The 134772-nt window shown below is 44.5% G+C and overlaps 3 protein-coding genes across 8 annotated transcripts; 1 reads left to right on the forward strand and 2 right to left on the reverse strand.

The window, feature by feature from the left end:
- Nucleotides 1–7087: 7087 nt before the first annotated feature.
- On the reverse strand, nucleotides 7088–11639 carry RPL15 (ribosomal protein L15). The gene is made up of 4 exons (XM_054191449.1): nucleotides 11554–11639; nucleotides 10388–10569; nucleotides 9232–9368; nucleotides 7088–7447 (listed from the first exon to the last, which is right to left on the reverse strand). The coding sequence occupies exons 2-4, from the start codon at nucleotides 10557–10559 to the stop codon at nucleotides 7142–7144; spliced, it is 615 nt and encodes a 204-aa protein (XP_054047424.1). The 5' UTR covers nucleotides 10560–10569; nucleotides 11554–11639; the 3' UTR covers nucleotides 7088–7141.
- Nucleotides 11640–11756: 117 nt separating this feature from the next.
- NKIRAS1 (NFKB inhibitor interacting Ras like 1) lies at nucleotides 11757–28205 on the forward strand. Of its 3 annotated transcripts, none has more exons than XM_054191450.1 (5): nucleotides 11757–11840; nucleotides 12444–12544; nucleotides 13208–13334; nucleotides 21488–21729; nucleotides 24548–28205. In XM_054191450.1, the coding sequence occupies exons 3-5, from the start codon at nucleotides 13241–13243 to the stop codon at nucleotides 24785–24787; spliced, it is 576 nt and encodes a 191-aa protein (XP_054047425.1). In that variant the 5' UTR covers nucleotides 11757–11840; nucleotides 12444–12544; nucleotides 13208–13240; the 3' UTR covers nucleotides 24788–28205. The 3 variants fall into 3 exon arrangements, with proteins under 3 accessions (XP_054047425.1, XP_054047427.1, XP_054047426.1); XM_054191452.1 differs by lacking the exon at nucleotides 24548–28205 and adding an exon at nucleotides 23290–24069; XM_054191451.1 differs by lacking the exon at nucleotides 12444–12544 and having other exon boundaries at nucleotides 11817–11840.
- A 1308-nt stretch (nucleotides 28206–29513) lies between these two features.
- On the reverse strand, nucleotides 29514–76145 carry LOC128905392 (ubiquitin-conjugating enzyme E2 E1). 4 transcript variants are annotated; one of them, XM_054191446.1, is made up of 6 exons: nucleotides 75966–76145; nucleotides 73620–73708; nucleotides 71381–71431; nucleotides 37543–37675; nucleotides 31268–31415; nucleotides 29514–30261 (listed from the first exon to the last, which is right to left on the reverse strand). In XM_054191446.1, the coding sequence occupies exons 1-6, from the start codon at nucleotides 76143–76145 to the stop codon at nucleotides 30164–30166; spliced, it is 699 nt and encodes a 232-aa protein (XP_054047421.1). In that variant the 3' UTR covers nucleotides 29514–30163. The 4 variants fall into 4 exon arrangements, with proteins under 4 accessions (XP_054047421.1, XP_054047419.1, XP_054047422.1 ...); XM_054191444.1 differs by having other exon boundaries at nucleotides 73620–73798; XM_054191447.1 differs by lacking the exon at nucleotides 75966–76145 and adding an exon at nucleotides 75164–75248 and having other exon boundaries at nucleotides 73620–73798.
- Nucleotides 76146–134772: the final 58627 nt, after the last annotated feature.

Here is a 134772-nt window from a genome sequence, read left to right on the forward strand (position 1 = left end):
CATCAAAACAGGTTCTATTTCCACTTCCCATTTCAAATTACAGTAGGCACCTATGAGTCAAGGCAATCATTTTCTCTTTATCTGCCTTCAGATGCCATCCCGCGTACGAAGCCAGCCCAGGCTCCTGCTGAGCCAGAAGCCCCGTGGGAGTTCCCAGCTCAATTCAGATGTCACAGCTTGCGGCTGTCCTGTTGGCATGCAGGTCCTGCTGCAGGTGCCCAGCAGGACGGTCCGAGGGCAACCACAGTGCGAGGAGATCCTTACTCTGCTCTTTAGAGAACCTGAGCTGCTACACACAGGGATGGACTTGCTCCATGCTCACCAGCCTTTCTCCAAACACCCATCGCCGGCCCCCATCAGAAGCAGACGCCGTGTGTAGACCTCTGCACGGCCATGCAAGTGGCGGGAGGCCAGGCACTGCCAAATGCCACATCCTCACTCCAGTCACCAGAACCAGGGTCTTGATTAGCTCACTCTTATTTATTTTTCCCCCCTACTTTGAGGCAATGCCAAGTCTTAATCTGGTCCTGGGTCACAGATCTCAGCGGGATGCGTGACACTGGGTCTATCTTCGAATTAAGAAGTCTCCCACCTCCAAGCTGCCCAGCTTAGACCTCCTGCTCTCCTGCCTCTTCTCTTCCCGTACCTGATAGACAGCCGGAGTCAGCTCTTCCAACAGCAGCGTTGGCACCCAAAGCTGAGAAGGTCATTTTTTACAAACCCAAACGACTGCAGTTTTGGCAATCTCACCCCTATTGACCAACAACAACAAAAAGAACCGAGTCAGCAGCAAGCAGTAGCCTGTTGCACAGGGCTGCACCAAACCCAGGAGAAACGAGATGGGTCAGGTTGGGTTGGCTGGTAGGTGCCGAAAGAGCTGGTCCAGGGTTACCACTTCAGGAGCCAAAGAGGGGCAAGATGGAACATAATTGCTTCCCCAGTTCTCCATCCCACTCCTCTGCAGAGGACAAAGTTGCTTCAGCCTTTCCTGCTCTTACCTACGAAAGGACCATACAATTCAATACGCAAACAGCAATGCAAGTAACTTGATTTTAGGACAATTTGCAAAAACCTACAAAAAACATCAAGTTTCAGCATTCGTTATGATCTGGAAAAAAATTCCAGTTCTGTAGTTCATTTCCACCCGGGCATAATTTGGCTAAAATAATTATTCAGGCTCAAAACACATCTCTCATTTCCTTATTTTAAAATTATTCTTCTTAAAATAAATTAAAACTTAGGAGTATTGCCAGAATGGCACCTACAAGAAGGCAAGATCATTTATTAGAGAGGTATTCTAAAGTTTTCAGCCCTAAATGGATGGGACCATCACTGGAGAAAATAGAACTCATGTATGCCATATGCTTTCCATAGTTTTATGGTGCTTGTATTTTTATTAAACTAGCCAATGAAAATAATAACTATAGCAGACTTTTTAATTTAGCCTCAGGAGTCAGAACAATGGCCCAGTTGTTCACAGTGGGTTGTTTCCTTTTCTCCTTCTCAGCAACATAAATCATAAGTCTAAGAATTGGGTTTCCAGTGTAACCCGTCATAGTAATCCATTTTTTTGTTTCCCATGGATAAGGTATAACTGCTGTTTTAAAATTGCTGTTTGGGTAAAGCAGGGTCCAAAAGCACCAAGTGTAACCTAGAATGCATATCACACATAAAGGTGATAAACACCTTCCCGGTACAAATCATTGGCGTTAACACGAAAAACTTGGTATCTCACTGTGAGTTTGTACATTTTTTTTAAGCTGTGTCTGTTAAGAATGGACAGCCAGGCACCTGTCAGAAATAAAACTACCTACATTAAGATTAGGAACTAGGTTCTCTAGATTCCATAGAATCAATTGAATCATGTATTTTGTATAATGTATGTACAATTCTATTAAAAAAAAAATGAAGTTCCTTTTATTTCCACTTCTTCCTTAATTTATAAATATTAACAGATTTATACTTGTCCTTGATTTTTATTGTGTAGCTGAACCTTACTTTGTGTCTTTTTGTGTAACAAAAATCGTAAGCAGATGTTTTCCATCAACACCTGTAGCAATAACTTGTAAACAAAAACAGTATGAAATTTTCTATTTTACTCAAAAGCTTTACTCTGACTTTGTTTAACCATGCATTGCCAAAACCACTATCCAAATAGTTGCAAACAACATCGCAACTTATAAGACATCATTTTTATATATAGCTCTGAACGAACTGAAAAGACAAAGCTCAAAACACGTTGTTCATAAGGGCTGGGTAACTCGCTATCTAAACTCATCTGACTAATCACGAAACCTGTGAGAGAGGCAGGTGGATCGTAACAGCAGATGAGTTGAAGGGCCACAATTCTCATACGAGGAAAGGGTTCAAATAATTGCTCGTTAGTCACGGAAAAACAATGCTGGAAGAAAAAAAAATGTATGAATAAATGAATGAGTGAACACACCGGACTAATGAGCTACTTCCTCCACTTGGCGTATGAGCTCTCCGGGGATGGCGACTCATTTTTGGTACATGTGTGAACACCGGGCAGAGTGGAACAGGGGCTTGGTGCCTGCCTGCTGTCCTGGCTGCTGACACAGGGCCTGGTGATGAGGCCGGGAAGATGGAGGACACCAGCATTGGATGTGGTGCCTTTCACAGCACCAGCTGAGAACCCTCCTTCTGCTCTGGGCTTGGCGAAGCACAGCCACTGCCTGCTCTGTCAGGGTTGCAGATGGACACCGGAGACACAGGCACACGGAGCCAGTTCTGTGCTGAGGAGACTTGGGTCTGGCCAGGCTTACACTGTGGGGACCACACCAGGTAAACTCAGCTGAGGAGCCCTGCTGGACCCTGGCTGGCTGTAGCCTCCTCTGTAGACTCCTCTCCCATCAACGGCCAGCACTGGGGTACTGATAAGCCCCACTGGAAGCCAGCTGGCTTGTTCTCTTTATTTTTCTTCTCCTTTTCTTTTTTTTCTTTTTTCCTTCAACGTGCCTCTCGATTCTTATGTTTCCAAGGGAATTTACCAACTTGCCCATGGACGGTCAGTTTGGTTCCAAAGGTAATACCTCCACAGCCCTTTTGCAACAAGGTACTGGCTGCACAACCCCTGAGGAGCCAGCTAGGGCCCAACATATTGAACCAGCAAGGGTTTTTCTAAAGCCTGGTACCAGGAAGGCAATGCGGGGAGACCTGAGCAGGCTCAGAAGGGGGCTACGTTCCACCCAAGAGAGCAATCCCAGCCAGCATCCATCTGAAAAGAGCCAGGCTTAATTTAATCGCTCATCTGCTCCCACTGAGCTCCCTGTTCTCCAGGATACCCCAGCTCTCCATTTCCCTGAATGATGGAGAGTTGACAGTATTTAATGAGATTAAATGTCATCTTCATTACATAAGAGCCTTTAATTATAGGATATCATTGAACATTATTTGATACCGAAGAAAAGCATGCTCTCTCCAATTTCAGGCAGCGACAAGGGGCCCAGAAGAACCAGGTTCCTGTCCTGGCTTTGCCGGGGGCCTCTTCTGGCACATTAGGTAAGAGCAGCGTAGCCACCGAATTCAAGGTTGCATAAGCAGCGTAGCTCAGGCACTTCCTAACTTTAGGGAGCTAGACTTTGCAACCTAAACACTGTGGCTACAGTTATTGAACTGAGGCTGATTCAGAACCTTGACACAGGGAGAGAAGGACAACCCACAGGCTCTCCATCCTTTTATACGGCCTTGCATTTCAAGCAATTACTTGAAAAGGATGGGATCAAAAAGTTGGTGGTTGCTCAAAGGCTCTGAAAAGAGTGTCCAATTCAAAACCAAATTGCCTTTTTTTTTTTGTGGCTGAAGCAGTGTTTCCATCACTGTGGGTATTTTGGGTTGATACTCTCAGAACTAGAGCTGTGTGTGCTGCAAATGAGCTGTACAAGGGCAAAAAAGATGGTGTTTTTTTCCCCATCTTGGAGAGTGAATAGATAAAGAGAGTAGGAATCAGGCTCTATTTCTAGAGTCTAGCTTTTTAATTCATTAGCTGGATGGGACTGTTCACATGCAGCCACTTTTCTCACTGGGTCAAGGCTAGAGAAGAACTGCTGCATTGCAAGGGCAGAGATAAGCGAGCAAGTTGAGCTATTACTCTCCTCCGTCGCCAATTACTTCATTCTAAGACACCCCCCCAAAATCACATTCAATGACCTTCTGCTGCAGGGCAGGAGCCAGCCCCCCCGCCTCCACCAGCATCTGTGCCTACCGCAGGCAGCACGCTGGCATCCCTGGCTGCCTCGCAGAGACTCCCAACGCTGCGCAGACAACGCGAGGAAACAATTATACTCGCTGTTGATTAGCGAGTCTGTACTTTTCAACTCAGCTAGCGTTGACAAGTAATGAGCCCTTGTATTAGCTGCGTGGAAGGGAGTTTACTACTTGCTTATTTAAAGAACACGCTAAAAATCACACTATCTGTTTATACACATCCCACCCTGCAGGAGGGCAGAATTAGTTTCTAATGGGGGCTGAATTACTCGCCCGGCCCTCACCTTCTACCAAAGGCTAAGTGATTAATCTAGACGGCTTACACAAAAGTGAAATACAGCCTAATAAAAGCTTACAGTCAACTAGTTTCAACAGCAGCCGGTATCAGGCTGAAATAGGCTGGTCCCGCACAGCCCCATTTCTCTGCAGTCTAACTGCGGCACTCGTGCTGTCTTGCCTAGAATCCAGGCAGCTCTTTTAATTACGTCTAAAAGATGCCTGGCCTGTTCAGACTGAGAAATAAGCATTCCTGCAAGCAGAGCCAAGCAGGTGGCTTGGAAACCGCTTATTGGATTCCCCCCTCTCTTAATAAATTTCACCAGTGAAATTCCTGGTGCTGCCTCTTCCCTGCCCTATCCCCCTTCAGCCTCAGCCCAGTATCCGTGTTTCAGGCAGACTCGGTGTACAGGGAGGGCCGAACTCGACAGCCTCTCACGAGGACTACTCCCAGGTGACTGATTTTCACCAAACTCCTAAGGAACACAGACTTGCAACCGCTGTTGAACTTGCGCAACAGGCTCAAAAATCGTCAAGTAAGGAAAGGCGGAGATCACACAGCCTCGGTCTCAGCCAGGTTTCCCGAGCTAACAACCCCAAACAAGATTTTCCTCAATTTCTGCCTTCTTTAAATACAGATTTCAGTAAAGATAATTTACTTTCCTCTTCACAAATGCTGCACTGCAATTTCCCCTCCTTCCAACCCAAAACACTGTTCAACAGAGCATAAGATACTTCCAGCGTGAGAAGATGCTCAGGCAATCTGATTTCCCAAAGACTTGGGATGAGCCATACGTACCCGGAGCTCCCGCTGAAGATGGTACCATCTGCGTCAAATTCCTCAGCTAGTCTGATCAACACCATGCCCCCTCACGCGCACTTTGGTCAAGATCTTTCAATAAACTTCGGAGGGGGATAGTATTTCCTCCCCTATTTTAAAATTCAAAAAGCTACAGGACCATGAGTGGAAACCTCAGGCAAGTCTCACTGAAGACACCCCCCACATGCTAGAAGTTTTGAACCCTGGCAAGCAACGCAGCGTTAGTGGTGACTGCCCTGTCACCTGCCCCCATCAATGGCAAGGGTCCTTAACAGCTTAACAAGCCCTAGTACAGCATCATCAAACATCTTAACTTAAAAAAAAAAACAAACAAACAAACAAAAAACAACGGACATGTTGGTTATACTGGCACCACCTTAAGCCCTTAGATCTACAAAAGGGAAGGATCAGGCTAACCCCCTCCATGCTCAGCGGAGGCCTCATTCACCAAATCTCCTCCTAGGAACATCCACCTCCTGTCCTACGCCATCACGGGAGCTGCTTTCAAGAATACTAGTGCTACTTCACAAGTAAGGTTAAAAAAAAAAAAAATCTCCCATCTTCAGGGGAGCAGACAGCACTTTTCAAACAGAAAATTCCTTTTAATTTTTTCTTGAGCCAAACATGTCATGAAAGGACTGCCGCCTTGAGCTGTTCTTCCTGGCTTGAAGAACGCACTGTCAAGAATTGTTTTCTTCCGACTGCTGTCCTCCTGTAAGAACTTAGAGAGCAAAACAAAGTTAATTTCTCAGTTGAAGGGCAAATCTTGGACATTACAGTCCCAGCAGTTTTTTTTTTTAGCTCTTTCCACATCCCACGTTGAAGGTCCAGGAAGACACAGCTTCTTCTTGGCCTTCAGTTCATCCCTTTTCCTATCACTACCCAATGGACGTGGCACAAAATCCATGGAAGCTAGGATAGTCCTGCTGCTAATTTACCAGAAATTGCAGTTGTTCTCCTCTCAACATTCATGGGCAAGTTGACTTCATGCTGAAAGGTCACACAGTAATTTCACAAAATGTAGCCTAAAATACATCCATCTATAACTGTCTGCCACCTAAATGTGATTATTTCTACCACCTAACCATGCAGAGTACATCAGAACGCAGTCCTTCAACACCAGAGAAATGTTCTCTGTTCTGGTATCAAAAGGCCGATCTAAGAAACACTGTCTCCACTGCAAAATGTAAAATGAACAGCCTGAAATCCTGCACAAAGTAACACCTACAGTACACAGTAACACCTACCTACAGTATTTAAAATACTGTGCACTTCAATGAACAGAGCAAGCCTTACCTTTCTGTTCTGTGCTTAGTCGATGTAGCCTATATTTGCAGGTAACACAGGCCCAAGAGCTGGTTTAACACCGAAGACATTACAAACAAACAGAACTTGAAAACTAAAATTGCCATTAGTATTTAATCGCCTATAAAAAACAAAATAAAACTAGCACTTTCAGTTTACATCTCATTGCACAAGATCAAAGCTGGCCTTCAGTCTAAGCCCAGGACAAGACCCCGACCTACAGACAGTGAAGAAGCATACCCAGACCGACAGAAAAAAAAACATGGACGAGCCATTAACTTTCAATTCACACTGCACATGTCTTTTTAGTCTTATCAAAAGCGAAACCCATCACAGAACTCTCCGCTCAGGGCCTACAATCTTCACAAATATCAAATTACATTTTCAAAAACATGGAAACAACTGAAGTCCTGGGGAATTCTACACTTCTCCACATAAACCAAGAAGCAGCAGAAGCACTTGTTAAATTCAACAACCCGCATCAGCTTTATTAGATCGTTACATTTACAAGAATTAACGGTAACGGTGCAGCTGCAGGGTATTGCGTCTTCTCCAGGCAGCACGACGTGAGCCACCAATGGTGTGGTGGAATTTGTGGCCCTTGCCAAGACCACGACTCTTCCGCCCGGCCGATGTCAGCCCGCGCATCTCTCTGTGCTTGTGAACGGGCTTGGTGATCCATTGGGTATCAGGGTTGCGCCTGATGGTCTTATGGAAGGGATCAATCAGGATCACTTCAAAAAACTTGTAAGTGGAATCTTCACCCACCCAATACGAGTTCAAGACTCTCAGAGCCCCACAGTGACGGCCAGCACGTTCCTAGAGGGGGAAAAAAAAATGCAAAAGGCTGTAAAGTTATGGATGCAGGGCACTCTTCATGCAGAAAGATATGGGCAACTCAAACCTAAAATTTTGTAGGTGCTAGAAACTTCAATTTTCCCTGAGAAACCTTCTCTTCCTAAAAGAACTGTTCCCCTTCCAGTTGCAAAGACACAAGAAAAAGTAGTAACTGAAAGGAATGCTGTATTAAAAAAAAAATTAAAAAAAAGTAAGAAAAAGGCTGCTTGGATTCTTACATGAAACAGGTTTTAAAGAATGGAAGGAGGAAGGTGCTTGCTTGACAAAAGAACGAACTACTCTGTACACAGAAGCACCCAATAAATAAATACACAAAGTTAAAAATAACTTTAATGTGAAGACAAACACACAGAGCACAAGTTTACTTGGGGACACAGAAAAATCTTTTGTGGGAAGTTATGCAAGAGTGATCAATTTGCACATCCAAAGCTACATCGGAAAAAGACATTTCTGCAGAGAATAAGCCTGTACTCATAGGAGAAAAGAAACAGCTGATGTAACAAGTCTTTGTTCCACTGCTGGTATAAATGCTTTCTGTTCCTACCCTCATTTGTGGTTGGAAAGAAGCAGTCTTAGTTTAGAAAACAAAGTAGAAAATATAAATTATGCAACTCCATCTGCCTCTCCTGTCAAGAATATTCCTTATTTAAAACACTAAATGTGTGTTTAATCTTAGGACTTTATCGTACATGGGAAAGTACAAACCAATGGAGCCCACCCATCTTCTATCCCAACATGAACCCTACCTACTACTACAGCCTTCCACTAAACAGCACTTGACTGTTTTCTGCATATATCATAAAATTCCTTCAAGTCCTTGTTTTATTCTACTTATGCGAGAGCAACACATATTAAACATTAAAACATCAACCACCCTCAACCAGCTTGTATGCGGGGATGGCAGCTACAATCTAGGTTTTATATCTCTATAACTCTTCTATCTGAAAAATATAAGTCTTCCAGGAAAGAGCAAGTCACACTCAGAAAATTGCAAACTGTAAATGAGAGCAAACAAGCTTTTCCATAAGCTGCCACCACAAGCGAGCATGTCATTAGCCATCAGTTATGGGGGAATAGCATACATGAAGAACATGCTATGAGCACTGAAAACACAGAACTGCATTTTTAACTTGAACTCACAATCTGTATTTCTTTAAAATTAGCGTGTCCCATTTAATTTTTTTTCCCTTTAAAAAAAAACCCCCACCATATGCAACCTGCTGAAGGCAGTCTCCATTCTTTTACAATGTCTCTTTTTGAGAGTTCAGACTAGTACTAATTCTAACTCACTGAAAGAGGTTGTTTTTTTCCTAAAGATGAGAACTACACCTCCTCAATGCTACTACTGTGACACTATGAAACTTAAAAGATTTCACCAAATAAAAGTTTCTGTTTTGAGTATTTTTATTTCTCATGCCTAACCCTTTATTTTACTGGGGCTTATATAGCTGTATGTCTAATTTTCATTACAAATAAGTATACGCTATGAACTTCCAATAAACCATCTAAGTAGCACTTTCCCCAGGCTCCATTTGTAAAGTCTGAATAGTTTTTTCATTTGTCTCAATATAGCTTTTCAAGACATTCTGGTGCTCTCCTGCCATCGGTATTCATGGTCTTTTACTCCCAACACATTAATAAAATGGTTGTTTGGGGTTTTTTTTGTCTCTGAGCATTTTCAGCTCTTACAGACTAAATAAGACCTTCCTACTGTCACATTTCTGAGCAATAACCAAAATAGTCACCTCTGCTACAGACTGAAGACTCCGGGCAAACTTCAGCTGGTTAACACCATGATGCACAGGTTTACCATAGGTTGCACCTTTCGGGACTGGGCGTTTACGACCACCACGGCGAACACGGACACGGTAGATAACGTAACCTAAAAGAAATGGTGACTTAGGAACTAGAAAAATTCTGTAGTGTAGCAAGTGCAAGTCACAGCCAGGCAAGTTTGCTGCCTGCACTGCATTTCCAACCCCAAAAGCTTCACATGAAAATTAGGTCATTATACCAATCTTCACCCAAACCTACAACTGGAGGTGGCTAGCACAAGATGTTTTTATTATTTCCATTAAAACTGAGTAAGGGAAGCAACTATTTTTTACTTCCAAACCAGAGTTTTGTGTCACCTTTCCACTACGCAGTTCCAAATACACTAAGAACAGCTACAGCTACATTGTAACAAAAAAAACCCTCCCACCTTGAAACACACAATAAAACAACCACCCCAAAACTAAAATCCCGTATTCTGATAGTGGCATTCATAAAGCACTGAAGCACAAGCCACCCATGAACCCTGCTGAAATCTGATCACTGAAAAATGAGGAAAATAAACAAACTTCACAAACAGTAAAAGAAGCGCGGACTCTTAGCTTTATATTTTCATAGTGAACAAACATATCGTTTCAAGGATTTGCCCAAGTTGTAGATGGATGGCCACTTTCCTCAAGTTTCTTTCACTGACCAGTAACTGTTTTTTAATGACAGCATCAACTACGTCATCTTGCTTACTCAAGCACGTGTATACAACCAAAGTAACGCATGATAAAATCTGGGTGGAGAAGGGACACCCACCAAACCTAGGACACTAAAAGCATCGGTCAATTCTGCAGTGGTAACACAGCACAAGAACTAAAGCCAAAGCCCATTTGATCTCCATCTGCCAAAATGGCCACAGATAGCGTGAATTCAAAATTACATGAAGTAAGGCTTTGGGTTGTCAGCACTGCTACCAATTTAACATATTTCTAATATTAAGTTAATTTCATTCAGGACAATTCTGGTTCTTGGGGAATATTTAGGTTTCAGATTTTGTTATTCTACTTAAGGAAGGAAGCTGACATAAAACTCAATCGCTCCATCACGAAGCACATGGACTTCACCTCTACGTCTCATTACCTTGCTTGGCCTTGTACCCCAGCCTGCGAGCTTTGTCTGGTCTGGTGGGCCGGGGAGCTCGGTGCAAGGCAGACAGCTGGCGATACTGCCAACAGCGGACGCGGAGGAGGAACCGCATCACATCCGACTGCTTTTTCCTCCATAGCTCCTGGATGTACTTGTAGGCACCCATGTTGGTCTACCTGCTGGACTGAGAGGTCAAAGAAGAAAGTGCACCAAATATGATTCCCGATTTGCACAGCTTCCAAGAGAGACATCACATAAAACCAAACATGTAACACCACTGACACACGGGATGCTCTCAAGCCTCTTTATACCACGGGTGCATCAGGTAACACAGCTCACACCTGGCAGCCTCCAACAGGACACATGGCAGGTACCAGTCTCTTCTTTCTTTTCATATGTGCTTAAGTATTACACTCTTCAGCTGAGGATTTTTCAGATGTTTACCTCAGATACTACCAAAATCGACAGCAAACATCTGAAACAAGTTGTAAATATTAATCTATAAAGAAGCATGTGACTGTAAGGGTGTGGTCTTTATTTTTAATGGGGTTTAATTATCTCTAAAAACATCTGAGCTCTCACACACCTGCAGTGAGCAGCGGATGTAAGTGAACTCCATTGAGCCACCACCCAAAGCACCATCAGAAAAACTAATTTTATTTGCACCAAAAAAAACCCCTGTTTAAGCGTGATTTTCTGTACCCCTCTCTGCCCAACCACGGCACAGCTCTTACCATCCCAAGCTACCCCTTCTCCATACCCCCATAATAGCATAAAGCGCCACAAGCCACCTGCAAACCCAGCGTCAAACCAGGAGGCGCGGCCTGTCATCACCGCGCACCCGCTACGCCGCGGTGCGCGGCCTCCCGCCCGCACCGGGCAACCCTGGGTTCGACCCAGCGTCCCCCTTCCCTACCCGCCCCACACCCCGGGCGGCCGGGCCGCCCCGACGAGGGGCAGCCGGTGGGGCCTCCCCCACCAGCCCGCCAGGGCCCGCCGCCCTCCCGGGCCCCGCTCCTCGCCCCGGGACACAGGAGCGGCCCCGTCCCACCCCGCCGAGGTGCCGGCGGGCGGGGGCGGCGGGGTGGCGGGCGGATGGCCGCCTCGGGCCCGGGATGGACGCGGATCGCGGGAAAGGCCAAGCACGGAAGGCCCCTCACCTGATGGCGCCCAGCACCGGAAAGGAAGAGGCCTCCTTCCCACGACCCCTTGCGGCGGCACCGCGCTTCCGGTGGCGGCGCCGGCGCCTCATGGGAAATGTAGTCCTGGGGAGGGGGAAAAAGGAACACAGTCGCCCTCCTCGCCCCGCCCCGCCGCGGCCAGGCCCCCGCGTCCACCAATGGGCGGAAGGAGGCGGGGATTAACCTGCCAATGGGAGCCAGGGGGCGGGGCTCGTCCCGTTAGGCCGGCGCGGCTCAATGGGGCGCTGTGGAAAGCTGCGGCCCAGGTGCGCGCTCGCGCTGGGAGGGGGCGGAGGGGGAGGCGGCCGCGGTGGCGCGCGGAGCTGCGTTCGTTGGGAAAAAACCCAAAAGCCCTAAAAACAGCCCCAAAACATGTTCAGTGCTGGGGCGGGGGGAGCAGCGCAGTGCCCTTGGCTGGCGCGGGGGAGTCCCCGGTGCTGCAGGCCCTGGGGGAGTCCCCGCGGGGCTGGCGGGGCGGGGGGGGGGGGGGGTCGGGTGTCCCCGCCGAGCTGAGTGTGAGCAGCCGGTGCTGGGCCCGCGGCCTGGCTCTACCCGTCGCTGTCGGTAACCGGCAGGTTGTTCCCCAAATCTGGACCCGCTCACGTCCCTCCTGCCTACCCGAGCATTTCTGTGCCCCCCCACCCCCCCATCCATCCCCGCAGAAGGGAATTTGCCGGAGCCCGGAAGGGGCCAGATGCTGAGGAGGCTTTCGTGTCACCCCCATCTGGCCTTTTGTCCCCTTCTCTGTCTCCTGCTGTGCTGCTGCGGAAGGTGTCGGGCCCTGCCGGGGAATCAAAATGGGAATCGGGCTTTTCCCTGCCTGGAAATCCCCCCCGCTGCGGCTGCCGGGTGACCTTTCTGTTTTTCAGATTCTTGCTTCGCGGAGCGTATCCCCTCCCACCCCCCGACATTAACCAGTTAAACTGGGATCGAAACAGGACAAGGCCAGCCCCTCCTGGTCCTACAAAAGGTACTCACCGGCTGACTCTGTGGCAAAGTGCTCCCAACAGCAGCTCACTTGCAGAGGGAGCTGCCCCTGGCTTCTGCAGCCCTCCTGCCCATTAAACTGGTTTAAAACAGATGAAAAAACCGGCTTTTGCATTTGCTTTCCTGTGCTTCTGCCTTTAACGCTCCTATTTTCTTGCTCTGAGTCCGTAAAAGCTAGAAACTTTCTGTGCATGAAATAAAATGGAAGGAAGAGCTATTTTGTTGCGTTCCCAGAAGTCATCCTGATGCCACCAGATACTGTCAGGCACGCAGCAATAAACACGAAGCCCAGTAATGCAAGCTGAGCGGTGCACGCACACACACCGACAAGCACAGCCCCTGCCCCAGAGGGCTTCACACACCTCAGCACCAGCAAACAGCCTCTCCTAGCCTGACGGGATGGGTGTTGAGGCTGCAGGCAAGCACCAGCACCCATGGCAGCAGCCTAAAACTTTAAAAAAAGGTGTGGGAGGAAACCTCTAGTCCTAAAAATATCTATCATTTGCTGGCGAGCGCCTGGGAGGGAGCTGTGCCTCCCCGTCACCCACTGCTTTGCGTTTTGCCTCTCGCTTTTCGGGGGCTTCGCTTCTGTCTGGTGCTGAGCTCTGCCACCGTGCCGGGCTAACAAACTCCTGTGTCTGCACAGGGATCCCCTGCTGACGCTGCCCTCGCGGGAAAGATGGGAAAGGGCTACAAGGTGGTGGTTTGTGGAATGGCCTCAGTGGGAAAGACTGCGATTTTGGAGCAGCTTCTCTATGGAAAGCATACTGTTGGTGAGATATTTTTACTTTTGGAGGGGGGTGTGTGTCTTGTTTCCTTTTCCAGAATCTTGTTCTGTGTGGGCCCCCAAAAAGCAGTAACTGCACAGAGGTGAAGGAGGAAATTAATGTGGTTTTGTTGCATCTCTGGGCAGTTTGTAGTCTCTTGCTTACTGATTTTTAAAAGAGGCTTGGAGAAGAACCCTTTCTATGATGTCCCCACTTATAAAATACATGAATGGTTAAAAAGACACAGACACAAAAAACAGGTGACGTGTTTGCTGCCTATTTACATAATACCTCGTTCCCTGAAAGATACTGTAAATGCCTGAAAAATAAATAGATATCACATGATGAGTGGAGAGACTGCTTAGACTTCTGTTCCGTCTTCTTAAAGCTTTATTTTGCTTGCGTTTGGCTAATATTTAATCAAAGTGCTGAAAAGAAAAACAGCTCTGCTTTAGGTCCCACATTCCGTGCTCAACTTCAAGGGCCAAGCTTCTCAGCTCTCAAAGAAATCCTCCCGTGGAAAACGGACTTGAGAGAGGAGCACGGGATGTCTGAGACTTGCTGCGCACGAAAGAAAGGGAACGAAGGCAAAGCCGGCTTGTTTCCCTCTGTTTCCACATGACTTGGCTTTGAGAGGAAGGGCAACGACCAGCAGGCTGACGAGTTATTCCCACCTCACCCAGAAACAAGGGGTGGCACCAGAGGTGAATCTCGGGGCTTTGACAGAAGGTGTCTAGTCCGTTTGCATCTTTTTCTTGGGCTGGTAAATTAAATGTTGGGGTAAGTGATTGGATAAACGCTAGGATTTCTAGAACGGTGCTTTGCAGGCACTGTGCCTTTAAAATGTGTGGATGGGAGGAATTTGCTGGCAAAGCGTGATACAGAACTGCGTGCTAATACCCTTGTTTAACAGGAGGATTTCCTCTAACATTGCAGCAACATCTGTTTCCAGCATCCTACTGAGCCCCGTGCACGTAGCCCCATGTAGCTTTTCAGCGTGAAGGTTGCAAAACCTGCAGGCTGAAGGTTTTTCCCATTTTTCCCTGCCTCTCCTCTGCGCTCGGCGATTCTCAGAGGCACCCCTGTGGCATGAGCGAGGCCACGTTGCTTAAATCGTATTGCCTCGCATTACTTCCTGCCCCCAGCTCCTATTAGCGACCCAGGCAGGAAGGATATTCGGGTGTTGCTGATCAGAGGAGCTATTTATGGAACCAGCCGTGTACATGATTATACAACGTCATGGATACTGGCTGACATAACCAGAGGGAGGCCTCGTGCCTGGGGTTTAGCTGCGGGTGTCCCTCGATCGCTCCCGAACGCTCAGCTCCAGCTCAGCCATTGCGCAACACAGACTTTCCCCCTCCCCTCTCAAAGAGATGTGTTTTCCTTTCCCGCAGCTCTGCTCTTATTTGTCAGAGTTAACAGCAAGGGAGGGAGCAGCTGATAGTGGAGGAGGGGATGCAAGGGGAGAAGGAAGAAGGTAGCTTCCCGTTTTTTATGATTTTGGTCACATCTTATTCCCGAGATGTTTGGAGAAAGAGGCACGTAGCAGAGCCAAGATCAGAGTCAGGAGAGAGCTCGTACGGAGCCACTGCAGCCCCAAGGGATGAGCGGCCACGGCCCACTGCTTTTGATATCACCCACGTGTGCCATCAGGCACATTTTGGGGGATGGACTGATACGTTGGTGTTTCTGGCAGTCCCGCTGAGTGGCCACCATCCTCCCTGCCTCCTCCTCAGCCCACGGGCAGTTCTGGCAGAGGGTGCCTGAAGTATGGTGAAAACAGTTCCTGGAAGATCTCTAGCTACTGCACCGATCTGTGTTGATTTGACCCTCAGACTGTGGAGGCAGGACACCACTGTGAGGGTCTCACTGGGCAAGGACAGAGTTTGAGGACTGGTGAGTCCTTGATTGCTCCTCAGCTGAGTGGCTTTAAACTGCAGAGACCCGCTGCTGGTGCTACCATTGCAGGGGCGTCCCCTCCACGCTTAAAACATGATCGCTGAATCTCAACCCTCATTTCCTAAAGCTTGCGAGCTCCAGAAAGCTGACATGTACATCTTGGCCGCTGGCCTTTTTGGCAGGAGGCAAAAAGGGCTAGTGTGTTTGCTGAAAGCCTGTCTGTTCAGAGCCAACCAGCAAGGCAGCTCACTGGGCATGGCAACATGGACACAAGCTGTTTCAAAACCTGTGCTTCCTGACTGACGTCAGAGCAGCTCTGCGGCCAGTGCCAGGGCCGGGGAGCCATGGGGAGGACTGCCGAGCCAACCCACGGATACTTCTCCACTCCTGACGGCATCCACATCCACCTCCCAGTGATGAGAGGCGTGCTCCAACTTGGTTGTAGGCTCAGAACACAAGGCCTGGTGCCATCCTCCGAGGTGTCCCAGCCACTGACATGGAGGTCTCCTCCTGGCTGTAAATCAGCTGTGAGTCTATGTCAGTGCTCATGTGCCTCCTGTTGACTTTCCTGTAAAGAGGAGTGGTGGCACTGCTGCTATCAGGGAAGTGACTAGTGTCCTTGGAGGTTTCACACTGCTATATAAAGCCCTTGGCTCTGAGTCCATGCTCCCGGCTGTGTGCTTGGTGATGAGGCTCTAAACCCAGTTGCACTGCGTTGCTTTTCCTAGAAAACTGTGCACATTCAGCTCTCCCTGGCTTGTCACGGATGATGCCTAAGTGCTGCCATTGCTTACGTGGTCAAAGGCACTGAGATTGCTTGAGGTCAAAGAGGAAAAAGTACTCATGAGGGAGGAATACCCCCCAAAAAAGGAATATCTCTGTCCCTGGAGCATGTGAGCAACAATGTGTGGTACCGGGCTTTGTGCTAGGCTTTAAAACTGCAAGAGGGGCTGTTTGCCTTGGGCCCGAGGGCGAGAAAGGAGAAGGCAAAAAGATAAGTGGTGTTTTCTGAGACGTGTAAACTGTGTATTTCACGGCAGCCTCTCTGGCTAAACCGATACAAGGAATCAGACGCAACCTGGAAGGAGGTGTTCGAAATGAGTGCAGATTTAGCTTTGAGTCACATAGGGACTATATTGCCATAGGTCAGGCCAAATAGTTGCTAAGGCTTGCACATATGGATACAGTTGCCTGGTACCTGGGACTGACTATCTCTTTGTGGCGTTGGTGTTGTGTTTGTCCAAATCACGGAATCACGGAATCACGGAATCTTCAGAGTTGGAAGGGACCTCTAGAGATCATCTAGTCCAACTCCCCTGCTAGAGCAGGGTTGCCTAAAGCACATCCCTCAGGGCTGCATCCAGGCGGGTCTTGAAAATCTCCAGAGAAGGGGACTCCACAACCTCCCTGGGCAGCCTGTTCCAGTGCTCTGTCACCCTCACTGTAAAGAAGTTTTTCCGTGTATTTGAACGGAACTTCCTATGTTCTAGCTTGTGCCCATTGCCCCTTGTCCTGTCGCTGGGAACCATTGAAAAGAGCCTGGCTCCGTCCTCCTTAAACCCACCCTTTAGGTACTTGTAAACATTAATCAGGTCCCCCCTCAACCTTCTCTTCTCCAGGCTAAAGAGTCCCAGCTCTTTCAGCCTTTCCTCATAAGGGAGGTGCTCCAGTCCCATAATCATCTTGGTTGCCCTTCGCTGGACTCGCTCCAGTAGTTCCCTGTCCCTCTTGAACTGGGGAGCCCAGAACTGGACACAGTACTCCAGTTGTGGCCTCACCAGTGCAGAGTAGAGGGGGAGAATGACCTCCCTCGACCTACTGGCCACAGTCTTCCCTATGCAGCCCAGGATGCCATTGGCCTTCTTGGCGACAAGGGCACACTGCTGGCTCATGGATAATTTGCTGTCTACCAGGACCCCCAGGTCCTTCTCCTCAGAGCTGCTTCCCAGCATGTCCGCCCCTAACCTATACTGGTGTTTGGCATTCTTCCTTCCCAGGTGCAGGACCCTACACTTGCTTTTGTTGAACCTCATTAGGTTCTTCTCTGCCCAGCTCTCCAGCCTGTCCAGGTCACGCTGGATGGCAGCACGGCCCTCTGGAGTGTCGGCCACCCCTCCCAGCTTGGTATCATCAGCAAACTTGCTGAGGATACACTCTGTCCCCTCATCTAGGTCATTAATGAATATATTGAACAAAATTGGTCCAAGTATTGACCCCTGAGGGACACCACTCGTTACAGGCCTCCAACTGGACTCTGTGCCGCTGATCACAACCCTCTGGGTTCTGTCACTCAGCCAGCTCTCGATCCACCTCACTGTCACCTCGTCTAGCCCATACTTCCTCAGCTTCCTAATGAGGATGTTATGGGAGACAAATCTTCCAACTTCTCTTGCGCTCCTGAAGAAAGAGGTGCCAGTCTTTTCTCCTCGGTCATGAAATGGGTCCTTGACCAGCAACAGAAGATCGTCCCACTAAATACCTGTGGTACCTGGCACTGCTCGGCCTGAGCTCTCTTGAGAGGGCTAACAGGAGAGTTGCTGGCTTAACTTTGGCATGGGACACGTCTGTAAAGGGATAGGTATTTTTCCTTGAACAGTGTCCTTGTTCAGTGACACCGAGCAGGCAGAAAGGAGTCTTCCTTCTGCCTTTAAAATATCCCTGGCTCTTCAATCTATGGTAAAGCTTATCAGCTCGACAGGAGGAGATGAGAACTCTTCCTGTAGAAAACACGATTTTCCTTATCTCTGCCTCCTGGCTGTGTGAACAGCTGGTATGGTCAGGTTAATCATAAGCAGCTACTTCAAATCATCTTACTAGCTACGAATGAACACACCATATATTACTGTGGTAGAACCCATAACAAGAGAATTTACCTCTCTCGGTCTCAGCTGGAGGGATTTGGGGTTTTGGCTTTCGCGGCTCCAAAGATGAGGAGGCTAATTAACCAAATTATGCTTTCTTACATCTCTGTTTCTTAAATCAAAACTACCTCCTGATAGAGCTGCAGTCAGCTTCGCATTTTAGAAATAGATGAAAAAGGAGCTGAATGTTTGCAACTGAGGGTCACAACTGTGGCTACTGATTGGTGGAACCCGTACTTAACTAGCAGCTAAATCTAAATAGACCAGCTCCTGTTGAGGCCTGTCCAGCTCTTCTCTGAGTCAGGAGTCCTCTGACACACTGTCATTTGAGATCTGAGTAAGAAAAGCCTGTTATCCTGCAGTTTACAAACACAAGGAAATAGGAGGCTTTAGGGTCTCTTTGCTAAATTCCTGATGGAAAGAGGGAAGGGGAGATTACATAGGAGGTCTTCAAAAGTACTCCATAAGACACAAAATTCGTACTGCGTTTATGTTCAAGAGTCACTGGGGAACTTCTGAAATTCCATCCATCTTGAAATTTTGCTATATTTTGGTATTTGCAATATCTCTGCCTTGCCTAGCCTGAGTGTGCAGTATTCATTAGTATATTGAGCCTTTTCTTTTCCTCACTGGGAAACCACCAGGGGTTGAAACACCATCCAATTTATGACTGAGGTTTCCCCTGGCAGTTACTCTGTGGCAGCAGTCGGTAACATAGACGAAGACCTTTCTGTGTCTCCCAAGACTCGCACCAGCTAAGTAGGCACTAGAGAATGGCATCAATCTCCTGTCTATCCCTCCTTTCCCTCCCTAGCTTTTTTTTCATCTTTAGTTTCCAAAGAAACCGCGAGATTGTTCGCTGTCTTGTTAGTTCCCCTTTCTCCCCATAGCTTCTGAACCTGAAAGCTGGTTCCATCTGCCCGTGCATCTGTGTCACAGCAGTAGGTATCTCAAAATATGTTTCTGTAAATTTAGAAAAAAAACTGGCTGCAGGAAAGAGAGAAAAGTCCCACGAAAATGATCTCCTCCAAGGAAAAACTACTTGAGCCGGCAGCGATCTGCAGGGTGGTAACTCCCCAGCACAAGTGCCCTTCCCCACCCAGGGAGCGAAGGTGGGAGGATGCCTGGGGATGCCAGGGATGGAAAAGAGAACTGGGGTCCTCGTGACAGGGAGGATGGGATGGTGCCAGACACCCTCCTAGGACACTGGGCTTTCCTGGCTAGTTTTGCCCCTCGTACAATGTCTTGCCCGGCACGCGTTTGAATGGAGACCGGGAAAGTGTTTAAATGGGATGGTACTAACAAGAAGCGTAAATTTTGCTGTTAGCAAGATGTGGCTAGCACGCGGTCTGGGCTTTAGAAGCAGGGCCTAGAATAAGGTGACACAGGTTCGTCTAAAAACTGTGTTTGCTTAAGAATCTACTTGCATATACTCCCTCCCCCATTGTACATAGGTGGAATTTCACCTCCGGAATCTGATACTGATACATAAATACCAGCTCCCTCCAAAGTCATCCCTCCCCCCTGCCTTTCACATCAAAATTTGTTGCCGTATTCTGCTGACTTAAGAGCCAGGTCTTAATTTTTCCTCCTCGATTTCAAGTAGGAAGTTAAAAGACATAATTTTCACTGCTACTTTTAATGCCATTAGGAAGAGACTGTCACAGGAGAATGTGGATATATTAAAGACTGTTGAATTACAGTGCAGCATTTAGATGGTAAGAACCTGTACAACATTATTAGTTGTTTTCTACAAAGAAAACTTAGGTACTTATGGTTCACTGCTTCTTGCCAAAGTAGTATTTACTGATGTTAGATATTTCCTTGACGTGTCTGCAATGAGGCAGAGCAAGGAAAAATACAGTGCTATGTTCAAAAAGGGTTCTGTTACCTACCTCGGTCTTTAAAAATGCCCTTGTAACACATTCTCCAACCACTCGGAATGCGTTCCTGCTTCCTTTTTTTTTTTATTAAGCTTTGTTTTGTCCTTCTGCTCTTAGTTTTGCTCCCGCACATTAGCGTGACTATATTTGGAGGTGAGATAAATTAATTTGATGCAAACCTAATAAGAGTTTGATCTGTGAAGGCTGCACAGAGAGGGGCAAAAAGAACAGCTTGTGCCACTTTCCTGTGCAGGAATGCTGCATACATCATGGGAAACCGTCAGCGTGGGTGGAATGCTTTAGCTTGTTTGTCAGTGTGGAGTATTTTGAATAGTGTCATTGAATACAGCAAAACCCGTATTTTCACAGGCCAGATAATCCCTCATGTTTTCTTAAACAATGCACTAATATGGTCCCTTTTTGGCAGACAAAGAGAGTAGCGCGGGACTTACCATCGTAGCCCTGCAACAGCAAACAATTTGTGTGTATAAGACAGCAGTAGAGGCAAAAACATGGATTGCAGAGGGTTTACAGGAATACTTAAAACCAACTCTGAAAGTGGCCCAGCTACACTATACATAGTTTGTTGGGACCCGTAACCTTATACACCTGCACCCAGGGGGAATACAAAGGTAAGGTGAGGTTTGGCTTGGAAAAAATCATTTTAATTTGTTCAAAATAAGCTGCCTTGAGTTACCTCACATTTACCATGGGGAGAGAAAGGAAGCAGAGCCAGTAGGCAGACAGTTACCATAGAGCAGGTGAGATATATATATATATATATATATATATAAAAGCTTGTTAGCTTGTGCATGCTTTTACCTTGGAGTAAATGAGCTTGCTCCTATTAGCAAATCTGAGTCATTTTAAATCCCTAAGGGATGGAGAAAGCTCACTGTGTATTTGAGTAAATATAGCATACAACTTTGCTTGCATGCAAACATCCCCTTCTCTTTCTGGCTTGATTTCACTTGTTGGTTGGTTGTACCACCAATACACATTCATTTCCAGAATTATTCCTTTGGCTCCTGCTTCTGCCGTGTGATCCAGCTCGGTATGAAGCAAAGAAGTAGGCTCAAGATGTTAGTACTTGATTTTCTGGTGTTCCTTGGCTGTTCTTCCAAAAGGGTATGTTTGGGCAGGCCCCTTTGCAGCATGTTTGGCACAGAACTGGTACACTGGGTGGCTGGAGTTTGGGAAACCTGGAGGAAGAGCCATGTATCTTATCCTATCCTGAACGAGCATGTTGTATAGATTAATTTTCCAGGCATAATCATGTGCTCATATATTAGAGGGTTGTATTTACACAGTGTCGCTATTGTAAAGAGCTGGTGGGGTGATCTATCAATACAGCCCTTCGTGGGAATGTCAGGCAAGGTCGAGCCCAGGTCAAGTCACTCTGGGAAACATGCATTGAAAGCTGTTGTGGGGTAAAATTCTGCTGTACTGCAAATAATTCTTATAGCGGTGCCGTACTTACACCAGCTGAACTTTCCCGCTTGTTTTAAAACAGGGTTAGAAGAGGCTGCCACAATGGAAGATGTGTATTTGGCGTCGGTGGAGACAGACCGAGGCGTGAAGGAACAGTTACGGCTTTATGACACCAGGGGTCTGCAGGAGGGCGTAGAATTGCCAAAACACTATTTCTCTGTCGCTGATGGCTTCATTCTCGTGTACGCAGTGACCAGCCTCGAAGCTTTTCAAAGAGTTGAACTGCTCAAAAAGGAGATTGACGTCTTCAGAGACAAAAAGGAGGTAAATGCGTGGCGCCTTAAACCGCTTGGTTTATTGCTGTATCAGTGGTAGGAAGTTAAGGTTGCAAAGCATAGATTTTGCTTATGTAAAACACACACAAAGGAAAACAAATGTACCCACAGCCTTGGGCAATCCAGCAAAAGGAGGATTTCTCGTGCTGGGGAAGGCTCATTCACACGCCACGCAGGTCATGCAAAAGAACGTGGGGGTTTTTTCCCTCCTCGCTTCCTCTACTACAGCTAAAATTCAGTTAGCTGAATGCACCAGCCAGGACACTTACGACTAATAAAACATATGGTCTACAGCAGTGCAGTTCATATGTTTTTTTAGATATTGTACACGGGAAGTCAAGTGCATAGAATAATATAACGAAGGGCATTATCTTTGTTTGTTTTGTATTCATGTACTTGATGGCTTACAAACTAGTGTAATTGACAATGGGTCTCCCAGACATTAGTCAATTGGCAAAGCAGCTTTAATGTATTTTAACAACCATATTGAATCAATTCAATTGTGTGAAATGACTGCTCTATTTTCCCTTAGAAAGCAGCTAGTGTTTTCAGCTGACAGTGTTCCAGCTTAGCTAAACAAATATAACTTGCATGTGGCATTAGCATTGTGGCTTTTCCTACAGTATCTTTATATTCTCGAGTAGTTTTCCCTGTTAAACGTCTTTAGCCTACAGCTTTCCCAATGTCTGGTTTATGCTGTTAAAAAAAAAAAAAGGGGGGGGGGGCATGAAGAATTAATTGGATAATGGTAGGGGGAGACTTTCCAAAAATGTAACTCGTTTAGTACTGACAGCACACAGGGTGGTGGAGGAAGGCAGGCTCCAAGCCTGACAGCAACAGCCCGTGCAGTCACAAGAGAGGTATGTTAGCTGGGAGGGCTGGTGTGAGCTGCAGACTGTCACGTATATCAGGGATACGGGAGTCAATCATAACTCCCCTGCAGGGCAAGGAAAGGTGGACGAGCAGGAAGTTTTTGCCAGGCGCTGTGTTTTGTGGGGGCCCCGGTTTGTTACTTTACATCAGGTTGTAATGAGGAGACGGAGTCACAGCCCCAACAGGATCTGTGTCCCTCTCTTCTGTGACCCACCAGAGCTCTTCCTTTCTCATTGCATGCAGGTGTTTTAGAAAACAGGGAGACCTTAATGTTGTGATCTTAGGACTGAGGGTAACATAGTCGAAAGAGTGGTGCCCACAATAAGCTGGATAAATTAGTTTTATTCCTGTGATTTCTAGTCCATGTAAAATAGGCTTTGAAGCACAGAAGGTGAGATCAGGAGTCCTACCTTAAGGTAGCATCAGCGGACTTAAAGTTTGGGCTCTGCTAGAATGCATCCTTAGCTGAATTAGGGATGTACCTCCACACACGGTGTTTCTGAGCTGGCAGAACTTCACCTTGTTGAGCGGCACAGTCCCCCGTTGTGTGGCGGATGATGGAAAGCACTGGTGGCTGGTTCCTTGCCTCTGCCGGCTCTGGGGGCTCTCCAGCACGCACCTTAAAGCCTGGCCAAATTTTGTACTAAATAGAGGTTGTGTTCTCTCGTACTGACAGAGCTTAACCATAGGTAAAATTCAGTTGGAGCATGCGGTAAATGCATATGAAGATTATAGCTTCTTTCAAGGACTTCGCAGAGGGGAAAAAACATTTTTCCAAACAGCCTGGGCTGCTATAGAAAAGAAAGGAAGCCTCAGACCTCACAGGAACAGGACAAACATCTCTAGCTGGAAAGAAACAGAAGACATCCCGGAGTTAGTCTGATGAACCGGAAAGAGCAAGCAGGTGTGGCCACAGCAAAAACCCCAAATCATCAGCAAAAGAGGACTTTATCGCTTGATCTTTGTCAAACCACTAGCATAGAGATGAGACCGGATTTCAACTAAGGGCTTCGAACTATAAATATTAGCATGGTTTCCCCTAAGAGCTGATGCTGGTAAAACATTTTTAGAAAATGGTTAACTAAAAATAAGCAAGAGAAGTAACTTTAAGCAGCCAGCACTACCTTCAGCACCTCCTAGAACTGAAGTGCCGGGGAGGCCACTGACCTCAGCCCCACTGGGCTGTCTGGGTGATACAGAAGTCACTCGATGGACCCTCACAACGAAGGGTCTGACTTGCTGCGGCTGCGCTGCCCCGGCTGGCTAACCAGCTGCTCTTGAAAGGGCTTCCGAGGGGACGGTGCCGGTGCTTACCTGACCCTTCCAGCGACAGAGGACTGTCCGCCGAGGTCCCTCTAGTGGCTCCGCCTGCACGGAGGAGCGGGCAGCCCCTGGGCTGGCAGAGGGGCTCGGTAGCCCAGCCTGCCCGGCAGCAGCCCTTGTGGCAGGGTGGGCTTTAGTTCTATTGTGGGCTGGGGCTTGGGGATTAAAAAAACAAGCCGGGCAAAATCCACAGCTGGGGGGTCCAGGCTTTCTCCGCTGCCATGCATTTTTTTCACCTCTCAAGCGTCCGTGGCTCTGACCTACTCAGATGTCACGCTCTTATCATTTGTCTAGGGCAGCTCAATTGCAAAGTAAACGGAGAATAAGGCTGTTTAACTTTGGCAGTCTTGGGTATTGTTTCCCTCTAAGCAATCCAGGAGAAAAGGGGAAGTCCTGCATATCCTATGATTAAAACCAGCTCCCAGCCCACAAGTAGATGAGGCTAATTCAAATCCCAGACCCCGATCTTCCAAACTCCACGCAGCTTACCTTGTGCCGGGACGAAGTTAAAGAACAGGTCTGAACTGTGTTGCTACTTGCCTGCTGTTTAAAAACATTGCGAGTGGTGGTTGCTTTTTTGTGTAAAGCTCACCCTTTCGTTTTGTTTGTAGGTAACAGTCATTGTCTTGGGAAACAAAACTGACCTCCTGGATCAAAGGCAAGTGGAAACCGAAGCAGCACAGCAATGGGCAAGGGCCGAGAAAGTGAGACTGTGGGAAGTGACTGTGACAGATCGAAAAACACTGCTTGAGCCCTTCACCTTCTTAGCGAGCAAACTCTCCCAGTCCCAGAACAAATCAACATTTCCCTTGCCTGGAAGGAAGAGCAAAGGGAATAACTGCGATAACTAAGTTACCTTAGTATTGTCTGCTGCTGGCCAGGTCACAACCGAAGTCCTTTCCGTGCCATTTGCTTCTCACAGTTTCACTTAAAGCAATAATCTCATTCAGCAATAAAATCAGCAAGCTTATGGCTAAGATGTATCCTTCCTTCTCACAGGCTTGGCTTGAAAAAGTCACGGATGGTAGAAGCCTTAAAAAGCACTTATCGAGAGGAGTTGTCTTGCAACAAGGGTTATGGAGGAGGGAGGGACAGGTGGACACCTCTGTCAGGGGCTTTGACTATGCCTGGATACAACCGTGTTGAGGGACAAATCAACAAGCTTAGCGTTAAGCAGCCCCCCTGCAGATCTATAGCACTAGGCACAAACAGTACTAGCTGCAATAAAGCATTAAATGTGGAGAGAGAGAATGTGTTTGAATTGGCAACAGTCCTTTTACCTTGACCTTAAAATGGCCACAGGGCTTTTTGATGCTACAGGAGGCTGAGGTCAGCGTGTTGTTGCAGGAGCAGGGTTTGGGGCAGGAGGAACAACTACCAGCAGATTCAGCTGCTGAAGTCCTGCTAGCGTCTGGAAGAAAGAATGAAAAAAAAAAAAAAAAAGAAGAAGAAAAAAACCCCTAAATCTTGTGGGATACCAGAACAGATGGTGAACTCAAGGTGAGGCCCCACCTTGAGTACTGTTTCCAGTTTTGGGCCCCTCACCACAAAAAAAGACATTGAGGTCCTAGAGTGTATCCAGAGAAGGGCAATGAAGCTGGTGAAGGATCTAGAGCATGAGTCTTATGAGGAGCGGCTGAGGGAACTGGGGATGTTTAGCCTGGAGAAAAGGAGGCTGAGGGGAGACCTTATCGCTCCCTTACAAGTAACCTGAAAGGAGGCTGTAGTGAGGCGGGGGTGGGTCTCTTCTCCCAAGTAACAGGTGATAGGACAAGAGGGAATGGCCTCCAGTTGCAGCATGGGAGGTTTAGACCGGATATTAGGAAAAATTCTTCACTGAAAGGGTTATAAAGCATTGGAACAGGCTGCCCAGGGAAGTGGTTGAGGCATCATCCCTGGAGCTATTTAAAAGACGGGTAGACATAGCGCATAGAGATAGGGTTTAGTGTGGGTTTTGTCAGTGTTAGGTGGATGATTGGACTCGACGATTTGAAAGGTCCCTTCCAACCTAGGCAATTCTACGATTCTAGATCTACCCCGACATGAAGGTTATCAGCAAAGTCTGGCAAATAGTGTTTTCAGCTCAGGGATTTATTTGGACAAACCAGAAAAGCTCTCAGAGCACTCATTAATTTAACTGCAACCTGAAGGACAACATAGCTGTAGCTGCGTTTGTTCCAGCATGTCCAGTACAAATCAGTCCCATTCACATAGGTGATAATTTTACCGAGGAATTATATGGAACAGCTTTGTACGCAGGAGGTAGCGCCCAGGCTCTGCTTAGTGCATTGCCCAATACTCCTACCCGGCTGTACAGCCCCGCTGCACCGATCCACCCTCGGTACAAAGCTACAGGCCAGATAGCAACTGGGACAGGCCCAGATAGCAACTGGTAGGAGTGCTGTACTACTTTTGTGAGAGGGGGGCTAGGGAGTGTAGGAGGCTGCCTTTTGGGAACATCCCCATGGTAAACGCCCAGAAATACCTGCACAAATGGCCTTGGTCTTAATACGCCGCACGTCGTCCAGCAGCAGGAACACAACTGCGTGTTGCTGTGTTTGACTCTCCACGCTGGTAAAGCTTGTGCCGCAGGAATCTGCTGTCCTGGCTCAGCCTGTCAGTAAAGTAAACAAAATTGCATATAGAGGGACAGAACGAGGAACTGTTCCCAGAGAGAGGGTTTTTCCCCCTCTTCCCTCCCGAGCTTTTGGCCTCTAACAACCCCATACTAACGGATACTAGCTTTTCTTTGTATTTGAAGACAAGAATGAGGAGAGGGAGTGAACTGAAGCACCTAGCTCCCTCATTTTCCACTAAATTAATGTTGTTTTGATCAAATATTGAGAATTTCACTGTGAGTCAGCAAAACCACGAGCAGTATTTGCACTGTCATATCATAACTGCTAAATAGTAAGCGTGCTTAATGATCACAATTAAGCTGTGTGCTTATAGCATTGCTCTTCCTGAATACTGACAAATAAAGTCCGTCAGCATTACTAATATCAGAGCAGCAGTACAATTCACTAAAAATTAAGCAGGTGTTCCTACCTTTATAATGAAGGCAGACGAAACTGTTTATGTGCTTTGCACAATATAGTTTGGATTGCTGTGGCCAAGGAGTAAGATAAGAGAGCAATTATGAATGAGCAAGCTCTTGTAATGCCCTGCTAGAAACATCCAATTGTTCCCATTGCAACACCGCAGCTGAGTAAGCACTATAGCACGACCTCCCCCAGCCCTGGCCAGTAATAGTCATTGTCCCCAACGATGCTGCAGAGCAACACTCCCTCCTCACTCATTTCCTACCCAACACACGTGCACTCAAGGCTTTTCCCTGTCCACAAGGCTCCGTATCTGCCTGCGTGCTTGGGAAGTGGGGGTGGCTTCAGAGCAATAGTGGTTCACCTCCTCGCTGCAACCTCTCACCGAGGAATTGGTTACGTTCCTCCTCTTCAGCTCTGCAGAACCCTGCTTCTAGAAGGGACTTGATTCAGCTCCGGATCAATCAAAATAAGTGAAGACCTCTGCTAACCACACACGGCCACTGAAGCTGACTCTTGAGCCAGGGGAGCACAGGTTGATAAGCCAGGATTAACTTAAAATGTGTGGAGATGGAACGGAGATGACTGGTTGTGCACCCCGCAGACTCGGTGCCGCTTCCACCGCCAAGCCTGATGTCACCTGCAGGCTGCCAGAGCTGTGTCGCGCGAGATCAGCTCGCTCTCTCGCTCCCCTGCACACTCAGGTCTTGATAATGTTTTAAGAAAGGCGAGAGGAAAGGGATCTTTTTCCAAAAAGGTTAAGTAAAGGCAAACACGTTATCTTTGATTTGCTTAAATTTGTTGGTAACGCGTTTGGATCATTTTGGGCATTCACGTAAACAACTACCACCCACTGTTTTCTTTCATAAGCTTATTCTGATGCTTTTTAAGCACTCAAATCAATTGTCTTTTCTAAATACCATAGTATTTTATTGACAAGTGATGGAAAATGTAGCGTCTCCTCTGCAAACAAACTGCACACAGCGGTTGGTACTGAGTCAAAGTGAAACTCACTATAGTACAGTTTTATACAGGGTTAATAAGTAGAGTACAGAGTATAACGTAGTAGCCAAAGGGCAGAACACGTATTTTGTTCTTACTATTCCACTGACTCGAAAACCCGTCCCAGGTCACTGGGATCACCTACTTACTAGAAAGCTAGACAGTCCCTTCATAAGACAATGGAGAAAAAGTATTATAAAAAAGAAAAATAAATTAGTAAATTGAACTGTCTTCCTCTGTTCCTTTTAAACTTCTATCCTGCTGGATAAATACAGATCAGTCACCCCAAATCAGCTCCCTCCCCCCTGCCAGCTACAACAGTTAATTTGGCACGTCCTGGTATCACGAAGCAAGGAGCTGGCAAAAAACCTACTGAGATGAAGCCATTTACCTCCTCACTCAGTAAAGGAGAGGAGGAAACCATTACCACAGACGCTCCTGGTGTGATGTAGCTGTATACCAATGATTTTGCTAGGGCGAGCCAAACAGCTGAGGGAGCTCATACACCAAAACATACGTTGGGTCAAAAGAAGGCAGTTCAGCAGATGAGGCTAACGTGCTACTCCCCACGACCACCCAGCAAGGGTACCGCTAATTAACAGATTACTTTGGCCCAAGTTAGATTTGATCTACATATAGATAGGAAGTATATAAATAAAACATATACAGACTTTATTTTAAAGTACCAAAATAAATCCGAGCGCAAGATGACCACACAGCACTCAGAAGAATGTCGCAACGTGAAGTACTTGCCGTGTGAAAATGAATCTGTACTTCCGGCCTTCACCTTAAGGGAGCGGTCAAAAATGCCATACCCACAACTGCCCGCCTGTTGCGTCACACCTCAGCGTAAACACCATGTCTCTAGGAGATAATCTTTGTAGGCAGTTAAAGGACTTACAGATCAAGCCTCCTTTACTCTCCTTTAAAGTGTCTCCTGCTAGCTTACCAGGACACGATTCCTTCTCTTCCAAGTGGGAGTTGACCACTCCATCAGAAAACCACGATCTCTTCTTCCTTTTACCTCCTGCCCGTTTCCCTTCCAGATCTCTTACACTTTTTCCAGTTGTACTCTCAAGTAACGTGCCAGTCCTGAAAAGCCAATGCTGTGAAAACTTAAGCTAAAAAGAGACTAGCGTGGACTCTGCAGCAGGTTACCTCCTTATGGGCCGTACCAGCTCATGCAACACTTACGCAGCACACAGTTGAAAACATCGTAGCTGCAGCTCGTCTACAAGTGTCCTCCCAAAAGAGCAGCAGTCAGTGCACTCACCTGCAGATCTCCCTTGTCCTTATCCATACAGCAATCCTCAAAGTGTACCGGGAGACACTATTCTGGCAAAATGACAAACCAAGGCACTAAGCAGAAATCTTTTCTTCTTCTTTTTTTTTTTTTTTTTAAACATCTTTTTATTAGCACAGTAACAAATGCAGACTTAAGTAGCCCACAACATACAACCAATCCACTGAGTGACTCCTATTCCACGCCTTACAGTTAAACAGCTTAAGGTATTTCACTACAGGTTGCCGTAAGTCCTGATTAAACCCTTTATTCTTTTCACGAAGATAGATTGGCTTATAAAATAATACATTAACTACTTCTCATTTCATATATGACGCCATATATCCCCCTCTCCATGTCACAGATCATGAGATGACAGTCTTTAAAAAGGATTTGTTAAATACCAATGTGCCCTCCATAGGGGAAAACAATCCCGATATCTTTTTACAAAAAAGCCCAAAGAAACACAACCCAGAACAAAATAAAACCCCCAAACCCAAAACAAAAAGCAAAAACAGTGTGTAGAGTCTTGAAAGGACTTTTACATAAATGTCAACATATGTACCTGTACAAAATTAAGCTGTTTTAATCTTTTACATATTGCAAGCAAACTGAAAACCAAAGAAGTCTAAGAAGTTTACATTCTTCTCGGTACTATATGTGAGCTAATATTGCTGAACTAATTACAGTCTTAAAATATGCTATTCCCAATCCTAGCTGTCTACTGTAGCAAGATACCTTAAGTTACAACAACAAAATTGTAGGAAATAAAAGACTGAATAAAATCTGTTATAGAAATACCCTACTCTTTACCAGCACCCTCCCTCCCCCCACCCCTTCAAAATCATAAGCAGCTCTTTCCATCACAGACAAATAATGTAAGAGTTTGACGAAAATCCAGCTTATGTAGCGTATCTTTTGGTCCATTGTCTGGCCATTCTGTCGTGCTCTGCTCTGTTAGTCATATACTGAGTGGCAATACTTCCAACCAGGGGGTCAGCTGAAAAGAAAAGAAAGCAAACTGCTTATTTTGGACAAGTTACTGAATAACAGCTTCAAGATAAAGCTGAAGTGTGAATTTAACACAAGGGAATCACACAGGTAAGGTACCTTGCAACAATCTAAATACAACGAATTGATGGTCTGTATCTTCACTGATTGTGTGTATTTATGGCGACATGCTAATCTATTACCTATTAAAGAGTGAAATGCCAATTAAAGTTTTAAGGAGTTTAAAAGACAATTCAACCATCGTATTTTGCATCACTGAGGACTTTCACTAATTCATGCATTTCAGGTTTATTTTACCCTTTCTAAAAGTGCCTGGGACATGCTCATTGCTCAGTGTACTTGTACCAATACAAATCTGCCTTCTAGGAAAGATCAGGTCACGAGGGGAGGTTTTATTTTTCCCACAAGTTTATTTTTATTATATATAATATAGCATGTACTCTGGTGTTTCTCTCGTCTTTTACAGACACATATAGAAATACAACCTGTAAAACTGACTTTGCAAACCAAGACATATTCCTCTTAATTGGTGTGGATAACGGGTGGGTCAGAAAAGCAGTGAGGACTACCTGTGGCATAGCTGGTTACTGGTTTTAAATGGATGATGGAAAGTAAAAGGCTAACCGCCGTGTTTTCAGAACTGCGTTTGTGGCTGTGTTTCCGAATGACTACAGTCCTGCAGACCAGCGAGGAGCGTTGAACCCTTACCCCAAAACCAGAGTTGGTTTGGAAGGGGAAGTTTTCATGTGCAGGAGGACCACCGCCGCTTTCCTTGCGGGCCAGCCTGAGGAGCGGTGAACAGCAGGCAGGTAGGGTGTAACACCTCCACCACCTCCAGCCCCTCTCCAGCTGCCCTGGAGAAGGGAAACGTGTTGCGCTGGAGGCCGGAGCTGTGCTGGCCGAAGCCAACAGGATGAGATGAGGGCCACATTATTTGGGTGCTGGGCAGGGTGTAAGGTGGCAGGTGGCCTGCGTGCCTGCGCAGGGGGACTTACCCGGGTTGCAGTCTGTGAGGAGGGAGCAGATGGAGAGGAGAACTTTAGAAATGGTTAACGCCGGGCTCCAGTTGTCTTTTAAAATGTCCAGGCAGATGACGCCTTGGCTGTTAATATTACAGTGGTAGATTCTTGTCCGAAACGTTACCTGCAAGAAACAGCTATTAGCCGGTGTGCTGGGGTACCGCGGGCGATGCCGTTAAATACACGACCTCAGCGGCAACAGCGATGTGACAGGGTGTGACAACTGAAGGGAAAGGAAAAGAGCCCCCGCAACCTTGGCGGAGAAGGGGGCACCGGGGCCGGTCTTTCGGCGCGGGCTCGGGCTGCCTGACCCAGCCGCGGCCGGGCTCCCCGGGCGGCCGCCGCCCTCTGGCGGGCGCTGTCGGGAGCGCACCCGCCGCCCCGCCTCCCCCGCCCCGCTCTCCGCCGGGAGGGAACGGCCGGGCTCCGCCGGGGAAGGGGGAGCCCCGACAACCCCCATCCCGGCCGAGGGCAGCCGCCTTGCACGGAAAAGCCCTTTCCCATCGGTAGTTGCTGGGTGAAATAGCGGATACAGCCCCAGTACGTCTCTGATGCCGGAGGCAAATCAAAAGAGAGACATTTTAAACAAACAGTAAATAAAAATCTCACATTTCCAGCCCCTCCGAGTACACCTGAGCGGTGTCAAATATGCCGTGACAGGTGCCGGGGCAGGTTTCCCACCCGAAGGAGAGGGAACCGAAACCTAGGACGTGGGTGCCTTATCGGAGCCCTGGGGTGAATCACTGCGGCCTCGGCACGGGCTCAGGGCTGGCAGCCCGTCTGCCATCCACCTCCCTGCAAAACAACCGCCAGCTTTCCAACCCTGGGTGCTTACCAGCACTGTGACACCCAGGTTCTGGGGTTTCACATATTTTTTATTATTATTATTTATTACACCTTTTGTCTTTTTGCTCACAGCGGCAAAGGGGCCTGTGGCTTTAACGCCAGCGGTTTTCTCCCACTGGGCTCCCAAGGACTTGTAAAATCCCCCAGACAGGCCAGGGCACTTGGAATTGCGGGTCCCATCACTTCTAAGTGCTGAGGAGTTGGCTGGATTTTATTATTTTCAAATTTGGGAGATGTGACTGAGCCGGGCAGCCTGCCACAGAAATTACCCGAAAGGGAAACAAAAGCACCACGAGCCGTTTTCAGGAGAATACAATGTGACCTGCAGAAAGGCCTTACTCTGACTCACTGGGTGAACAGCGACAACAAATTTGGTGGAACTTGCATGAATTAGGATTATCTGGGTGAATAAAGGTTGGTGGGTTCATGCCCTAAATCCTCAGAATTTGTCAGCTATCCACACCCACAAATTTTATTGTCTGTTTATAGGTCACAGGGGTATTTGCGAAACATGCTCGCTAACTGTGCGGTATGACAGGAACACACCAGTGCTTTCTCTCGAGATTAGACCAGCCCGCACGTAAAACTTGCCAGCCAACCCTCATTTTTCCCTACTGTCTTTCGGATGCAAAAATTTTGCCTGTGGCCCTCCCTCTCACCGGTTCCAGGGAGCAGGCACGGGGTGGGGTGACACAGCTACAAAACCCCAGTGCCTGGCATGTCCCCGTGCCCGGCATCCGTGCAGCGTTCCCAGGAACGCTCCCGATGGAGGGAGCACACTGGCCATTTTTGGTCTCAGACTCGCACCTGCAGTTACTTGTCACACAGGAGACACCCACACTTGGACAGACTTTCTACTTTGTTCCTTGTAAGCTGCTTGGATTTTAGATTAAAACAAGGAAGCAGGCAAAAAAACAAAACAAAACAAAAAATCTCAGAACAACCCAAATCCCTACGCTTTTGCACATTATGGCTGGGAATAGCAAAACTGCAAGAGAGTGGAGACGTGTCCCCTTCCCACATCTTCTGCAAAAAGCTGCAACTCCAAAACTAAGAACCCCTGCTACTTTCTACCTAAGGAACCTTAGAGGTACATCACGTAAGAAATCAAAATGACCTGTGTTTCCCAGATCATCTAGTCCTCAGAGGAAAAGAGTAATGACTCCCTACAGCCATGTGGAAGTCCTCATCAGCCTGAGCAGAGGGTGGATCTGGCTGTGCGGTACCTGCCCCAAACCATGCTGTTTAGGGCAAAATAGAAGTTTGTGGCATTTGCAGTTGCTGGCAATGGCTCTGCCTCGGGTTCGCGAGCCCAGCCCCACTGCTTGCTCGGTATTTCTCTATTCGACCTGTAGCTTTGGTCTCCTTCCAAGAAGGCTTCTAAATGTAAGTGCGGTAATAATTTTAACAGATTAAACACTTCCAGAAGGGGCAGTGTGAAGTATTCCAAGTTGATACAATAAGGACCAAATTAACAGAGAGGTCAAGAGTTCTAATTTGTAGAGACAGAAAGTTGTTAATCCTGATTCTGAGCACAAAAGCTAAATACTCTGCAGGCAGTCTCTCAGACCAGTTGACAAATAATTGATAACAAAGCATGAATCCTGTTAGCCTTTAAGTATAAGACTTAATTTTTAATTATTATTCATGAAGGAGGGGAAAGAGAAAGAAAGACTTCCCCGTATATTTGCAGAACAGCTTGGTTCCTTAAGAAACCTTAAGATAGAATTCTTACGGGTTATACCCCTGGCACTAAAAGCAGTTTTCTCCAGTTAGAGAAGCCCTACCTAACCGAAGCACTGTGGGGAAAAAAAATCTAAATTTGTTTTCACTTAAGCAGCAAGTCAGAACTGGGATGGTGTTAGACACATGTAGTCCAGCTGTTCGCCATTTACAATTTTTGCTGATGGTACAAAAGCCAGCAGTGCAGGGAACCCAAACGAGGTAGGGAGAAGGGGAAGAATTGGAGGCTCACTTAAAAACACACAAAAATATTTAAAGCAAGTGTACATTACACCTTAAAGAGGAAAAAAAATAAAAATCACATAAACCTAGCAGATTCTGACCAACACCAAGAGGTAGTACAACGTATTCAGGGTCGAGAGAATAGCATGTGGAATAGCAGAAAAATACAGTGTAACTGAACAATCCTTTGGAAATGTCCCACCTGGGATTACATTAATGCAGTAACTACACAGAGGCAAGCACAGCTTTTGAAAAGACATAAAAGAAGCTAATCTCCACCTCACCCCGAAGTGATAGCAGAGGTTAATTTACACAAGCAGCAAAATGGGAGTGGGGGGAAGGAAGTGGTTAGAGGTTATTAATATAAATGATCAAAGCACACACCAGGTCAACACAAAACTACTGTTTTCACCTCAATAAATGAAATCTAACCCAACTATAACGTAACTCTTGGGAAAACGTCCATTGTAATAGTACAAAAGGAAAACAATCATCTTGAGGACTAAGTACTGAACTCTTAAATACTAATTATACTTGTTTATTGGATTCTCCTGAATCCAGGCCCACCCAGCATGTGCCTGACTGAGTTGCTATCTGAAACAAAGGCAAAACCAGAATACCACACAAAATGAGAAAACATAAAAAGCAGAGAACAGATTAACACTAACATCTTCAAAGTGTTGTATGGAATGCTCAATAAATGCAAGAGAACTTTGTCATACATATTTAGGGCAGAAGAGAGAGTATCTTTCCCTGTCTCAGATTTCTCCCACTGAAGTCCCTTGTACTCTGCGAAGCATTTCCAAGTCAAATTTTAAGACCTTTAATTTCTCCAGCCTCAAGTCCAGCAGTGCAGTCCCCCTTTCTATCCTTCCAGGAATCTATTAATATCACTTCCAATACAGCCCTCTGGCTCTCCTATGGCAACATTTTCCCCCAAAAAGTTTGCTCCAACATACTGGATCAAACCCTCAGCTGGAGAGACAGACCCAGTCCTCAGAGGCTGCACCTGTATGTCCTTCATCACACATCTGTAGGATGCTTGTCAACCACGCGGCATTTGTCAATACTGGCTATGCCTCAACACCTTCTCTCACTCATATTCCTAAGGGCTGGGAAGCCTGCCGGGATGACCAGTTTCACCTCACTTTATTTAAGAAGGTAAATCCTTTAATGATAGTTCATTTCCCAGTTATGGAATGTGTTCTGCCATAGGCACTTCACCATGGGGCAGCCCACAGCAGGGACTGTCCTCATAAGGATTACAGAGGATTCAAAGAGGCAGCAAAGGTTTTCTTCCACTGCTCTTGCAAGGCTTATCAAGGAAGATTCAAGGGAAACTAGTCCTTTCACTCTAGACAGCTTAATCTTTACAGAGGTCGAGGCTTCTGAAATGACCTTCAGCCGCTCTATTACTCTACTAGTGCTTATCAGCAAAATGATACACTGGGTTTTGTTTCAACTAGCTGTTTCTTTATTTCTCGCCCTAAAAGACAAATACAGGAAGGCTGTGGTAATTACATTAGTCCCACCACTTCCAGATGACCCACAAACAAAATTTATCAGTCGCCGTAAGCAGTTGGGCAATCTGAATCAACAAATTAGTGGGAATAAAGCAGGAGCAATATGATAATTATATTTTCCACATTATCATTGATTAACACTAGCATAGGTGTTAACAGAGGAGCTGCTATAAGAGTCTTTGGTTCTCACCAAAATAAAGGTTCTTCATTTAAACCTGAAGTACTGAAGTAGCACAAGTACGTTCTGATACAGCACTGCTATGCTTTCTCCTATAACCTACCCCACTGTGACTGAAGCTGCATGTATTTGTTTACATACATACATACAAGTGGTTTGTAAACCAACTTGGACTCTGCCAGATGAAAGACTCCGTTTAAATGCAACTCCGCTACAATGCAGTGAATCTCCGCTAAACTGGTCTTTTAAGGCCTCACTAGGTAGTGCCTGGGGTTTTTTTTTTGGGTTGTTGGGGTTTGTTTTTTTTTAATCCTACCCTTCTTTTCATCTGGGTTTGGGTTTAGATCCAAAGATAAAGGCAAAGAGATCCCTGTCAGAGGCGCAGAGCAGAACGCAGGGCTGAGCTGCAACAACAAAACTCTATCTTTGTTTCTGTGTGACGGAACTTGGCATATAAGGGTTGTCTCAATACCACTGGTAGTTATAATACGGTCTTGTAAAGCATCAGGCTGGAGAAACCTGGGACCATAAATGCTTCTGACCTGCAGCAGAGGAAGCAAAGGTGTAGCAAATCACACATGGGAAGACAAAAGCTCCTTCTTTAAATGCTTACTGGGCTCATGACATAAGATAATGCATATAGTTGGTTGGACAATAAATTATCCAACACAAACTAATTAAACCAAAATAATGAAAGACTATTCTGAACTGAATTAAACTCTAACACAAGAGAACCATCTGTGCTGCCACAGAACCCACGAAGAGGTGGACAGGTGTCAGCAGGAAATCACTAGAGATGTCCCCAGGCAGACCATGCTGCTTGTGAACTGGAGCCCTAGCTTAGGGGCAGAATTTAAGGTCCTGTTGATACTACCAGAGACCCTGAAGTTATGCTAGCAGGAAGTTTCCTTTATTTGGGAAGTTCCTATTCGTTTGGCTGGTATGACCAATCAGCATCGTCTCTGCGGAGATGGATGGATTGCCTCAACTATGGCAGCAAGTCCCTTCTACTGCAGACTAGACCAAAGCCTGAAGACAGGGCAGTCATTGATGTTTATCTCATCAATGCAACTATTTTTAAGTAGGAAGTTAAACATGCACATAAATGCTTTCAGATACAGGGCAAACATGAAGTGTATACACAACCACCTCTTCTTGTAACCCAACTCTCTTCCTCTGGCCAAGTATGTGAACCACAAGATAACATTCGTTTGCACTGGTATTTGCCTTGTGGCATTGGAACACAACAAGACTGGAATATAAGAGCTTCGCAAATATAACACACCTACAGAAAAAGTTTGTTACTGTACAAGCAGGTGAACAACACAAGTACCCAACAACACTGAAAAATTAAATACTACTTTAGTGGCAAAACCACACACAAACGTTGCTCTTTTGGTAACCGAGTGGTTTGAGAAACAAGTATTTGTATACTTCCTCCTCTCCCCAAGTTTATTTACTTTGCAGTTTCTCAGTCCTGTCCTGATGCTCCCGCTAATTGCTTAGGACTTCTCATAAACAGAATCAGAGAAAAAGAAAACAAGCTCTAAAACCGTGAGCAAGTTGATCGGAAAAGCCATTAACATTAGCTAAGAGAAACCAATGTAATGTCTGAAACGAGCTTAAGCTTGGTCTTAAAGAGAACGGCTTTCAAATGGGCTGTGTTCCTTTAACACTGCTTGCTACTTGACGGGCTGTTGAACTTTCATGACTTCAGAGGTCAGGTACAGGTCTCTTACCTTTGGAGGCTTGAAAGGATATTCTGGTGTAAATGTGATGTCAAGGAAGAAAACACCTCCCTCATAGACTGAACCTGGAGGTCCTAGAATGGTTGATCTCCATTCGTAGATGTTATCACCTTTGGGGCCAGCGCTGAGAGATTAAAAAAAAAAAAAAAAATGCTTAGGAATATTACCACAGTTCAAATAAATATGACCTCTTACATTCTTCAAGTATGATATGGAAGAGAGTTTTCAGTGTTACACCTCATACACCACCTGGAGTCAAGACAAGGATTAAAAGTAGATCGAATGCTTCCAAAAACCTCAGAAATCCTACCTGGACTTACCTGTGTTCCAGACTGCTTAGCAAAGCTGAGAAACAAGAGGTGCGGTAAGGTTTTCAGCATCTCACTCCTGACATTTATAGGAGCAGCATTGCCCAGAACTACTCCTAAACATGCTACACAACCTCAACACAACAGAAAAATGACATTTCAAAGAACAATTTCCTACCATATTTCAGAAACGGCGGCCCCAGCTCAGCCTTAATAGAACTGCACCACATCAAAGACCATACTAAATAAATTAAGGGCTTATGTTGATTTTATTAATCTTGTGTGTTCTTTAAAATTAAAATATATTCCTGTATTATTGCTAAACCAAAGCTCACTGTATAATTGAATGAAGCCAAATACATGATGATACTCTTAAATGTCAAAATTTTCTATACTCATATAATTTTGCTACACTGATTTCTAAACCGAGACCACATGAACTCATCCCATTGATACTATTTGCATTGTGGAACTGCTTTTGTAAAGGGAATTAAAATGCCTGTGTCAAATTAAAACAGGGCTTTCTCAAATCGGCTTTGTCGAATTCCAGATTCTCCCTAACCTGCCGGCAGTTCACCCAGAGCCGTACAAACTAAAGGTGTTACAGAACACAAATGTCTGCTTGTTGAAAATTAGTTTTACTGAGATCCTCAGACACTTGTATTCTGTAGCGTGCCATATGTCACTGAGTATTTCTAAGTACAGCTCAACCTATAAAGCCATTAATGGTTTAGGACTCCATTGTTGCCTCTTTCTTTCTGTGCTGCTACGGTAGTATTTTATCAGTAAGATGCCAGAGCTGAAAACTCCCTTTGCATAGAGGGAAGTGCTGACACAGCTTTTTGCTATGACTTCAGAAATCTCTTCTCCCCTGGTTCTGTAAGGGGCCGGATTTTAACAACACTAACACAATGAAAACCAGCCTTGCTCTTCTTTCCCCATTCTTTTAACAAGGCTCATATAAGACAGAAAGATAAAAAAAGGGCTCTTTTTATATTATAACAATCACGGAGCAGTATTATTTGAGAGGGAAGGTAATACAATAAATTCAATATATGCATGACAATACGCATTTGATTAACGTGAAGGAAAACAGTGTAATTGCTAGGTGCTAGTAACAGTGTTACAAATAGAAATACAATTACAAAAACATAAATTCTCAACAACAGGGCTCAGAGACATGCTTTCTTCCTCCTGCTCTTTGCAGTACTGGTGAACATGATCTTGACAGCAGGGGAATCAGGGGAGAGAAAGGGAGTTCTGTCACCAAACATAAAATTTTATTTTTAGATTAAACTAAAAATAAAAGTTCACAATATGCTGCTGCCAAATAGTTCAGCACTAGCAAAGCTATGACTAAAAGCATGCTTCCAGGGGCAGGAAAGCATGTAAGAAAGCAGTAAAGGGAGACAAGGTTCTCTGCAAAGTGATGCACCGGCCACTAGGGAAAGGTTTCTCTCCTCAGAGCACAAAACCCTGCACAGCTCAAGATCGGTACTAAATCAAAGTAAAAGCCGTTCCATCCTGAACAGTCCTGGCATCCCGCTCCACCTTAATGACTTGTCCCTGTCCTATGCAGGTCTATATATTTGGGCACTCAGTACTCTCCAGCTACCACTTGTGCATTAGACTGGAAGAGCGCTGTATTTCGACAGGAAGCTCTACCTCTTGAAAGACATCAGCTTAACTGTGAAAACTTACCGAAAAGGACTCTCTGGGGCACCCTTAGCCACCACTCCAAGGAATCACCTCTTTATGTACGTATTAGCAACCTACCGACACACTGTCATTACTGCAAGTTGCACCAGCGATCACCCTCCCCTCCTTCCCCTAAAGATGGAGCTACTGAACGGAACAGGTACTTGAGCTTTGTTAGCACCGATTTACTGTTGGAATTTATATCACGAGAACTGCCAACTGGGAGCACTTCAGCACTCAAGAAATGTGATGTGCGATTAGCACTGAATACAGCCCTCTGAACCAACAGGAAATAGTTCAACATTTCGCATTTTATTTCCAGCTTCAACCCAAAGGACTGTCAATAAAAAAAATCCCACAGACTTCAAAAATAACATATTATTATTTGTAATAGTCTTAGAAACCTCTTGTATCCTATTAGGTTTCCAATTAGAGCTATCACTGCATGCAAGTAATATACTGCTAGACCTCCGTATTAAGAGTGCAACATCTTTGTAAGTCATCAGTAGGCTCTAACAGTGATGTACTAAGCTTACCTTTTAAGCTTTTCATAATTCAATTAACAGAGTGAAATAGCTGTACATGTCCAATTTTTACGTATTAACATTGATTTCTTATAAAGGAAAGACTGAAAGAGGAAGATGCAAGTCAACTACAGAGTGCAATATTGCTCGGATTTAAATAAGGATTAGGTAATATCAAGCGGCTCAAGACAACCTAGTGCTTAATAGAAAAGTGACAATACTGGACCACAGCATAAGTGCAGCAGCATTAACTTTTGGTAGAGATATAAAAACTGCCAAAGGTTAAAGATTACATTCTTTGTTTAAAATCCTTGCAATTATCTGCTTCAAAAAGAAATTCACTGATGCATAGATACAGGGCTCACAAGCACAGCTGCCACCTTGCCCGATGTGTGTCACCACTGCTCAAATTAAGTGTCTAGATCTACTAAAGCAACATTTTAAAGCTGTACAACATATGGCCACTGGGAAGACAATTTTAACCAATTAAACAGAAATTGTTTCCACTGCAAGACAAGAGCATGAGAGCAACAGCTTTCTGTATTGAACTCAATAGCCCACAACCTCTTCACTTCCAGAGAAAGAAATGAGACAAAGTCCAGTAAGATGGAGCAAAAGATGACATCGAAAAGAGAACTGAAAAGAATCCCAAGCCATCATTATCATATCAGGCAGCATGTTTTACACAGCAGTGCAACCGAGATCTTTCTTCCCTGGAAAAACAGTGATACAGTCAGTGAAGATACGCTGCACCCACTGTAACAACTGGTCCTGATCGTTCCCAAGTTGCTGCTGGCTTATCCTCCGGACAGCTGTTACGACAGTAACACCCTTCAGAAATTGCCCGGTGCCAAGGTAGTTTTTGTTCAAGGACTACCTAACTTTCCAAGTCTAGAAGCAGTGGTCTAAATCCTCCTGGTAAATGCAAGGCAGAGAGAAAGTCTCAGCACAGTCGAGACCAAGCTCCAAGTTCTGTCTGGGCCAAGTCCCAACCAGCCTTGTGTTGCTTTGGTAGAACCTCATCTTGCTCTGCCTCCCTTTACTGCCATGTTCTTTTTCAACTTTAAAGCTAAACGGGGAAATTAGAAATGCCTGCAGCAGAGGCTGGGGATGCCTAGGAGATGCCTAGGTAAATTGTCTGCATGCTCAGGTGCCTTGCAGTACCGAGGAACTGTAAACATAGGATTCTGTCTTGGAGATTAAGTGTTCATGGAGAAGACACACACACTTTTTCATGTATTGAAAAGGCTGAAAATACAGATAGTCTGCAAGAATCACAGAATTGTTGAGGCTGGAAAAGACCTTTAAGATCATGGAGTCCAACCATCAACCTAACACTGACAAAACCAACCACCTCTAAACCATATCTCTAAGCACTGTGTCTACCCGTCTTTTAAATAGCTCCAGGGATGGTGACTCAACCACTTCCCTGGGCAGCCTGTTCCAATGCTTGATAACCCTTTCAGTGAAGAATTTTTCCTAATATCCGGTCTAAACCTCCCATGCTGCAACTGGAGGCCTTTTCCTCTTGTCCTATCACCTGTTACTTGGGAGAAGAGACCCACCCCCACCTCGCTACAGCCTCCTTTCAGGTACTTGTAAGGGAGCGATAAGGTCTCCCCTCAGCCTCCTTTTCTCTAGGCTAAACATCCCCAGTTCCCTCAGCCGCTCCTCATAAGACTCATGCTCTAGATCCTTCATCAGCTTCATTGCCCTTCTCTGGACATGCTCCAACACCTCAACGTCTGTCTTGTAGTGAGGGGCCTAACAGCCAGCCTGGTGCTTTTTTGTATTAAACCAGCCAGATACAACTGCCACCACAAGCATTATGTGATACCACCCTGATATTTTGCACACACAAACTCACCTCCCTCCTCTGCCTGGGCATCCTTGGGCAAATCACTCAAAGTCTGCCTATGCCATGGAGGGAAGGCAGGATTTTTTGCCGATCACCACATATAGCTAATGTACAAAAATCCCTGGCAACACACTGCTGGTACTTTCCAGGGGAATGACTCAGAAAGAGCCCCCTGTACATGTCAGCTTGCTAGTAAGTTGGAAACTACCTGGTCCTTTCTAGGAGCTGACCAAATGATAACATAAGCTTTTCCTCCAGTGAAAATACGATCTGGTGAATACTTCAGTTCCTCTTCTTTGAGATACAAAAAACTTGCAATGGCAGATCACTCCAGTGATAAACAAATCAAAATCAGTCGATGCTACAGGCGCCAGGTTAATATCCTGATATACCAAAGCAGCGCATATTCCTTTTAAAAGCTAAGTAATTTAGCAGAGTAGTTTAAAAATGCCAGAGACAGCTATCTGTCAGGGTTATGAGAAGAAGGGCGATTTCATGGTATGCTGAAGTAAATAACAGCTAATGAAAAACTACAATATGTTTCGGTTAAAGCCACAAGTAACCATACCACAAGCTCGTGCTCCAACTACTCCATATCCCTAGATGCTATTTTTGAGGCTATTTTGCCCTGAACAGGAAGAGTCTGATGCAAGAAGCTAAGCTGTTTTGAAGTTGCACACTTGTGGAAAATATAATTTCCAAAACCACTGCAGACATGACCTTTTCCAAGGGACATAGCTCAAATCAGAAAGCAAACAACACACTAACAGCACATGGGAATTCCAAGGTGACAGAGAATCTAATGATCCCCAACGTAAAGCTGTGCCATTACAAACTGATAGCAACATCATTTTTTGTTGTTGTTGCTTTATTTTGTAGTAAGAAACCGTGAACAACTGAACATGGAATTGATGTTGGTCATGTACACATCACCTTACACTAGGCAGCTTTAGGAAATATTTAGTTGACTGTTAGAAGGTCTCTTCCCGCCCCCCCCTCCCTTTTTTTTTTTTCTTTTTTCTTAAAGATGTGAGCCCAAAATGCATTACAATTTTTGACTGACAGGGAGGTAGCATATCATTCTCACTTGAAGTCTGGTGCACCTTGACCTTCCCCGTCCTAATCCACCCCATTCCTGACCTCAGGGTAAATATGCTTTCTTTTCTGGTAGTCCACCCTCCAAGTGGTTCCACTGAGCTTGCTCATGTACGTTGTTGGGCTGAATCTGGTGCAGAGATTGCAAAAGTACTAGCGGAGGTGGCTATAGGGTCTACAAAGCTGCAGGACAGCTCATCTAGCTCAGCCATTGGAAAACACACATTTACAAAATCCCTCATTCACAGAAATTTTGCTCTACAGGTCTTTAAGCAAGCCATGTTAAAAATAGGAACATCAAAGGACAGAGTTAAAGCCAGCCAAACAAAAAAGCAGCTAATCCTTTGGCTACAATGTCACTTCAAAGATTTTTTATTAATACATAGCTGTAATTTTAGAAATAAATTGTCACATTCTGCACATGCTTTAGCTAGCAAAATGTAGTATTATTATTTTTATTACTACAGGACCGAGACATTCCTTCACAGACAGGACCCCACTCTGCTAAGCATGCTACAATGCAATCTAAAGGCTCATGTACACAACTTACACAGGTTTTCCAATTATAAAATAAGCATTAAAACATTACACAGTTATTAGGAAGAAATTCAACGAGACAAGGCAAAAGTAGTTAAAAGGATACCCTGGACCAGCCATGTTTTGGTCAAGTAGTTTAGAAGTGGGATATAATTTTTTTGCCTCCCATTTTTAGTCAGAGAATGGAAATGAAAGGAAAAGAAAGGAAAAAAAAAATAAATTACAACACAACAAAGCCCCTCCTGGACAACCGTGGAATGTAAAAGGTAACGTACTGAATTACCACACGACTACGTGAAGCAGAGTGATATTTTTTACTCACTGTCATTCTACACAGCCAAGCTGCTCCTCTGTGTTAACATTAGCTAAAAATGATGGATTGACCACAGGTGAAATGTCTATGAGCTCAATGAGAGACGCAGGAAAAAGACGGCAAGAGAAAAAGTTGCAGCTGGCTTTAATTAACACATAAGGCAGCAGCAAAGGAGGGAAAGGAGAGGTAAGTGAGCAAAGATGGAACCTTATATTGTTACAGCAATCCAAACCATAAAATTGTGAAAACAGAACTTAATTCTCCCTCTAATGCACGTTCAGGGGCATAGTTTTCAAGTACAAAGCAGTAAATACTATTATTTTTCTTGTAACTCATTGATGGTACTGTATTTTCTGTCTTACATTTAGAACGGCAGTCACAATATTATTGCACAAGGGTAAGTACCTTACAAATCCCACCACAGTTCTAAGAAGAGCATGCACAAAATTTCTGGTTTAGCATCTGGGAAAGCTTTTCCCTTAAGTATCAGACTAACGTAAAATTGGGGAGGGGAGGTTTGAAAAATTGCACATAAATTGCACAAAGCTTAAACTGGAGGATAAACGGTGCAGTGAATTACATTCTTACGAGGTTAAAAAAAGGAACTAAATAACTAAATAGCCCTGATAATGGAGCTGATAAGGTGTAATGCAGGGATTTATGAGACTTCAAGGAAAACTGTTTCAGGGGGATTTCTTTGTGGGAAGAAAAAAAAAAAAAAAAGACCAGGTTTTCCAGTTTATATAAAAAATACTTGGCAACAAGATCACACAACAACCAAGAGCCTTATCGCTGCCAAGATCTCACTCTTTTCAATTACAACAGGAAGAGAAATGCCCAGGAGTACTTGCAAATTTAGGACCTTCACCTGAAATATTTCAGTCTCTGCAAAATATTACTGTAAAGTTACTACTAAACTACTTGGTGAAAAGGCCAACTCTCTTGAATAATTTCACTGCAGAGTTTGATTTTTAAACCAGGCTTCAAAGATTTAAAATAAAAACTCAGTTAACGAGGAGGTCAGAAGGAGACTTACGATACTCTCAGGAGTGTGCTGCAGCTCTATTTAGTTTAACAATAATCACTTCAATTTAGGAGCAAGTCCTCACAAAAAAGGTTCAAGAGAAATTAATCCATTTAGCATTGGTTCCAAAACTGAAAATGAAACCAGCCTGCTCAGCTCTCAAGGGCTTACGTTTTTCTTTGCAGTGGCTTCTTTCTAGCTTTCTCCACCTCAAAGCACTGGAAGTTTGTCCCACTACACGTAGGAACATTTTCAGTGTCCAACATGACTACAGAGAAGCCAACTGTTTCTGCAAGTCTGTGGCTTTAGTTCATACAGTACACAAACACAGAAAATGTCAGGCTTTAAGTAGTCAATGAAATTATTTTCATTGTATGCAAATCTGTTTTCTCCTCATAGTTCTAGCTTGACACCGTGACCAAATATTAAATAAATTAAAATGCGCTGGTTTATATTTGACCTTGCATCTCCCATTTAATAACACTCTGCACAAGAAACAATAAAACAAATTGGGAAAGATTAGAAGAGAATCTGACTTGCCTAACAATTAGCAACCGTTTATTTAAAATGACAAGAAGATGTGATGGTAGAAACTGTGCTCTGCCAACTTAACCTTGTGTTATTTTTACATCAGTTTCCTTCCTGCCATTTGTCAACTGGACTATTAGCTGCCAACACGAGGACAGAAATTCCTTCACATCATCAGACCTCATTTCCAAATTTAGTATTTATGGCACAGATATGAAATTTACAATTGGTAAGCAAAACTAGGCAGTTTCACAAATGCTGCATTTTTGCAGCGACATCATTTGGTCTGGGTCTCCTCACGTTCCAACAGGTTTTTTGAAGCTGCTATAGAAATATCTAGTAAACCTATTTGTTTCTGTAATTTTAACGCTTTCATAAAGCAAACATACTCTTAAAGTGGTTGCCCAGCATCAAATTGACAGTCCTGTATTTAGAGACTATAAAAGAGAATCAACACTATTAATAATTATGAAATTTCTTGTGTCACTAATCTCAGGTGTGGTGTACCCCTCAAGAGAACATAAAAGCTCTACTTCCTCCTGGTAATTAGTGGGACATAGTAGGTTCTCCGCACATGGAAAAGAAACTACCCCCTCTGACAACAACACAGTTCAATGATGCCCCATTCCCGCCCATATGCAGCCTCAACTGTGCAACATTGAAATGATCAGAGGGCTCTCCCCTAAATACCATATTTTACCCACTAGAGAGAACAGAAATGCACCACAATTAACCTGTCACTCCAGAGTCAAGCTGGGACCTGCATCTGTGTTTCTGTCCTCCATGCCCATCTCCTGTCCTGTTGGTATCAGTGTGGGAATATGAAAGGTGGTCTCAATAAATGGACAAAAAAAGCCCAGCACATTGTAAATACTTAGGCGCCCTGTAGTAAATAAATTGTAAAACTGCTAAGTTTGGACCAGTGGGATCTGGAGGCTTCTTTCTCTTCAAAAGCCACTTGCCCTCTTCAGGAAAAAAGAAAAAAAAAAAAAAAAAAAAGAAGGGATCCCACCTATTTCGTAAGACTACCTATCCAGCATTGAGATAACACAGTGGTCTCATTATCTTAGACTTTATTATCACCAGTTTGCCCTACTGATTTCATTATAATGAGTAATTCTGTAGATCAGGAAATGCATACGCTAAATAACTTAGATCGAAAGGGCAACAGCAGCTACAAACCAGCTTGGAAAAACTGGCCCCAGAAAGTTAAAGATGATGTGTAACACTTGGCAAGAAGCCCCTGCTATGCTGAAAATTGAAAGCAGACAAGATTCTCAAACTTCCTCCAACTAATAAGGACACAGTTCTTGTGGCTTCACCCAACTGTCTCCTCAAGTAGTTTCTTACTTCCATGGGGAGCAAAAGGGCCATTTTAAACAGGGCAGCCAATGCGTTGCCAGACTAGAGATACACTACCATCTCTCTGGCACAGAACTATGGAAATTCTGTTTAAAGTCTGTACTCAGAACAGATGATGCAGTATTTTAAGATTGCTAGTTTACATGCAACTTTAAGTTATAAAGAGAACACAACCTGAGGAGAAAAAAATCTGCACACATACAACATGCTCCAAAACTGGTCCTCCTGTCCTACCACCTACCTACCAACTCACCCTAAAAACACACTACAAATTAAAACAAGTCCATCACCCAATCAATACCAACAACATCTCTTTCCCATTAGATCAAGGATAGGTAGAGTCAACATTACTTAACTAGAGAACCAGGTCATCCCATTATCTTGGCTTTGCATCATTCTATTGCTTCCCATCTGCACACAAATGCTGATGCTTATAACATTATGTTGCTAATCAAAATATATTATGTTTTGAAGGATGTATCTTAGCCATTCAGGAAACCCAGAAAGAAAAAGAAAATATCTAATCTGGATGTCTTCCCCTTCTCCTTCATCTACGTTAAACTCTTTACATTAACTCCTTTCCTTGCCATTCACCAAACAAATCAAGATCACTGCACTTGGATTAGCCTATTTCACTGCGGGTGATAAAAAAAAATAAATATATATATATTGAACAAACCACCCAATACCAACCCAAAATTTGGTTATTCAAAACAACAAAATATAATCAGTTACGCTGCACTACCCAAAGCATCTCTCTACTGATTTTCACAATTCTAAACTATCAAAGCGGCCAGCAGAAGTCGTTTGAAAACACTGCCTTTGAGTTCTGAAACTTTAACATGCACAGACTAGAAATTTTAACTGAGAGATCCGAGTTTACTACTTTTTAAGTAAAACAAGGTTACCTACACTTTAATATAGCACAGCTGCCAGCTAACTACATAACAGCTCCTAAAAATTGTTTATATACCACTGCAAGTTGTTCTCATTAATAACAGTTGCAAACACGAGCCAGTCACAATAGCTAATCAGCATTTATTGTAGCATTTTCTTAGGTAAATATTATTCTGAAGCTGACATGAGGGCAAAAGCTTGGAAAAAACCCAACCAACCAGAACAAAAACCAGCAACAATCTTTCAACGGATTTAAAAAACAAAAACAGGCTTTTGATTTCTTGATAGCATTTTCACACACATAAGGATAGCCTGAATAGGAATTTGTGGTGGCCTTCTAAAGTTTTGGGTTTTTTTTTTTTTTTTTGTTTTGTTTTTTTTTTTCCCTGTTTTGTTTTCAAAGTATTAGGAACAATAAATTTAATCCACATTGGGAGGCACAAGAGGACTAAGCAGTGCTCTTAAATAATGTATTCAGTTTTGGGGCCAACTTGCACGCCTTAACTTGAAGGGGCAGATATAGTCCTTCACAAATTATCTTTTTTCTCCAGAACCCTATTTGGCAATTGACGTTAAGTAACTTTCCCCCAAAGCGAAAAACAAAACAAAAAAATCCCACACAACAAGAAAAAAAACCCCAAAAACCCCAAACCACCAACCCCCTCCACCCCCCCATCGTTGACTTTCAAACTTCCTAATGCCTTCACTTCATGACATTTTTGTCTGGAAGTATCTTCTGCATGTAAGGAAACATTAAAGACAATGAAGTGCCAGGCAATAAGAGTTTCAACTTAGGGCATTACATCACTTACACCTTTTATAATAAGCACACCGCATTCACACACATAAAAGCCAACACACAGGTGTCTGCTCCTCCCTCATTTCCACCAAAGAGAGAAGACTTAGCAACAATTTAATAAGCTGGAAAAACAACATCAATGGGTGGCAGTTAAGTTCTCCTGACAGAAGTCTGCAACAGGCAAGTAAAAGGGAACTGCCAGGGAGCACAAGTAAGTCCTGGCATCTCCCTCAACATCATTCCTGGTCCCGCATGGCTTGGAAACTTTGCTCCTTCAGCTGATCATTGACATTCTTAGTTTAAACTAATTTTCAGCCTTTCCTTGTCATGAAAAAAAAAAAGAAATCATGCTAAGTTTACACTGTAATTAGCTGAAAACACTGATGTTAAATAATACTTCAGGTATGTTCCCATGATCTGAAAGCTTTCCTAGTGATTAAAAAAGACATATTTTCCCCATAAACATCCTGCATAACCCACGAAGTCCACAAAGAAGGACCTTTAGTGGCATTTAGTAAAAATTCACATTTCTTTATTGGATGGTGTTAACAATTGGATTTCTAGTAATGCTAGCATGAGATTTTTCTACTATATTTCATAGAGACAGAAGGAGGAAAGTACACCTCACAGATACATGCACTGTTTCAGAGACAGCAGTTTACAATTTCTAACCTTTTAACCTCAGCATTGTTAAAAGTAACACCTTAGAGCAAGAGTGACAAGATCAGGAGAGAGTTCTGGGTATGTTTGGAGAGTTGTTATGCTGTAACCATTTCCATACAGACAGCAACAGAAACTAAGAGGCACGCCCATGAAACTTTGAAACAGCCACGAATATATTGTTTGCACCTAATTTTACACTATTAATTTTCCGAAGAAAAACTGAGTATGCGACTTATAATTAGGCACAAATATAAAACAGGCATAATAGCGTACAGTAGTACGGCAAAACACCTGGAAGAACTGACAGCTTTAACACCCATGCTTGATGCAATTTTACATACATATCAACATAAGAAGAGAAATAAATCTATCATTAGCTACAAATCACAGGGATGTGGGGTATGAAGGTAGGGAAAAGCACTCTAAGAACAAAGAAAAATGACTTGTTTCCAGTCACTACAGCTTCATTCACTTTGATTTTCTCACTAAAAGGCGTTTCAAATATTCCTTTTAGTGAAATAAAGATGTTCAAACAGCAATACGTTTACAATGTAAATATATTTACAGTATTTACATTACAGTAGAAAATTCCTCAACCAGTCTAGGCAATCCTATCTGAACTTTTAAGATAAAATAATGAAGAGCTATTTCTTCATTTAAGTTTCTACGCCAAGATCTCAATTCAGAAAGGTCAGCAAATAAAACCCCTAGAGTACAGTTTTCTTCATAAATCTGTAAGAATAGACAAATTCCAAAGGCAGCTAACACTCCCATAATTAAAACAAGTTTTTAATAATTTTATATATATATATTGAGTTCTTAATCAAATGCAACTGAAAATTATGAGACAACTCTCTTTTTCCAATTAAGCCAAACTAACCGAAAATAGCTCTCTCCTCCTGAGTTTGTGCCTGTCACAGAAGAGCAAAACGGATCACACACACACAAAAAATCATCCCAATGGCAGTATCATTCACAGAGTAGCAAACTAACCAATACTAAAATGATTTTCTTAATTCACTCTGCATAAGTATATGTGAAACTACACCTCACACATATAACTTTCAAGCCATGAGTTAATGATACTACCCGCATGAAATTTGATTAAAATCAACCTTAAGATTAAGTACTGGAGTAAGACAACACAGTATGTGTGCACTCCTTTTCAGCTTTAAGACTCAATTCTCTGAGACAGATACTAATTTGATGAAAACATTATGGGAAATACTTTGGGGAAATGACTCTTAAAGGTGCTCTTATCACACGTATACATGCAGGTGTGTTTCATAATGCACAAAACCTTCTATAACATGACCTACAAAGACTTTTTTCTACACACAGTTTTCCCCTATAAAACAGCGATAAAATAAAGCTCAGTCCACCCATTACTATGATAGAGGTAGTATTACTGCAAAGACTTTGAACACAGGTCAAATGCAAATTTTGTCACAGAACTTTGTTCCTCTACTAGCTTATCAGAAGAAACATAGGAGATCACTGGGCTGGATCAGATGTGCAGTCCACCTATTCCAACGCCCTGTCTCTGACTGGTTTCCAGTGTCAAATGTGGCAGAGATGGGCATCAGAAGGCTCCTGCCAGGTCTTCTGCTTTCCCCTGCCTCAGCAACAACCTGAGCCTCAAAAACAGGCATCTATGTTTCCCTTCTGAAATTAGTACTACAAATAAGCAGCAGTGATTCTGTCTGGTTTTGCCCTCCATAGAAGTATGAGTCTTTTTGAAGCTTGCTAAATTCCTAGCTTCAGCAACCTAATGCAGCATGGAATCCCTGTGTCTAATTTCATTCTGTAAAAATTAAATAAATTAGATTTCTCTATCTTTTAATCTCATTCCATATGCCTTTGTTCTTGTATTGGAAGACAGAGGAAAATAAGCTTCCCATCTATTTTCCCTAGAGAATAAAAATAAGGAAAATAAATATTCAGTCTATTTTCTGAAGGAAACAATCCCTGTGTCTTCACATGAGAACTCCTCCAGTTTCTTTTTTAATAATTTCCATCTCTCCTTTCCATCTCCAATATTCATTTTCAGATAAAGTGGACAGCATTACACAAAAGTTGATGGAGAAGACATTACTTTGTATGTATCTATATTAAGCTTTTTTCTCATTCACATGCCAGAAAAACCTACCACACTTCCTTTTTCCAAATGGGAAGACATCACCATAGGTATGCCCTTAATGAGCACTAGGCCAGTAAAGAGTAAGTTTCTTTCCTACTTTCAAAGTAAAAAGTTTGCAGCAGACGATGCGTTGTTAAAGATCTGTCCTGTTAGCAAATACGTTTGTCATTTGTCTTTCTAGAAGCCAGTACTTCTCTATCAGTATGGGCTAGTTGAAGTCAATGACAAAACTTCCATCAAATTCAGCCGAACAAATTCATATGCAATGCAGGACAGAGAAATCTCTTTTTGGGAACCTGTAAAAAAAACAGCAGTGACTGAAAAAGCCAGATTGCTGCAAAGCACTTTGATTAGGGGTTTGCTTCATCACACTTAGCCCAGACAGTAATTACAGCATTCCTCATTCTCACACTTACTGTCAGCAAAGCATGCTTTTGAAAGCATCCTTGCTGCTTCTGCATCCTGTAAAGAGACAGAATATTATATTCTTTATGGAAGAATAAACTAAGAGTTTTTTATCAATCAACGCTGCCGCTAAGCATCTTAAAACCAAGCTTTGCTTCTGTCATTAATCTGACTGTAGTTTTTAGATCATTACAGAAGAGCAGAACCTTACAAAGGAATGCAAACAGCTCTGCAGAGAGCCGAACTCCTCTTCAGGAGACATTTTAAGGTTCTTTCCTTTAAAACCACGTGTTTTACTCAAGTTGCCTTTCCTAAACTTCCAATAAGAGAATCTGAAGACCAGGAATATTTTGGCTAATGCTCAGGGATTTCTAATTATTGATTTTATTATGCTTTTACTCAACTACTTTTTTCTTTTCTTTCTGATAGTACAGATGTGGGTTTGATGTTTTTTGATTGCTTTTTTGTTTGGTTCGTTGTTTTTTGTTTTTTTTTTTTTGGGTTTTTTTTTTTTTTTTTTTTTTTAAAAAAAAAAAGCTTTAGCATATCAAGAAGGTATTTCTTCCCCTGGCCCTAAAGGGTAGGAACTGTGTGGTTTAAAGCTCTGCTGAGATTTGCAGGCATAAATGTCAACTACAATAGTCAAACCTTTTAACATATTTATTACTTCACTCCTGATATTTTTCCACTCTGTGGAATTAATTCCATAACTTGAAGTGCCACTTATTAAAAAGCCAAGACATGGTAAAGAGCCTGCTACCATCATCACTTCCTTTACAGAAATACAGTGATTTCACTCATCACAGCGTACTCAAGTTTAATCAACGCTGTGGCTCTTGCTCTGTGTAGGTATTAATCATTCATAAGTCTTTGGATTCTATTGCTCACTTTGTAGGTCATTTCCGTAGGCATTCACGGGCAACCTGATCAGACATGATGCATAATGGTCATTCCTGGGATGAGCTGATATGGAAAGGGACAAAGAAAATACCTGAGGAGGATATCCAGTCCCAAAGAGATATAAGACAGGTGTGTACATGTGTATGTGGAAGAAGGGAAGGAAAAAAATGCTTGCATACATACAAGCTGGGATTGGACAAAGAGAATTCCATGCAATGCTCAGAATTCAAGTAAATTTTGTCTATAGGCAAGTTTAATTCAAAGGAACACAAAAAAGCATGCTCTTCCGATATAACATCTCAAGATAAACTTGCTTAAGCCTAGGTGCATGGGTTTAATATTGCTCCAAAATCACCATAATTAATAAGACTGAATTTGAACATTCACAATAGCTGTAAGCCTGTCCAATTCTATTTCAAATTCTGTTATGTTCTTGGCCTCAGTAATTTCCAGACTAATTATATGTGTGAAAGACACATATAATACCTTCCTTTTATTACTCTTATATTTGCCACCTTTGATTTCAATAGAACGTATCTCTTTGTTCTTCTGTTATGAGAAAAAGAAAACAGATGTTTCCAATTTATTTTCTTTTACACTTTACACACAGTGCAGCATGAAGCTAACAGTAAAATAAATGACTGAAGTATTTCATCCCGACTGCGTTCCTCCAAAGTAAACTTACCTGCCTACTAGGAGAATCAGAGAAAGATGAACAAGTAAAGGAAGTAAAGAAACTCAGACTTACAAACTCTGAGCAAGAGGCTTACGAAAGAACATGAGAAAACAAATACTACAAGCATTAAAAAATGGCCCCTTATTCAATGCGGGTCCACTTATATTTGAAGAAGAAAAAACAAACCAACCAACCACAAACTCTTACCCAATGAAATACAGCATGTATGGCTTAAGATGCTAGTGAGGGAGAATAAAAAGTAAAAGAACAGAACCTATCATGTAATGTCACCCAAACCTCTGATACCACACATACTTAGCGTACTATTTTAAACCTCATTGTATAAGCAGTTACAGTCATCGGTTCCAACTTACTTTGTGACCATAAGCAAGTTCTCAGGTGCCATCATCAGGGTCATGGATGAATGGTTTAAAAGGGATTGAAGCCACAGTTTCGCAATGACATTTCTGGGCACTTGCAGGAAGGGTGTGCCTCTATATTTGTATATAACCACCACTATCTGGGTGAAAGCTGTGCCAAACAAAAGCATGACATCAAACAAAACATTTCATAAAATAGGGATGTCTATGCAGGGGATTAAATTTATAAAAGCAGTGGAAGCAGATTTCAGAGGGACTTCACCAGATTACAGACACTGGCATTACAATTTCAGTGGAAACCTTGCTTGATTTAGTTATTGCAGGACAGAAAAGGACAATTCAGAGAAACTACAGAGCTTTTGAATTACCTCAGCTACAGGACTGATCCCTAAATACAAAGGTTACTTACCCTCAGATCCAATATCAGCCTGCACTGTGGCTTCCTGAGCCCAGTTCCAACTTCCCTCCTCTTCCAATGACTGAGACACTGCTGCAGTTAGCTGCATCCAAACTAGCACCAAATCATTCAAATAAAGACAGTGTGCAGGAAAAAATTGACATCAAAATTCTGGCAGTTTCTGTAGGAAATCTTAGCCACCTGTCAAGTATGCACAGAGCATGCTTGAAGATATTCAAAAGAAGCATGGCCAGCAGGTCGAGTGAGATGCTTCTCCCGCTTTATTCCACTCTGGTGAGACCCCACCTGGATTACTGCTCTGGAGCCCCCAACACAAGAAGGGCATGGACCTGTTGGAGCGAGTTCAGAGGAGGGCCACAAAGATGATCAGAAGGCTGGAGCACCTCCCCTGTGAGGACAGGCTGAGAGAGTTGGGGCTGTTCAGCCTGGAGAAGAGAAGGCTCCAGGGAGACCTTATAGCAGCCTTCCAGTACTTTAAGGGGGCCTACAGGAAAGATGGGGAGGGACTCTTTATCAGGGATTGAAGTGACAGGATGAGGGGTAACAGTTTTGAACTGAAAGAGGGTAGATTTAGACTAGATATCAGGAAGAAATTCTTTACTGTGAGGGTGGTGAGACACTGGCCCAGGTTGCCCGGAGAAGCTGTGGATGCCCCATCCCTGGAAATGTTCAAGGCCAGGCTGGATGGTGCTTTGAGTAATGTGGTCTAGTGGGAGGTGTCCCTGCCCATGGCAGGGGGGTTGGAACTAGATGATCTTCAAGGTCGCTTCCAATCCAAACCATTCTGTGATTCTATGATATTTGCATAAATTTGGCTCAACATGTCTCCCGGTCTAGGCAATGAAAATCACAAGAAGATAGTAATTCAGAAGGACAAATACAAAACAAACAGATCTGAGAAGTTCAAGATCACAGTCCTTTTATATTATGCTACTTAAATGAGGACTACAGCCTCTTCATTTTGAATAATCTGGTTGTTCTTATGTTTAATGGAAATGATACTGTACTTGAGGAAAAAATATGCTTACATTGCAGTGCTTCATTTTGCAGTATCATGGGATCCTTGATCTTGAAACCGGCATAATTAATATACATTAGTTACATGTGAAAAAGCATCAGCTATATGTGATCAGCTTTGAAGACTTGAAAACAAATTTCTGGAGCAAAGAAACTCTTGTTGACAATACACGTCACCTGGATCAGATTATTTTTTTAAAGGTGTATTTTCAACAATGAAACAGTTTATGAAACAAATAAAGCGTCCTTACATAGTTAAGAAGTCCATTTTTCCAAGTCAAAACTCTGCAAAGAGTCGGGGCAAGCTACCAGTCTACTATGATTAGCCAAGGGCACAAGAGCACAATTAGTTCTAACTTGCTGACAGAAGGACTGGACGGAAAAAGGAAACCCAGGTAGGTGAAATACAAAATGAGGTGTCCTAATTGACTGTGATGACATTCAGATTGAGTTTTCTAAAAGTGTCATACATCTTTTAACAAACTTGGGTGATAAAGGTACAGTTACATCTATATCTATTATATGGACACTATTTCATATCTAAAATCTGAGTATATATGCATGCATGTATAAACATGCACACAGGCATACAGACACACAAAATCTGTACGCCTCCATAGCTGCACTAACTCAGTTTGGTGGCAGTTAAAACGAATAGCTACTGCTACCGTAATAATACTGTAGAAGTGCAGAAAGACCATTCAGGATCGATAAAAGAGAATTAGCACACTTCAATCCCTTTGCTTAGACATCTGTTCAGAACACACACACTCTTATATAGTCTTCCATAATGGCAGATCCAGAATGATATTATCATTTTTGCTACAAAATGATAACAAGAATATACAATATTGCAGCACTGATCCCAGCTAACACCTTTTGCTCTCAGTCATGACAAGAATTTTAGCCTTATCCTTTATACCACTGGTATTAACTGTGGCAAGTCAGCATCATCCTTAGATTCTATTTTGCCTGCACTTAAGAGACTCTCCCACGTACGCTTCTCCTACGTGATGCAATGTTCAGAGTTCAGGAAAATGTGTATTCAGTCAACTTCTGCAAGTCAAGTTAAATGCTGCAGAAAAGGAAAGTTGATCTGACAATAATTATTTTCCATACAGCTATTTTTGTGCATTTGGGATGGGTAAAGTAAAGAAAAAAATAACCCTTTACTTTCTCAGAAACACAACTGCACTCCGCTAAGTGAATGCAAAAAGGGGTGTTTGCACAGACACGCGCGCCCTAAACATACCACTAACAACAAGCCGATCTGATGCAACACTGCTCCCTTACAGCTGTTGCATCAGATAATATCTAGTGGTTTTAAAATTTGTAAATTATCATCAATTACCTCATAATTTGCAAAATGAAACGGTGGGCAAAATAAAAAACAAGCTAAAATCTACTTCATGTATGTCGAAGTCTGTCAGTTGTATTCTATTCTCAGTCTTCTTGAACAACTCACCTAACACATACTGAGAAGCACTATTTGGAGCCTTCCTTACTGTAAGGGATTTACCTTTAACTGCTGGCAAAATCCAAGTACACATTCCCCTCCTGAGCATCTTTTAAGCTTTATAGTTTGTTTCTGTTCCTTTAATCCAAGTAGAGCAGACCCCCAACAAGTAGGTATGCCTCCCCAGCAGAGGCTACAGAAGGAAGGCAGCTCTGGCTCAGGGGCGACTGAGTTCAGGTATCTTTCTGGATAGAGTGGAAAGCAGGATCTGAGCTATGCAAGCTCCAATTAAAGTAGAAAAATAGCTTAAACCAAGAAAAAGTCTAGCTATTAAAAATGTCTTAGCAGCTGCGACCAACATGGATGAAAAGTAGTGAGAGAGGCTGCCCGGTGGCTGTTGTGCTGTTTTTACACGCTTTTCCCACTAGGGCAAAGAATGATCAAGAGACTCATCACCTCAACAAGTACTCTTACTGTAAACAGCTAGTGTGGAAAGTCAGACCCTTAATAAATATACGCACGTCATAATTTTACTCCTGAGACACGCAGTTCTACTACATACCAAAAGAGGTGCAGAAAGAATCAAAAATACAGGATAATTTAAGCACTTGCTTTCTTCAGTACTACTTGTAAAGAGAAACTTGAACACATAAAATAAATCACCTTTCATAATCCTGTGAGGGTGCTAAGGATGCACACAGGATTGATTCCCCACAGGCATGATGCAAGTATTAAAAAAAAAAACCAACAACAAACCAGTTCAACAGACCTCCCCTCATCTAGATCCATGTCTTGCTGCACATCTATTTATCTTTTGCTTTTTTTTCTTTGCTATATGCTCACTTGCTCTATAATTGTTGAAGTTTCTTAAAATCTGTAACAGTCAAACCAATGCACGGAGAAAACAAAAACCACAATTCTTCTACAAAAAAAACCAACCAAACAACAAACCCAAAAGCCAGCATAGCATGCCCTAGACTTTCTTATACTGTGAAACAGAATAACAAATATGAATAAGGAAGCAACGTGAATTTGTGCATGGCATTATTATTATTTTTAAACAAACAGTCTATATGTTCGCTTTTCATTGTCTCCCTGTGGTGGCAAAACTATAAACGTAAAAGTTAGAGACATAAAGGGAAAAAAAATGAAGTAGCCAATAGCAAAGATTTCAAATACACTTACACAACCACACTGTTTGTTTTACAGCTGCTTTACATAACAATAAAATTGTAATATACCATGTGTTTTTGGCAGTGTGTAGAGAGACAGCGTCAAATGGCAATAACGGGAGTAAGCACAAATGATCTCTTTGGAACAGTTAAGCAATTTTAGAAGCACCACTATGTCCAACAGTTAATGGGTCCAAAGAGACAGAAAGGTCAAAAGTGTGAGTTTCTCCCTACTGACCAGAGATCACATATATGACCCTTTGGAAAACAGGATAACTTCATAATCATATTATATAATCCCTACTAGAGAATAACCCTATATAAAATCAGAACACTAAAGAAAAAAAAAAAAAACCAACAAAAAAAGAGAGAGCTCTTTCCTTCAGAAGCCAAAAGCAAGATGCACTCTTTCATCCAGATGCCTCAGCATAATTAATAAATCAAAAAAGTAAGAAAAAAAAATGCTTATGCTCTTTGTGTATAACTAGCTGAGAAAAAAAAAAGTCACTGGCTATACATAAAACATTCAAGGTGCTCATGCAGTTCAGTAAAGAGTCTAACACTTTTTAAGAAAGAATGGGTAAATCATACATACTGTACATTAAAACCCACAACTCTTCTAGTGACCTGGAACTCTCGCAATATGAACAGGGACATACAAAACCACTTACTTCTGGACACAGTTTGTTCACTATCTCCAGCAAGGACTGAAATTTAGCACTTGACCTAGTGTGTCATTAGGATATGACAAATTATCTTCCAGGAAAGCCAATCTAAGCAAACGTCACAGTTCCATTACTATTTTAATACCCAGAAAATGAGATTCTCCCTCTGAAAAAAAACCAAAACATTTGCTAAAACAGCAACTAGATGACTTTCCGGATGTGTCATTCAATGTGTACATGAGAGAAAGATTAGTAAAAATACTAACCAACGAATCTTTCATTTGCCTGGCATACAGCTGCCTGCTGCTCGTACAGGCTCACCTACTGCACGTCAGATGTCCTCATAAGCCCAAAGTGAAGTTTAGATGCATCCTCTTGCCTAGAAACCTTTCAATGATAATAAAATACACTTCCAATGACCAAAGAGTACCGCATAAGGAACAATGACAAATGTCAATTCTTATGTATACCTTGTACATGGGATTACTCCAATTGCCAATTTAAGTACTTTAAAAACACTTTCCTCTTTCCCTTTCATCAAGCTCCTCTGATTTGTGATCTGAATACTTAAGCAATTAAAAAAAAATAATCTATATACACATTCAGTTGTTTAGCTGATCACTGCTACTTCATTTTGCAAGTAAATTCATAAAACAAGAACGGTTTTGCCTGCATATTTTTTAATTCCTCATACACATTTTCTTTCTGTCAACAGGACAACCTCGCCTCTCCAGTTCCCTGCAGGCACAGGCTGCAGCCTTTGACAGATGTAATGGCTTACTGCTGAAGGATCGGTGCAGCCACCAGGAAAGAGAAGGGGCCAGAACCTGCTCAGCTCAGCAGGATAAGGAGGCAGAAGACACTAGCACCGTTCCTTACAAGCCCGTGATGGTTTGCAGGAAGAGGCCCAGCTGCATGAGCCAGAACTGTCACACGATCTCTCTTTTGGAGAGCTTATACCCCACCGTTGACTTGGGAAACATTGGACTGTAATGTAGAGAGCGTCTAGGAAAGACGTACAGAGAGAGCACTGAGAATCTGTGCAAGAGACTGGCAGGTTTGGCAAAATGCATTTTTTTTCCTGTTGTTCTCGGCTTTTAAGGGTCACATCTAACCCGACCTTGTATTTTCACTCTTTCCTAGTGTGTCATAGTTTAGCCCTCAACTCTAGCTCCATCTTTTTTTTCCCCATCCGTTCTTGATTGATGAAGACTGCTGCAAATAGAACAGATTTCACTAGGTAACAGACAAGTCTCCTTCCCAGATCCAGACCCCCATCAGCATTCCTTCCTTATCTCTCTTTCAGCCAAGCTGCGAATCACTAACAAATCCCATCCAGCTGTTTGGCCAGCTGTGAAACAGGTCACATCACATCCCCACTTGCCCTCAACCCTTCACTCTGTTGCTACAGCTTTCGGCTGGACCCTGCCAGTTCATCACATCCCCACTGCAAAGTGTTACCATATAAAGGCTCCACTATCCAACCCCTATTTTTCAGTCTTTCCTTACAAAATCCAGTACTAGTTATTAAAGATCCCCTAAATAGCTAGTTCTATGCTACTTTGCTCAGATGCATGTTTCACTGCAGTGCTATTCAATGCCAAATTATTTGTCTGAACTTCACATCTCCTCATAAATAATACTCTACTATGAAAAAGCAAAGCAAAAATCCCTGTAAAGCAATGTAGAAAGCACAGCTTGCACCACCTATGGGTTAGAAAATTTGCATTTTCTGTGGAAAAAACAATGTACAAGACATACCTGATACATTACAAAACTTCAAATGTAACATAATATTTATAGTCATTAGGAGTTAAGTACACACACTGAATACTAAGCACTTTAAATTGGAATGTCTCAGCACACGTAATAGCTCTGCAATTTAACTAATATTTCCCTAACAAATAGCTACAGTCCTCCTAGTTATTGAGGTGGAAGGTGAAGTAGGAGCGCAAAGACAGCAAAGAAAGAGATTAGCTGTTGGACACCTTTATTATTTCTCTGCCACTATCCAGGAAGAAAAACCCCAACACCAATATATCTCAAAACACATTATCCTATTACAATGTAGTAGTATCACAAAGTAACAGCTGTGATAACCTTGATGTGCATAAAACCGGAAAATAACCAAATCACATATCCAAAATAATACAATAGCTGCTGAATAAAACAACTCACTTATTTACCTCAATCATATAAGGAAGAAAAAAAAAAAAAGCAATGTTGCAACATATGCAGAACTTCATTTTTTTGGGAAGTGGGGATAGGGAGACATCTACAAGTCCAAGGACTAAACCTACTTTATTGTTAAAGAACACTTAAACATAGCTGGAAATTTACATACCACTTTGCAAACAAAGACAAAAAATGAAAGTAGCCCTTTGCCCTGAAAATTTTACAGTCTGAATTCAGCAGGACAAACGCATGAAGGTTAACCCTTTCACAAAAGCAAGGAGAAGTAAGTGGCTGAGTGACAGGAAATGAGGGCTTGCTTTAAACAGCAAAACATAAAAAGAAGAGAGACGGGAACTGTTCCATAAAGGGCAGAAGTTGAACGCTTTATGTGGCTAAAAGCAATGTTGAGAGGAACAAGGAAACAATCCATTCCCCTTGTACTCCTGCAGCATCCACAGCCACTGGATTAGGGATGCTAAAGGGTACATCCCTGACTTTTCTCTTTCAGTCTGTTTACAGACCTGTTGCCCATGAATTTGCTCAGCCCTTTTTTGAGTGTGCTGGTACTATCTGCCTCCGTGACCTCCTGCAGGAACAGCTTCCAGAACTCCACTGCCTACTGGGCAGGACGACTTAATCTGTTCTAAAATGATCTCTCTAACAGTGTCAGTGAACATCTCTGTTTCTAGCATTACGGAGTTCACTGAATAACAGCTCCTGTCATGCTTCTCTTCCACGTGCTACAAAAACAAGGTGTGCTCCTTTGGGAGATGCAGTCTCGCAGGGCCTTCAACAAATTAAATTTGCAACTTTTTATCTTTAATATTAGTCTACTTGATTGGGACTGACTGAGTTTCAAGCAATTTTTTAACTTTGCTACCCTTTTTTGCTTGCTTAATTGTTTCTCTCTCCCTTCTCTCTGTTTCTACGTCTGCCTTTCTCTCCCTCTGCTCCTTTCTTGCTGTTGCTCCCCTAATTTTCTTCTCCCACTCCTCGTTGTTTTTTCACATCTTGCTCATGCACTTCGAAAGATAGAGAAGGGCAGTCCATGAGTCAAGAGCCGCATGCAGCTCGTGCAGCGGTTCAAGGAGGCCTGCAAAGATACACCTGGGCACTTGTTACATGCATTGTGTTCTTCAAGCTATAGTAGGTTACGCCTTCTTGATTTACAGAGCATTGTAAATAGGGTAAGCTCATATAAATGTGTTGACTTTATTGCTGTATGAATAGTTTGCCTCCCAGGTGGGGGTGTAATACAGGCAGCACAGCAAAAACTATCGTTGCAGCTTGCATGATTGCCTGTTTTAAAAATTCACTCATGCCCAAGAAAAAGCTGGCCCATGGATGGTCCATTCAATAGGAGGATACCCTGTCTCTTCTGCTCCTTATGAAAGGCAATAAGAAAGTGGAGCTCAATTGATGGAGCAGAAAAAAAGAGTCAGCCTGTCTCTGCTTCTACCTTTGCCACAACTATTTCAGCAACCAGTGCAAAATTGCCCCAGCCACCGTGATGGGCCATCTCTTTCTGCAGCCCTTTACATTCACCATTAATGCCTTGCACAATCTTGCTGCCCATAGGAATGTAACACCCTTCTGCCTCCAGTGGGCTTGTGCTCTTTTCTGTTCCTCACCTCATTCATTCTCTCAGTCTTACCAATGTCTGCAATCTGATTAACCTCATAATGGGAGTGAGGGGATGGCGAGAAAAAAAAAAAGAGGAAAAAAAAAAAGGAAAAATGCTGTTTTAAACAAAAAAAATTTCACTAGAGACTTCAATACTGGGATGTAACTAGAAGACAAGCAGTAGAGCAGCTGAAGGCCTGACACTAGTTACATTCCAAGTCCTAGATCTCCTGGGTCACACTTGTCGCTACTATACATCTTCTTGCCTGATTTCCTAGACCACAAGGGTGCTGTTGAAGTTTGATTTTCCTCTCCCACAGTCTCCCAAGTGCAAGTAAGCATAAATACTTTTTATCAGAAGCCATACAATACAGGATGAGATTCTTAAGTAAGGATTACTCCATCAAAACCAAAACTCTACAATTCTTACTGATAAACAACTTAGAAGTAAGTCAAGGACACCAAGTATAAATGCTTGTATACATCATCTCATTTATCTCCTTTAAAAAAGTTATCAAGAACAAACGGGAAATAACGTGCAAATATAGTATTACAGCAATCAGTTTGATCAGAAACTTCTGACGAAATAACCTTTTGTGGTATACTATAGTATTGATACAGTTGCTTTAAAACGATGTCATTGCAACTGTATGCATTTTAGCAATCTTTCAAAACTATCTGCAACAGTTAAATGTTGCTTTAGTTAAATATATTGTACTTTCTCCACCATTTACAGGCCACTTCCCAGAGGAGTCTGTACTTGTTCAGAATACCAAATAACACACTGAAACTTTCTAGAAGTTGTCCACTTGAAAATTTGAAACATATGACAGATCCGTAACAGTGATCACCTAAATTAGCACCTTAAAATTTCAGTGAAGATATTCAAACTGCATGTAAAACTTCTGAGGCAGTTACCCTGATGGGCTTCCTTTTATAACAATCACCACTGCCCTGGAGCTTTGCTGTTGTCTCCAATAACTCTGACAAAGTTCTGAGTCCATATCAGAAGTATTTTTCTTCTTTTCATCAATTCAGCTATTGTGAAAAGACACCTTCGATTTCAGAATTTATTTTTAATGTTTGTAGGTCTTTTTACTCCTGTGTGCACCTCTCTGTTGGATCCTAGGCATCAACAGAAAGAAGGAGAGACCCCAAGACCCCTCTCCTCATTTCTTCTTAACAGACACTGGAATTAGCTCACCAGCAAAAATCTATTTCTCAGATATTCATAGTGGCAAGAGCATTAAATATCAGCAGCCCACCTGCCCCAGGAAGCACCTCTCCTTTAGCCCACAGCATTTATATTGCCTTTACAATTCTCAGTTCCAGATTCTCTGTGTTTCCAGCAAGTCCAGCAGCTCCAGAGGGAAAGATGAGAAATCCCTTAAACAATCATTTACACCGATACAAAGAAAGTGCAAAACACATCTAACATGCTGATTTGGTTTACACTCACTTTCGACTGGAAAAGTTGAAGCCCTTGGAGGAATCAAGGCCTGAATTCTCCACTGATTCACAGAAGCAAAGAAATTTAACAGGACTCTACATCATTAATCGTACAGCCTCTTTAATCCAATTACTTTGTATTTTCTCTTAAACAAATGAACTGCCAAAACTTGGCCTGGACCCAGTTCTCAGAACAGCTCAACTTAATCTCACCTGATCTATATTTTCAGTTGTGAAATCATGGAGGAGATTGGAGGGAGTAGGGGGAATCAAACGCCACATCTGCCCTGAGCTACAATCTCCATGCCCCACTCTCCTTTTCTCCCCCACCACCTCCCATCCCAGGGAGTCCAGGTTAATAAAGGAAAGAATATTGCATAAGGGATGTTGCAAGTTAAGCATACAGATCCGTGATTTATTCTCCTGGCAATGTCAATTAGCCCCTCATGCACAGAAAGTATGTATTAAATGCACTCTAGTAACCATTATACTTTCCACAAATGCCTTGGAAGACCAACTGCATGTTGCTGAAATTTGCAAATTGGCAAGAGAAACAAGAAAACCCCTCTGAATTCCACAGTGTTTATTTTGACAGTTGTAGTTTATTTATAGTACTTGACAATACATGTTCTCTAGTTCATCTTGTAAATTAATGAAGTCAGTATTTAGACCTCCTCTGTTAAGCCTCAGAGGGAAAAATAAGTATAAACTTATTTCATTCAAATAAATATACAGATTGGCAAGATTCTACTATAATGACTAAATTACATCATTAATTTAACTTAGTTTAAAGCACTTTCTTTGGTGGAGAAAGCATAGCCCTTAACTTTGTATGTGGTGTGCAAGTCTGCACAGATGTGCAATAATCTCTTAACCCATTCATATTAAACGATATCTTCTTTTTGTTTAGAACATTAAATACTTTTAGAGAGGTACTGTATGGAAGGCTGGTCTTCCACATACAATTACAGAAGAGCGCAGGCAGAGGCTGCAGAAGTTTTGCTATGCCCTAACTCATCGATAACCTTAATCCATCAACGTAACTTGTACCAGTGCAGGTGAGCCCTGTCTCCATTTCCAGCACAACCCCCCTCGACAGCAGGGCCAAAGTTAACATCTTGTCAGAAGGCATCTTATCAGCTTTCAAGAACAACCCATTCTTCAGAAACCACAAAGCTCTCGGTCAGTCGCAACCTGCCCTTGTTGAAATCCTCAAACACAAAACCGTCCCCTAACACTTTCTCAGTCCCCTAGACTAGCCAGTTCTCCGTGGATAATTTTGTCTTCATATAAAGAGACAAGACAGATTCAAGCCCCTAAAGTACAAATACTCCACACAGTGTTTCCTCTTTGTTTCTATAAAGTACCATATACATATCATGAGTATTTCTTAAAATAAAATCAGACATAACCTGCATATGTGTACAGTAATACACATATCCAATACAAAAATCTAGACAAGAGGAGCTGGAATACAACGGAAATGAAACCAAATTAAAGACTGCATAACCAAAAAGAAATATTAGAATTTGTCAGATAAAACGTATATGCAGCACCATAAACACAGTTGCACAGTGCCCTCCAAGGGCAGCAAAGCTGAAAGTCAAATAATAAAATTAAGTGGTATACAAGAGAGCGTGCACAGAAGGGATTTCAATCCTCTTTGTTCTTAGCCATGATACAATTTCACAGCCGCTCTCAAGATTCATCGTTCTGATGTTTGGCATGCAAGAGCACAGAATGCAGTTCATTTGGGAATTACTGAGCCAGGATGTGCCAAACAAAATCTACCACAGCGTAAGCCAGCTCCTGCCACAGCATCCGAGGCGCCTGGCCATCAAAACATTTCTGATTTTGAAAGGGGAGCCAATAAATAAAACCAGGAATACCTCCAGAAAGGTGAATCCCTGTAAAATTAACTAATCAATCCGCACTAAAGAAGCTGCTCCTGTGCAGCTATTGTCTGAGTACATCAGGCAGAGGACTTCGCCTGCAGGAGCTGCTACCTACACATACTTTGAATTCACCGAGTGTAGAAACGGTATTATTTTTATGGTTTGCAAGCTAGACCCTACACAGCTGCGGAGGATCTCTAAATTAGTTAATACACCGTTTCAAAAGGAAGAGTTATTTCTCCAGGGATCATGTGCCAAACAAAGGGGGGAGGGAATGCTGAACCACTAGTAGTTTATATGACAAAAGATATTTTTCAACTACATGCAGCACTAATTACGAAGGTCCTTCCTACCCTACGTCTGGAAACTTCTCAGAGAAAACGCTCCCATTTCATAGAAACGAGGGAGGCTGGGGGGGATGGAAAGTACTAAAATCGCTTTTGTAAGCTGATAATTTTCATTAAACATTATCTGCATTTTTTATTTCTACAAGGAAGTAAACCCCAGAATTTGTGTCATTCTTGATCTAACCATTTCAGTGTGCACATTAAAAAAAAAAAAAAAAGGGTCATACCAAAATTAAGCTTTTTAATTACAAAATGTAAGACCAGAAAGTTTATGCTAGAATATTACTAAATTCAGGAAGGACTATTCCAAGCATGAAAATAATAAACTATAATATCAGTGTTGCTTTTAACAGCGACAATCCACCCTTAGACAACACACTAGATTTAAAAGCAAAAACACTTAAAGCATTATTGGAGTTGGAGGTATTGAGAAAATACATTTGCAAAAAATTACAAGCACCATAAAAACAAGTGTAATCAGAACAAATGCCAGACTTTCATGGTATGTAGACAAAGTATATTAATTATAATACGAAACTATTGAGTTCAAAACAGCCTTTGAGCCACACATTTTCTGCAGACTTCTCTATAGCCAAGAAATCTTAATTCCACATTGCAAAGTTTTGAAAACTATGAATATTATACACATTATAGCGAAGAGCACTTCTCCCCGCTATCTATACTGATATGTATATTTATTAAGTGCTGACAGTTAACTTTCACAAGACTCTTAGGGAGATCTGGTCCTTATTCTGTGAATTTACAAAAACTGGCCTGAAGGAGCCAGGAAACACAACTGTATTTTATTATTATGTAAATGATGAATTTGTGATAGCATTTCACTCTGAAAGGATGGTAAGCCTTGCAGGCAAACGCCTCCTTCAGTAAAGATTTTAAAATTATTTTTGTTTAAATAACAGCTGGTCTTGCCTATATGGACTTAAATGAGCCATGTGCAAGACAAACTTGTTTCAGTTTGGGTAAGAAAGATTAAAAGACATTAATTGTAGTTAATATCCATTTTGGTCCCTCTACACAGATGGGAAAAATAACATTAAATTACCATGCTTACATACAGTCAATACCAGACACCCAATAAAGCACAGATTCAAAGCCCTGCTCATAATGCAACCGACGCACACAGTTCCAGGAGAACAGCTCAGCTGCAAGTTAGCCTGAAACAAAGGAGATTTACATTCATTTCTCCACTTTGCCACAGACTTCCTGCGTGACTTTGGACAAGTCACTCGGTTTTTCTGTGCTGCAACCTCCCATCCCTAAAACAGGGAAAGACATTTCTTTCATAACCTCACAGCAATTCGCAGATTTACTATCAGCAGATGCTTAGATGCGGAGGTCAAATAAATGACATAAACAGAATAAACAGTATTTAAAGCTTTAATTAACTTTTGTAAAAGCTTTGGAAACCTTGTCACAGCGACAGAAACAAAGCTTTGGGCACAATACTCACAAGTGTTACCTACAAACAAAGATCAGGTTTCCCTATGTAGCCAGATAGAACTATATTTTGACAGCCACAGACACAGACTTCCATGACCCAAAGCAAAGACAGGACATACTCCTCTATCACCAACACATAGAAAAGACCAAAAGTCCAAAGTCTTTTTTTTTTTTTTTTTTTTTTTTTGAGTTCTAAAACAAGAGTTATAACTTTCTGGTATAATACAAAGTAGGAAAAGAAATCACCAGGTACCCTCTTAAAAGATTTGGAACACTTCAGGTCCAAAGAGTTATTCTCCAATTCATATTAACCACTAACCACCTTTTGAACTTTAAAGCCACATTTAACTTTCATAACTCAGTATTAATATCAGGAGTCAAATCATCTTGCGGACAACAGAATATTAAGGACCTCTAGAGCACCAGCCTACTGAAAACAATGACGAGGTTAAGAATCATTCAGAAGTAGACAAATGCTACACACGTACTACACTAGGACACTTGGGAGGACAGCATTGCCTCCATCAGGTATCCACAAATTTGTGACGTGTATAACACACATCTTTTCCGAAAAGGTCTTAAAGTCCAAAAACCTATTTTTTAAATGCAAGCCAAACATATACTGCGCTTCCATACATGTACCCTGCACCTCTGTACAAGTAACTGCACTAGCCTGCATAAAATCAAAATCAGAGCCTGGAGAGAGAAACATAAGGGGCAAAGGGACTATATGGGATGATGAAGGAGTCAATGATAGACAAGGACAGGTAAGCTTTTGGGGGACACAGACAAGCTATGGAAAACCAGAAGCAAGGAAACTACTGAGGGGAGAGGAAGTTCTGGGATAAAATTCCCCTCATATTACCCACATATGTGTAAAACCCACACAGCTGCTCAATCACAGGGTGTTGAGTGTGCTTGGGGTTTGGTCTTTTGTTGTTTTGTGTTGGTTTTTTTTAAAAAAAAAACCACCAAAAAAACCAGATGATCTGTGGGTTACACTCACGAAAATACGGTCACTGCAAGCTACAAAAATAAAAATGAAACTCATTTGTTTTTAAGCTATTTTGTTTGAAATATCAAATGGTTTTCATTATTTGTAATTGCGTCTTATATGTGGTGTTTTATAAGAAGAAAAATAAAACAGTTCTTACTAAAAATCATTTACAACCTAGAGCTTTTTCTTTCAACATGCAGAGCTGCTCTGGGATGTGTTAAATATCTTGAACTCCCATTACTGCAATAAGACTGGAAAAAGAACAGCACTTTGCAACGAGGCCAAAAATTAAAGTATGGCCAACAACGAACTGCTATCAAACACCGAACACAGCACAGAACAGGGGAAATTACAAAGATGGTGGTGAGGGGTACAAGAACAAACATCCAGTAGAAAAAAAAAAGAAAAGAACATGACATTTCCAACATAACAGAGGATACAGTTTTGGATGCACATTTTCAAATGTGACTTTTGAGCCTTTGGCACCCCTAAAGTTGACAGCAGGACAGGTAATACCTGGTATGTATATAGCTCCCTGAATATGTTAAGTTTTGAGATCAGTCTGGCAGGAGAGAGTGAGATGACTATAAGGAGAGGACTGCCCTCCCCCTCCAGTGACTCCTGAAAAAAGTCAGTAGAGGCACAAAGGCAGCAGAGAGATGAGTGGCTGGAGGTCAGAGAAAAGGTGAGGATAAGCAAAGTCACGAAGACAAGAAATTGAAACTAAGTTCTGGAACTATGCATTTAATACTTCCTTCACAGCATGCTAATAATGTTCATACAAAGGGAAAAAAAATAATAATAAAGGAAAGCAGTGACACTGTTAGCAGGCTTCCCCCGAGCAAATTTTGGCAGCCTTAAACATCACGCAGCAACCAGAATGTCTCACTTGCTTAATCTCCTCACACTCTCAAACTGACTATTTCTATTTCTTTTTCCACGAGAGGTGAACTTTCCCTGTAACTGCGACAACTGAAATTCATCTCACTGTTGCGGCAATCGCCACCTGTGTACCCTTTTACAAACCAGCTGCTGGAGAAGCAAACCCCCAGTGCTTGACTGGGCAATTGGAACCTTGTTAGCCACAAGCAGAGCTGCTCTGCACTCTCGGCACTATCTTCACCGAAGTAGAATAGCTTCACCCCAAGATGAGCAATACCAAAACTCCTTTGGTCACACGCACAGACACACACAAACCCCTCCATTCACGTTTTCCTACCTATCAACATATTGAGAGACAGCAACAATTACACCAGTTTCACGTATTATTTGCAAGAGCTGCCAGCCTTCGCTGTCACTCACCTGAAGGTCGAAAGGAATGCAGAATACTCGTAATTGCATTATGGGTGAAGATTAGTCATCACTACTTGTACTATGAACTGATTTTTACCATTAGAAATATCTATAAAGGCCGAAACAACACAAACTTACTATGTTGGCCTTGAAGTGCATTATCCTCAGCGGTCTATGCAATTAAAAAAAAGAAAAAAAATCACAACCACGTTCTATTTCACAGGTAGTCTGCTAGCTCGTCTTTACCTGTGAATGATGCCAGTTGAAACAAGGACAAAGTAGGGTTCTAATATTATTTACACAAACCTGCAGATGAAGCCTGCAATCTGACATGCTCATACACTGTCACAACTTTTGGATAGATTTGCCAAGTTCAGACTGCAGTCCCTGCACCTTGATCATCCAGGCTCAGTTATCTACAGAGCAAGCCACAGCACCTGTCTGAGCTGTGCTTCTGGGTTTCTTTCCCATGAAAAATCAGGATATGGTGGGAGGAGGAGGGATGTGGATCCTGACACAGAGCCAGGATGCAGACAGGACAGACACCTCCAGCCCAAGAGCTGGAATCTCTCATAATATTCAGGTAGTCATTACTGTCACCAAAACCATATTGTCATGGCTAAAGATTTCAGAGCTCATCAGTTGTCTTCCAAGCAGCGCAAAAATCTTAGTATCAGCCCAGACGCCTCACCCCATCCCTCCTTTCATTAATAATGATCCTTGGGACTGGTACTGAAATAGTGGCGCTGGACCTGCCAGGCTAACTCTTGTGCTAATGCCCTCCTGCAGACTAACAGCAGCAAAAAGCTTCAACGGAAAGGTTCGTGTGCATTTGTGGGTGACTACTCAGTACTAAAAATACCAACTTAAATAGTTATTTATAAACAGAATTTTCTCTGATTTCTGCTATTACCAACATCAAAGGGCCTCAAACTCAGCCACAACAAAAAGATAGGAACAGAGTTGCGCTTTGGCAACTACAGCCAACACAGATCAGACCGAAAGCCACTTTCCTCTTGAATAAACAAGCACAACCAAAGTTGTTACACTACTACTGTCTCCTCTCCAAACGCAAAAAAGGCTTGGGCCACCGTGCAATGAACCAAATCAACCTGCTAGATGTTTTAAACAAACAGTGCAAGTTTCTAAAACATACTTAAAAACAAGCTGCCCTATAAAAGGGCAGCAGAATACCCCTGCTTGTTATTTCATCAGCTAACACGTGTGCTCCTGTAGGGCACCCACGGAGTGATGAATTCCCGCTTCTCTTCCACTGTAACTTACTGTTCACAACAGAACTCTCTGAGCTAAAAAGCTCGTAGCATTTTACTATTCTCTGCTTCCTTGGCAGGACTCTTATTTATATAAGATTAGTGCAGTCAGGCATTAGATTTATAAACCAGAAAAAACAAACAAGGAGAAAGTTTTCACACTCTTCTTTATAGGCCAGGTTTGGAAATATACACACAAAGCAGTGTAACAGATCGAAATGCAATTGTTCAAGAAAAACAAAAACAAAACAACCCCCCAAACAAACAGAAAACTCATATCAAAACACACACAATCCCTGGAGGGCCCCCCCCCCCCCCGGAAACTATTTAATGTCACCCAAGCATTCACAAAAGTACTCTCAGCCACCTAAACAGCCATTCCTCTGCTCTATCCAGAGCCTCTGAGGACAGTGACAACACATGCCAGCACCGTTCAGCCCCTCGCCTTCCCCCACCCTCCTCAGGGAAGGAATCAACACCAACCTGCAGTTGGGAGGTGGATCTAAGGTGATGTCAGCCAATTCCTTCTGAATCCTGTGGCAATAAAAGCGAGAAGGAACAAAGGTAAGTCACTGTGTGGGATAGCAGTTAACGCATATGCCTCACAGACATACTGTCACCGCCAAGTTTGCAGCGCTACATAAGAGAGAGGCACCCTCGGCGGTAGCCTCCCATCAGTCCAAACACACTAAGCAGGACAGGCACCCTGTTATGGAGATGGTCGGAAAAAACAAGATGGGCACCGCGGACTGAACCCAGGCAGGTGCATGGTTGTACGCTGCCACAAAGATGCCAACCACACAGGGGCAGCGGGAAAAGACTGTCCGCTTTACTCTGCCAGCCAGCCTGTAAATGAGGGAAAACCTCTGCAAATGCAATGCACCAAGTGCTTGGAGGAAAACTGCAGTCTGAAAAGGAATTTTGTCTTGCTGGATTGAGAGAAAGAGTCATTGCCAAACTGGCTCCCCCCCTCTCCCCCCTACAGCTTCCCAGCACCATCCTGAGAAAAAACACCAGCCCCAAGGGAGTGAATAACTGCACCGTTCCCAAGGACATTTAAAGGAAGGTGAATGTCTATTTCCAAGGCTCTTGCACATTCCTGCCACCTTCAATTCTCCCCTCTCTTCACCCTCAAGAGCCACACAACATCCCCACTTCTCCTCCCTCAGGACTCCAGCCGCTCCCTCTCTTCGCCGCGTTCAGCCACCACCCTGTCCTCCCTGCCCAGACTATTCTGGGCTCACTCTGCTTTTGCCACAGAACGCCCAACCAGCTATCATCCCCTTCCCTGGAGTCCCATTACTGTCACTCAGGCTTCCCCTCCAGATTTCCCCACCCAGCACTCAGTCTGCCTCCCTTCTCCTTCAAACTCAGCCAGCATCTTCTGCCTCCCTTCCACTTGTCATATATGAGAACCACAGCCTTTTCGTATTAGGCAGTTTACAATCTTCTTCATAAAATAGTTAAGGACATGACACATAAACACCGCTTGCCACTACCTATGTCAGTTTGCCATGGAAACCTGAAGAGTAGAGATCAGGAATAACCAAACTGCCCAAATTCTTATAAAGCCACAGAGAACTCAGTTGCGATGACAGAGCATTTGCATAAAACCCCAGTCACTTTTGACACCTACAGATACGACCTCTCTGCGCCACTTGGCAAAGCTGTTCAGTGAGATGGTTTATTATTCTTACTGAAGTACGGCAAGTTTGCTTGAAAACTTCCATTTGTCAGCTTAGCTCCCTGGAGCAGGATGGTGCTGAATTCAGGCGAAAGACTGAATAAATGAGAAAGGCTAACCATTTATTTTAAAAAAAAAAAAAAAAATGGAGTGGCTCTAAAAGTCTGCCTAGGTGAAGAAAACTGAATGATGTAGCTGCTCTGGAATTACTATTCTATGCAGGCATCTCTTCCCCATGTAGACATTATTCTGGAACAAAAATGATTTCACTCTCAAAAAAAAAAAACACCCCACCAACAACCAACCCACTCTGTGCTGTGAGCAAAGACTATTTCAGAGCAGAATGTCCACAAGTGGACCTGCTGTGGGTTATTTATTCTAGTCACCATCCAACCAAACACAGAAAATTCAATATAGGTGATGAGCAGACAGAAAAACAGTAATATATTTGGGCAGAAAAGATTTGGGGCTATATTACACTACTTGCACTGGAGTGCACTACCCCACTGCAAGCAAACTCAAAACTCTTCACAAATGTTAATTAATCCCCAGAGCAGTCCTGGAAAGAAAAAAAGCCACTCCAGATCAATCCCAACCTACAGAGAGGGAAACTGATGCTGAAATGCAATGCCTTACTCAGGACCATACAGCTTCCAGTAGCAGAGCAGGAATTAAGGTACTACATGCCAATCCTACACCATCCCTATAACCGATGCTCATAAACAAAAAGGAAAAGCCAGAAGAAATAATTGAGGGACCGAATAACAGCCCGGAGGAAGAAAAGACAGGAAAATATTTGGGATGGAACGGAGGAAGATGCAGGAAGAGAGAGCAGAGAGCAGCCAAGTTGGGCAGACACTCACTGCACAGAGACGCTGAAAAAAGTGAGACAATGGCAGCTTCATGTGGAAAGGTTGAGTGTAACGGCTAGAGACAAGGAATGGGAGCAGCAAGGGAGCAGTGGGGTAACGGAGCAAAATAAAACAAGGAAGGAGAGAAGATGCAGCGAATCAGTGAGAAAACTGACTGCAGCCTCACCTCTTGGCACTGGTAGATAGCAGCTTAGAGTTTTTACTCATGCTGACTTTGCTTTCCTTCTTCTTAGGCGTGCTTGTCTCTTTCTCTGTCTGTTGGTTGGAGGATGAAGATGAGGAGGAGCTGGTGCTGGCCCTCGAATCGTCATCCGACATAGCGACCCCCCCACCACACACCCCAACCTGGAGAGGAGACACCATGGGGCGTGGGGAACAAACAGTGAACACAAACACACACAGAGAAAGGCCGCTGACAATCTCGCTCTGTGTTTGGGTCACGCTCCCTTTAAAGGGTCCTCATGTCTCCCTCTCCTCGTCAGGCCCTACGGTGGAAGCAGAAGGAGCAGCAGCCTCCCCTGCACTAGTAACACCGTGGAGAAGGGGGACTTTTAAAGCTTCCTCTTGGAATGCAAGTGCGAAACAGCAGGAGAAGAGACTGGAACGAGGACGACGGCAAGGATCAGGAAAGCTCAAAGCAATTGCTTCTAATCTCCCCCAAACTGCACACACAAGAGGAGCCATCACCACCCACCACTATCCAGCCTAGGGGTGTAGGAGATAAAAATGGAACAGCTCTGGTCCCTTGGGTTCCCGGGAGGCACGTGGGGGAGGTGGGAAGGGACGGGGCTGGGGGTGTGTGTGTGGGGGTGACCATCACCAGCCCTAAAATGGAAGTGGGGCATCACTGGCAATGGGGCGGGGGGGAGAGACCCCGAAGGGGGATCAGTGACCTGTGGTAGGGAAACCCCTGCCCGCTGGATAGCCCCTGCTGGATCGGGCCCTGGGAGCAGGGACTTGGGGGTGGGGTGGGGGAACGAAGGGGACAAGCTCAGCAGGGAGTGGGCTGCACGGCGGGGACCCACCGAGGCCCACTGCGCCGAGGGACGTGCCCGCAAAGGGGGCCGGGGGCAGAGGGTCTGTGCTGGGGAGCGGGGGGAGGAGAGGAAAAGAAGGGCCAGGGCCTACGAGGGGTGAGAGCGGAGGGGCCTGGGGAGGCCGGTGGCAGGGAGGGGGGCGGCGGGTTGCCGGGGGGAGGCAGCCCGGTTTCCTGCGGGCACCTCGGCGGCACAGGGGAGAAGGGCGAGCACGGTGGGCTACCGAGGGCAGGTCCAGACCCGAGAGGGGGGAGAAGCCGTCGGGAGGAATGGGGGGCCAGGCAGGGCACCCCGGCAGAGTTAGGGTGGGAGCCAGGGGGGGCAGCCGCGGGCCCCGGGGCGAGCGGCGGCGGGGCAGCAGCGGGGCCGGGGGTGGGGGGGGGGCCGGCACACGGCCGCCTCCCTCCTAGGGCCACCGGCCCCCGGGGAGCTCCCCTGTCCCCGCCGGGCGAGAGCCGTGGGGCCCGGCCGAGCTCCCCCGGCCGCGGGCCCGCAGGGCCGGGCGGCGAGGGGCCGGGGGGACAGCGGTACCTGACAGCCCCGGGCGCGATCCCCCCTGCCCCGCCGGCTCCGCCGCCTCCCGCCCCATCGCCGGGCCGCGGCCGGCCCTGCCTCTCGCCCCTGCCCCCGGGGCCGGCGGGGAGGGCGGCGGGGGGGTGCCCCGTCCCCCTACCTCTCCCTTTGTGTCTGGCTGCTCCTCCTCGGTGCGGCTGGGCCTGGCCACTCGTGTCTCTCTCGCTGGGAGAGAAGCGGAAGTGCTGCAACAGCAACTATTAAACAGGCAATGGCTTCCCTGGCTGCCTCCCCCACCGCCGAGCGGGGCTGGGGGGCGGCGGGGACCGGGCGCCTCCCGCCGCCGCCTTGCAGGGAGCGGGGGCTGGAGGGGAGGAGAGGAGAGGGGGGCAGGCGGCCGAACCCCCGCTCCGGGTCTGGAGGGGGGATCCCGGCAGTCATAGTCCCCCGTGTCCCATCCCCCCCTGGCTCCGGCGGGGGCTGGGGAAAGAAGAAAGGGGCGCCCGGAGCGGGGACCGTGAGTTTTTAATGGAGACCCTCTGGAAAGTACTCTGGGGGGTGCCCGGGGGGGAGGGATGAAAGCCCTCGCCGGGTACGCTTCCGTGCCAGAGCCCCACAGGGACGCGGCCGAGGCAGGTGGCTGGGAGAGGGGACAAGGTTCCGGGGCTGCTGCTTTTTTTTTGTTTGTTTTTTTTTAAGACTGAGAGGGGGTTATTAGGCTTAGCCGGGGGGCTGCTTGCTTTCCTCCTGTTCTTACAACTGTTTCAACCCCAAAGCTTCTCCCCTGCCTCACCTGCTTTGTCCCTCCGGCAGCAGCAGCAACTTCTCACCTGCCTCAGTTGGAAAGCAATAAGGGGAAAAAAAGAGAAAAAAGAGAAAAGCCCAGCCCAAAGCTTCCCCCCCACCACCACCCCGGCCCCGAAAGCCAAAAGGGATCCCCCGGCAGCTTTCCCGTCTCTCACCTGTTTCAGCCCTAAAGCGGCAGCCGTGTCCTCCCTTCCGTCCCCCAGCTCAGCCCTGAACCAGCAGCAGGAGCAGGCGCTTCCCACTCGCCCTCGCCCGGAGTTCAGGATTCCATTGTCCCCCACACTGCACTTGGTGACATCACTGACACACAAAGAAGGGGCACTTCGTGATGTCATCAACGCATGCTGGGAAAGAAAACAAAATCCTGGGCTTGGCAGCGACAGCACGAAAAAAAAAACACCCCTTCAATTTTCCAAAGGTAAAAGTATTAGGGATTTTTTTTCCCTTTTTTTTTCCCCCTTTTTTTTTTTTTTTTTTTTCTTCTCCCAAATCCCCTGATGGGGAGCCCGTCTGCGGGAACAGCGCAGCGGCGTTCAGCCGCTTGGGCTGCTGGCGTGTTGTGTTTGCCAAGCGTTTTACTCTTCTTCCCCGAAATCTTTGCTGTCGATCTCTCTCCCTGCCCACCCAACGGAGAAAAGTGGTTTGGCCGGAGCCACCCCCCGCCCCCCAGCCCACGCGTGGGCGCGGGGAGCAGCCCCGGTGGGCTGCCACCACTCTTCCCGGAGGTGACCACTCGTGAAGGGACAATAGGGACCAGCGTTTTCCCACCGACCTCACCCGGGGCAAATTTGGCCCCGTGCTGTCGGTTTCCACAGTCTATCGAGGGATCGCCTATCGAATTACGCGCTGTCTTCGGTGGCCGACAATACAACGCCTGTCACGCCTGTCACCACCGGGCGTCACGACAACGAATAGGAGTTTGTACGTTCGCCCTTCCTCCCCTGGGAGGACCTCGAGGGGATCTGCAGGCACACACGGATGCTGCCTCGACAGAGCGCTGTCGTGACATGATGCCTTGTGAGTCCCAGGGCTTCAATTACAACACCGAGGCCGCTGGACCAGCAGGGGACAGAGGGGTGACACGGTCCCTCGCCCGGGGGGACATCCTGGGGCTGGACATCTCCACTGCATTGCGACTTTGCGGGTGGGGGGCAGACTTGAGTGGGGACAAACACCTAAAGGTTGGGTCGGGTAATGGATGCCCGTGGCTTCTTTTGGGGACACTTGGGACCTTGAAGGAAAGGTGTGTTTGGGCCAGGTGTAAGCAGGACTGCCAGGCGATGCTGAGCCAAGCCTCTGTGGGACAGTGGCTTCACGCTGTTGTGGCTCACCACGAGGATCTGGTTGTGGCACCGATCTTTCATCGTTTATGGCCAGTAATCCTTGAGCCAGAGGTATCCCTGGAGGGCACACCCAAGAGGGGACAGCCTTTCCCTTTGCCAGCCTTCCCTCTGTTTCCTTGGACCTCTGCATCTGCTACTTCTCCCTCCTCATCTTCCCCCCTCTGTCTCCCAGTCCCTCCCCCCAGTCTTCTGCACACATCTCAGCAGCACTTCATTTCACCTGGATTAATCCCAAAACTACCTACCCTCCCACAGACTTGCTGCCTGGTCTCTGTGTGGTTGAGCAGAGCAGTGTGTCATACAGGTACACCAGTGACATTGTGAGAGTCACCCTGACAAGAGAAAAATTCCACTGCAGTGTCACACTTCTCGGTCTTTGGGTGTTGTGGTTTTTTTTTGGTTTAGTGTTTTTTTTGCTAACCCTCCTCTTCAGTCTTTATTACCTGTGGTACTTACATATTAGGCCATAGTGAATTGTCCTCCAAAAGCAGCTTGCTAGCATAGCCAACCTGTCTAGTTTGACCTATGGGAATGATGCTTGAGAAGTCATGTTCATCCTTCCCTCTAGTAACTGTGGAGCTTTGGCATCTCCACCATAGACAACAGCCTTGAAGGCACATAATAAATTTCATGAAAACTGGCATTTAGATAAAGGCGGGTGACCTGATCACTTAGTGCCCCTCATTGACAAAAAGGGGACAGAATTCAGCTCCTATATACTTAACAGCAACCAGCTGCTCTGTCAGCATTCTCCAAGCTAACCCAGGGGGCTGTGGAGGATGGGGCTGGCGTATGGTGGTACGTGCCAGACGACAAATACAGGAGATGAGAGGACACAAAGCAAGGTGACCAGGCTTCACAAATTTCACTGCTTATGGAACAGCTTTTTAAAAACAGAAAATCTTCACTTTCACCACAAACAAACCTCCAGCCCTTTCCTGTCATCACAGGAAACCTGCACCAAAGTCAAATAAGACAACTGATATTAATAATGAAAGCCCTCTGCTTCTGTAATAGGGGGCAGGGAGAATGTGAAGTTTGTTACAAAATTACACACACGCTTTTCCTTTATTATGTTAATAACCTTGGTAGGGGGTTATCTGTAGACTAACCTTTTCTGCAGCACACAATCCTTGCTAACCCCGTTCAAAGTAATAATACGATAACCAGCAGCAGTAGTTATTTACTTTGAAGCCTACCCAAAAACGCATTTGCTGAAAGCACCTACTAATGTCACCGCTTGAGCAGCTGTTACAGTGGCAACTCCCATTTTATGACTCACCTCTTAGGTCATGGCTAGGATCAGGCAACAGGCTGTTCTCCTGTGCTAGCCATTCTGTACACTTAGCCCTGGAGCGAGAGGGAGCCAAGAAGCCGACTTCTATGCCCAGAAATGATTTTGCAGCTTGTGTTGTTCCCACCCATGATTGCCCTCTCAGCCCTGCATGGATACCAAAGAACTGGAAAAGAGTATATAGAACACGATCCTTTTCCCAGCAAACAGGAGAACTGACTCCTCTAATCCAATCTCTTCCCATCTTGGGAATTTTGACAAAACCTTCCTGATTTGCTTCTATCTCTTTTCTGTAAAGTATGTGCATTTTATTGGGTGAGCTTTCCTTCTTATCAGTGCTTCCTCTCGCTGTCTCCTTACTTTTCTTTTTTCTTTTTTTTTTGGCCAAGTTGTGCAAAGGACTCCCAGAGGAAAACTGACCCAGATTATTCATTTTCCCTGTGCCCCAAGCTTTTTTAATCGATGGCACTAGCTCAGTGTAGCAACTGAATAGGATTAGTCACTTTTCCCTCTGGATCGAGTTTGGAGAAGGCTGCAAAGCTAGATGACTAGAATCGAGTTGCCTTTGGGGCTTTGAGCTTAATTCACAACAGAAGCTAGCCAATTCAAATCACCCTGAGCCTCCTGCTAAAGGAAGGTGACTGGGATTAGTTCCTTTGTACCATCTCAGCTCCAGATACGTTTTCAGCATTATTCCCGGCTGGTCTGTTTGGGTCTGAGCCAAAGCCCCTTATATTTCCAGCAATTCCAGGGAGTTTTGCGTCAGGCCTTTTGTGGGGAGCAGAAAAGAAATGATCATCTGTTTGGCTCTCCTCATGTCAGCTCGTTGCTAATGACACGCTTGCAAGTGACAGAAACATGCTGATATCTCACACAGTCCTGTGATGACACACTTTGTCCTTTCTGTGTGACCCTGTGATACAAGGTGAGGTAGCAAGGAAGAGCTATGATAAGCGCAGGACTTATGACACAGCTATTTGAATAAAGCTAGGCAGAAACTCTGAATTGGGCCAAAAGAGGAAGGAACTGCATTCAAATGAGAGAAAATGTAACAGAGAAAACACAAGTGGCTCATTTATGTGACATGAGGGTAGTCAATTTACAGGCTCACCCTTCGGTTTCCTGCTCACAGCTATCTTGCCATACCTTAATGATGCAGTCCAACTTCCCTTGCTGTAATTTTCTCACACAATACAGCTCTTAGTCCTTAGAGTTATATCTTTTTCAATTCCTTACAGAAGAATGACAGGGTCCACAAGCAGAAAAAGTTGTTTCCTCTCCTTTTATTCCAGTGCCAAAGAGGACTTAGTTGTGGAAGGAAAAGTTTAGGTCTCGTTGTCAGAACCCTGCTATTTGCTACTGGGTTTTGGGTTTATTTGAGATAAGCCCAGGGAGCTCTCTGAAGGCCTTGCCGAGAGACGGTCGCGTGGGCAGGAAGGCTTGAGACCTGTTACATGTCTTGGCCTTATTAAAGTCCTGGCTGAACTCCCACAGACGTGAAAAGTGGCTGGCAGTTAATTCCAAAAGCTTAAGCAGAGAAGCACGGCTGCATATATCTATATCTATATCTATCTTCTACCTCTACTGTGCTTCTTTTATGCCTCTCCTGGTATATGGTCCGGTTCATTCTGGTAACTGAAAAACTGAAGATGCTTAGATCAATTCAGTTTCACAGCATCATAAGAAGCTTCATGAGATGTATTTCCAGGGGTTTCTGCCTTGCTTCCAGGTGATAAGATTGAGCCTTAAAATTGCTTTACCTTGAAGATATGATGATTCACTGCTTTCTCAGTTTGCCCGATCTATAGCTAGTACTTGGCGATCAGGACTGAGAGATACGTGATGCTTTCCCTGTCTATGCCTCTAGCAGTGACTCCATATTTCTGATCCTCGTTTTCCCTCCTGTAAAAGAAGAGAACAATGTTAATCAGGAGTTAGACTGAAAGTGTAAATAGAGGTGCACATACAGACTTTACCCTAGCCACTCATTGGAGTTTTCTGTCGCTTCCTTTTTATGCCCGATGGATCTGCTTTTCTGCAGAATGCTGCCTCCCCAACGGTCTCTCTGCTTCCTTCAGGCTTCGCAGTAGCTGGCTCTGCTTTTCTTCTGTCTCTGCAGCACACAGGCTCCCTGGATTGCTGTATTCCAGACTCCTTGGCTTTTTCTCTTCTTCCACTGCATACTCCCCTGGTTCAGGTGTTTTTCCTGTTTCTGCCTCTTTTTCAGTTTACAGAAACCGCTGCTTTATTGATTGTCATCAGCTCTCCATTTCTACATACCACTTTTCCCTGGCAGCAGTACGTAGATCCTGAAGAAACTCAGAAAGTGGAGTGATTATACTAGATTAAGCAGTAGATGATAGACTATCATCAATCAGTTCTGCCCAGGAAAGCTCCCCTACAATGGCATTCCCCAGGGCAAGAGCCCTGGAAGAGCTGAAAGGTGTTGGACAATGTGACCTAGACAAAAAGACTTCTGAAGGCAATGGGTCAAACAGCAGCAAATGCACAATTTTTGCTGCTCTTCTCCTGCTAACTTGCAGGAAATTCCAACTTGACTTTAGACTTGTGTTTCCCTCTTATTTGTCACCACTAAATGGCTGATGGTAACGGCTGCTGCTGGAGCAAATCTGTAGTTGCAGCTTTCCACTACAGTAATAAATGGTTAGGTAGTGACATTCCTATGCTGGCAGATTGCCAGGTGCAGCCCAGGAAAAACCAGTCTAAAAGACTGTGTTCCCAGCACAAACTGCACCTTCTGATGTTGCGCTTTGCCTGTGCAACTGTCTTGCCTGCACAGCTATCCCGAGAGATCTTTTACTGTCTTGCAACAGAATAGCCAGAGAGGAGAACTGCTGGGGATTGCTGATTAATGATGTATGCTCACAGTTTACGCCTCTGCCTTTGTAGGGTCCTTTGATAAATTCAGATGAAAAGGACAGTATTTTTCATACGGTCACCAGAATGTTACAGGTTGACCATAGACTCCCAAGACGTAACCTGGAAAACCACTCACTGTGGAGATGCAGGTCTGCAATAAGATATAAAACGCCAGCCAATTGTACCGAATGGGCTATTTAAGAACTCAGCAATATGTGGACAAAGTAATTTTCCTAGTATCCGAGACAAAAGGGTTTCTCACCATATAAGTAATACTTACACCTACAGTCCTTTTTTTCTTTCAAGTATTTCCCAGTGTCACAGTATGTGTCACTCTGGCTCAGATGGGTTAGTACAAGAAAATCTGCTTTGCTTGCTCATATGCTGAATTGGTAATATTCTTATTCTAGTTTATTCTTTCTACTGAAAAAATGAGTGATTCCCCGTCTGCTCCAATTCTGTGGATTTGTAAATCCATGTGGGGAAAAAAATCCACATGTCCTAACTTCTCAGAAAATGTATTTAGTGAGGATTTCAATTGAGTCTTTCAACCTCTGCCTCCTCATCTAACAAAGGTTCTTCTCAACAGAGAAGGATCAGGAGAGGTGTTCAGGGCTCAGTAATTTCACTCTGTGGCTTGACTACAGTTCAAGACTTCAATGGTCTTCAACTGCAATTTTTCTCCCTAGGCCTCCTTATTATTAGAGCCCTTCAAAAGGAAGCAATAGAATCACTCAGACTTTTACAGATCCCCGATGCTGCATTCTTGAGAAACCAGTGTATAGCACTTCTTTTCTTCTTTTTTTTTTTTTTAATCTGACCAGCACACAGAAGCAAAGAATAGAACATGCATCTGATTGTTAACCATTACTTATATTTAACACTTGAATCATATATTTTTCATATTTATTGAGGGATAAAGAATTTTTAATTTCCCACATACAGTCTACAGTTAAAACGAGAAGGTGTATGCTCTTAAAAACTCCAGCATTAGAGAGCCCTTCCTTTCAAGACTTCTTAAATGACGTTGTCTATTTTGTTCTTCCTGATATAGGCCATGGCAACTCTCAGATTATGCCAAAGGTTATAGAAATGTTCACAGCATGGACTAAAGCTTCACACATAATATTTTCTCATTATCCCTTATCACATTCATGATCACAAAACTTCCATGTAGCATCTTCAGGACTTGCTTACATGGAAGTATAGGCTTAGGAAACTTAAACATTTATGAATGCCTGTAAAAGACTTTTTTTTTCTGCTAAATAACCTTGTGGTGTTCTGCTCTGTTCCCATAGAATCCTAAAAGAGGTCTTTGAAATGTGGCTTCTTGCTAAGCTAAAGAATGTCACGTCTATGGCTTGAAGGACAGCTAGATATTTCAGGCTTTGTCCACACAGGCACATTTCACCCTTCACATCAATACAACTATACAGGTATAGTTAAACAAGCATAACCCTACCTGTGAACTCCCGTCCCAACAGAAAAAATACTGCCTCCAGTTCAACAAAAACCCTTTCCAGAGCAATATAAGTCAAAATTGGAAAAAGACTCACTTCTGGAGTGTTCACATGAGGAACTATAGCAGTATAATTATATAACATTACATAATGTAATAACCTCTTTTGTTGCACAGACACGCTTTGGGAAACTTTATCCATGGTGTAACAAAGTTGTTCTGCCAATCTTTTCGTTCAACATTTTCGTTGAGTTAGAACTGAAACAGGAGGACCTTGCTTTGATGCTGTGTCTGAGATCCATTCTCAAAGAGTTCATTGCACCTTTTCTCCCCCTTTGGCTTTTGCTTTTCTTTCCCCTCCCCATAGCCTGAAGCACTGTCTTTCTCCATATTTGCCTGGCCATGACTCTGCTTCTTTTTAACCTTTTCCGCCTTTTCTCCTTTACACCCTTCCTTGTTTCTGTCTTTCCTTAACACCCTGAGAGCAATTCCCTGAATTTTGGCCAGTGTGTCCCGTCAGCCAAGTTTTTTTTCTCCCATCTTCTCCGAGCATACAAAATGGACAATTAATTGCTTCTTCCCCTTTCTTTCAGGTGGTATGGTGGCTACTTCTCCAGCAAATACCTCTATGTTAGTTCCTTCTCCTTATTTTCTTCTTCTTCCAGGCTTCCAGGCTGCTCCTTGAAGTGCCTTGCAAGTACCCGTGGAAGCTGCTCTCTCTTGATGGACCAGTAACATAGCAAATGCTCTACAGCCTCACTGGTCTGCAGTGGCCGTAGTTTGAGAGCCACTACTTATTGCATCAGTTGGCATGATAAAAATAGGGGGCCTCTGGGCATGGACTTTTTCTTCTTATAACATAACTGGGCTTCAGACATTACCAGAACACAATAACATAGCTGCAGAAATTTAATTCCTGCTTTGTGAGTTTTAACTCCTTTTTTTGAACAATATCCCAAGTCAAAAAATATTTTTATAGGACCTGATTTAGTGAGACACATGGCTGGTAAGAAGCCAGTCATGCGTATATGCTTAAAGCAGATCAGAAGGACTCCTATACAGAATGCCATGTTTAAGGTGTCAGTAAAACTGCACAGCTCTGCGGCACTTTGGGTGGCGACACCGTACCACACCCTGGAAGGGTTTGTTTGCAAAACTGAGGTTGAAGAAAAAAGGATGCTGCACAACAGATGTCAAGAGCACTTCCTCTACCAGGTATAGTCAGGAGGACAGAGAAAAAGCTTTTCAGTTGCTCTTTGAAGATTTGCACACAAATTGCTGTGTCCTCAAAAATGAGATTTGCATTTCAAATCTCAGAATTTATGTATTGAAACTACAAACTACAGGCAGTCTTTACAGGGTGGGCTGATATGAAAGGCATATTCATACGACTTTTTTTTTAAAGAGCTAATAATGAAATGGAATATTGCCATTTCTTCTAGGAATTTGTTGGCAAGGAAATTGGAGATTTTTCAAATAGCAGAGACAGGACTAGCACCTTTCCATTGCCACTTCTAAATTGTGCCATTATTTTTGTTTTAAACATCTGTTAACCTCAAAAGATGCCCCCTCCCTTTTTTTTTTATGTCATAGAAAGATGACACTCACCCTTCTGAATATATAGCGTCACACAGGACAAACAGTGCAGTACAATCATCTGCAGTCTGGGAAACCGTGGGTTCATTTATCATGACAGTATTTCACCAGTTTACCTTTTATTTCATAGCATCACAGAATCATAGAATCTTCATGGTTGGAAAGGACCCTTAAGATCCTCGAGTCCAACCAAACAACCTACAATCTCTGCCACTAGAGCATGCCCTGAAGTGCCACATCTAGACGTTTCTTAAATACCTCTAGGGATGGTGACTCCACCACCTCCCTGGGCAGGCTGTTCCAGTGCCTGACCACTCTTTCAGTAAAGTAATTCTTCCTAATATCTAATCTAAACCTCCCCTGCCGCAACTTCAGACCATTTCTTCTGGTTCTGTCATTATTTACTTGGGAGAAGAGGCCAACACCCACCTCTCTCCAACCTCCTTTCAGGTAGTTGTAGAGGGCAATGAGGTCTCCCCTCAGCCTCCTCTTCTCCAAGCTAAACATGCCCAGCTCCCTCAGCCTCTCCTCATATGACCTGGTCTCCAGACCCCTCACCAGCCTGGTAGCTCTCCTCTGGACACGCTCCAGCACCTCAATGTCCCTCTTGTACAGCGGGGCCCAGAACTGAGCACAGCACTCAAGGTGAGGCCTCACCAGTGCCGAGTACAGAGGCACCATCACTTCCCTGCTCCTGCTGGCCACGCTGTTCCTGATACAAGCCAGAAGGCTGTTGGCCTTCTTGGCCACCTGGGCACACTGCTGGCTCATGTTAAGCTGGCCGTCCAATAGCACCCCCGGGTCCTTTTCTGCTGGGCAGCTTTCCAGCCACTCTTCCCCAAACTGGTAGCGTTGCTTGGGGTTGTTGTGACCGAAATGCAGGACCCGGCACTTGGCCTTATTAAACCTCATACAGTTGGCCTTGGCCCATTGATCCAGCCTGTCCAGGTCCCTCTGTAGAGCCTTCCTACCCTCAAGCAGATCAACACTCCCACCTAGTTTGGTGTCATCTGCAAACTTACTGAGGGTGCACTCAATCCCCTCATCCAGATAATCAATAAAGATATTAAACAAAACTGGCCCCAAAACTGAGCTCTGAGCGACACCACTGGTGACCAGCCGCCAAGAGGATTTCACCCCATTAATCACAACTCTCTGGGCACGGCCATCCAGCCAGTTTTTAACCCAGTGAAGAGTACACTTGTCTATGCCATGATTCACCAGCTTCTCCAGGAGAATGCTATTTAAACTCATCAGGCCTCATGCACTGACTGATGAAGTCAATAAGATTCTTTTCACTAGTTTAATCTGTTTCAAACGAAGCCATTGGACAGGAGCCGATTTTTGGAAGGAATTCATTAGAGGAGATGCTGCTGCTTTCTGCAACTCCGAGATTGCCATCAGGAGAATCCTTAAGTTGCTTTAATGTCTCCGCTGCAGCCATGTGTTGTTTTGTGGCCATGTTACCCAGGTATTGTGGGTTTCTTTAATTTAGCTGCCTTGATCTCCATTCAGTTATGTTTTTTCCCCTGCTGTGAAATATTATTTTCCCGTCTTCTAGTTTCTGTGCTATTGGCAGCCCTTCCTCTCTGCTTATCAGAAAAGCAAGAGAGGACAGCGTCACACTTGAATGATTTTTTATAAGGTTGGGATATACTGTAGGTTTCGCAATAAGATAGTCTGGCCAGCGGAGTTTGTATATATAGATTTTTCAGTTTCATTGCAGCTATGGGATTAGCTAGCACAGTGAAAGAAAAAAAAGCAAAAGGGGGGATTTTGATTTTGTCTTGGCATAACTCCATAGAATTCAGCGGGCTTACTCCAGATTTACACTGGAATAAAGGGAGTTCAGAGTCAAGCCCAATGGATCAGTTTACAGTGCTTTTGGAGGCATCAATTTACTCAGTGACTTGGAAAATCTTACTCCCTTACTGCCAAAGATCTGGGACAATTCACAATTCTAATGTATTTGGGGGTCTGCACTGTGGTGTGTAGATGTGTTTGCTTAATAGAATTAGTTATCTGTAAAGTAAACTTTGTACGGCAAGCCCTGCCCTCTCTTGCGCTCAAGGGCAAAGCAGAGAATAAGACGCACAGGGAATTTCCTGCCCCTGTACAAAGACAAAAAGCTCATGAATGCTGGCCTGTGGCAGCCCTGGATACAGCCTTCCAGCCAGCCATCGCTCACGCAGCCCTCAGAAGCAAACTCCAGCTAGATGCGGGTCTGAGTGCTCTCGTTCACGGGGAAAAGGATGCCAACAGCCTACTGTGAGGAGTCCTGTCCTGGCTAATAGCATTTCTCATAGCAGAGCCCGCGCTGAACAGCACCTTCGCTCCCCTTCGCTGCGTGGACGGGGTTCTGGTCCTGCTGTTAAATGGCTTCATGTACTCACCCTTGTTCTCTAATGAGACAGGCTTAAACAAGTTTGTAGGTGTGGGGAAAAAGGCTGTTTTCTTCCCGTATCAGTGGCAATTACATGATGTAAGCTCATCAACATTGACCACACACTACTACTGTAAATTTTCCTTTAAGAAAAAGGACTCTGTGGTAAGTAAAAACAGAGAAATGTTGCTGTTTGGAGGTTTGTTGATGGATTTTTTTTTTGTGCTCCCCAAGGTGTGAAATCACACTTGGCAAAAAGCATCCAAACACTAGAACGTGTCATTTAGTGCCCTCAGTGTTTACGTCCAAACCCCTGCCACTGAAAACACGACACGCTGCAAGAACAGAAGTCTGTTGGCTGGAATCTGAACTGGTTTCCGAATTTGCACCTGTGCATTGGCAGATGAGCAGCCATCAATCCCACATTCCCGTGCATCCTCGGTACGGTGCTGTAGGCAGGGCTGAAAACATTTCTCAGAGCACTAATGGGGGGGATAGGGCAAGAAAAAACAATAGAAGAAAAGTAAGAAATGAAAAGTAATAGAATTACAGGAAACAGGGCTGGAAGGGGTGTCAGGAGGCTGGATTGACTATACTTGTGTAATTCCTGACAGATGCGATTAAAAAAAAAAAAATCTCATTGAAACGCATTATGGCCACAGAGCCACAGATACAATTTGTTAGAAACAAATCACTCTCTACACCTGCTAAATCTTAAAGCACTGTTCCAGAGTGGTAGACAGCAGTTTGAGTCTCTGTACAGAAGTTCCTATATCTTGTTTTATTTGAGTATGTATAAAGTATTTGTATAAAATATTTATCTGCAGAATGGAAGAGCATAGGTATGCATGATTTTTGTAACACTCTGCCGAGAAATGGAATTTTATTAGAGTAAGGCTTGTGTGACATCCTTGAAATTGGGCTCATAACCAGCTTGTACAGCTTTCAGTTTTATGAGTGTATTTTGTGTTTAAGAAGTAGAAGTAAATAAGAGAAAAAAAGAAAAAGAAAATTAAGTCCTATGCAGCTAAATCATCTTTAGAAAGGTATCAAGGCCAGGTCTCCTCATTAGTTTCTTTCTTCATTAGCATTGGAAGAACAAAGAACAGCATTTACTTTATATTCTAAAGATTAATTGAAGTGGGGGATGAAACACTGAAATTGAATTAGTAAATTATTAACCAATTTCTAAGTAATAAGAAATAATCTATTACAGAGTCTATCCTTCCATCTAGAGATTTGTCTTAAGCATTTGTCTTCAGGAGAGAAGGTGGAAGGAATAAGGGGACACAGACTAGAGACAATCCATCAAGTCAGCTACTGGAACATTAATAATGAAGACCTTTGAACTTGGCAAATCTTCCAGATATCTCTCTCTTAACTGTGACTTACAAATTGTCCCAGGGTTGCTGCTTAATCTAATGGCCTCTTTTTAATTTTTGCCCCCCACGTTATTAAAAATGCTCCCGTTATAATCTCAGCAGTTGACAGTGAAAGCAACAGTTAACAAAGCCCGAATCTGGCAGCGTGTCAGCTCAGGAACTCCCTGAGCCTGCAAATACAACTCCACCCACTCACATTTGCAGGAGAGGAGCCTGGTGCCAAGGCAGCGCTGGCGAAGGTGGTGGCTGGGGAAGTGGAGGTTCTGGCTTCTTTGATTTGGGAGGCTGCCTATGAACAACCGGGTTCTTTCTTCCCTTTTGAGTCAAACCTCACTTTGACGACTGGAAGGTTTCCCCATCGCTTATTTCTAAGATTAAAACTCTGATTTACTTTTAGAAACCATAGTAATTAACACGAGCATCCGACTGAAACCAACAAACTTACCTCTTGTAGAGTTCTGACTAAGAGGAAGGGTCTGGCTCTCACTATGAGTACTTCTCAATGGCATCGTGGCATAAACCTGTTTTCAAGCAGCTCACAGGGGTGAGCTTTTAATCTGTCAGGCCCTCCTGGCCCCTGGTTTATGGGATGTGCTTGCAGGACACATGGAAAGGTTGGGGAGGAGGAGGGGAGAAGGTGTATGGGCTACTCACAAGCACCTCCACCCACAACAACAACCTGATGGAGGTTATGGCTGTTCTAAGCCTTTACACCAGGTGTAAAGCTCTATTTCTCTCTGCCTGTATGGTGATCTCCTTCCGCCCTGCTTCGTATATGCATCTCTCAGCTCACAGCTCCAGCTCACAATACTTTGCAACCAAACACACATATACAGTCTCTGCTCGGAAGAACAAATGTGTTTTGTCTTACGGTCTAACTGTGCTCGACAGTCTATAGGGCCCTATGAATGGCCTTGATGGATTTGAGAGATGGGAGGGGGGAGGATGGAAGTAGGATTTTTTGGAAAACTTCTACCCTGTGGTACCTGAACTGTGCCAGATTTCCTTGGCTGGGCTACAAACTGTGCAAACACACATTGCGCTCTCTCAGACTTCTGCTTAAGCTTTGGTGAAAGCCCATAAGTAAGGTACTAAATTCTCTACTCCCACCTCCAGTCTAAAATGAATAGCTTCTTGACTCATTGTACCCTATGCACAGCTTTAATGAATGACTTCAGGTCCAGCGGTGAGCCTCTCTCCCCGGTCTCCTTCCTTGTGCGTCAACACCCCTGCCTCCTCCCCACCCTAGCCCAATGCCTTAGACCATCCTCCAGGCACCTCCAGGGCCTGCCAGGAGTGGGAAGTGGCAGAAGGACACAGGTGAAATTATCCTGTGCCTGGGTTCACTTTCACCCTGAACGATGCTCCTCTTGTTCAATTTTAGTGACAGTTCTCAGCTCACATTCAAGACAGGCCTGAATCCATTTTCCTCCTTTTTCCCCTCCCTCCAAATGAGCGTTGGCTTTGGTTTGTAAATGAGGGAACAGCTACACACCTTGAGCGGCTGGCTCACAGTTGCTCCAGATCACACCCTGCCTCTGAGAAAGAGTGAGAGGAAACTCCTGGACTTGTTCTGCCCATCTTCACTTTGTGATTGGGCTCTAAACCACATCAGACCCAAGGGTAGACCTACAGTGATTGCCTGTTGTCTGGCAGCACTGGCTGGTGATGATTTCTCAGCAGAGCTTTCACTTGGAAAACCTCATTCCTTCTTAAAATGCTCTCAAGACGCTGTGTGTGAAGATGAGCTTCAGTAGCACTCACAGCAAATGCACTCCTGGATCTGTCTCTCCTGTCCCTCACACCTGGAGTACACTGTGCAAGCTTCTGACCATCCCCTTGCTGTATAAATACACGCTGCATCTATAAAACATAGATGGGGAGAGCCTGAACAAAATTGTTCTGACTACAATGCATGTGGTGCCCTCTCTCCACACTGCTCTGTATTCACCTTTCCTTTCTGCCTCAGGGGCAGGCTTACAGTCTCTGAAAAAAATTCTGTTTTCTCCTTCCTAGATCCCAAATGTGTTAAACCATGACAAGGGAAGATGCAGAGATAGCAGAGGAACAAGGGATTTTCTTGTAATTTTAGCGCTTATTTCCTCCTTAAAGATACAATTGTTTAAAACAAGTGACGGCCTGGCAAAAGCTAGCATCGTACCGCGCCAGACAATTTTTATCAGCCCAGCCCATGAAGGCTCTGGTGTACAACATAAAGCCGCTTGGCTTTCCGACATGCCGGTTTTTCGATGCCAGACACCCCCATCTCCCGCTCCCCCCCAACCTTGGCAGCGCCCTATTCCTCTCCGGAGTTTTCTTCGTTCAAAATTACATCCTACCTCCCCTTTCTCCAGCATCCTTCTGCCCTCCTCGAGGTACCACCGGGTGCCGAGCCGGAGCCGAGCCCAACCGAGCCGGAGCCGAGCCGAGCCGTACGGCTCGGCTCGGCTCCGGCTCGGTTGGGCTCGGCTCCGGCTCGGCAACAGGAGGGGGAGCTCGCAGCGCGCCGGCTTTTAATCAGGGACTTAATTTAGCAAAGCTGCAAAATCACCACTGCGGCTGGGGGGCCCATAAGGCCCTTCTCAGATCCCCTCCCAAAGGGAAAAAGTTTTTTTTTGTTTTTTTTTTTTTTGTTTGTTTGTTTGGGGGTTTTTTGTTTGGTTTTTTGTTTTGTTTGTGGTTTTTTTTTTTTTTTATTATTTTGGTGTTGAGATCAGGAACAGAGAATGAAACTAAATTCAAGGGGAGCTGAGAGGCGATGCCAGGAAGTGATGGAGCACCTGGAGTACTGTGCCCAGTTCTGGGCTCCCCGGGTCAAGAAGGACAGGGAACTGCTGGAGAGGGTGCAGCAAAGGGCTACCAAGATGCTGAGGGGACTGGAACACCTCTCTTATGAAGAAAGACTGAGGGATTTCGGTCTCTTCAGTCTGGAAAAAAGATGGCTGAGGGGGGATCTTAACAATGCTTATTAATTCTTAAAGGCTGGGTGTCAGGAGGATGGGACCAGGCTCTTTTCAGTGGTGCCCAGCAACAGGACAAGAGGTAGTGGGCACAAACTTGAGCATAGGAAGTTCCACCTAAACATGAGGAGGAACTTCTTTACTTTGCGGGTGGCAGAGCACTGGAACAGGCTGCCCAGAGAGGTGGTGGAGTCTCTGTCTCTGGAGACAGTCAAAACCCGCTTGGACGCGTTCCTGTGCAACCTGCTGTAGGTGACCCTGCTCTGGCAGGGGGGTTGGACTAGACGATCTCCAGAGGTCCCTTCCAACCCTACGATTCTGTGATTCTGTGATTCTGATATCTTAATAGGTGTTTACTGCGCTAGCAGTGATGAATAAGATGCTTCCAGTAATAAATAAAACCTTCACTCTGATAAACCAGGGCAAGTTCACTGCTGGTGCAGGCTCCTCAATCCAGCTGAGGTCTAAAGAGTTATGCCCACTTACACTAGCGCCGAATTTAGCTGTGTATCTGCTAGGACACCCGTGGAGGGAGCAATGCCATGCAGGAGGAAAAGTCTTTGTTTCCAAAAGTGAGAGTGAAAAGCATTGACTACCAGTTTCATCATAGAATCATAGAATGGTTTAGGTTGGAAGGGACCTTGAAGATCATCTAGTTCCAACCCCCCCCCGCCATGGGCAGGGACACCTCCCACTAGATCAGGTTGCTGAAAGCCCCATCCAACCTGGTCTTGAACACTTCCATAATATCACAAGACCAAAGGACTGAGCTCTCTTCTTCAGTATAAGCTCAGGTGAAGGATATTCAAGTCTGTGCTGTTACAGGGTGCAATAGGGGCAGAATTCGGCCTTGTGCACAAACTTTCTGACACACCTTTAGGCCTGACTCAAGACAACCCAAATTAACATCAAACTTCATGAAGTTAGGACGCTTTCCTGAAAAATTCCTCTTGAATTTGGAGGCACCACACCTTTTTTTTTTTTTCTTGCTTTTGCTTTTGCTTTTTTCTCTGAGAAGGCAACTGAAGGCAGAATCTGGGAAAAATTCCCAACCCGTCAAAGCACCTTCCTGAAGCCATTTCTCCCTAAGGATGCAGAGGAAATCGCAGCTTTCAGATTGCATTTGTCAAGACAAAACTAACATCAGATTTTATGGAGCTAAGCCACGAGGAAAAGTTGTATTAGTTTCATAGCGGTAGTGAGAGCAGGTTTTCATGACAGAATGATAAGATCAAGGACCTCTCTACCCTTGCCCACCGCCTACCGGTGCACTACTGCAGCTGAGCTAGTCTTTAAAATGGGCATTATTTTTCCTAGCGCAGACAGCCCTGTAGAAAGCTAATCTCCTAATACTGTAGTGATCCATTTGGGAAAGATTTATTTTACAGTCCCCTAAGTGCTTGCATAATTCTCCTGTATAAATTCCATGAAAAATCCCAAATTTGAAATCCAGCTACCTTGCAAAAGATAGCTTTCTAAGATAAAATATCCTCCTCCTTATGCATAAGCTTGTGAGCCTCATTATTAGCGCAAGCTGGGCCCATGATTAGAAGAAAAAGAGCCTACCACTTGTGCTGGAGAAGAAAGAATCTAGATTGGATTCAAAATACTTAGTGCCAAATTAAAGAATTTCCTGAGGAGCTCTCCCAGACAGAGGGTTGTATCTTCCCTTGCAATGGAATAGGAGGAGGGTTCTCTGCAGGCACAGAAAGCTTTCTACAGATACCGCCCTGTGATACATTTAAACAGGCTGAACCTCGTTCTTAAACCTATCTAAAAATGTTGGCGGAATCATGAACACTGACCTTAAAATGAAAAATGATTCGCAACCTTTGCAGTGTGTCTTTATCATAGTGGCATAATTTAAAGCATTTTATCCACTCAGCTACACAATCTTACCATTCATTTGCAGTTGTCATTTTACCTACAAAAGAGTTCACCTAATATCCCCCAAAGCAAGAGAAACCTACCGAGTATTACAAGGGGGAAATTATTACTAGTATATTATATAGAAAGGCTGTAAAGTTCAAACAGAGGCAGTTGTGTGTGCACACCACGTTTCATGCAAATTACGCGTAATAGTTTGACACTGCATTATATTTTGCCTCCTGAATAAAAATGCTTCTTTAGTTATTTTTCTAATAATCTATGGAACTTTGGGGAACTCATTAAGGCAAACCATTTCCAATGTGCCTGTTTAGCTGCCTAAATCAAGTGGCTTGATTTCCAAAAGTGCTGACACTTAACATCTCTTACTACCTGGTCATTTTTATGTGGTCAGTATAAATTAAGGAGCCCTATGTGAGCTACCTATGTGATATTTTTGGTTTGATTATTTCAAATGTAAGTCCACAGCTCACAGTAAGAAAATTAGATGGAAGAAAAATTTCTAGTAAGTTTATTTCTCCTCTCCCTTCCCCCCATCTGTCCAACTGAGCTGTAGGAAAAGATGCCGACCCACAAGACTGTTTCAGCGTAAAGGTGTTTCTGTAGCTGCAGGAAAATGCTGATGTTACTTTCTTGATTGCAAAAGGAGCGTGAGATGCATAATTAATCCACATATGGATAAGGAGGCCTTCCAAGACTGGAAATGGAAAACGAATCAGGAGTGCGTATGACACACTGGATCCAATACACATGCTTCACTGGGACTTCTTGGCTGCCTCACATCTGGCTGGCTGGAGCGCAGGCAGAGCAGCACATGACTGTCTGCCCTCTTTCATGGAGGCGAACACTGAACTGAAGCCTGGCTGTGCCTACAAGGCTTCAGTTTCATCAGCTTAGCGAGCGCTCAAGTATGGTTTATCTGCCTGGACTAGAGTTTTGCATATATTAATTTGTTTCCAGCGAACTAACACCACCCAATAGGAATATGAGGAATCCTAAACCTTTGGCTTGGTCTACACACAGATTTTGTACTGATGTAATTAACAAAAGTGCTAGCATGATTTATTTATTTTTTTATCCAGGGACCTTTCCCACAGAAACAAATCCCTGCTGGCAACTGACTCGCAAACTGCATACCGATACCTTATTTTGAAGGGCCAAACTGGCTGCTGATACAGACGCCAAATTCTCATTGACTTTAGCAGGGGATCTGCCTCAGAAAGGATGGGGTGTCGTGTTTTATATTACTGCATTGGCTACTGGAACCAGCTGTGCTTTCCAGTCATATGGAGAATCGTTGAGGTTCCCATGGCTGAGCACCACCAGAAAGACTTGGTGACTTGGTTCCCCAGGAACCTCTTGGTTTCCTCAAAACACAGATGAACATAATGACAAATTAATTCTTCAGTGCTAGATGCCCTACCTTATAGAAAGATTTACAGAGCTGTTTGTAGCAGGTGCTTTGGCTGTGCTGTTTACTGCTTCAATGAGAGACAAAGTAAGATTTTTATATTCCTCTCCCATAATATTTAATGAGCAATATTTATGCCTAAATCAGAGATATGCTTTGAGCTGTGATTACTGGCTGCAATTTTGCAGGCTAATGCAATGTCCAACTTCAGTACTCACTGTTACGAGGTACCGTTATGAGGCAGTGGTCCTTGTCGTCTGGTCTTACAAAAGAGAGAGCAGTAATGGCTTGGGAGGCTGGAAAGGTCTGTCCGTGTTAATAGTGAATTATGAAACTGTTGATTTTCTGTGTCCTGAATCTGAAGAGCAGCCAACCAAAGCAATGTGCCTACTATATATATACACATATATAAATACAAACGCGCACACGCACATGAACAATACAGATATGGAGACAACGTTTAACTCGGTAAGTGTGCCCTGAATCAAATACTCTAAAATAAATCTCCACTGCATATTGTCTCAAAAGTGCCCCGTAAACAGTAAAGTGCTCAGACACGTTTGACCCCACTAGCAAGGCACCACGCATCAGCTGCTCTGTAATGCTTCTCTTGGAGTATCTGACTCATCAGTCATGCCACCTCCCTTTTACAATGGGCCAAGGGATGGCCACAATCTCCCATCTCATGGGTGGCTATTTGCTGGGCCTGGTAACGCGGGAAGGAGTCTGAGCTCTATTTCTGAGGGAAAGCGTGGACACAAGGCTAATTCAAAGGAAACATAAAGGACGAGACCCTGGTGGGGCCAAATCACTGTTAAGTGTTTCAAAGTGGAAATTTGCATCAGCTCAAGACGAGGCCTGATGTACTTTGAGAACCCAGAGCCTTAGTGAAACAGGGGGTCTTTTCTCTTTAAATGTGTGTTACCTGTTACAGGTCAGATTCAATGAGCACTTCAAAATGCGACTGAGGCACAAAGATTGCAAAAGTACTTCATGCTTCCCCTGAATATTCATCTTAGTAGGACTGTGTTTGAGGTACAAAACTTTGAGAGAGATCTTTGCACAGAGGATTTTAATTCTTCCCATGGAAAGATGGTGAAAGGAAAGTAGAGAGAGAATGAGGGTAAAGGAGGGGGTCTTATGCCGAGGAAATTGTCAAATCTGGACAAAACTGTCAAAAAGGGCTTTCACAGTATCTTTCTTTGGGAGAGCTATTCTTCAAGTAAGGTCTCTTGGGGCCGTATCACGCTATTCATTAGAGAGAATTGGTGGGTAAAGTAGTGGCAATGATCTTTGAAAAAAAAGTCCTATTTCCACGTTGCATTTTGTCATGAGCTGTCAGGAAGTGTTACACAGTGCTATTAAACAGCTGTTGCCTTTGTCCTTAAAGACGGATGAAGTAACGCTGGTAGAGAGCCTTGCTCTCAGTAGATCTGTGAAGTGTGATGGAAATCCCCCTAACCCCCACCTCACAATACTTTGAAATCTTGGTTGCCCTGGATGGTTTTTCTTCCTGAATTCAGGAAATTTCCAGTTTTGTTCCCTGGGATGTTCCTGGGCTGCATTTTAGTATTTTTCTTGGAGAGATGGGTGCTGTCACCAACTGTCACTTTGGATGGTTCCAGGTCTGGGTGAGGAGGGAGTGGAGAAGGAGGAAAGAGGATGGTGGGAGAGGATGTAGCCCTTGGACTAATGGAAGCAATTTTTTAATAGCTGGTCCTAGCAACAATTTCCACCATGGTTTTGTTTGGCTGCTGGCAGGCAAGTGTTTTGCAGTGGCATCTACACTCTGTTAGGAGACTTGGAAAGGAATTAAGGTTTTAAACCAGATCTCACTGGCTCTTGTTGACATCCTCCTGATTGACGCCAGTATAGATGAGCAGAGGATCTGACCTTAGGGCTTATAAAAAGCCCCCACATTTCTAAACAAATTTTTTTGTGTAATTAAAGCTGGCAGAGCGCTGGTGCTACCTCAGAGAGAACTGAATCAGCAACGTAGTCACTTGGCTCCACATTCCTGCTTCTCCTGCGGCAGCCAAATGACAGCGAGAGGGGGAAGGAGGAGCTGCGATGAATGTGTTGCAAAAGCACCAGAGTGCAAGAAGATGGGGGATGAGACAAGCAGTTCCCTGCTTCAAAGAACTACCCGGGGAAGACTTCTAGCTTGCACAAAGCAGTGCAGTTGAGGCTGTCAGCCCACATCTGAAGGAGGCGGCTTGGATGGCTACGCTGAGTTGCTCAGTACGCACCCCACTACATACGCCCAGGTAATGCTGTGAGGCTTGTACACCTGAGGCGACGTTAGTGTTATCATCCCACTGACGAAGTGTCACAGCCAGCAGAACAGTTCTCCTGCTCAGGTTGTCCTCCCTGCAGTAGCTGAAGGATATCTTCTGCTGTCAGGGCATCACTAGGCACATGTGGGGCGAGTGTCTCTCACTGAATCATGGCTCTTACGGTGGGAAACCTCAGTGGACAACTGCATTCTTGAACACACCTGGCATCTCCTCTGTTCAGGTACTGCGAGGACATTTTAACGCCTGAATGCAAATATTATGTACTACTTTCCAAGAGTTCATATTTAGAAGTCTCACAGTCGTTAGTTCATATGGACCACCAATTCTGCATTTCAGATGCTCCCTTCATCCCACGGCTGTGTAGGAGCAATCATCGGGACACCTCTACTGCTGATCCACAGCAAAGATGGTCCAGCAGAGCAGTGGACTACACAAGCTGAGATTCTTCAGAGGAAAGAGCCAGGCTCACTCACGCTGCCATGGAAGACAACCTCTGTTTGCACAGAGCAAGGGACCAAACGCCAGCGGGAAGAATCAAGTATTTTCAGGCTTCTCAGAGGAATATTATAAACAAAGCAGAGTAAAAAGAAAGGTGTATAAAATGTCTTGACAGTGCCTTTTAAGTGAGTCGCCATGTGTTGTTTTAGCCAAGTCTTTATTCATTTCTACTTAATGCTGTGTGCTAAAGGTCTCAAAGCTGCTGGCAATACTCAGTGGAATAATTTTAGAGCAACCTTAACAGAATGAGCAGAATAAAGGACTGTTCAAATACATTGTAGCAAGATAGCTTTTTAATAGAACAAGTTATCCAAAACACTGATGGCCTGGGCTTGTGAATGGAAAAAATCTCCCCTGTGTTTAATTACCCCAACCTGTCTTTATTTCCTTCTTATAATTCTAAACGCTACTCGCCTGTGCTGGACGTCGTCCAGTTGGAAAGTCAGTGTTTGATCAACGACGTGTCCTATTCGCAGGCTGGAGGTCCAAGCAGGATGACCACAGCCAACCATCCCATCTGACCTCCTACATAATGTAGATTATGGCATTCCACCCTGTGAGGCCTGCGGTGGAAGGAATTACTCTTTGCTGCTATTCCGGATTCAGGAAAGCATTTCTATTTAGAGCAGTACTTAAGCACACACTTAACTTTAATAATATGCTTAATTCCCATTTAAACATGCGGTTAAGTGTGACTTTGAGTTTGAACCTTTGTGAGCAAACACTATGAGGTCCAGTAACTTGGTCATGCTGAGAAGTGTACTTTATGACTCCCAGTGCAAAGTGAAATCTTAAGAGTTTATTAAAAAATGTCAGATGGCTTGCTAATGTGTCTCCAGTCAGCAGGTGACCTCCGGAGAGGTCTGATTTGCTCGGGGATTTTCAGGCCTATGGGAGTTCAATGGTGTTGCCAGTTGCACTATGAAACTGCTGCAGGAAACACAAGCGATATCCCCTTCCATTTCACTTATTAGAAAGGATATATGAATCAATAGTATTTCATTAATTCAGTAACAACCTCTGCTAAACCTCTCAAAAGACAAGAAAGAAAAGAAGCTGATTTTGTCTTCATTTCCAAGGTTTTTTTCACTTGCTTGGGGAATGGAGGAAATCTCTGCTGCACCATAATACCTCACCTAATTGAGCTCTTAGATTAATGTTTAAACTTCATTTGCAAGTCCATTACCAAATCTAATCAGTTACAAAGGTACCATTAAGGAAGGGATTTTTTTTTCTTTTTTTTTTTCAAATCCACTTTTAATTCACATTTCTCCCCACAACTGTCCAAGGCCCTGGCAGTAGCTGCAAGTACTGCGTTATAGATATTGTACTTACACCAGGAGGGAAAAAGAAACCACAGAATATTTTCAGTGAAGATAATCTTATACAAAATTACATGGAGTTCATATGCTGATGTGAGCCAAAAAGGGGTCGGTTAAATCTTGAATCTACTTTCAATTATCAAAGGAAAACAATACTAATGTTCGGCCTCTTTTAAATTGATGATACCGCCTTTGAGAAGGTGCTGGACTGATTGCAATGAAGGCTTTTCCCTAGATCCATTACCTGCAAGAGATGTGCAGCATCGTCAGCATTATCCACAGTGTCTTCCAGTGTACTAGAAACCTGACACAGCCCAGAAGTTTCAGGCTTGCTTAATTTTCCATGCTCATGTACTCCTCATCTTTGGTGCTAATAAATCCTAGTAAAATGTTCCTTTTTAAGTTACACATCAGAGTAAGACCACCAACTTCTCCGTACATGGGATAGCAGACAACATAAATGCTAACACACGGCTGACCTGACCACAGTTGAATGGGTGACTTCAAGCCAAAGACTCTCTCTCCCATTACCTAATCCCTGAGACATCCCGACTCCCATCCTCATCACCACTTAAAAAAAATAAATCTGGATTTTATTTTTATAACTGTTCTCAGAAGATAAACAAAGCTGGAATTGAGATATAAAAATCAGCAGGGTGATATTATGCAGACACCACTACTTTCAGGGAAATCAAAATTTTGCTGCTGTGTGTGTGTAACCGGGGAAAGCTCTGCCTGCCCTGGGTGGTTGGACCCTGGCTCTGGGAGGGAGGGGTGTTTAGAGGTAGCTGATAATAATCAGGTGTTTAGTCACCTCTTCCCAATCCCCTGATGCATACAGTCATTTCCCGACCCCTGCCCACCCTTTGCAGCCTGCTCGCCCAGCCAGCCTGGCAATCTCGATGGGAAGCAGTGGTTGGGAAGGAGTTTTGCAGAGTCCTGAGACGAAAGCAACTCTGTTGCTGGAGCGCAGATAATATTACACTGCACTGGCTTGTCCACTAAAACATGCAGTGCTGCAGCTCTCAGAGCTGCTGTTTAAAAAGGATGTCTTCTGCTGGTCAAAATGTCTCTGATTAAGGACAAGAGAGGCCTTCCCACCAGGCTACTTGCCTTAAGAAGCACATAGCATAAAACCCAACACGCTGCATGGAAGCTGTAAGATCTCTTCCACCCTGTATCACTGGCCTGCTGCGTGCCCTTGGGTTTCTCTCTCAGCCTCGCTTCTCTAATTTGACAAACAGGGATGATAATTGTTATATTAGCGCTTACCTTTGTAGAGCACTTTGGGATCTGTGGATAAAAAAGTGCTGTGTAAGTACTTCTGCTATGATATGCTGCTGCCTTTCTGTCTCCCTATACAGAAAAGAGCGGGAGTAAAGAACAAAAAGAGAAGCAGGTAAGAATGATTAATAAATATGCAGCCTACGATGGCCCCTCTCCCGAGATAAATGTCGCAGCGACAATGAACGCAGAGGAGGAGAGGGGCCAGCGTACGGCAGAAATGAAAGTGTAGACAATGCCGGCATTATATCCACAGATCCTTGTCTCCGCGGACTTCAGTCGCCGCTGTGTGCCTGAAGCTGGTCAGAAGAATCCCCAGCAGAGGTATCTGACTATGCGCCCTTAACACAGGATCACTCTGCCTGCTTTAAACATGAAGAAGAAGAAGGAGGGAGGGAGAGCCCCAGGGTTCAACGTCAACAAGATCTAAACTGCTTGACATTCTCGTTCTGAAATGCCAGCTCTTAAATTATCAAGGCGTTTTTTTTTTTCTTTTTTTCTTCCCTCCCCGCCCCCCCCATCCCCACTGAGTGCTCTGTATTTCCCCGTGTAACAGTGTGCAAACATTTTATCAGCAAATACCGGGGGGGAAAAAATTGGCTATCTAAAACTGATAAAGCAATTTGGCACGGAGGCAGCAGCTATCACTTCTAAATGGGTATGAGCTTTCCGAGCTTTAACAAGTGGCAGGGATAAAATTCAGGGGATTGACTGCTCCGAGGGCAAACGGGAAGCTGTGCTCGCTCGCTCCATGACATTTCTACCTGCTCCACTGCCCATGTTACCGGGACCGTGCACTAATGAAAGGAGTTATACTACTCTGCTGTATAGCAACAGTCCGTGACGCTGTGCTAACGGTATGTTTGGGGCCATTATTTAAGTGATAATCTCACTGCTCCTTTGTTTTATGAGGCAATAATCTGATTCCCATGTGCATAAAATGAGGCCAAAGGGTAAAGAGTTTGTTATAATGAGGGAACAACATTAAGACTGATGAAAACTGGAGGTCAGTGTTATTATTTCTGTTATGACACCCATTCATTTAATAATCCTTGTGTTCATATTCTAACGGCAGGGATCCATGTCCTGGCTTTTCACGGCAGTATCTGTCCCCTAATAAAAGCAGATATTATCCTGCCGCCTCTCATATCTAACTCAGCTCGCTCTCGATGTGGTTCCTCATTACAATCAGATCTGAGAGACTCACAACATGGCTGTGTGGTGAAGAGCTACTGGAGGGGGACCAGAGATGCTAAAGAGGCATTCTCTGGGTGGCCTCAAGGCACAGAGCTATCAGTGGCAGGACAGGGAACTCCTCACAAGTTTTCTAACTCATCATGAGCTTCCCACTTCGTAGACTCTTCTTTCTTTCTGCTGCATCTTTTTATCTTTTTTTTCCCAAAAGTATCTACTCTCTGCTGATGGTTTTTCATTCCCAGCTAAGAAAATGTCCCCAGTAGGAATTAGTGCATCAGTGATGCACTTCTATAGGTCTTTCTTTTTTTGAGAGAGAGACATAACAAAAGCACAGCTGATCTACTTAGAATGGACACAAACATGGCAATGTTATGAGGTTTTCTTAATCGCAGAATAAAATAAGTAGTGTCATGCATTCTGAATGGGAAAAGTTTCCATGTGCATTAAATGTATATATGGGTATGTATAATTTCATAACCAGTTAAATAAATAAAACATTTTTATCTAGAGGCCTTATTATAGTATACATCCTCCAAGTGCCCTGGATCCACCGGTTCCCATCCTATTCTCTTGTCTTGTCACACAGTTAGACTCCTGTTAGGTAAATTCCTTCTTCATCTTAATACATATATCATTGGTACATATTCTTCTGCCTGTGGAGTATATAAAGTATTATTAATAATTTGTTTTTATTTTAAATTGTATTTATTTTTTATTTTATTTGTATTTATTTTTATAATAAAATAACAGCAGTAATAAATATTATTATTATTAATTATGATGCTGTGCTGCCTAGGAGAGGTAAGTATGGACCAGCACTGTGCTGGAGTAATGTATGTAGAACAGTAGATACATCTTTTTACACATCAGCTATAGACAAGAACATTATAATAAAAACAGTCGGGAAGTAGAAAACAACTGCTGAAGAACAGGAGACTTATTATAGGTTTTCTAACTCATTTAATGTGCAGTATGCAGTATTTACATAAAAAAACCCAAACGCTACTTTTATTAACAGTGAGAAAATTTGACCTAGAGTTCCCAGTGAAATCAGCAGAAGTAAAGCTGGCTCTAACATTCCACATCCAAGACCTTTACTTTGTTTAAACACATTTTTTTCCAAGTATACCTAAAGGCCAAGTTTTCAAGGAGGTTTTATGAAGCAGGGAAGCAGGTATGACAGACAAAATGAACATTTCAGAAAAGAGTGTTTTTATTGTAGGAGCTAAATCAAAGCTATTGGGATGAATTCCCTTCAGGTCTTCTAGAATATTGTCCCTTGCTTTTGGGGGAAACAGGGAAGTTCAAAAACCAAATTATCTGGTACTGATATTGCGAAAATGAACCTTATGATGGAAGTCAATACTCTCCTAGTTGTGAAAAAAGATAGTGTATCTACAGAATTACCTGTATCTTGGCAAAATATAATTTGCTCCAGAAATGGGTAACAGAACCATATGCGTCATTTTAAGAAGGTTCTGGATGGTTTATAAAAAAAAAAAGCCCCCAGAATGTAAAGTTTGAACCAATGCAGACGGACTCACCGGGTGTGCATCCAGATTTAGGCCAATGTAGCTAAAGTGTGTTCTACTGACTGGCTGTGGATACCAGAAAACTGCATAATGACTGTCTGAATGTCAGTGAACCTGATAAAACTTCCACTGGAAAAAACTCTGTGGAGACTCCCTTTAGTTTCACTGCTCTTTGGACTGGGCTTGTATTAACTACTTATCACAGACAATAACAGGAACTTCCAGATGATTTGGTTCAGTTGCTTAGCAAATAAAGACATTCATTTGCTTAAATTATTGTATTGAAAGCATAAATTCAGAGGGAAGGAAATGAAGAATTTTGTTGTCCAAGCCTGCCGGTAGGAAAGAATTTAACAATGGGAATCCCTGCAAAAATAAATTAATTTCTTGTCCTCTGACATTATTACTAAAGAGTAAAGTTATAAGTAAAGTAAAAAGCTTCCGGTTGTTAGAAGCACCCTTTACTCCTCTCTGGATGCCGAAAACACCTTCATTCTTTCTCAGTTGGTAATATCTCTCTGTAGTGCCAAAATTCATTCCTATTATTCATTGATGCACAGAGGTTAAGGTGAAAAGAGATCGTTAGCTCATCTGGTGTAGCCTCCCGTGCATCACAGGCCATTAAATTCCTTGCAGTTATGTCCGTAATGAAACCAATAATTTGCATTTGGCTAAGGCACAGCCTGATTTGAAGAGGCCATGAGATGGAGAATGACTTGTTCCTTTGGTTACGTGTTCCAGTGGTTGATCACCTTCACTACAAAAAAAAAAAAAAAAATCTTCAGTTTTCTAATTTGAGTTTGCCTGGCCTTAGTTTGCAGCCATTAGTCCTTATTACAGTTTTCTCCACTAGGCTGGGGAACCCTTCTATTTTCTGCTTACAACCAAGGTACTTCTGTGCTATAATTCAGTCCCTTCAATATGCTTTTCTATGAGCTAAAGCACTAAGCTCTTGCATCTCTTGCTGCAAAGATTTCTCTCATTTTGGAGGCTCTTTCCTGTTTCAAATATCCTTTAAAGTTGTGGACACCAAAACCAGATGTTGTATTCCGATATAACTTGCCCCAGTGTTCTATCCAGTAAAATCACTTCCTTAGTCCTACTCACTAATCATCAGTTTAGAAGTCCCAGGGTAGGACCGCTCATGTTTTATCACAGAATCGCCTTTGGAGTCCATGTTGAACTGCTTTTCTGCTATAATCTTTTTCAGATCCGTTCTTCAACAGGATGAAGTCTGTAACTTTGGCTTGATTCCATGCTGCTAAATGAATTACTTTACTTTTCACTGCGTAAAACCACATTTTCTTAGAATGATCCAGGATTGCTAAGCTCCTGGTCAGTTTATATGAGTGCTCTGTCCTCATCATTGTCTTTATGTCATCTGCAAATTTTATTAGCAGTGATTTTATATTCATTTCCAGGGGATTCATCTGAGATGTTGAATGTCCTCAATTGTAATGTTGATGCTTACAGAAACCCAATAGAAGCCCCCAAATACCATGCCGTACAGTTACTATTACTTTTTGAAACCTTAGCAGTGTGTTTCCCAGGCCACTGTAGGCGTACTCTGTGGAAATTGTATAGTGTTAAATCTAAACAAAACAGCATGAAGTACTATGTCAAACATATCAGCTGGTAAAAACAACTACATAGATGTAATACATTCAGTTTTTTTGACCCGTTTTTCACAACATCTGTTGACCGGCAATAATTGTATCTTGGTCCTCCAATTCATTATTAATTGAGTCTTGTGTCATCATTTTCTTTTTCTCTTTTCTCTTTTTCCCCTGGGATTGAAATCAGCCCAACCAATCTGTACATCATGCAGAACCCTGGAACCTCAGGGAGACATCTGCTAATGACCAGCACAGCAGCTATGAAATTTATTGTCTGATATATGTGCAAACGTAATACAGGGCAAATCTCATTTTTAAAACGTACTCATAAAACTTCTGGAAAATTCAGCTCTGTAGCAATTGAACTTACATGTGCGCCCGAAGATCAGGCACAGCTTACCACAGAATACCTGAGGACACTAGGTATTGATACAAACATTTGCTTGTATTGGGGAATCAGCCAGGACTGTGGCTTATATGGTCTTGGGGTGCTCGCAGTAGCTATCACAGTCCCATGCTGCAGCTGAGATAGACTCTCCTGTGTTACGCTAGGACCCTCTCCAGCATCCGAAGCAGGCAAGACCAGGGCAGCGTTCAGGTAGCTCTCTCTGCCCATAGGCAAGAAGTCGTGTGAGGCTCCTCTCAGTACACCTTGGGTGGTTTTTTTCTGCCCCTGCACTGCCCGACATGGAGATGTATTAGGTACTTTTTTTCAAGGCTGTCAGTCTGGCACTTCTCACAAGGACTAATATGATGTTTGCTCTCTCTCCTTCATCCCAAAAACAAGTGACACAAACAGTTAGCATTAAAAATGACAAGGTGCCCAAAGACATTAATGCCTTTATATAACTTTATACACATCGTAAGACATACGAGCAGTACTCAGAGGCAACCGACACTATCTTTTGCCCTGTGCTATCCTTGAGTGATTGCAATTTTACTTCTGAGTCTCAATTTCCTCACGTTCTCCATTGTTATAGAATCATAGAATGGTTTGGGTTGGAAGGCACCTTTAAAGGTCATCTAGTCCAACCACCTTGCGGTAAGCAGGGAAACAGCCATTAGTATCCGAGGTACTTTTATTCTGCGCTTGAGAACAAAAAAGGTAACCATAAAAATAGAAAATCCACACTAGAAAATAAACACTGATGTTATTTAGTACATTGAACAAAACCAGAACTCTTGGAGACCTATAAAATAAGGATAGCTGAGGTACCACGAGTTCGCTGTGAGCCTCCCTGAGCTCAGTCAGAGTTTTCCTGGTCTAGTTGGAAAAAGCAATGCTTCTTTTTTTCTTATTACTTATTGTTATTGCCGTGAGTTTCCAATTAAAATTTCTTGGATCAGGACCCTGGTTTGTTTGCAGTGCCACTGATGGAGAAGCTCTAACTTGCAATTAGGCCTGAAGCGTGGTGGTAGAGAACCACCACAGTACTGTATGTAGCTCCACAGATGAAGCAAAAGAAAGCACAGTGGTTCAGGCTGGGGGATTAGAAAGCTGTGTGGCTAATGATGAAGGGCCATATTTTATAGCCAAATGGCGTAGTCAGTGTGTGCTCCAGACGATGATGGACACAACAGGAAGATAAGAGGAGAGCTGTGGCTGAAACGTGGTACTCCAGCCATCAGCCTTGCTACTAGAGGTGCTGCGAGCTTGTTTCTCCACCACCACAGTCTCATTTGCATTAGGCAACACAGCTTCTTTGTACTTTTAAAGAAAATACAAGTAGCAATAAGGTATCACAAGGTCAGCTGCAATCATATATGTTATCGGTGGTTATCTGGAAACCACATGAAACAGCAATCTCTTTCCTCACACCAGCTCTGCACTGCCTTCTTGTGTAGCAACAGCTTGCAGATGAGGAGATGAGAGTGGTTTTATTTTTCTTCCCCTCTATGCAATTCTTTCATGACTTGCACAGCCTTGCATCTTGAAAAGTAGCTGCAAAGTTGGTCTGTTCCCATGAACACTTCTGAAGGCAATGGGAGAGGAGGTGCCGCTGTGGGAAGCCCAGCTGTCCCTGCACCTTCTGCAGGCTCTAAAGGAGATGTTAGACCAATGGTTATGTAGGGGGCATAGAAGAGTGGTGGTGGCCTTCTCCAGCTCTTTGTTGACTGCTCCAAGACCCACAGCAAGGATGACAGCAGGAGAACCTACCAGGTGAGGTACGGGCCAGCCCTACCTAAGTGTTGGTCCAAGGTTGTCTCCAAACAGCAGAAATACCCTCCTGCCTCTGTTTCCCTGCTTCAATGTGGAGACAAATCATTTCCTCAGGACAGATTTAAAAAAAGACATGTAACGCAGGCCAGTGTCCCTCCTTCAGCGGGCGGTACGGGCAGCCCCGCAGGTATAGCAGCTCCAGCTTCTGCCGACCCATGGCTGTCCCCGGAGCTGAGCGGGTGCCTGCGTGGGCAGCCCGTGGTTTCTGTAGGTGCACAGTCTGCGCTGCAACTGCTGCAGCAAATTCTTTTCATGGGAGGGGCAGGAAACAGCTTTTTTGTAGTGCAGTGGAAAGCAAACCATTCACTGCCGTCAGAGTTTCATCTCCTCACAAATAAGATCTTTGTTTAGAAATGTGGCTTTGTAGCTCTGTGAGAACCAGTAGAGTTCCACTTTCAGGAAAATATTAATGATTCAGCATGAATAAGTAAAGGAGGATGAGACCTTTGTGGTGTCTGCTGGGAGACAGCAGTATTTTGCCATAGCTGACAAAAAACCCAAGCCCACCGCCTGCGGATACTTACTCCAAACTTCCACTTACCCACAAACAAGGCACACACTACATAGCTCCTCTCCAAACTTACCCAGAAAATTGCCTTCCCCCCCCACCCCGAGTATGCAACCCCAGGGATTCTTACCCCAGACCTCCCCTGTCCTCCCAGCAGACCAAGGGGTGAGGACTCAGAGATTTGCCCAGTTCCAGTGAAACTGCGCAGTAAACTTCAGTGATCTTTCCAACGTAGGAATTGGTATCCGTTCTTCTTCCTCCTCCTTCTTCCTCTTCCATCAGCACCAGCTGCTACAATGCGTATTGCCCTATAAAACACTTTCCATTGGATTCTGGTGCCCTCAGGTGCCCTTCTCCTCCCCCCTCCTCCCAGATGAACACCTGTGAGAGGCAGATGGTACAGATAATCCAGAATATATTTCTTGAGTCCATGTAGAGAAGCTGCCAAGCTGCCGAGTTTTTGGCACCATGCCTTGTGGCATCCGTGGCTGGTGAGAGACGCAGATGCCGCCTGAAAATAGCTGAAGAGGAAATTCTCCCAGTGTCTCCGGAGGTCCGGGGAAGGCGGCTGCTGCCGCCGGGTTCACGGGCAGGCGTCCCGGCGGCACCCCTGCCAGGAATGCCTCGCCAGCAGAGCTTCCTCGCTCACGTCTTAATCAGTCCTTCCTTCGGCTCCTCTTCAACAGGGTCCCTGGGCACTGCCTTGCCTTCTTGTAGTGGAGGGGGAGAAGCTGTTTTCGGTGGGATGTGGCCTGGCAAAGGGAGGGAGCGCGTCTGCAGGGAGCTGGGAGCTGTTGTTTCTCCCCCGCGGGCTTCACCTCCACGCAGACTCAGAGGCTGCAGCAACAGATATTTCTGTTCATTTGTTTTCATGAAAGATAAGCACCAGCGCATACTTAATGTCTGCTCAGAGGTATAATATGCACCCTCTTAACTGCCGGGCTTTGTCAGAGTGGTTGCACGGGGAGGCTTTGTGGGCGTCCAGCTGCGCAGGTGAGAGAGGGCTCCCAGCACAATCCCACACCAGGCTGCATCCTTCAACTGCAGCGAAGGGGTCGCCGGGACAAACCACCACCATTAGCGGCTCAGCTCCTTCCTGATGAGAGAAGTGGTTTTCTAACATGTGATCGTGCCTGGGAAATAGCTGGTTCACACAGGAAGAAATTAACTCTGGGGTAGGAGTCATGCCCAGGCACAGCCATGGCAGTCCGCCTGAAATTCAGATACTCATCAGGACCCATCACAACTGAAGCTGGATTATTTCGCAGTAGTCGTAAGGAAAAGTAGCTGAGACCAGCTTACCAGCCCATAAGACTAACAATAAAAAATACCAAAGAGTCAACACACTGTGCTCTTCCTATTGTCTGGGGCTTCAGGGCAGCGTAAATCCTTGCACTGCCTGGCCAGTTTTGAAAGGCACGTTCTTATTGCCCAGGCTCTGCCAAACACTTTCCGGACATGAAGGAGAGCAGGGTCCTTGCCTGAAGGGGCTGATGGTCAGTGGCAGACTAGCAGAGAGGGAGCGGAAAAAATAAGACAGAAGAATAAGCATGTGAGCGTTGGAAAGTGTGTGGTTTGCTCCAGTGTATTTTGAGAAGCTGGAAAAGATGTGGGAAACATTAATTTTGTTTCCACTATTTATTCTGTATTAGTTCTATAACCTTAAGATCTGTAATTCAGTGTCTAATATCCTTCATTTCCAGTATTCAGTCCTTTTATGCACATTTTGCAGAAAGATGCCTCTTGCTCCTTGTCCCCTCTTCTTCCTCCCCGAAAACCAGGACGCTACACCCAGTTCCTTAAAAACACAGGGCTACCTAACCCCACTGGGATCAAATAGGCTTAACCAGATTTAGGTGCCTAAATACCTTTGAGGATCTAGGCTTTAATCAGCTCATTTAATGAGCTCCTATAGTCAAAATGCACAAACAAGGTCTTAAAGCCAGTGGCTCTGAGATGCAGTGCAGAACAGGCCCTCCAAATGCAGGCACGGAGGCAAAAGGTCAGGGAAAGTTCCGGAAAAGAGTGTTGAGATGGAGACAGGCACCATGCTCCCCAGGCACCAATGCTGTGTCCACAGCAGGTGATGTAGTAGCAATCAAAAAAAAGCCGCGCAGTATTTGCAGCAGACCTGCTTTCTGAATTCCCTGTGAGACAGTCTCTCCTGCTCCCATTTTGTGAAGGAACCTGATTTCTCGCTGCAGACCAGGTGCAAGAAGGCAACATGGAGAATTTCAGCTGTGCCAACGCAGTTTTGGTGAGAATACATCTTTCCATTAAAGGGCACAAGTAACAAATGAACTAACTTCAGTCACAAGTGACTTAGCAGGGAGACATGAAGAAGCTCATAGCTGTGGCTGCTCTTGCTGCTTCACCACAAAATGAAGAAGCAGCTGCCTCTAAAAAATGATAATACTATTCTCATTACCCCAGACCTTGCACACCAATCCCACTCTACTACAGAATACAATTCTGCTAGGTAACGTATGAACAGAAAACAAAAGAAAAAAGAAGAAGAAAAGGGTGCCTTTTGGATGGAGAAGTTTAGAAGAAGAATAGATGGTGTCATAAGCAGCAAGGAGCAGTACCAATGCTGTAACAGCTCAACCATAAAAGAGTTTGGGTTGTGGTTTTTGGGAAAGTGTCATAAGAACAGACCTTTCCTGGAGAAATTTAGGAGAAAAATAACAAGATTGGTTTTTTCAATAGTTTATGGGCAGCCTGTGGATAAGAAGATGTAGATGATGAGGGTTAAACCATGCAATGCTATGAATTGTGGCACTGCCTGCCCCAGGGGCCAGTGAGGGCTCTGCTGTCCTGAGCAGATGGCAACTGAACATGAGGACACAGCCACGGATGGCAGCACCCAGCCTCTCCAGGAAGTCACTTACCTGCTACCTTGCTCAGGAGGTCTGACACAGCCATACGCACATGATTTTTCGTTGGGTCCTCTATGCCTTTCATCATGTAAGAAGCGGAAATTTTTTATTATTCAGAATATTTCGCTGCCTCTGGACTGGCTGATGGATCTCAGGAACCTTTTTTAACAGTGGTGTAGGACTGGGAAACTGTGGATACATGCCTTAAAATAGTCCTGGACCATGATGGCAATTTTCACTGTGAGGTTAGCTAGGAAAAGCCATTTCTTGGTATTATTACATAGAGGGGACCACTGATACTATGTTATATGTGTGAGCTTGGAAAATGAAGAGACAGATTAACAATGTCTAATGCAGGAGATGGCTTCCACAGTAATCAAGAAAGACAGTAGACTTGGAGGATCTACATGATAGTAATAACCATGGTGAGTCAAACTCATGGATTGACTTTCCCAAAGCAATGTCCAACAAGCTGGAGATATGAATGGAGGCAAAGAATCACGTCCACAGCTGGCAGAGAGGTCTGGTGCTTCTCCTTGCTCCTCAAATAGTTCTGGACTGTAGAAACTGTTTGGATAAGGGCTGCAGCATTACATGATGCAAGAGTGAGTCCTTCTTCTAACCACAATATGACCCTTCATCATTGTCTGCTGCACCTGAACACACTTTGCTTTAACCCGCTACTGGGCACAGTTCTTCTGTTTTGGTACTTATTCCATAGCAACGGGCTTTGGTATTATTGCAGTGTCTGAAGTATCGATCAGAATGGGGCAGAGGGATCTGGGGTAAAGATTGTTCTGCTAATCGCAGTTCTTGGAGGAGCTGCCATTTCTATTTTGTTCAAGCAGCAGTCCCCAGGCCTAGGGCTGTACTGGGTTTCAGCGGCAGGCCTCCTTCAAGGCAGCTGTTTCAGAAGCCCTTGCAGATTTCTTAGATTGTTCTCCATTCAAGTCAGCGCACCGGCACACACTCCAGCTCTTCTCTTGCTCTAAGTGATGCAGGGATGCTCAGACCAACAGATGGAAAAGAGTAGAAGGCAGTGAGCACTGTTTACTGTGCTCTTGTGGAAGCACCACTACACCTGATGGTACTCTAGGCTACCACTCTCTGTCAAGGACCCGCTCATTTCCATCCTTCTAGCTCAGTCCTCAACCCTCCTGATGCAACAGCTTTGACAAGAACCACCTATTCCTTAGGATGCAGCCAAATCCTGCTGGACTGCCCAATCCCCTGCTTGCCAAGTTGCCTGAAGACCAGTTAGGCACTTCTACAAATTCTGCAAATTATCAGCGCAGGAGCAACGTTGAACTCTTGGTGAAATCAAGGAGATCTGAGGACTCAGCCCGAAGAGATATTTTTAGAGTGGAGATATCTTAAAAATATGTCCTGTCTGCATTTTCAGGAAACTCACTGACTTTCAAGATCAGCCTCCGTGGTTTCTTTATCATTCGAGCGGTGCTCAGGGTGTTAGGTAAATGTCACAGCATTTCCAGTGAAAAGAGGCATTAGTGCAAATCATAATCAGGCCTGAGGATTCAAATCCTCCCTCCAGGTACGTCGGTGTGACCCTGGCTCCAGGGGGGCACCTCTCCAAGCATAAAATGGGGAGCTCTCTGACCTGTCAGGGTCAAGATGGATTAGAAATTCAACTCAAGCCCCATGCAGCTGCATTGTAACCGACAGAGGAATCCCTGCATATGTGTTCAGCTTTTAGGTTAGCTTTCAGTGTTATTAATTTCCTTTTATAATCTCCATTTCATGTTTACCAACTCAGCACGAGATTCTCAGCTGATGTAAATCAGCAGTGATCCATTGCTGTTAAGTGAGTGGCATTATATTACAGCAGTTGAGGGGGATGGCCCCTAGCTATTAATTTCGCTTTGCTCCTCTCTCTTGACAGGAATAACCTCTTTTAGAATTTGAGACTAAATAAAAAATCACCCCTTGGACAGCTGAATCCTGTTATTCCCTCCTGCCCTCCGCTCTCCTTGCTGCCAATGGAAATGAAGAGCACTGAGCACCTGGCAGGATCAGACCCTCAGGCGGCTCAATGGCTGTGCCAGCCCTCTAATTCTGGGGTAATGATAGTAATCAGGCTTGCACCGAGTGTTGACACATATTTATTAATTGCAAGGTGCGGCTGGCCCTGCGCTTTGCTAAGACAAACACTTGCAGAACAATGTGCGCAGAGGAGGCTGGAAACCACCCAGCCGTGTGTCAGCGGCAGCTGAAAGGGGAGGAAATTGCCGACTGTCCCGCGCAAGGAGGCAGAGCGCTGAAAATCCGGCTGGAGGAGGAAGGATCTCCTTTTCTTGGGCTCAGCTGTCCTTTTGGGAAAACCTTTCCTGTTAAATCAGAAAGTCCCCGACCTCGCCGCGGCCCCAGCGGCTCATGACACAAGACCAAGATGACACAATCGGAGCCAGGCTTTGCGCCAGGGCTGGCAGTGATTTAGTGACGTTCCTAGAGAGCAGGGGGAGGCAGGCCCTGGCCCACGAGCTGAAGGTTATTTGTGCAGAGTCATATATTTAAGGCAGCAATCACGCAGTCCCAGAGCGGTGGGAAGGGAAGGGGAGCCGGCTGGCCGGCCTGCCTGCCTGCAAGGTAGCTGGTCCTGCAGAGGTGAACTGCTGGACGCTTGAGGGAGAAACCATCAATGGGGCTGGGATGGAGAAGAGCTTTCATTCTTACTTTCAATGCTAAAAAAATAAGTAACAAGTGACTAGACTGTGTTTATTTACTGCTCTGTAAGCGGTGCCCAGTGACTCACTCCTTTTAGTGCTTTCCTTTATCAAGTGATGAAATTACTCTCTCTTGTGAGCAGCTTCTTTCCTTCCTTTTCCTTCAGCCTGAGGATTTACATACGGCGATACCAGATAAGCGAAGACGGTGCAAGACAGCTCACTGGGTTCATACCTCAGCTTCGGTTGAGTTATGCCGGCAAAACTGCAGCTTGCTTGAATGTGTCTGTAGGCTCTTCTTCACTGTGCCTCTGCTGGCTTTCCTGCACGGCTGAGAGCACTTGGGAGCTGCGCTAACTCATGTCACTTACAGCGATTTTCAAAGCCCACTTAACTTATCTGCCCTGTCATAGCTGTGACCAGCCTGGCACTAATCGGGATGTTCAAGAAATATCAGTCAGTTACACACAGTCCCCTGAATCAGTGAAAAGGAGAAACTTCCTTTCTCATTTTAAGTTGTTTCTATATGTCTAGAGACGTCTTATAGAAACAGAAACTGTACTTGATAAAGTGCCAGCATTAATCCATTTGATGTATTTAAGTGCGGCTGTTTAACAGCAACATATCAAGTTAATGCAATACTGATGGAATAAGAAATGGCATCAGAGGGTTTCAAAAGATTTCTTATCTCAAGGAAAAAAAAGGATTGTGACTTCCCATTTCACTTCTCTGTGAATGAGAACACCTTTGCTATTTACATTATTTACTGTTTACTGTAGTAGAGTCACTACTGAAAATCAAAGTGATTTGCAGAGCCCTGCCAGTTCTTTTTATATCTCCTTTGCTGACTCAATAAACATCTGACACTCCAGTATTGTAACTAAGTACTGTACTGATTCTGCCCTCATTGAAAACATCTTTCTAAGAGAAAGGAATTGTTCTGCTTCTGCTAAAAATGTGATTCGTCTGGCGGAGCATTTGTAAAAAGCTTTTTTCCCCCAATGTTACTGTGGCAATTGGAAGCAGTTAGGCATGTACTTGAGAAGCTATGTGAAATCTTCTGATATGCAAATATACTGCTGTATACATGGCAAAGAAGAGCTTTGGGCACGCTTACATGAAACAGAGTTGCGTTAACAAACAATTCCCTTATATGCTGTTTTGAAATAAAACTTTGTCCTGAAAAATGATGTGAAGTAAATATTCCAAAAAAGCCTGTGCTGGTAGAGGACTGGTTCTGAATTCAGACCAGTTCTGCCCCAGGCTAGAAATGTTTCTCCCAGTACAGACACCTTTAAATAAAATAGAGCAGGATTGAAGCCAAGGAGATCAAGCAAGGTGCAGCAAGGGAAGACAGCCTGGTAGCAGCTGGCAAGGACAGGGCATTTCACTTCTCGACCATCACCTGGCAGAATCAAACTGGATGGATGTCCCTGGGGGAAAAGGTGGCCTTCCAGTCTGAAGAGGACATGTTGCATCTGGTCCATATCTGCTCTTGGATCCAAATTCAGGCGGGGAAGAGACAATGGGAAACCAGAAAGAACAGCCTAACGCAACTCCACGATGGTGTTCTTGGATGCCAGCCACAGGCGAGTCTTCCAGGTAAGCACAGAACACAAAGGAATTTATGAGCGCATAAATCATAGGAGCTGAAGATGGGAAAGGCCACTGGAGGACTAGTCAATGCAGGCCTGTTTTCTACAGGGAATTTTCCAGTTGACAGTTTTAACAATTTCAAACAATAGGGCTTTAACTTTCCTTTGGAAGCAATTCAAGGTGGTTAGGCACCTAGCTGAACCTTTCAGCATCTCGGTGCATTTCACGGCACTGGCCCTGTGCAGATTCCTACCAGCTCTCACTGCAGGTCATTACATTCAGATTTCTTTTTGCTGTTTATCCCAGGCTTATTCTATGAGGAAGGAAATGCAGAAGTGGAGGCAGTCACTTCAGGCTTGCCTACACTGTGGTTTTCCCCAGACTTCCTCCCAGGGAAACCGACTCAACAGGAAGAGAAGTGAAAAGGTCCGTGGGTGGACAATCTGGGCTTGGGTTACAGGGAACTGGGAAAATGCATTAAAATCATGGAACAAGGAAGCCTGCATGCAGCGTTGTTGTGGGATAGCTGCAGTGTGTTGCAGTTACACTCTACCACACAGCAGAATGTCCTCTGCGCAGCCCAGTCCCTAAGATTTGAGCCACTTCCACAAACTGCTCCTAGAAACTAGGCTGAGTTTCAACAATGCAGATCACATCTTCAAATGGCTTTGCTGGATTGCACTAGGGCAGGCTGTGCATCAGCAGTTACTCCACGACAGATTCCCAAAGAAGGTGTAAGAAAGAAAGGGCACACAGAAAGATCAAGGAAACCGCCTCTGCCCCTAACATCTGACAGTAAGGCTGCTACAGCAAGAACAGATGCCTACTTGTGCTTAAATTCCACTTTATATTCTCCGTAGAGATGAACAGAGTCTGTTGGCATTTTGCAATGATTGTGAGGAACTTTAGTGGTTAATTATATCCTCTGTTTCTTGCTTCGCTATCTCTGTGCACATTCACATGAGTCCTAAAAGGAGTTTACTGTTCAAATGCCTAGGCTCTGGGCCAGGAGCAGTGCCTAGATAGAACACTGTGAAACATCTCCTCACGTGCTGTCGGGGACACACTCTATAGAGCTATGAGTACATCCGCAAAGTCACGAAATGTTATGTCATCAGTGCTACGAGCGCTGCAAGGTTATAATCTCAGAGCAGTCTGTCGGCCAAAGTAGGAGAGTAACAGATCTAAACAGCAACCAGCATGCAGGGACTGTGTCACCGTTAGATGGTGGGACTTTTCAACCTGGTGTGCCAAGAGTGGTAAGGAGGTGGCTGGCCAAAATGTGCAGGTCAGTGCAGTGGGAGAAGTGGGGCAGTGGCATAATGGGCACAAAGGAAGGAAAGGGTGAAAAGCAGGTGCCAGCGGCGGTGGCAGTGCGGTGGGAGGCCAACAGAAGGCTCTCAAGGCAGCGATGTGCTTAACCATTTCCTCTTGCCCTGGGTTGGGCCCTCGCTTTCAGCGTGTGTGAAAGGGGAAGACGGTGGTGTGCCACTGTGGTGTGCCAGGTGAGAGTCAGGACGGGGAGAGGAGCGGGAGCTGGGGGTAGGCGATGGTTTAGCCACAGCAGGAGGAAAAGGGTTTGTGTTAGCCTATGGCTTGTTTGAATCCATCACCACCCTTCACCGTCCCTTTCACATCGGTCTCACCACCATTTAAATTAAAATGCTAATAAAATGTAAGGGAGGACAGATACTTTCCACTGAGGTCCCTTGCCCTGGAGTGTCAGCCTGTGTGTCCGTGCCTATGCACAGCCACGTGTCTTTCCCTCCTGTGTTACGGAGGTATCCTTGCTTACAAGCAGAGATGCTCTCGGAGCCCAGCCACTGTGGCAGCTCCCTGGGACACTGTGAAGGAAGAAGGGCAATATACTTAGCTAAGATAAAAAGCAGCAAACACATCCAATGCTGAAATGGAAGAAGAAAGGGGCTTACCTCCTAGCTTCCCCCTGGCATACTAGAATTCTATGGTTAGGTCTTCCTTACCAGGCACTCCGCCAGTCACAAAATATTCAGCAGTCTTGACTAACCTGAGGCAATCATAATAAAACATAGTTTAGTAGGAATGACCCATGACAAAACCCCCTCTCACCCATCAGAATTTGGCAGGTAGCACAAACCCTGCTGGAGCCTGACTTCTTTCCTCACGAAGCACTTCAGCTCCAAGCTCTTGACTGAGAGCTACAAGATGCCCTGACGTGTTCCTGCTCCAACAATTCGTTAGCTGTGGCCTTGTGCAATGATTGCCATATTGCAGTGTTTCTTCAGGGCTTCCTGGGTCTCCCCGGAAGACAAGGAGATGCCGGATCGGCGGCGGGGCGGTGCATCAGGCAGTGCAGTCATGTCCACAGTGGAGCTTTGCTGTTGATTCCAGCAGTTTGCAGTGGTGAGCGAGCTGCACTGGAGTGCAAGCCCGCACTGAAACGCAGCCTTGGCCATCTGGCCAACAGGATTGCAAATGGGTGGAGGACGCGCAGGCACTGACCAGTTTTGGCGTGACAGGAAAACAGAGTGGGAGGGTGGCTGGGGGCCAGTCAAACCAGCAGAGAAGCGTTAATCCTTGCTCACTGTGCGCTATTAGTGAGCAGAGCACAGATTGTCTCCGGCGTTAATGCCCACTGGAAATTGGGCCGTGTGGGTGCAGGGCGGTTTGGTGAGAATATAGCTGGGCTTGCTGGGAGTCTTGTGCCAACAGGCTCTGAGAGTAATAGCAGGCACGGGAGTCGGGAGGCGTGGGTTTGATTTTTGTGGGGTTCATGGGGCAAAGTCCTTCCTCTTGGCCTTTTGTCCTCCTCCCTGGCACTGGGAGGTGGCGAGTCCTTTGGAGCAGAGGCTGTCCTTTCAGATGGGCGTGGACTCAGTGGGTCGAAGATCTGGTTTGGGTACCCTCATATGCACACAAAAGAAGTTCAAGCAATCATAGTGAGGTCCTCCCTTGCTTAATTGTCTACCTTTACTAAACCCTCTGCCTGCGTATCTGTGTCACAGTGGCAGGGAAAAGTGTGGCAGGAAAGGGTTAATTTGTTGGGGGGGCGGGGGTGGTTTGCAGGCAGAAGGGAGGAGCAGAAGAGTATTTCTGTATTAACATGCAGCTGGTTAATGCAGCTGAATAGCCCTGGCTCAGCTGTTACCTTTCTCAAAGCCAATGGCAAATGATGAAAAACCGTGGTAATATCTATTAAAAGTTTGTGGAAGGGGCCTGCTCAGTGGGAGCTTTTCCATCTCACATACAAGTGATGATTTAGAACAGAGAAAGATCCCCTCGAGGGGATTTTGTGAACCATGCAATGCTAATTAACTCCATTGTTGTATTTTGTTTTGAACATAAGAGTCCCTCTGGGATTGCAGCACTCTTTCCTCCTGCAATAGATTTCCATTTTGCACCACTGTATAAAATCTCCTCCACATCCCATCAGCAAAAGGGATTAACAATAGGGAGAAGCATATGTGCATAGTTTTATGGGGTTCTAGGGAGGAATGTCTCTCCCTTCACCTCCCAGATGCATTCTCAATAGGGGCCGTTCTGTACATCCTTGCTCTCGCTGTTTCTTTAACCTTGAATTAAAAACAAGTGTACATCAAACACTGGGCAGCATCTCCCTTTGATCTTCAGCATATTCAAACCACTTCCGACCATGCTGTGCTGGAGTTTGTTTTGGTGGTTGGGTTGTTTGGGCACAAATACAACAAAAAAAAAAAAAAAAAAAGAAAAACAAAACCCAACACCCCCTCAGAAAACCAACAAAACCCGTCAACACCAGGAGTGGAAGCACTGGTGCAAGACTGATTTGCTCATCTCCCCTTCATCCCAAAAGGAAAGCAAGAGAATGAAAGCTCCCATCTGTTTGAAGCCCTTACTGTCTTGAGCCAACTATGTTAGGAAGAAACTTGACTCCCTCTGTGCTGGATCTGCTCTTCATTTTCTGGACTTCTGGCATCCCACTTTGGCTTGTGCAGACACCCTCTGCTCACTCCTTTTGTGTTGAACAAAGTGGATCCTGACTCGCCCTCCTGCTCTGGCTATTACAATGGAGCATCTACTTCAGCCAAGTCAGAACAAGGACAAGAGTGAGGAGCATCAGGTGAATCATACGGCATCTTCTTAATTCATCAACTTCAGTCTCTGGCCTCCATCAACTCTGAGAAAGCCCAGATCTCCATGTGGTGTCTTGGATATTCTCTTTTCTCCACTGCCATAAGTTTCAGCTCTGCACAGGCCAATATTTACAGAGTGTTGATGTCCGTCTTCCTGCTCTAGGCAATTTGGTTGTTTCATAGTAAAAAATAAGTATAGTAAAAACAAGTCCCACGGGAGAGCCTAGTGTACTGGCGTCAGATTGACAGCTTCTGGATGGAACTGGAACTGAACTGAGAGCTACCAGGAGCTACTTGCCACCAGCTGTAATGGGGATTCTGCCCGAACCTGACCAACAGGAGCAGGGATTTGCAACTAAGAGACTTTCTTGTGTACCTTATGACACTGTAAAGTCTTGATTCTTAATTCATGCTGGAATGTATATATTATATATATATTTAATTATAATCTGGGCAATTTTTGAGTTCTCTGAATGAACAACAGGAAAGCTATTTAACAACATCTTCAGGAGCGTAAATAACAGGAGTCATAGAGGAGCAGTGCTGCCTTTGCACTCAGGCCCCTGAGGGCATGACTATGCCACCTGCAGACCCAGGCAGAGCTGTGGCCCATCTGAGACACTGCAGCCTGTCAGAGACCCTGCCCGCCCCGTCTTCGGTCAGCTAAGCAGAATACTGGGTATATTAAACAGCTTTGTCAGGGTTCCCGTGGGGATGCTCCTTGAAGCAACAGCCTTTGTGGTATTGCTACTAGACTGATGAAGTAAAATTTGTCATGTAAAGCTTCCTGTTCTCCCCACATCCCTTGCTTATTGCAAACTCCTCTTTTCCTTCCCAAAAAGCAGGGTAATCAATTTCAAAAAGTTCATACTGCTTCTACTCCAAACCTTCCTGCACCACCATGGCTGGATGGATTTTGGCTTGGAGTAGCACATTCAGTGATCCTAGCAGAAACTGCTTCTGAGACCCCTCTTGTTCAAACGCTATGACATTATCTTATGCTGTAGGGTCTTGAGGGCTATTACTACAACAGTTGAAGTTGGAGTTGTCTGTCACAACAGTGGCCTACAGAACATGCTAGTGTAGATAAAGCAACATACTGAAAGGATGTTCAGAGTTATTCTTTCTGAAAATGCTGCTAAATATTTTCTGCTTGAGTGTTACAGATATGTGTAAATACATCTTCACAGTCCCTTTATAGCAAATGACGGAATTAAAAAGGTAAAAACTCAACGGGAGGGACTTTCCATTCTAAAAACCTCAGCTGACTTCAAAGACACACACTGGTGTACTGACCTCAACATCTTCTCGCTCACACCTGTATAAAATAACCAGAGCAACTCCATAGGTTTAGCCCCCTCAACATCCAGAGAGGGAAGCCTGTTTTTGAGAAGCATTTCCAGTGCAGTCTTCTCAGCAGGAGCGCATTTGCCAAATCCTGCTGCTTTTTTCACCCTTTTATATATATATATATAGCTACAAGGGACGATTTCTGTGAACAGAACAAGCCCACAAGTCATTTTTTCCAGTCTGCTCTGTAAGTTCGTCTTCCTCTAGCGCTCACTGACCACTGGCTTGTGAATGTATGGGCAGAGAGACTCAGTGAAGGCGCTGTCAGCATGGTCCTCATCATGCCAGCCAGGACCACCTTCTCTGCTCTCATGTGGCTCAAGACGACAGTCCTTTATCGAGCTGCTGCGGATAGCCATTGCCCTGAACAGCTCAGGTTCATGTCCAAAAGCTGATGACCAGTTTCCTGCTAAGTGTGCGATGGGGACATCAAATGCCACGCGAGAAAGCAAGCCCTTTTATGACTGCTGAGATCACAGCAAGACAAAGTGCAGCAAAGGTTTTCCACAGGTACTGAGGGCTGATTTTGCTTTAAGCCGCTCCTGCTCCCGGCACTGCAGAGGCATCGCTCCCCTCGCCCCCTCTCTCCTGGGCTAAGTATAGAAGACACTTGAACTCCCAGAAGTTTCATTCCCACTCTGAGTTTTGCAGTGCAGTTCTTGACAAGCAATCTCATCTGTGTGCTCTGCCCCCAAAGAGGTCCCCACCTTCTCCTCTAGGGCTCTGCAAGGGGCCTCACGTCGCCAGTGTGCAACCCACAGCTGGGCCTGCCCATCTCTGGCTTCCTTGCTTCAGCAGCAATGTGGAGATGTTTTTGTGGTTTCCATGATACAGATGCTTAATGCCAATGTCCGTTTGTCCTCTGTGACCTATGAATTTCCACACCCTGCTAGAATGAGTGAGAAGCAACTCCTCTGCCATTTGAGTGGCTTTCACGTGCTGTTAGGAAGAGGTTGGATGTGGGGAAGGTGGGACACAAGGAAGGGTGAGAGCTGCTTCCTCAGCTGCTGAGCTTTCTACCAGCTGGTTTCTGAGCTTTGCATCACCATGTCAACATTTTTCCCTCTGTCAGGCGGAAAGGAGTAGGAGGGTAGCTAGTCCTGCTCATCACAGAGAGCACGCACTACTTGCAAATATTATTTTAGCATGTCCCTGATCTTCCCTGTCTTGGCCTAATATTTGCAGTGGATAATTTCTAAAGCCTAGATAACATAAGCTCGTGATTGAACATGCTTTTCTTGAGCTAAACTCCACCCTGTTCCCAAGTAATTGCTTCCTCTTGGTGCCCCGTGTTAAATCCTCAGGAGAACAGGACAAAGGCTCAACCTCCGAGTCTTGCAGCCAAACCCACATGTCTGGGAGCTCCTGTGTCACACCCCAATCCATCCCTCTTCCTTCCTCCATCCCTCTCCCCTCTACTGTCATGGGTCAAGCCCGGCTCTTTTCCTGGAGAATAGGGTTTCCCTGCCTGGAGGTGGCATCCACGCAGAGCTCCTCCGGGTCAGGTCCCTGAACTGCCCAAAATCTCCCGCTCAGCTGCCGGCCGCGTGACAGGAGGCAGAGGCGGGTGTCACGCCAGGATGCATTTCAAAGCCAAAGAACCCTCGTTTTAAGTCTGTTGCAAGCTTTGTGCAATAACCTTTCTCCCAGAAGATTGGCGATAAAGCTTTTAAAATTAATTTGCATAATTGGATCTTTAATTCTTTTTAAATGGAAACCAAAATGGCACTGTTCGCAACAAAAAAGACTTTCACAAAAGCCAAAGGATTGGTTGCAAGGTGGTGATGTGTCACTGAGCTGAAACTAAGCCCAGATAAAAGATAATTAGGCGGACTGAACCAAATTCTGGTTGCAGATAGAGCGGGGAAAGTCTGAGGTAACAGCACAGACTTCAGTGAAATTACTTCACGCTCGTGTCAACATAACTGAGACTCAGCCTGCAGTAACTGCTTTAACTTTTCAGGTCTGTGGTTAATTAGCCACCCTTTTATTAGGTTAATAAACACTGCAGACATTTTTATAACAGCGGGGCAAATGTTCCATTTGTGTGAAAGACCAAGACACCATTTGAGTCAACCTGACTGCGATCATTTAATTCAGTGGAAATTTTGGCCCACTGAGATACCATTGGGGGAGCTGTGCACAGAAAACCAGACAGAGTTCAGCTGGTGAAACACTGTTCTCACGGGCTTGTAAATGAAAAGCACCATTTCTAATGAAGTGCAACGCATTTTACCTCCCACTCCTCCCCGAATTACATGTGTGGGTTTATATGGTGTTTTCGCCTTAAAATAATAATAAAAAAAGCAATTTTAGTAGGTACAGTTTGCCACACTCGTTTCTAAAGAGCTGTTTTTATTGTTAAAAATATCCAAATGGCGAGGTACAAACCTGTTCTACAAGAGAGCTTGGTTTTCTCCCCCTGCTTGCAACAATTCATTCTTTAATCAAATATAAAGAAACTCCATCGGTGTCCTCTACTCGCCAGCGCTGCCAGTTACCCAAAGCAGCCTGAATACCAGCCAGAGGCTTATGGCCATAACCTCGTTAGCCTTTGTTTTAAAACAGTAGTGAAACAGAAACACCGGAGCTGGGGCGAGCTGGCGGAATACAAATGGAAGATTTCTGCGACTTGTCAGTCCTCCTGGGTGCTCCATCACTGCTCATGCCATGGAAACGCAGCCCGGGTGGCGGGAGCATGCAGGAAGCCCACAGTTGGATTCTGCTCATGGGTACCACGGTGTAAATCCAGAACAACACCACTGGAGCCACCGGGCTTAATTGGGATTTTCACCTGGGCAACCAAAAATGCCTGAAGAAGTAAGGCGTAGCCGGGCTGCTGCAGACACTGCCAGGAATAAAGCTGAGCGGTCAAGGTTAGTTGCAAGTGCTGCTGCTCAGATCAGTGTTAGGTAGCTTACAGCTCTTAAAGATATCAGTATTGGCCATATTTTATTTTAATTTTTTTTTTGTAATTTTTCAAGAATCCTTGTAAGAATAAAAACTGTGTTGCTATAAATTAAAAAACCCTCATGAAATACAGTGAGAGCAACACATACCACACCGTGGCACCAGGGATGTGATCTGTTTTAAGAAACACATGGCTTGATGTTTAATGAAGGGAGCCTGTTGAAGGATTGCAGACCAGGAGGGCACACTAGATTTGTTGTTTTATTAGGTTCTGGGTTATGTACTTCTCCTTGTGCTGGGTATCTGACAACATATGCCATTCCACTCGCAACCAAATGAGCCGGGGGGAGGAGGGCAGAAACAAAGCATTTATGAGGGACTGGAGCAATTTTTTTTCTACCTTTGGAGAAAAGTGTTAAGGAAAAAAAAATTGTATCATTTTGTCTAAACTAGAAACAGAAACAGACAGAAAGAGAAATGGAATTTAAGTGGATGGAGGAGAGTAATAGTTCTGCACAAGCACACGGCAGGAATTGTTAGAAATACACATAAAACATTCACCAACATCTAGTTCATTGAAATCATGCACTTAAGATGCAGCAAAACCCCTCCAGTCTATCAGGACCAGATCTTGAAAATACTTCACTGCCTACAAGATGAATTGAAGTCACTTTCCAACACATATGAGATAATTTGCACTTTGTGGGGTCAGGAACTACACAGCTATGATCAGACTGTGCTTGCAGGTACACCATCCATGCTCCACCTTTGGAATTGCCTGAAAGTAGCGGGTAAAGGGCACTGCCGAGGCTGGTGTTTGCTGCCTCTCCTCATCCAGCATCACTGCAGGCCACTGCCAGAAGGGTCCGTCTCGAATTCCTCTCTAACCCTGCCTGTGTCCCCATCACTTTATTTTGGATGTTGTGATGCTGCAGCCAGCACTGCTCCATTTCAAGTCCACCCAAGATAATTTCTCAGAAAACTGCTCTTTCCACACATGCCTCAGAAAGCCCCTAACATCAGGTTAGCAAGCTGTGCCAGCTTGCCTATGGTTGTACAAGAGTGAGATTTGGGGCAAAAAGAGATGAACTGGAATCTGCGGCCAAGGCAGAGGGAAAGCTGAATCACCTCTTCTAGCAGCAGCCTACATAGGTGTAACATGAGGCCACATGTCTAAAATGTGATCCAAAACCTCCCTCAAGAAATCCAGGCCTTCTGCCAGTACACCGTGGAACTGCCAGAACGATCCCACAGAAAATACAAACAACAGAGGTGGTCTCCAAAATCCATCCCAACTCCCAAACTTTATCAGTTGACAAGGGCTGCAGGAAGGTTGACTTCTTTCTTTGAGTTTCACAGCCTCAAGCCAACTCCTGAAGAACATAAAAACCCTCTGCAGCATTTAACGTGGTAGCCTTCCATGTAAGAGATTGATTCAAGACATGTGGAGACTTGGCCTCAACTCCCTTCTAACTCAGAAAGGAGTTAGACCCATGCCTCCCAGAAATTTAAGGAATAGGTGGGAGAGAGGACAGGGAATCCTCTTCTTGATAGTCTAGTGGTGTGTGGCAACAAATGCAATACTCACAGGGCTGGAACTAAGCAGAAGGGAGCATTAATCCCCCTCTCCTCTCCTAGGCCACTGGTTAGGGAGAGGGGTAACTCTCCCTAACCAGTTACTCCCATACCGGAGTATGAGGCTGGCTGGATGAGGCTTTGAGCAGCCTGGTCTAGCGGGAGGTCTCCCTGCCCAGGGGAGGGGGGTTGGAACTAGATGATCTTTAAGGTCCCTTCCAACCCAAACCATTCTGTGATTTTGTGATTCTGTGATTCTTTGAGTGTAACTCTGCTCTTCAGCTCTTTTCCACAACCAAAATCAACATCTGGATCTGCTCACCTCTTCAGAGCATCACCGATTTCATGCATTTGGCACTTTGGTGCTAGCAAAGCACTTAACGCTGGCATGATTTCACTTAGTAATGGCTTCCTTATGAGTACTTTAAGCTTGTTGCGCAAAGAAATCATCATTACGGTACTCTGGTTCCACGACACCACCCTCTCAGGTGGCAACTCTGCACACTTTCCACTTTCTCCTCGAGCCCCTTGGAGACTGCTTTTTGAACAGTATGGTATAAGTATTTTGCACAGGCTCCAGGATATTAACAGCTGGAATTTCTCACTCCCACGCAATGCAAATATCCTTTTATTACATACTAGAGCTACTGGATATTCTGGTGACAGTGTCTAACAAAGCTCTGGTGTTAGTTCAGCTAATGGACCCCATATTTACAGTCGTCAGTCTTGGATATATAAATAGGCTAAGGCTCTGGGAATAGAAGATTTCCCCCTCCCTGTTGCTGGCAAAGAGAAATTGGAGAAGCTGGTGAGGCAGAAGGGCTGGGTGTGATGGTCCCATCTCCAACACCTCGGGCTCCGCTCAAGAGCTCCCCGCAGCAGCCCTGCGCATCCCGTGGGATCACCCTTGGGGGGAACACCCTTCGCGTTTAATGGCAGAGGGAGATCCCAGTTTTAATTCCCCAGCCCCTTTTTCCTCACCAGCTCAGAATAATGAGCTGTGACTCTTCAGCGAGAAAACCAACACATTTTAACATTTCTCTGAAAACATTCGGAGAAAGTCCCAAACCCATGGGGTTTTGTTTATAATTGCTGCCAGGCTGATAAATCCTGGAGACAGGGGAGCCTATATAAACAGAAAGCTTTCCAGTAGCACAGGGAAACTGCAATACCAAGCTATCATCACCTTCTGATAGACAAAACATTTATAGTTTATTGTCAGGAGGACTCTGGCTGAAAAGCGCTTGCCTGAGCCAGAACGGACTGACCTTTTGCGGCAGGCACAATAAGGCAGCGAACACCGCTGAGCTGTCAGAACTTCTGCAATAAACCCAAATCCCTTTTGATAAGGGGAATCAAAAGCACACAGCTCCCCACCGCCTCCTAATAATGCCTGCGACCTCAACGGTGCCTTACACAATCTGCTACGTAGCTTGAGAACGAGATGCAACACCTGCTTCCCGGCAGCAGCCTTTTGTTTTCCTCTGGATAGGTGCTTAGCAATTTCAAATCAAGTTCCCCAGGTGCTGGCTTTGGAGCCATAAGAGAGTTTTCATTCCCTATCACGCTGTCCTAACGCGACCTGTCCAAGAAGCCTCGTCAATGTTACAGCGGCAAAGAGCTCGACAGCTTCCTCGTAAATAACACGCTCCCACTCTGCTTTGTGCTCTGCGTTTAATACCATATTGGATATTTTAGAAGTACCGGGAATCTATTTGAAAACATGTAGTAATAAGGTAAATGTTGTGCCCATCAAGAGTCAAAGTGCAGGCTGCTTATTCCTAGCACCTTGTGAGTCACTGCTCAATAAAGAAACAACTCAGACAAGGCTCCAAACAAACCTGAAATGGGTATAATTGCTCTTCCATTTGTATTGTGCAATATATATACATATTAATAAAAAAACAAACCAAAGCAAAAAAACACTGTATCACATTATGGAGTTTAGTAACTTTGCATATACCTAGCCTACTGTAGCATCAAAAGCAGCAACCCTTTCAAATCTCTTGTGTGATTTGCATTAAAAGAGAACAATCCTTTATAGTTCAAAAAGGTTCATAAAAATAAGAGAACAAAACGAAAAAACAAAACCAAGCCAAATAATGCCAACCGAAGTGGGAAGTCACCAGCCTTGGGTGGTGGACTTGAAATGCAAGTCCATATTCAGAACCAGGGTCTCAGCGCCTAAGCCACAGCACACGTGTCAGCTCTAGGGGAGTTGAAAATCAAAAGGAGCTTTAAGCCTTTTGGGTTTAACTGTTGTTTTAGTTGCTTTAAACAGTTATTCAAACACTAGAGTTCCACAGGCCCCTAAAACCCCCTCAGAGCTCGCTATGTCAGGCGCCTCAGGGTCTTCCTTACGCCCAAACCCTCACTTCAGTCATTCCTCCACCTACGTGGGGGTCCTTTACAAAGTCACCATGAGCCCAAATAATTTCATTGAATAACTGGATATGACAAAATAAACACAAACTCTGAATCCAAAGAGGATGGGGGTTCTTCCATGTGACTTTGATTCAGACAGTGGAATCCTAAGTAGAAGGCAGGCCTCTCTGTTTCACATTTTTTGCTGGCAAAGTAGAAAATTCTCCACTCGGGATGCAGATTTGCTGCAGTTTGCTTAGACACCAAGCCTCCATCTGCTCTGTCAGGGTTGTAAACCTCTTGCCTTGGCTCTGGGTTCTGCTAGTCCTTTGCCTCCCTTGCCTTCTTTCCTTATCTGAGGATAAGAAATGAAGTGAGGATAATAGCATTTTATTGCTGCACAGCAAGGCTGCAAAGGTAATTAAAGAGTCTGAAGTTGGAGTAGAGAGAGATGTATATGTTCCCTAGGTAAGTGCATTCATTGTCCTTTAAAAATGTGAACCCCCAAAATGACGGTAACAGTACATTTGTCCCTCTTCCGCCCCAAACAACTCGACCCATTTACCTGGAGTTTGATGAAGTTACAGCACGCCAAATCCTGTTTAAAAACAGGGCCCGCCTCTCTCCCTTTTTACTCCCATCTTAACGCTCTACAAAGCAAAACTCCAGACACTTCGTGAGTCACATATCACTACCAAATAAGTAGCAGTCATTGAATGGTGCCTCATAAAGGAGGCAGGAAACAGGAAAAGCTCAAAATAAAGCTGTTTGTAAATTAAAGAACTAAGGGGAAGAATGGATAGGAAATGAGCCCCTTATTTTTTCTTCAAAATTATTCTGATTAATGAGGAGAAAGATCAATAGCCTATCTGCAGCTGCCATGGGGAAGACAGGGTGAAGAGTGAATCCAGACCCAAGTATCCCTGTGGTGCCAACACATCACATTCTGCACAAGCTCCATATAATGAGCTGCAGGGTGAGATTTCGTGCGACTGCGCTACTTACCTGGCTGTCCGCTCAGTTCCTCATTATAGCTTGATGTGATCAGTTATAGGCTACCAAAAGGAGAAATGTATGGCATGCATTCGTGAGTAGTCAGAAAAAGGATTGTTTCCATTCCTGCAACACCACTTCCCTCCTGCTGTAAGAAGAGCCCCAAATACTCCTGACTTCCCTGCGCGCTGCTGCTGCTGCATGCAGCTCTGAAGTCATGTCCATTGTTTCCACAACATGTGGCAACAACTGGGCCCCACCGCTTTGTGCAAAGCATACGGAAAGCAGTAAAACTTTCCCGCTGACATTTTTGGATTTTGATTTTTAATCAGCCCCTAAATGAAGTGCCTTGGATACTGCTGCTTCCTTTATCAATGTTTGGTTTGGGGACTTCAAAATTATGTTTAGTGGCTCTTGTGGGCCAGCAGATTCCTAGGCAAAATGACTTGGCAGGCTGCTGAGGCCATTTCCACTGGTTTTGGAGCGCTGTGTAAGGAGGGAATGGCTGTTATTTGGATGGAGACTCTAGATGGAACAAGACAAAGCATCATGCTCCCATCCTCTTTGGCTTGCCCCAGCGACAGGGAGAAAGTACCCAGCATTTCATTAAGGTCTTGGCATGTTCCTTAATGGCACTTGTGGTAGTTACAGGCACAAAGGAAGCGCTTATCCCCCGCCTCACTCTTCCCATCTGCGGCCATTCATTTGCAGATCTGCCCAGAGATCAATCCACACTGGCATGAGAGATAAGAGGGGACCCTGATGCTGGGCTTCAGAGATTACAGCAACCAGGCCTGCTCCAAGGGCCATTGCAAAGCCACAGAAGGGCACTGTATTTTTGAGCATCCCTTGGTACACGCATCCCAGAGACGTTATCGCAGCCCAGAGACATTATCACAGTCGACCTGCTCCAGGCTCTGCTGAGAACTGATGGACACCAGCACTCAGATGCGGTTAGGGAGTGATTCCTCCTTTCTACAGCAACTGTGAACGTACAAAGCAACACACAGAGCAAGGCTAGTGCCAAAGTACATTACTGATACATATTTGTAAGAAAAAACTCTGCTTCCATTGCCAGCTCTCCAGAAGACACCATCTCCTTTCTGGCATTACCTTGCTCCAAACAGGGAGGCAATCAAAGGGCTTTTAGCAGAAACCTCTCTTAGCAAGAGGCACCACTGCCGCAGCCACAGGAGTGACTAGCAGATAATGGGATACGGTTCTTAAAGAGTTGTCTCATTGCTATAAATACATACAACAGTTAAAAATTCTTCACATAAGTATTTGCAAAATCAAGAAAAACAGCTATACGATGCTCATATTTAGACATACCGAGGAAAATGCTTTCATTTGGTAGGATACTTAACTGTATCCTTACACTTGGGCTTAGGCCGCCCCTAAAATTGGCTCAAGCTGCCACAAAACAACAGCTTAAACCAATTTAATTGCTGTCTGCTGCAATCCCACCCCCCTTCCCACTCCTGGTTGCACATTCCCAGTCTCCTTCCTTACGCCAGCTCTCGTGCTTGTCTAACCCTGCTCTAAGCCATTTGGGAATGCAAGCCAAACACACACCCTCGACACCCAAAACCCCATCCATTTTCTACCAATTTAGTGCGCTGGAGCGACGCATCGCCAGGTCAGATGCACACTGGAGCCAGTGTAAAGAAAGGGGTGGAATTGCTCAGTTGAGGCAGGGTGGGACCATGAGGTTCAGACGTGAGTTCAGAAATCTGGCAGCTCATCCCTGAGGTCCCCGTTCCTTCCACCTCCGCCCAGGCCATTTAATCCCATCCCTTGCTGAATTATCCAAAGCCTAACCTGACCCTCCTCCCTCCACACACGCGCTCTCTCGGTTTATGCAAGGTCAGTAAATTGAATCTGCTCAGCAAGAGTCCTTACCAGCATGGAAATGCATGACTGGAGGTGAGAAGGGCCGCTCCCTTTCAACACCAGGGAGTCATTAGATCAGCTAACTGGTGCTGTCAAGCCGTACCCTCAGGCTGCCCCACGCATTTGAGTCCCTCTTACCCTAAGGCCCGCGCTACAGAACTGGAGACAAAGCTTTACACTGAAGAGAGCAAGGCACCTGCTGCAGTCAGGAGCTGAGCAATAACCACACTTCCCCGACCGGGCTCCAGCTCCTGGCTACTCCTCCTTGCAGCAGACGTCCTATCTGGTCATCCTAATAGCCCTGTTTTAAGATGAGGATACCAAGGATTAAGTCAGATCTTTCAGGAAGAGATGTAGGTCAATTTAAAGGAAATTCAAAGACACTGAACTACCCAGAACCTAATAAAAATAAATGGAAAGGGAGAAAAAAAAAAAGTGAGGCCCTACATGAAAGACAACTGAGACAACTGAGATTCCGGCAGGATACCCTGCATTGATTTACCAGTGTTTCGTGACACAGACAAACTCTTAAATATGAGGATAAGTGCTCATCTGTAATGAAGTTTTCTGCATACGTTATGTAGCACTGTCTCTTCCACACTTCATATATAGCTGCCTGTACCTATAAATAGAAGAAATTATGCCTTATGTGCATTAGCATATATTACAGCCTCTGGTAAAGGAGAGGAAATGAGCAAAGGAAGTGGTGTGCTCCACCAGAACATACAAACTTCGCAGGGCCCTGGTAAGTCAGCTTTGGGCAAAGCAGTGCTGTGAAATAGTCCAAAAACATGGAAAAGCAAAATGATGATCGAAGAGACAGCAAACCGACGGTTTTGTTGCGTGACAGAATAGAAGACTCTTGTGGAAAGGCTAAAAGACCAAAAATAATCCTTGCATGCTTAAAACCAGGATATTGCACAAAGTGGCATGGAAAAAGTAGGGAGAAGCAGAATAAACAGGCCAGAGCAGGTCTGCTGGGCAGCGCTGGAAGGAAGATGACTGACAGGGGATTCCTGCAATGCTGAGGCCAAAGCCAGAGTCGAGCCTTGACTCTCTGCAAGAGATGGGAGGTTGTCACTAGAATCACTCGTCTCTCTCATTTTTCAGAATGTATCACCTTTACATTTTGGGGGTTTTTTTTCCCTTTTTTTTTCTTCAAAAAAAAAAGAAAATTCTTCTCCATCCTCACACATTTGATGAACTGGTGAAGTATCTTCACGACTTGTTCTCATCAGATTTTTTCTTGTTTAGTATTTCAGCCTGACCACTGTGCCTACGGGGCTAATGAGCTGTGACTGGCAATACAATTAAAGATAGATTTGATGGCATCCTAGCAGACAAAAAGTGTTTTAATTAAACTGAAAGAAAATTGTTTATCATAGAGTAAGCCAGGAGCCCAGACTGAATAGACAGAAGTAAGCCTTTTGATAGGAAAAATCAGTGCCATGTCTAAGAGATGGTGAAATTAAGGTTTAATTCTTGGCTCTAGCAGATTTCCCACAGAGCCTGTTACTTTGGGCCAAGACCATGTTTTGACTTGCCTTTTGGAAGACGTAGACAGTCCGGTCTCAGCCTCCTGGGAACTTGCTTGCTGTTTTCACTCAGGAGGGCTGAGCAGTCCAGAGCCCAAAGGAGGCTCAGCACTGATTAGCATCAGGGACACTTCCTAGTTCTCCCCACAACTTCATTTAATTGTAAAACTCAGAGGTCAGTCATGAAAAGGCGAAGCTAAATCTGAGCTAGGCAGGGTTACATTGAAAACCATAGGATTTATAAAGACCAGTTCCTTCTCTCACCCCCTTAAGGCTCAAACAAATAGCAAAACTTGCTTTGACTTTACCAAGAATAAAGTTAAAACCTCCAAGTTTGCTATTTTAATCAGCTTCGGTTAATTCTCATCAGCTTTGAAAGCAGTATAGTTTCGAGCAGTTCATTGTGGAAGCAGCATACGGAGAGAGAAAGAATGGTAATGAATCAGCTCCTCCAACATAGAAATATCACATATACGCATTTCAAGGCCAGGTTAGGCAGCATCCCCTAGTGAAGTTGTGCAACGCTTTTCATTTTAGTACTATGTTGTCATCTGCTTTACTTTGTCAGCTTGTGCCACTTTGTCTGAAAGCTCTCACTGGATGCCACAAGTTAATGGAGAAGATGCTTTTTCTTGTTTTATCCAAAGCGTTTCATTTTTTTCAGCCTTGTCAGGAAAAAAAAAAAAAGAAAAAAAAGAAAAAAAAAAGAAAAAATCTTTAACCTTAACAATGTATATATCTCCATAGTTGTGATAGTGTACTTTATTTTTGGAGTCCAATAAAACAGTCAAGTATAACCTGTATGAAAGAGAAAAACTTTGGAAAACTGAAGTTGTTACAGGACTGACAGTGTAGCCCATCTGTTAGTGAGTTCACCATGAGTGAGTGAGACCTGTCGAGGCAGAGGATCGTTTACACAAGAACTGAAGTTGATTCAAGGCCACCATTATCTCCCACTAGTCATCTCTCTTTTAATTCAAATTCAGATTTAAAAGCTACCAGTGCATGCTTTCCAGGTCTCTCCCGCTTTCTGGGGGTGTCCTTTAAACTGCACTAAATCCCTCCCATTTGCCGTCAGCTTTCACCTGAAACACAAAATGCATCCTACGGTTTTGTCAACTGTCACCTAAGAGTGGAGGCACCTGCAGAGGCTTTGGTTACTGGAACAAAGCAGCTTATTTCGCAAAAAGGCTCAGGCACAAAAGGATTCATGCTTTTTTCCCCTCCACCACATGAGAAGTCAGAGGTGTTGGTACTCCCAGTAAGTTGCCTCCCAGAGAAGCACAGGAGGAAGCCAAGAGTGGGGCAAAGCTGGCTGCCCCTCCTGTGGCCACCTCTCAGCAGGAAGGCATCCCCCCGCAGCTGGGCAGCTGCAGCACCTCCCAAGTGGCAAAAGGCACCCCTCCTTCAGCATGTACCCTCTAAGGCAGCCCAAGGCACACAAGCCAACAATCTAGGGTGACACTGTCACCTAAATACACATTTAGGCTCAGAGAGCCAATCTAAAGAAAGAAAAAGAATTTAAAAAGAGCTTCTTGCAGACGATTTCCAACAATGAGAAAGGGAACGTGCCATTGGGCAGCTCTCCTTAACCTCAAATAAAAGTCCTACTTACTCTGCCTCGAACTGTTGCTCCAGCACCCAACTTTTTTGGTATTCTCCTACGCCTGACCCAGTCAGCACACGATGCCTTCACCCCCTACCTGCTCCCCCTCCAGCTCCGACCTCGGGGCTGCCCGTGGTGGCCATCGGCCCTCGAGGACAGGCCACTGAAAATCTCTCCGGCTCACTCCCCCGCAGAGCAGCTCAGAGCACCAGAGCCAGGCTGAACACAACACGTAGTAAATCAAAACCTCTCTTTGCTTATGCTGCTAATGACACCTCAGATTACTAGCACTTAATTGAATTTACTTTTCAGTATGCTTTTTACATTTTGCTTTTCTATCAGCTGAGACAATAGAAATCAATTCCTGTAGCGCGATTTCATTTAAGTTTATACCGTGTTTTATATTCAGATTTTCAATGCTGCAACATTTGAATGGCAAATCCGTAGAGGACTATTTTTTAAGTACCTCTATGACATTAGAGCAGACCCATACCGAGAGTAGGCACTTCAACAAGCAAAATACTTTAAAAACAAACAAGTATGAAGGAAAAACAATATCCTGGAGAAAAGTTATTTGGCCACCCGAAGCAGATTGATTAGAGAGATCTCATACACGTGTAAGAAATAAAATTACATGTATAAATATTTGGAGGATTGGTGACACAGACAAGTAGTTATTTAACCAAAAAAAATAACAAGTAGTTATTTTTTTTCTGCTGAGTTTTACACTAGATTTAATACAAAATACTGCTGAGATCATCCCCCCGGGCAAAAATACTTACCATACAAAAGGTCTTGATTCTGCAAAAAAGTCCTCACGTGCTGAGCTTTGTGGATGAAGGGCAGCTGTGCAGATCTACAAACTGTATGTAACTCACAGTGCATGAATTTAACCATGGGACAGGTTGGTTGAGACTCTGCGTGGGTCTTGTGGACGGTCCCTCCTGCTCAGGCAGGGTGGAGCGGTGCGAGAGCCTCTGTAGGGAGTAAGGGAAGACATCTCAACTACAAGCTAGCACTTCACCACTTCCCTGGAGAATTGTTGGCTTTAACATATTTCACTTTCCCCAAACGATTCAATAAAGAACTGAAGATACTATTTTTTTTCCCTCGCTGATGGGCTTTGCTGCTTTCTGGGAGCAGGAATGCTTATTTGGAGGAGCAGACTTTTAAAAAGGCAAATATTTAGTGTTAAGGAGTTCAGCATGGGGAGTGATTTTACTTTACCATCTTTAAATATTCCTAATAATGTTAATAATTCTAATTAGGCTGTGTAATAACATGTGTGAATTAGTTGTCCATAGGCAACAAGCATTTTAATAGGTCTCCACCCCCACCGCACCCCCTGCTGGAACAAGGCAAGTCCATACATTTCAGGGCTGCGTGCTCTGTGTCTAGTGGAAGTGGCTTGATCCTGTTTTGCCAAGGTGTAGTGCAACGCTAGGCAGGGAGAAGCCGCTCTGTACTTTGGGATATTCGTTTATGACTGGGTGGTGACGTTTTTGATCCTAAATTAACTCATTTGGATAAGTTTACTTCTGCTAGATCTACAGCCGGTTTCTGCTGGCATTCCTCCCCTTTTTCTTTATTTAGTAAGTGCCTCACCACTGGTTCCTGTTGATGTTATTTTCTTTATTTTACCTTCTGCAGTGCTGGAACCACCCCTGTGAGTGGCACCGTGAGCAATGGTGCTCGCACCCACCATCACGTTGTTGGGGACGCTTGGGGGCTGAAACTTCTTTGGTGCCGGAGGTGCCAGCGTGTGTCCAAAGCAGGTGTTTGTATATAAAACATGCATCAGTACACAGATATCACATACATACACATATATTTTTGATGGGGAAGCACCAGCCTGGCGCCGGATTTTAAGTTGGGTCTCACAATTGTGTTTTTTCTCCTCAGCACCTCTGCCCTGGCCCTCTGTACTGCCTCATCCCCGGCCCTGTGTTGCTCCGACAAGTCCTGAAGGCAGCAGTGGGATGAGGAAGGACCTGGGCTGAGGGTCACAGGGTTGCGGCCACCAGCTGTACCCTCTCCTGCCACCCCAAGCCTGGCTTAAAATAATATAGAAGGATTTACAAATAAGAACACTTGCAGTATTACCCTTCAAAATACATTCATCCATTGGCTTGATATAACCCAAGAAAAGGCAGGGTACGTCCTCTGCAAATAAGGTCCAGCCGGCCAGGTAAGCATTGCGTTGCCTCAGCTCTGCCCACATTGGGCAAGCTCCGGAAGGGAGAAAATTCCTGCTTCCCAATATTTTTCTTGCTACTGGTTACATCTTTCCCCACTTCTCAAAAAAGAATCACTTCTAGATCCACAGGCAGGCTCCCAGGCTCAGCCTGCCGGGCTCCTGGCGGCATGGCAGCGGGAAGGCTGAGGAGGAGAGGAGAGGAGAGGAGAGGAGAGGAGAGGA

The sequence above is a fragment of the Rissa tridactyla genome, chromosome 2 (assembly GCF_028500815.1).
Source record: "Rissa tridactyla isolate bRisTri1 chromosome 2, bRisTri1.patW.cur.20221130, whole genome shotgun sequence".
NCBI lineage: Eukaryota > Metazoa > Chordata > Aves > Charadriiformes > Laridae > Rissa > Rissa tridactyla.

What these genes read in the sequence shown, in the direction of transcription:
- RPL15 (XM_054191449.1), bottom strand. Translation starts at nt 10,559, where the DNA reads ATGGGTGCCTACAAGTACATCCAGGAGCTATGGAGGAAAAAGCAGTCG. An exon ending in GGGGTACAAGGCCAAGCAAG is followed by an intron (nt 9,369 to 10,387) that starts GTAATGAGACGT and finishes CATTTCTTTTAG; the next exon opens with GTTACGTTATCTACCGTGTC. An exon ending in GTCTTCAGTCTGTAGCAGAG is followed by an intron (nt 7,448 to 9,231) that starts GTGACTATTTTG and finishes TTCCCCCTCTAG; the next exon opens with GAACGTGCTGGCCGTCACTG.
- NKIRAS1 (XM_054191450.1), top strand. Translation starts at nt 13,241, where the DNA reads ATGGGAAAGGGCTACAAGGTGGTGGTTTGTGGAATGGCCTCAGTGGGA. An exon ending in CTATGGAAAGCATACTGTTG is followed by an intron (nt 13,335 to 21,487) that starts GTGAGATATTTT and finishes GTTTTAAAACAG; the next exon opens with GGTTAGAAGAGGCTGCCACA. An exon ending in TCTTCAGAGACAAAAAGGAG is followed by an intron (nt 21,730 to 24,547) that starts GTAAATGCGTGG and finishes TTTTGTTTGTAG; the next exon opens with GTAACAGTCATTGTCTTGGG.
- LOC128905392 (XM_054191444.1), bottom strand. Translation starts at nt 76,145, where the DNA reads ATGACATCACGAAGTGCCCCTTCTTTGTGTGTCAGTGATGTCACCAAG. An exon ending in GATCCACCTCCCAACTGCAG is followed by an intron (nt 37,676 to 71,380) that starts GTTGGTGTTGAT and finishes TTAATCTCTCAG; the next exon opens with CGCTGGCCCCAAAGGTGATA. An exon ending in ATCCTTTCAAGCCTCCAAAG is followed by an intron (nt 31,416 to 37,542) that starts GTAAGAGACCTG and finishes TGTTTCTTGCAG; the next exon opens with GTAACGTTTCGGACAAGAAT.